Genomic DNA, 140,509 nt, shown 5'->3' with positions numbered 1-140,509 from the left:
GAAGTCTGTTCTTTGATTTTGAGTGAGTTTGAATGGATTTCCATGGCTTAGACTTGCAGACCTGAAGTGTTCAAGTATGATCAATAGCTTATTTAAAAACTACTTGTCATGGAAATAATATTATATTAACATTGTTTTTTTTTTCCCCAGAATGCAAAACATTCTCGTGGGTTTTCTTGTTGAGCCAGCAAAGTGCGATACAGTTATCTTCCCTGATTTCCACATAGAGACTAGCTTGAGTGTTTTAGCTAGATTGTTCAAACACTGGGTTTGCGTCCTTTAGAATACCAATGATGGTCCAAAAAACTCCAATGGGGCAGAGGCCTGAGGGCAGTGTCTTTGAGCTAAGGCCCCCTTGGACCTCTAAAGGGAAGGCCTTGCAGGCCCAGTTGTCCTTCCTGGGGAGCCTCCCCCTGCAGGTGTCCTACTGCTCACACCCCCATGGAAGGAGCCTTCATCCTGAGAGGAGCTGCAGAGCCCTGGAAAGCTGGGGGTGCACGTGCTCATGGGGTGGGGAGTGACGCCCTTTCTGAGGTTGTCACTCTGGATTCCTTGGGCCTGTTTCTAGACATAATTGGAGTTTTGTATCCACAGTGTGGGTGCACTCAGAGAGTAATTTGTTTACACTGAGAAAGTCTGTGAGAGTCAGGAGCTCTGTGTCCTGGATTAGGGCCCGTTAATCAGGAGGTCCATTTGGGTCAGAACCTTAAACTGAATCCAGCTGAGTTTCCTCACTGTGAGAATGGGAGCCTGAGAGAGGGAGCGTGTGCACTGTTCCCTGGGGAGAGGAGGGTGTGTGGGGCTCCCAGAGCTCCTTCCTGTGGCTGCTCAGGTGCCCTCCCCTCCTTCTCCAGGGACTGACCCCCTCCAGGGTTCTGTCTCCACGAGGAGAATCAGGAACATGGGACCTTCTGACTGTGGCTTTCCTTCTGTCCTGTGAGAAGCAGGCTGCTCATCTGAGCTGATTCCAGTGTTTGTGTTTTTTTCCTTTGGATTGCTTTATTGATGGACTAGGGCAGCCCTTTGGCTCTAGTTTCCCTTAGCACTCGGGCCCTGAGACTGTAAGTTGATGGAGAGATAGGAGGTGAGGAAAGCAAGAAATTTATTTCATTTTTTGATTGGTTTTCTTTCATGCATGTCTCTAGAGAACATATTAATTTAAAAGGCTAAAGCAATTAAATTCTATTTCAATCATTGTGAGGAAAACTTCTGAAAGCTTCTGTATATCTTTGAAAATCCAATACAGTTAAGGGTTTAAACTCAAACCCTGATTGTATTGTAATATATAATATGCCACTTATTCCTGAAAATACCCCAGTGAGAGATATAGGGGGAGGACAAACGAGGATGCTGCATGTCCTTTTAGTTAAAAAGAGATCTGAAAATTTTATTTTGTCTGGTTTACACTTTTGTAACTTAGTGTTTAAAGGAATTACATCTTAGAATGGTTTCCTATGTACGAGAGTTAAAATTACAGAATATAAATGTCTCTGTTTAAAAAATCAATCTGTAAGGCAGCAAAGTCTAACTTGAGGAGGCTCACTGCCAACATATCCTGGTCCCCTCCTGCACTGGTAATCAGTAACATCCAGATACACAGTTTTGATTATTTTTGAGCCCCTGTTAGTGTTTCTTTTTATAAATCAATTGAGAATGCATACTTTTCCTTTCCACTTTGTCCTTGTAGTGAGCAGTCAGACTCCACATTTTTGGGTGACTGCTCACAGCTTAAGCCCCACCCACCCTCCTCCCCTCGTGCCCCCACCTGGACAAGCTGAGGAGGAAGCCTGGGTGCTCTCTTCTCTAGAGCAGGCAGGAGATTCCACCACCCCAGCCCCTGCCTGTGTGCAGAGCTCTTGCCCCGGCCCCACCCCCAGGCCCAGGGAAGCCCCAGGCCAGGCTCCATTCCTTGCTTTCTGAACCCTGACAGAGCTGCTTGAGAGGCCAGCCCTGCCCTCCCCTCAGACCTCTGTTATGTGAGTCCTATTCTCTGTGTGTGCATGCTGCATTGGCATGAGTCTCAACAAGGGAACCACCCCTCTGCAGGTGACCATAACAGTTGGTGCCCTGAGCAGCATGTCCAGACATGACCCCACCTCTGGGTCTGTCTTCTCTTGCTCTGACTTGTTCCCCTGCTCTGCTGCCTGGTGGCACCATGCACTGTGGGCTGCTGCTTGCTGGGGAGCTCGTGCTGGGAGCTGTGCTGCCCCGTGTTGCATTGTTGACCTTACCAGGCCACAGTTCTAGGTTCAGCTGACCAGTGTTGGCAGTTTCAAGAATTTCTAGGCATTTGAGAGCAGGAATATGGGATTGGGGCCTCCTTAAATGAATCCTGGGTCAGTGATTTGGTGGGATTTTTCTGTGTGTTAGAGTGAAGCTGTGACAGAAGCTGGGTTGGCCTTTCATGCCTGAGGGATGAAGGTGGTAGACAGGGACTATACCCTTTGCAGGAGGTGGGTCCATCGGAGGGTCACTGCGGAAACAGCAATCATTTAAAAGAAAGGTAAGAGGGAGGGAGAGACGAGCTGTAGGTGGCAGGCTGAGTCCACACTCCTGATAGCAGAGGGCTTCCCATCACCCTTCAGTACCTCTGCTGCTGCCCCTGCCTCTACTGCCACAAAGATCCTGACCTTCAGGGTAATGGGGGACAACACCCATGGCTCCCCTGTTGCACAATATATCAATTCAAACCTGACTTAAGCCCCAGGTTTAAACCCTATAAAGCAAACAGTGTCAAGGGTGGGCTCCTCACCCTGATGGCACTGTTTTGAGGCTCTTGGGTGGAAAAAAAAATTATAAATACCAGGGTAGAGAGGAATCCCCTCCCCTGAAATCTATCCCATGAGGAAGATAATGAAACAGGAAAGATCAGGAGGAAGGAAACGATAGGTAAATTCCTGAAACAAAGGTCCATAATTTGACCCAATTGGGAATCCAGAATGTACTGAAAGAATTTACATAACAAAACAGATGGAGGTACACTGCTTGCCTTTTGGGCCTCTACAACATAGGTTCTGAATTACTTTTGCTCTCTGATGTAATGCACTAGTTCAGAAACCTTCAAGCACTTAATCAACCCTAGGTATCAAATTGCAGTGATACCTGGGGTCCCACTAAATTTAAGGAAGGTGCCCCTGATGATCTTAGGGGTGTTAGTGAATATAATATAGAAGACAAATAGAAATGTTTCATCTTTAGCCATCAGAACTATGGTCTTGCCTAAATTCTCCATGGTCATGGCCTTCATTGTCCTAAAACATCCCATAGTGAGCTGGGAAGCTGTGATCCAGTGAATAAGAATTTAAAATTAAGTGAAGTGTTTGCCACTTATAAATTAGCATGACAAATTAGGACTCCAAAGATGATATGCTTCAAATCAAGTAGTTAATATGGCCCAATGTAAATTACACAGGACGTTGAAGGATTGAAAACTACAGAAAATCTAGTTAACGAAGGGTTGATTATTCCCAGTGCTGCTTTTTTTTTTTTTTTTAAAGATTTTATTTTTCCTTTTTCTCCCAAAGCCCCCTGGAACATAGTTGTATGGTTTTTTTTTTAGTTGTGGGTCCTTCTAGTTGTGGCATGTGGGATGCTGCCTCAGCAAAGCCTGATGAGCAGTGCCATGTCCACGCCCAGGATTCAAACTGGCAAAACCCAGGGCCACCAAAGCAGAGCACGTGAACTTAACTACTTGGCCATGGGGCTACCCCCCAGTCCTTCTTTTAACAACTCAATTTGTCCTGTTATATATAAACCTGGAAAGAGTGGATGACCCCTCAGAGTGGTTTACCTCAACTCGAGGCTGTGGCTGCACCACACAGACCTCTGTACCCAGTCCCCACAGTGTGGAAATTATGGATTCCATCCAGTCAACAATTGATAAGTATCCTGTTCTCACAGATCTGGCTGAGTCTGTTCTGTCCAGTCCTGTGTCCACAGCCTCTCAGCTGCACTTGGCCTTCCCTCTGAGGGACATGATGCCCCTTTACTGGGTTGTCCTCATGGATCTTCCACAGCTGTGCCCTCCCACAGTCATTGCAGGCGGGGTCTGAACTGCATCCTGGTTTCTCCAAGAACACAGGTATGACATTACATTAATGACATCTTGTCTGAGGACATTTAGGACATACAAATATTGTAAAAACGAGCTCACAAAAACTGGATGGCACATTGTCACTCATATGATGTGAGGCCCTGACAACTTTGTTAAATTTCTGGAAATTATTTGATAATCTGAAACTATGAAGAAATAGCTGTTGTTTCCCTCAGCATCCACAGCATCTCCTGGGTTCTTCTCCTGTTCCAGAGGTAACATATTTCTTGTATTCAAATTTTATTTGAGCCTATTTGTGCTGTTGCGTGCAAATTTTCCACCTGGAGTGGCACCCCCTACCACAAAAGTCTGGAGACTCTCTTTAAATTGTCATACAACCAACTCTCCTGTTAGTGCCCTCAGAGACTCCTTCACTATAGAGGCCTCAGTGACCTTCTGTCATGCCTTCTAGGGTACCCATGGTGGCCTTAAGTTGTCCATGGGCTTCTGATGGAAGAACCAGCCCTAGGCCCACAGTATATGTCATTAGAGCTGCAGTGACCTCTACTTACAAGGCTGTCCTGCCAGTAGATGGCCCTGAGCATGGGACCATGTATCGAGCAGTCCGTTTTGACTTGTGACCTGGGAACAGCACTCCAGGAGCTCAGCATGGTTATGGAGACCCCCTGGAGACATGATGAAGCCAAACCTGGGCCCTCTGGGATATCCTACCTCCAGGAGGAGGTGATATTCCCTGTCTTCAGTCTCCTGCCGGGTAAAATGGTGTTGAAAGAGGTCACCCCTTTCCCAGAATCCCAGGCTCCCTGGGGAGCTCCTTAGGACTCCCTAAGTGTAAAGCAACAGGAGTTCCTAGACTTTGGGGATGACATCATCACATTTGCACAAATGGAGCCCAGGCGGAGTTGCTGCTTTTCATGTCTTAATTGTGACATCTCTGATGGACTGGACACAAAGGTCAACGCACTGACCACACAGCAAGCATTCATCGTAGCACTGCCCAACATTGGGCTCCAGCTGCAGACATTACAGACTATGGGCGATTCCCTGAGAGTTGCCCCTTTGTGGTAAAAGGACTCTAGGAGTCTCTTGCCTCACAGTTACCTACAATATAAATCAAAGTAACACTTATCTCTGCGCATATGAAGGCCACACACAAAGTCTCACCAGGACACTCTGTCCACATGGGAGTTGCAGACACTACTGATAGTAATGAAGGCACTCATTTCACTTCTCAGAATATACAGTGCTGGGCTCTTAACAAGGCGTTCAATGGAAGTTCCTCCTCTCTTCCAAGTCTCAGGGTGCAGGCCTCAGAGAGAAACTTAATGACTTATTAAAATAAGTTCAAATTAGTTGAATGAAAGATGGTCTGTTTCTGTCATCAGTCACTCACCAGGGGTGAATATTAATGTGCCTGTCTTTACTGTTTTCCTAGTAGACTGCTTTGTTTTAGGGTCAGTTTTAGGTTTACAGAAAACTTGACTGGAAAGTACAGAGATTTCCCACATAATTCCTCTGCGTCCACACAGTTTGCCCTACATTTTATATCTCCTATTGCTGTGGTACATTTGATACATTTGATGAACCAATTTGATGCATGAAATTTCATAGTTTACATTAGTGGTGACTCTGTGTTATGCAATCTCTGGGCTTTGGCTAATGTAACACTTTACATTGCATTTATGTGGAACACTTGCACTTCTCTAAAAATCTCCTGTGCTCCACCTTTTCATTCATCCCTCCCTCCCCCAAATCCCTGGTAACCAATGATCTTTCAGTGTCATCTTTAATCTTTTGTAGAATGTCCCATGCTTGGAATCATACAGTGTATAGTCTTGTCACACTGGCTTCTTTCAGTTAGCAATATGATTTTAAAATGTCTCCATTTCTGTCTTGATAACCTCATTTGTGTTCATCACTGAAGAATGTTTTACCCTATGGATGTCCCCATGATTGTTTATCCTTTCGCCTATTGAAATTATCTTGGTTACATCTAGGTCTCGACAATAAGGCACAAAGCTCCTGTCAACATTCACGTGCAGGGATTTTTGTGAACATCTGTTTTCAGCTCATTTGGGTAAGGTCAAATGCCAGAGTCCAGCTCCAGCAGAGTCCAGGTTCCTGAGGGATGAACGGCGTCGGCGAAGGGAAGGGAATGAGACTGCACGCCAAGTTGGTGGAAGCAAGTCTGAAGTCTTTATTGTCAAGCGTGTGTTTATATATATTTTGAGGATTACATAAGCGTCTGGGGTACATCTATTTTCTCCCCTGAAGTAGCTTGATTTTTCCCCATGATATCATTTTACTTCCTTAATTTATCTGGGTCATCAGCAGTTTCTAAAGGTTACTTCCCTTATTCAGTCCTGGGAAAGAGCTGTTCTTTTCATTTTCTGGGTAAGTGCAGTTAGTATTTATAGATCTCTACAGTATTCTTTGCCGGGGGTGAGACTCGGGTTATGCTGGAGGACGGAACAAGCCTTGGGGCAAAGATGACCCAAGGTATGTTTAGACGAGGCACACACAGGGCCCCACACCCTCTTATATAACTCCCACACTGAGACATTTGACCCTTTAACCCTCTTTCTTCGGCAGGGCCCTGGGGTTGTTGAAGGAGTGTTAGTCAGAAGAGGGTCTTTCTTGTCTACTACAGTGGGATTCACCTTTCCCAGCAGATTCCCCTGGGTAAGCACAAGCGTCATGAAGAGAGCCAATACAGCAACTAGTAACAGCAGTTTGAGCAAGGAGGACCCTCGGCCGTTCCTGCAGGGGTTGCTTTGCAACTCCCGTGCTTCGTGTGCCCCGACTGTGTCACTGGGCTGCAGTGGTTGCAGGACGGCGTCCGTCATTCAAAGAACGTGATGGCTGCAATCGTATGGTAAGAGTAGGCTTAGGTTAAGAAACTGCCTTTTTTCCAGAGTAGACATTCCATTCTCCGTTCCCACCAGCAGTGAGTGAGGGTTCCTGGTGCTCTCCATCTTCACCATCGTTCACTGTTCTCACTGTTTTAATTTCAGCCGTTATAAGTGTCTGGTTATATCTCATTCTTTTTTTATTTGTAGTTTCCTAGTGATGTATGATTTTGAGCATCTTTTCATGTAGTTATTTACCATCTGTATATCATTGCTGAAGTGTGTGTTCAGATCTTTTGCCCATTTTTAACTGGGTTGATTGTCTTCGTTTGTTAAGTTTTAAAGATTTTATTTTTTTTCCTTTTTCTCCCCAAAGCCCCCTGGTACATAGCTGTATATTCTTCGTTGTGGGTCCTTCTAGTTGTGGCATGTGGGACGCTGCCTCAGCCTGGTTTGATGAGCAGTGCCATGTCCGCGCCCAGGATTCGAACCAATGAAACACTGGGCCGCCTGCAGCAGAGCTCGCGAACTTAACCACTCGGCCACGGGGCCAGCCCCTTTTTGTTAAGTTTTACGAGTTCTTTGGATTGTTTTGGTTACCAGTCCTTTATCAGATAAGTGATTTCCAAAGATTATCTGCCAGTCCTTTTTTTTTTTTCTCCTTCATCTCCCCAAATGCCCCCCGTGCATAGTTGTAGATCTTAGTTGCAGGTCCTTCTAGTTGTGGCATGTGGGACGCCGCCTCAATGTGGACTGACGAGCGGTGCCATGTCCGTGCCCAGGATCCGAACCAGCGATACCCTGGGCCACTGCAGTGGAGTGCGCGACCTTAACCACTCGGCCATGGGGCTGGCCCCCTGCCAGTCTTTTACTTGTGTTTTCATTCTCTTAACACTGTGTTTCACTGAGCAGAGGTTTTCATTTTAATGAAGTCAAACTTTTTTTCTATCTTGGATCTTGCTTTTGGTGTTGTATCTAAGAATTAATGAGGAAACAAAGGTTGCCTAGATTTTAAACTCGGTTATATTTTAGGACTGCTGTGGTTTTACTTTTAACACTAAGGTCTATAATTAATTCTCAGTTAATTTTGGTGAAATTTATCAAATCTGTGTCTAGATTGTTTTTTTTTGGCCAGCAGATGGCAAGATTTTCTGGCAGTATTTATTGAACACTACATTTTCCCATTGAATGGCCTCAGGTCCTTTGTCAAAGATGAGTTCACTATATGTGTGTGGATCTATAGGAAACTATTGACTTGTATATTAACATTTTATCTTTCATCCTTCCTCTACACTCTTCTTAGTTCAAGGGGTTTCTTATTGGGGATCTTTGAGATTTTCTCCATAGACAATCTTGTGCCACAAGCACAGTTTAAATTCCTGCCTCCCAATTTATGTACCTTTTTATTCACTTTTCATGTCTAATTGCATTAGCTAAGAATTCTGGTACAGAGTTTACTAGGAGTGGTGAGAGGGGACATCCTTGCCTTCCTCCTGATGTTACTGGCAAGCATCTAGTTCCTTCAGTGTAGTCCACTAACATTAAACAAGAGCCCAACTGAGGTAGAGGGAGGTGTGGGCAGAGGGGAAGCATTCTCCAGTCCAGTGATTGGGTCTCAATCTTTTAGTGAGCCTGTGTCCCTGGGCTTGAACTTCTGTGGTATAATGAGAAAGATATTAGATCTTTGTCCTCAATTCCTAGCAAAAACCTCTTGAGCGATAAGGGTGATAGAGGGTTTTTTGTTTTAATGAGACAACTCTTGGCCAGCTCCCAGATGGCTTCAGGATGATGGTTGGACACTTGAAACACCCAGCCTTGGTTAGAGGCTTGGAACTTACAGACCCAGCTCCCAGCCTCTGTTTAGAGGAGAGGGGCTATAGACTGAGTTAATCACCAAGAGGCAATGATTGAATAAATTGAGCCCATGTAGTGAAACCTCCATCAGAACCCTGAAAGACAAAATTCAGAGAGTTTTTGGGTTGGTGAACACATGCAGGTGCTGGGAGGGTGGAGTGTCCAGAGAGGATGTGGAATCTCTGCCGCCCCCTCCGCCTCCACTCCCCTCACCCATACCACTACCCTAGTTTGCCCTACGCAACTCTGCCTTTTGTCTGTTCCTCAGTTGTATCCTTTATAGTAAACCAATAATAGTAATTAAAGCAGTTTGCTGAGATCTCATAATCATTGCAGTAAATTACCAAATGTAATAAGATGTTGAGGGAATCTACGAATTTGTAGACAGCTGAGTGGAAATGCTGGCAGCCTGGGCACCACATCTGTGGTTGGCATCTAAGGAAGGGGCAGATTGTGGGACTGAGCTCTTGTCTTGTGGAGTCTGACGTGAACTCTGGGTACATAGTGTTAGAATTGAACTGAAGTGTTGCACACCTCTTTGGTGATGCAGAGTTGGAGAAGTGGCATTGGAACACAGACCAAAGGTTTGGTGTCAGGAGGGGAAAAAAATTCTATCCTCCCACGTGTGCCACCTTTCAGAGCAGAAAAGGCTAGAAAAGACTCAAGTTGGCTCTTTCCCTCCCCCCAGGTCAGGTGGATTCTGGAAAAATCCCAGTCAGTTAACTGCTCTCGTGAGACAGATTACTTCTAGGGCATGCCTTGTTAAGAACAGAATATTTGGGGTATATTTTTAAATGCCTACATCTTCTCTCTCTAATTGTGGAGACAATGGTTTACCCTGTGACCTCAATTCTCTGATGGAAGAGTTGTTGATTTCAAGTTTCTTGGCTTTTTTCTTCTGAGGACTGGAATCTGGCTTCTGAGCTCCTTACATGACAGATGAGAGACCAGAAGTCTCTGACTCCTGTTTTCCCCCAGTTTTTGGGTTTTTTTAAAAAGATTTTATTTATTTATTTTCCTTTTTCTCCCCAAAGCCCCCCAGTACATAGTTGTATATTCTTCGTTGTGGGTCCTTCTAGTTGTGGCATGTGGGACGCTGCCTCAGCGTGGTTTGATGAGCAGTGCCATGTCCGTGCCCAGGATTTGAACCAACAAAACACTGGGCCGCCTGCAGCGGAGCTCGCAAACTTAACCACTCGGCCACGGGGCCAGCCACCCCCCAGTTTTATTGAGAAAAAATTGACATACACGACTGTATAAATTTAAGGTGTCCAACATGATGGTTTGATTTACACGTATGGTGAAATGCTTACCACAGTAGATCACCTAACATTCATCTTCTCATATAGACACAATAGAAAGAGAGGAAAGAAAAGAATAACCTCTTTCTGATGAGAACTCATAGCTGTTACTCTCTTAACAGCTTTCCTTTGTTTCATAGAGCAGTGTTAGCTATAATCATGTCGTACATTACATCTCTAGTAGTTATTTATCTTATAACTGGAAGTTTGTGCCTTTTGATCACCTTCCTCCAATTGCCTCCCCCCCACCGCCCCGGTAATCAGCAGTCTGATCTCTTTTATATGAGTTTGTTTTGGTTTTGTATTTTTAGATTCCACATATAAGAGAGATCATAAAGTGTTTGTCTAACTTATTTCACTTAGCATAATTCTTCAAGTTTCATTTGTTTTCAGAAATGGTAGGAATTCCTTGTTTTTATGGCTGAATAATACTCTGTTGTCTGTATATTTATATATACCAAAACTCTGTATCCATTCGTCCATTGATGGACGCATATCTTCTCTATGGTAGGTAGGGGCCTCAGTGAGTGAGGATGTCAACATTGCTGATTGTTTTCCCACGATATAATATATTTCAAACACTGTTGGAGGAACTGCTCAGGTGTGGATGTGAACAATGGACAGCTATACCAAAAGTCCTGCATTCTTGGGTTTATCAGAAATGATTCCCCATAAAGATAAAGGCATGGACATATTTCATCTTCATTTTAGCTGTAGTTAGATCTTTTATTGCATGTGCTATTTGATCATGATCCAGATACACAATTATCTGGAACTCCAGACTTTCATTGCTTGGGCCATGGGTATTTGTGGTATTTATGTTTCTGTTTAACATCAGTTGAAAGGATTTGAAATTGCCTTTTGATTCAGCATATCATTTTGCTGCTATTCAGACTGAGAGACAATTTGTCCCCCGTGAAACCTTTGAGTTTCTCCCAGTTTGAGGAAGGGTTCTGGTCGTCTGCACAGTTGTAGCCCGTCATGGTTTTTCCTCTGAGTAAAATGACACCTGTGGAAGTTCAATGTGATTTCCTGGTTAAAATGTTAAAAAGAGCTATGATGGTGGGGGATGGGAGGTGAGCACAGAAGGTGAAAGGGAGCACTTATATGGTGATGGACAAGAAATAATGTACAACTGAAATTTCACAATGATGGAAACTATTATAAACTCAATGAAAAATAAAAAATAAAAAGTATGAATGTTTAGAGGGTAGTAATCCAAGGAGTAATTAATGTGACCTGTAGACAGAGGCTCACTATCATTTTGAGTAATGTCCTGTGTGGTGGCAAAGGAGGTAAATTTGATATCCTCAAACTGGGAAATTTTCTATGCCTTTTTATAAGAGGATTAGTTGGGAGGTTTTGTTTCATTGATTCACAAAGCCACCAAAGCACATTTTTACTGTTTTCAGGGATCATTTGTATATGTTTACATTTCCAGGAGATCTTATAGAAAACAGGGTAAAACTTGAAAGAGCTTTTGTTTCATTAAACAACAATGGAAATCCAAACTTGTTCCCTTTTTTTCAGTGCTAATTTATGTTTTCTGAGCAGTGTAGAAATTATGTGATTCTGTAATTATTAGTGTATCATTTGATCCCCTGTCCCTGTCCTTCCTCCCATGATGCAAGTGAAGAAAGTTAAGCACGGGGTTTCACCAAAATTCACAGAGCTCGTAACAGTGGAATCTCTCAGTTTTGAAGACATAATGGGCAATGTCAATCATTTTAAACTCACAAGAATGCTGCAAGGTTTGTATAATCATTCACTCTTACAAATGTTCCATCAAAGTTTCCAAAAGGACTCATAAGACAACATGGTGTTCCATTTATATCACACTCTGGAAAAGGCAAAGGTATAGGAACCTAAACACATCAGTTCTTAAGAGTGGGAGGGTTCAGTACTAATGGGCACCATGGGACACTTCCTTTGGGTTGAGTTCCTTTGGGTTGGGTTGTTCTCCAACCTGATGGGGGTATAACTGCATATTCATGAACTCACAACTTCTCTTAAAATAGTATGTATATATGCAAAGAACAATTGAGATAAAACCACAAAACTGTTTTCACATGCTAGGATAGTATGAAACTCTCCTGAAGTTTGATTGCTACGTGTGTAACACTTCCTTCCACCACGTTGGGTTGCTTCTTAGGATAAAGAGGAAAGACTGGGGAAGAAAGACATAGGCCACTATAGACTTTTCCTGGTACCCACTTTGACTTAGAAAACTCCCTCTAGGGCTACACCTGCCCTCAAGTCGTTCACATAACTGGTGAGAAAGTGATAGGGCTCCCGGCCTCCATCTTTGAGTTGACACCAGGTTTCCTGGGTCATATCCTGGGAATGCGGTGGTCTGAAACAAGCATAAAGGTGCATCTGCACACGTGGGATCTGCCTGGGCACATCCTAATCTAACCCTTGGGCATCAACATCAGGTCTTGAGGCCGTTTCCAGCTCTTAAGCTTCCCATTTCAATTCTACTCTGTGCCTCCTTGCTGGGAAAAATGTTTAAATGCAACACCTGTCCCACTCTGGAAATTTTCTGTTGTATTGACCTTAAAATCAAAAGGGCCAATTATTTTACAAGTTAAATGTGTTTATTCAGGAGCAGCAGAGGAAGCACGATTCAGGACATGCAAACTGTGGTGAACCATAGGCAGGCAGGGAGAATAGAACAGATGGGTTTGCTTTTATAGAGGACAGGAGGAAGCTGGGAGGGGCTGTTTGGAACAGAAGTCCATGGAAGGAGAATGAGAGATCAGGGGGTGACAGTGGTGGTTTCTCATTGGCTGGGCTGTTGCTGGGCAAGGAGAAATTCTTCCTTCTGCTGGAGACTGTAAAGTAAGCTTCCACCTGTTGGAGAATGGGAGGGACACTTTTTCTGTTTTAGCTCTGCAAGGTCTGGTGAATAGTAGTCCCCTTTCAGGGCTTCCTGACTCCATTTTAAATGAGATTTCCTGTATTTTCACATTTGCAGCCCCAGGTGACTGTGAGGTGAGGCAGTGGCAGAACCCAGAGCCCATGTCATGAGGCACAGGCCCCTGGAACACAGTACTCCACACTGTCACATAAACGTCACTTCTGCACCAACAAGCACACTTTCTCAGTAGTCTCAAAATCACCAATAATGTCAAAAAGACAAGGTCTGCCTTGTCCTAGCTCTGGGAGTCCCTCAGGTGCCCAGCTGTGCCTAAATCACTCTCCTGAGATCTCTGGCACATTCCATCCTGTGGTTTCAGTGGCTCATGTGCTGACCACGCCTGGCTCTCTCACCTCAGAACCCGCCTCCAGAGTGAGTTTGGAACCCACCCACCAAGGCCAGTGCTTACTTTTTCTGGAACAAGACTCACCCTGCAGAGTTCTAGTCCCAACACCTGTGGGAAATGGTGATCTCAGCCAGCCCATCCGCGGTCATGGGGCCCCCTCCCTTCATTTGGCTCCTAGAATGGAATAGGCACCACGCCAAAGGAAGGGGCAGGAATGGCAGGTGTTTCTACCTTTCCTGGATTGGGCAGGCACAGGAGTTGGTGCCCTGTCCTTTGTCAGATGTCACACCTACTGTTTCTTGAAACGAAAGAGGCAGAAATGAACCAAACCACATCCCAATGTGCCCTTGCAACAACTTCCAGTGCTTTCCTGGGTCCCCAAGGTGATGTCTGTGTAGTTGGAGACCTAGGGACAGAGGTCTAAGGCCTCCACCCCCCTATCAGCAAATATTTCAGGATGGAGCAATGAGGGTGGCCAATGGGACTGACCCATGCAAGGTCTGTGCACAAGTGAGACCTCGGGGGTGATGGATCTCAGACTGTGGACACCATAGCCAAGGACTTGCTGCCTGGTGAGGATGCACAGACCTTTGTTGTCCACACTGAGCTTCCGATGGAAAAGCAAATTGAGGAAGGGGCACATGGTGGGAACACATTTCTGGGAGTAATCATAGCAGCGTGAGGGACTGGAACACGGTGATCACTGCAGCCATCGTGGGCCCTGACTCTCCCTCTTCAGGGCCTGGGCTGTGGGTATCTGGGCCGTTATCTCTGAGGGTCTGTGTGTGGGTGTGGGCACATGTGTGTCCAGTGAGAAAGGCTGTGTGATTTTGTATGTCCGTCTAGGGGGCTATGTGTGTATGTCCTTAAAATCTGGAATGCTGTTATGTCATTTGGTGCCTAACTGCCCTGGTAGCCCCTTCCTCACCATGTTCAATTGAACTGACGTGAGCAGACAAATCCTCATCTTCCTTCTGATTGTGTTAATCATGTGCTTTATTTTGTGTCTCTTAGGTGTTTCGACTTGTTGGGGGGGCCTCTCGGACATAGGGAGACCCTGCCCCTCCCAGGGGCACCTCATTCCACATTGGCGGTGGACAGCTTGTCTGGAGCAGGCCTCTCACGTGCATCCCGCCCAATCCAGTGCCCTGTCCCTACAGACCTCCTTATCTGCCTCTCACACGCCAGACAGTATTCCCCACTCTAAACCCACCCAGGGCCAGGAACCAGATGACTGAGGACCGTCCCTAGGCCCCAGAGGCTGCTGGGATTGTTCAAAGCAGCCGGTCCTGAGCTGCTCACTCTGCCCTGACTCACATTTCCTGTGGGACCCAAATGAAGGCTGTGGCCTAGGTTTGTGTCCCCCTACTGATTCTGCCTCCTGAGCAACCCTGATGCAGCCCCTGTGACCCTGCCTGGCGTGGTGTGCCCTCATCTTGGGAAGTGTAAGTAATAAACTTTCAATGTCATTGGCCTGTCCATGTTGTTACTTAGTCACCTCCGTAAATTAAAATCTCAAGGGCACAAATTGGACACTGATCCTGAGGAGAAAGTGTTCAGTGAAGATGGTGGAGCCACCGTGGGAGGACGGAGTGAGGTCTGTGGGAATGTGAGTCCACAGCAGAGCTGATGTTTCCCAGGGAGCCTGCAGCAGGGGACATGGGGGCTGAGCGAGGAGAGGCTCACCTTTGGTCCCCTCACTGCGCTTACAGTAGAAAGGCAGAGTGACAAACGGACGATTCGTGGTGAGGGAGTTTCTGGATGCATTTATAGGAGTCAGAGGGGCTCGAACATCATGACTCCAACCATTTTGGACTGTCCTGCGGACCCTCCCGCGGGCCCCGCACCGTCTGGGACACGCGGGAGTGCGGGCACACAGCGGCCCAGAGACGCTCCGGCCCAAGTCGCCGCGCGCGCAGGGACCACCGGACGCCCGGGGCCCGGCTGCCGCCCCGCCCCCACGCTGCGGCCGGGCCTGAGGGCCGAGCGGCGCCACCGCGGACTCGGGGCCGCAGAGCCCGGAGGGGACCGCGGGAGGCCAGGCCCGCCCCACCGCTTCCCACCAGCCCCTCCTCCCGCGTCCTCACCCGGGGCCGCACACTCATCATTTGTAGGGTTCCTGGGTCCCCTGAGTCCTTCCTAGGACTTCCACGGCCAGTGCAGGCCACAGCGGGATAGAGGCTGCGGCAGAGTCATCAGGGACCATTTAGGGCAGGCATCACGCAAACCCAAGCCCAGCAGGAGTGACAAGGGACATCTGTGCCAGTGCAGCGCACCGTCCCACCCGCCTGCCTCAGCAGAGTCCCGGATTGGACAGTTCCCAATGGAAACGGCCTCCGAAACCTGAGTGACAGCAGAGCAGGAAGACGCCGGGGTCTGCCCAACAAGCTAGCGCCAGTGGCCCCTAACCTGTCCCCTTCTGGGTCATTTACATTCAAACAGAATGTTTTCCAGGCCTGGGACCACACTGTTGTTTACCCCACCGCTTTATGAACGCGTGGTTAACAGGTCTGCACACGCACTTCCTGATTCAGTTTCAAGAAGGAGCAAGTACACAGCGGACCAGGCTGGGTGACACGGGAACAAGAGGATCTTATGTCCTCTAAGGGTCAAGGGCTTGGTGTAAGGCTGCGAGGCCACTCATGGTAGCCTGACCCTTGTTTAGAAACAGACACTTAAATGTGACCTCACCATCTGTGTCTGGTTCCATTTTGATCTTCCGCCTTGCCAGCCTTCAGCCTTCCACCCACCCCTGCCCCACCCCGATTCGTTTCATCTTAAGATAGAGAACCCGGGAAATCTTGACTCTGGCAGGAAGTAGGAACCCGACAGCCCTAGCTGGGTGCAGGGACTCTTCTCACCAACCACAAGCTGTGAGATGTGGTCACTAAATCCTCAGTTTTACATTTTACACTGGAGATAAATTTATTTTAGGTCATTTTTTGCCTTTGCCCCCAGAGAAGTTTGAAATGTAAATGGTTATAATACCCCTAAGGCAATTGATTCCTAATTTCACTGATATAAGAAAACTAATAAATCCTTATGTAAATATGGGATGCACCTATAAAATTTTTCCCCATCTTTACTGAGGCATAATTGACTAATAATATTGTCTATATTTAAAGATTTCAACCTGATGGCTTGATATATGTATAACTGTAGACAGTGGATGAAGCATTCTCACCACACACACACACACAAAGTAACTATGTCGGGTGATGGACGTGTATATTAACCTGGAAATTCTAATAAGCCTCAGAGAAGGGATTGCAAAACTCTTGTGCACTGTAAAGTTCTTAATCCATTTATTTACATACGTGAACAGCTTTACTGAGGTATAATCCATACACAGTCATGCCCCACATAACGAAGTTTGGGTCAACAACTGACCACATATACCACAGTGGTCCCATAAGGTTAGTACCATAGTACTTATCCATAGTACATAAGCCTACATTCCCTATTATTTTCCTATTATTCCTCTTGGTGTCATATCTAACATATTTTTGCCAAATCCAAGGTCAGGAATTTTTTTCTATGTTTTATATACTTTTGCCATACATTTACTCTCATCTTTAGGTCTTTGATGGTTTTTGGTAAGTCACTGTATGTTGTGGGTTTTAAGGGCACAATCTCTTCCTTTTACCTATGCCTATCCAGTTGGCCCAGCACCAATTTATGAAAAGAATATTCTTTCCTCACTTTGGGGACCTTTGTCAAAGATCAGTTAACCATAAATGTGGGGTTATTTCTCTAATCTCAATCTTCCACAGATCTCTGTGTCCATCCTTGTGTCAGTACCACGCTAGGTTGATTACCTTTGTTTAGTATGAAGTTTTGAAATCCAGAAATGTTAATCCTACTACTTTGTTTTCCTTTTTCCAGATTGGTTTGGCTATTCTGGTTCCCTTGCAATTACATGAACTCATGAAACAGCTTGCCAATTTCTATAAGGGGTACAGCTGGGATTATGATCGGTATCAGCATTGAATCTCTAGGTCATTATGTGCAGCCGTGCCATTTCAACAATGTTAAGTCCTGAAAACCATGAAACTGGGATATTTTCCCATTTATTGATACATTTCTGAATTCCTTTTGAACATGCTTTGTCGTTTTCAGAGTACTTGGGTTTAGTTTGTTGTTCTTCTAGTTCCCTTAACTTGCTGTCTTTTTTTTGTTTTGAGGTATAATTAACTGCTGCACCACTGGCCCGGCCCCAATATCTTTTTTTTTTAAAGATTGGCACCTGAGCTAACAACTGTTGCCAATCTTTTTTTTTTTTTTCCTGCTTTTTCTCCCCAAATCCCCCAGTACACAGTTGTACATTTAGTTGTGGCATGTGGGACGCCACCTCAGCACGGCCTAATAAGCGATGCCATGTCCGCGCCCTGGATCTGAACCAGCAAAACCCTGGGCCACTGAAGCAGAGCACACCAACTTAACCACTAGGCCACAGGGCCAGCCCCTTTCTTTTTTAATACAGGTGTTTATCGCTGTAAGCTCTCTTACTACGCCTTATGCCATATACAAGTGTCCTTGTGTTTTTCTCCCCTGGTGTGTTTGCACATCCCTCGAAACTCAATCTTGGGTCGTCTGTGTCTTGCAATCTTGTTTTAACCCACTGTTTCTATACTGGAGCCCTGTTGACATGTGGGAAGGTATTAGGGTGAGAATATGCTCTTTTTTTAAAAAAAAAAAAAAAAGAAGATTAGCCCTGAGCTAACATCTGTGCTCATCTTCCTCTATTTTATATGTGGGATGCCTGCCACAGCATGACTTGATAAGCACTGTGTAGGTCTGCACCCGGGATCTGAACTGGCAAACCCTGGGCTGCCAAAGTGGGATGTGTGAACTTAATCGCTGCGCCACAGGGCTGCTGGCCCAAGGGAATATCTTATGTTATGATTAAACCTGTAATGTTTTGATGGGACAGAATCCCTGGACTGTGAAGTTCAGAATATGTTCTTAGCATTTATTCCTCCCCTTTGGTCAGAGAGAAATCCTGAAGAGTCTGGGAGCTGTCTGACTGCTCTTTCCCCAACCAGGCAAGGTTTTGGCAGATTAATTTTCTTTGAAAGATGGCCTGAGTTACAGAGCACAGAATGCTTTCTGTGTACATCATGTCCTGCATGAAGCATGAGACAACTTTTTCTAGTCTCCAGAACAAGAACCTCCTTGGGCTCCTGATGGAAAAATACATAAATTTTGGGAATTTACTAAGACTGGAATCCCTAAAGCTTCTAACTCTCAAGCTAGTCCCATCTGTGTCTCCAGGAAATTCATCAACAGTTTGTGTTCCCAGAGGTTGTTGGCTCCAGTTTCTCCTGCAGGTAAGCGATAATTCTCTATACTTGCTGGTCTCTCATTTTGGGAGCATTGGTTTGCCATGTAATTTCAAATCTCTCTTGGATCTAAGAAGAGGTGTTCCTTTTTACGTGGTTCAGTTTTTTTCTTGTTGTGAAGATGAGATGATCACTCAGAGCTCTCTACATGTCAGAACAGAAACCATCCATTCACTTCTGTTGCTATTTCCCCTTGTGAGATGATTCCATTTTCACTTATTAATTCTCCTGCTAGTGCCATGTGGGTGGTTTCAAAGTTTTTTTTTTTTTTCCTTTTTCTCCCAAAGCCCCCTAGTACATAATTGCGTATTTTTAATTGTGGGTCCTTCTAGTTGTGGCGTGTGGGATGCCACCTCAGCATGGCCTGATGAGCGGTGCCATGTCCACGCCCAGGATCTGAACCAGTGAAACCCTGGGCCACTGAAGTGGATTACGCGAACTTAACCACTTGGCCACGGGGCCGGCCCCTCAAAGTTTTTTTCTAGCTAATGCATCTAAAAACATTATTATATTGGAATCTCTGTATTCAGATTTATTTTCATCTTATAAAAACTCCCTAAGCTGAATACCATTTTGTCACCCAAAAGACACTTTCCACTGTTTACCTACGGTTTTAGAATTGCCCTTTTGGGGGCACTATTAACACCAAAACCTAAAAGGGGATTGGATGTCAAGACTATGTCTCAACATGCATCAAGTTAATTGAAATATGTTTATGACTCAAAGGTACTTTCTAAGGAGAGCAGGGCAAGGGTAAGTGGGTTGGGGTGGCTAGTGCAAGGGAGAATGGCTTGAACTCTTAAGGTGTATATGAGTAGAGGCTGCAAGTTTTCAAGATTTGACCTTCCTACCCATTGGCATAAGAAGAAAATGGGCATGTGTCACCCTTCCTGATTTATTTACCCGTTGTGGACCAGACAGGGTGAGCCGGTATCTAAAGCCGATGAAGACTCAGATATTAACAGTGAGGTCAGTGTCTTTATTAAAGTTCACTCCTGAGACTTATTGACTGAATGATGACACATCTCATTAAATGAATTTGAATTTCAGTATTAATTGAAAAGTCATGTGAAAAGGACAAGCCATTATAAGTAGGATCACAAAGCCTCCAAATATTTGACTCCCGTCATCCCAAGGTGTTGGAGATCCAGGAAAGTGTCAGTGTGGTTCCAGAACTATGTTCAAATATTCTAGTAATCTTATTGTTTACTCTAATTTGTTGTCTCATCTGTTGTGTTCTTGGTGGCACCCTGCCAGTGCAGCCTGCCCACATGCAGCGAGCAGCCCTTTTAGGGAACAGAGCTCTCCCTGCCTGGTTAATAAATAGTCTAAACCAAAGTAGTCAGCAGCTACCATGGCTGCCAGGGGGTTTTCCTTCAGGGAAAACATCTCGAATGTTAGCTGTCTGCTGCATGTGTTTTCAGTGTTTTGGACATTTCTTGATTGGCATTAAGGATACATTGTTTGAATGACATCATGTGTGCTCAGGTCACTACCAGTGACTCCCATGACGACGAGCATACGAGTGCAAATGATAGGAAAACAGCACATTTATGTTGCATGGACTCAATGGGGTTTGAGAGAGAGCACCCAAAATGAAATATTGACACAGGGCACAGACTACAGGTGATGTTAGGAGGAAGATCCTGGAGTGGGATATAAGAGTGGTGGCCAGGGGGCACAATTACAAGAAACCAAAGACCTGTAGGAGCGCTCATTCTGACAGAAAAGCCTAGTATAGAAAGGCTCTAAATACAATGTGCCAGTAATCCTGATGATCAAAACAAAAGCCTGGGGATTGAATGTAACTCCAACAGCAGGAACATCTATATAGAAGAAAGCAAGGTTCGTCTAAGTAAGCCCTAGCCATCCTAAGAACGCTGCAGCCTGGGTCACGAGAGGTATAAGATCCATTGAATACCTTTCTCAACAGCCCAATGTTTCTATATTGAGACATTAGCTGATAATATCAATAATTTCTAGAGCATCTTGGTGAGTCCTTAATTCTGGCTTCAGGAGGATCATATATGACAGGAGGAGTAATTTGTGTATAAAAGGTTCTACCGTGGTCTGAGCATAGCAAGCAGCCCAGCAGATGGGGTGAGCAGCCCAACAAAGTCCATGTGCCATCAGCTGTAGGGACCCCTCCTCCACCTGGACTTAATGTGCATGGATTCTATTGCCTGTGACACACACTTTTCACATCAGTGAGACTGACCACTGTGTTGGACAGTCACTAAATTGTCCATGGGAGGTGAGGGAAGTCCACTGAATTTTTCATAGACCTTTAGGTGAGATGCCTCTTACTTTGTATTACAATGTCCCATGTGTCACGATTAATGCCGTCAGGTCTGAGGTGTCAGTATACGTCTCAGAAATTTGAGTGACTTTATCACCCTGAGCAATGAAATGAGCCCCTGCAGACTGAGGTGTAAAATATGTGCAGAGTAAGGAGTGACTTTGAGTTGTAATTGGGTATTGTAAGTTGTCCCAGAGTTTTTGATGCCAAAGCAGTGCCTTAGCTAGAGAGTTGTTGCTATTGGTGGGATGAGGCAGCTAGATTAATGGTAACAAAGGATCTGTAAAAATGTGCAGATGAGGTTGATTCTTGCCCAGGGAATTCTCTGTTGCTATCATGATTACCTGGAGTTTGACTCATCAATCTGTTCCAATCCGTGATCAGGGCTGGACTGTTTGATCTAGGGAAAGAACACAGCAACCCTGCAATGGACCCATCAGTTGCGGTGGTGCACACTGTGCATAAAGTATAAGAACTGCGGGGTCATTCACGTGCTCCCATCACTTCTGAAGTGGCCAATGTGTCTAAAAGGGGGCATCTCCTCCAGAATGTATTACATCAATCAGAGAAGAGGGGAACACTTTCTCGTGTAGGGGTGATATGCCAGAAGTGCCATTTTTGGCCCTATGCTGTAAGTACCCATCTCTTCAACGAGGAGGCCTCTGGTTAATAAGCCCAAGGTGGCCTGCATTCATGACCAAAGAGAAACGGGAAGCTGGCTGTGGCGGATCAACTCAGACCCTGGTAGGGCCTCTATTTACAAAAGGCTCTGCCGGTTGTCTTCTTGGCATCTGTAACTGTGTGCAGTACTGGACGAGGAGAATGGTTTCTGGTATTAGAATGCCTTGGGCAATTTATGTCCAACATGGGAGGTTTGGAGACTCTTAGATAAATAGGAGGCTGGCAAAGCCTTTTTGGGGAAGGGGTGTGTGGAGGCAGACGCTAATGAATCGACTTATTTTGACAAATTCTGGAGACATTTATTTCCCTGCTCAAGGTCACTCAGTTTAAGTATTGTTGAGTAAGTAAGCAAGCAGATCTGATAAATATGGAATGTTCCTGGTCGCTATGGCTGACAGATTGTGCCCATGACAAGGGTTCTAGCACTGCTCCTGTGCTCATAGGCCCCTGTCATTGTCCTGTGGAAATTTTCCACAGTGGGATCTGCATGGATTTCTAAAGATGTTTCCGATAAGCAGGCACAAGTAGGCTTGAGCTGGGAAATGAAGAGCTGGAAATGGTCTATGGATAATAACGGAAAGACACTGCTGATGCACATGAATGAGGATGTCCTCAGACAGAGCCCACCTAGAAAACACAGTGTTTCAGAACCACAATATTTCTACAGATCTGTTCACAGAACCCGACTTAAAGTCAAGGACAGATTCTGGGAGCCCTCTCACTTCACTCCTATTATGAGTATGAGCTGAGGGCCACTGAAACCTAGGAAGTGTTTCCTCAATTAAGACAAGATTGCCAGAAAGGCCTGTTGAAGGCCAAATTCTTCTTTTCAACACTTCAATTCTTCCTCTAAAGGATCCCACAGGCTAGAAAGAAGTGTTGAATGCATAAAAATCAAGGTTCATGAGCATTCAACATTCTCCTAACATAATGAAAAGTGATTCAATTATTCATATTCTAATTTTATTATTATTTTCTTTATTTTTCCTTCTTTTCCCCAAAGCTCCCCAGTACATAGTTGTGTATTTTCAGTTGTGGATCCTTCTAGTTGTGGCATGTGGGATGCCGCCTCAGCATGGCCTGATGAGCAGTCCCACGTCTGCACCCAGGATCCAAACCAGCAAAATGCTGGGCTGCCAAAGCAAAGCGCATGAACTTAACCACGTGGCCACAGGGCCAGCCCCCATTTTCTATTAATTACGTAAATATATAGTATTTCAGGCAGTGTTATGAATTTTTACAAATATATAGCAATCCTGTCATCAAAAGATGGAAACATGCCACCAACAAAAACAACACTCTTGTAAGTGCCCATTTGAATGACACCCCTCCAAAACCTAAGTTAACACTAAAAAGAAAATGGAAAAGAGAAATAATTTATTTTGCTCTTTATTAAACCTCATAGCTGTTACTGTTGTTTTTGACTTTCCCACAATATAGCTTGACATTTAAACTTATGGAAATTAAACCTGTGAACAGCAAAATGGATTATGGGGCTTTGAGGATCATTGAAACTGAAGAATGAATGAGAAGTTAGTTTTATGAGAAAAACTGTAACTACAGAAGACTAAAAAATATAGTTTTCCTGAGGAAAAAATACCTGAATTTGTATGCACATGATAAAATTGACTCATAATGTATAAGGATTAAATGAAGAAAAATGCAAAGTATATATGAAAATCCATAATAAAAATGGATTTTAATATATTGAGGAAATGAAAACCAGAAAAATATTTATTAGCATATAATGCCTCAGAAAACAGATGATAAAATATATCAACGAAACAACTACAGAAGAGTTCATTTCACAAGGAAATGCACGTTGTTTTCATGACATGCAATCGAATACTATGTTCAGCTACAAGTAACAGGAAACACAGTGTCTTCCCGACATGAGCAAGGTGACTGTTCTGACATGGAAGAACTGGGTCAAGGCAGCCACTGTGCAATGCAGCAGAGAAATGAACTCCCACATCCTTCTTTTTATGCCCCATTGTAGATGCCATGGCGACCAGGAAAACATCCTCAATGGCAGTACTAACGGTATAAGGTGTTTCCTGTACAAATTAAACCTCACACAGATATGATCTAAAGAGGGGAATCAGAGAATACTCCCAACCACAAAGGTCTGCAGTAGCTCTCTGGTTGACCCAAGGAAACTGTAGGTCATGTATTTCAAGCCTTACTGAAAAATCCCAATTCTAATGGATCTTTGATATGAATCTTGTGGAAACATCAGTGGAAAATACACCTGTAAGAAAATGGAAAATAAACAGATGGTGGTGGTTTTCAAGATACTCTTGACTAGAACGGGAACGAATCCAGAAAAAGGGATGGAAGATGGTTTCCTTGAAGCTCTTATGTAACTGTCTTCTTCCCTGTGTGGTGGCTCCAAACTCTGCCTGATGCCTCCACTGCTTCTGCCTTCTATTGGTGAATTCCAACATGGAACCATAAAGGGGGTGGATTCTTAAAGACGCAGTTCATAATATTAACTCCCTGACATAATGCAATACAGCGGCGATATGTCCAGCTCTAGATTTTGTTGCCCTAATTTAATTAAATTAATTTAAAGTGTATTCAAGGGCCGGCCTCATGGCTGAGTGGTTATGTTTGCACACTCTGCTTTGGCAGCCCAGGGTTTCACCAGTTTAGATCCCGGGCATGGACATGGCACCACTCAGCAGGCCATGTTGAGGCAGCATCCCACATGCCACAACTAGAGGGACCCACAGCTGGAATATGCACCTATGTACTGGGGGGGATTTGGGGAGAAAAGGCAAGGGGAAAAAACGATCCGTAACAGTTGTTAGCTCAGGTGCCAATCTTTAAAAAAAAAAAAAACGTATTCACCAAATACCTGTCAGAAGGAAGAAGAGTGAGCAAAGGCTCAAATATGAAAATAAGGATTCACATGAAAGAACGCTGATAAATTTGCTATACACAAAAATTTATTCCAACTGTTTAATAGTATGGAAAATAAAAACAGGCTCCTATACTTACCATCCAAAAAAAGGAGCTTTCTCTAAGAAAGGAACAATATATACAACAGATTAGGCATATCCAGAAACTGCTATATAAGGCCAGGAAGAAAATCCCAAGAAACACAAACTGTCACTTTTCGATGACCCCTTAACATAGAACAATTAAAACATTATTTAAAATTAAAGTGAAAACATTATTAACTGATTTAAGGAAAAAGCAGTAGCTAGTAATCTTATGTAGTATTGATGAAGAATGACACACAGAATTATCTCACCTCAATATTCATTTCTGAAAGTCATTAATAGAAATCCAGAATTCAATGTTGCACTCAACAAAGAGGCTTTGCAATATATTTGCAATATATTTACAACTTTTATAACAACTTTCATGTTGAAAGTTTTCTAGAACATTATACACAAGCTAATTTCCATCAAGCTTTTTCTTATCACTTAAATTTCAATTTCTTTTTGGTGGGAGTTTCACATATAATGATGTAGGTCAACTGAAGTCTTTCCCACACTGTTTACTTTCAGGAGGTTTTTATCAAGTGACTTCTTTTATAACTTCAGAAAGAACTCAGATGACAAAAGATGACAAAAGGCTTTCAGACATTCATTACATTTATAAGTTTTCTCTTCTACATGCGTTCCCACATGTCCTCAACAGTTTGCATGAGAAATAAAGGTTTTCTCACTTCTATGAGTTCTTTCATGCCTTCGAAGAGAACTGGGAAAATCAAATGCTTTACTGCATTTTTCACATTGATAAGGTTTCTCTCCAGTATGAGTTCTTTCATGTTTTTGAAGAGAACTGATATAACTGAAGGCTTTATTGCATTCTTTACATTCATATGGTTTCTCTCCAGTGTGACTCCTTTCATGTCTTTGAAGTAAACTGGGAGAAATGAATGCTTTCTCACATTCCTTACATTTATATGGCCCATCTCTAGTGTGAAAGATCATGTGTGACTGAAGGTTTGAGAGAGCTCTAAAGGCTTTCCCACATTGCTTACATTCGTAGGGTTTCTCTCCAGTATGAGTTCTTTCATGGACTCGAAGAGAACAAGGATAACTGAAGGCCTTACTGCACTTTTTACATTCATAGGGTTTCTCTTCAGTGTGTCGCCTTTCATGTCTCTGAAGTGAACTGGGAGAAATGAATGCTTTCTCACATTCTTTACATTTATAAGGTCCATCTCCAGTGTGAAGCATCACATGTGATCGAAGACTTGAGGGAGCTCTAAAGGCTTTCCCACACTGCTTACATTCATAGGGCTTCTCTCCTGTATGAGTTCTTTCATGGACTCGAAGAGAACCGGGGCAAGTGAATACTTTATTGCATTTTTTACATTCATAGGATTTCTCTCTCCTGTGATTTCTTTCATGTATTTGGAAAAGTTTAAGAGAAATAAAAGCCTTACCACATTCTTTACATACATAGGGTGTCCCTCCAGTGTGAGTTTTTTTGTGTTTTTTTAAGTAAGCATGCAAACTGAAGGCTTTCCCACATTCTTTACATTCATAGGGTTTCTCTCCAGTGTGACTCCTTTCATGTCTTTGAAACAAACTGGGATAAATGAATACTTTCCCACATTCCTTACATTTATAAGGTCCATCTCCAGTGTGAGTGATCATGTGTACTCGAAGGTTTGTGAGAGCAATAAAAGCTTTCCCACATTCCTTACATTGATACGGTTTCTCTCCAGTGTGACGTCTTTCATGTATTTCAAGAATTCTGGGAAGACTAAAGGCTTTCCTACAATGTTTACATTCATAGGGTTTCTCCCCAGTGTGTCTCCTTTCATGTATTTGAAGTAAACTGGGAGAAAGGAACGCCTTCTCACATGCCTTACATTTATACGGTCCATCTCCAGTGTGAAAGATCATGTGTGACTGAAGGCTTGCCAGAGCTCTAAAAGCTTTCCCACATTCCTTACATTCATAGGGTTTCTCTCCTGTATGAATTCTTTCATGGACTCGAAGAGAACTGGAAGAAGTGAATGCTTTACTGCATTTTTGACATTTATAAGGTTTCTCTCTAGTACAGGTTCTTTTATATATTTTAAGAGAACTGGGAAAAGGGAGGGCTTTCTCACATTCCTTACATACATATGGCTTCTCTGCATAATTTTGATAATCATATTGTTTGTGTTCAGTGTGACATCTAACTTGCCTTTTAATGGATGAATGATGCCTGAAGACTTTTCCACATGCACTACATTCACATGGTTCTCCTCTTGCAGTTTTCTTGTTCACACTGAGATTTGGAATAAGGGTGACATTTTCTCCACACTGACTACCCTCTTCACTTTCACAGAGTCTCTTACCCATAGGACTTCTGTAAAAAATCACAAGTACATTATTAATGATTTTATATTTGTTATATTTGTTAAAATTTATAGGAAAAGTTTAGGTTCTCTGCCTTGTCTGAATTCTCAGAAACTGAATATACTAAATGCTCTGGGAGAGAACTTCAGCCTTGCTGTTATCCAAACAGTGATATTCATATATAGGGTTTATTAATACCTTTTCCAAGTGAACTATTTTGCAAAAGCTGACATCTACCTCACTTTAAAAAAGTATACTTGGTGAAAATTTTGTAAGAAAAGCTAAATTTGAAGCAATTGTTCTTTCTTTTGTTTGCTTCTTTTGAAAATTTCATAATATACCATGATTGTCACGTGAGATCCTGCTTTTATTGTTGAGTGTGACTCACCTTTGCTTTCTCCCCTGGTTTTTGTGCTCATCTTCAATGTCATGATCTTCCCATGTTTTTCCTGAAATGCAGACCCAGAAAGTTGATTCCAAAGTATCAGAAATTCTAGAAACATTTTTAGATTCTAAGACCATGATGAGCTATGACAATTCCTAGTTTGTTTACCAACATCTTCCACTTCCATATGCTCCATCTTGGAACAACATTGATGAGCAGGAAACACTTTTCTCTAATTGATGCAATGAAGGAAGGTCCTCATTCTTACCTACTGAGGCCAGGTTCCTGAAAATTTCCAACATCACATCTCTGTAGAGTTTCTTCTGTGAAGGATCCAGTAAAGCCCACTCCTCTGGGGTGAAATTCACAGCCACATCCTCAATGGCCACTGAGTCCTAAAACATCACAAATATGTTTATAGTAGGAAACATAAGACCGATAGCCCTGGACATCCATCCTCCATTTCTAGGAAGGTTACATATGATTCTGTCATCTCCAAACATTTACTCTGATGTGATCATAAAAAACTCACTGTTTTGAGGCTGGCCTAGTGGCATAGTGGGTAAGTTCATGCAGTCTGCTTCAGTGGCCCAGAGTGTGTGGGTTCGGATCCTGGGAGCAGACCTACACAACACCTGACAAGCAATGCTCTGACAGCATACCACATAAAAAATAGAGGAAGACTGGCATGGGTGTTAGCTCAGGGCCAATCTTCCTCACCAAAAAAATTAATAATAATAATAATAATACTAAAAAAAGAAGAAAAACCTCACTGTTTTTATGTACACATTACCTCATCAATTGAACAGCATCATGAACTCATGAGAATGATTTACACATTTCTGCTGTGATCACATTTCAGCAAATTTCTCCGTAATGGCATGATCCAGAGCATGTTTTGGAATGACAGAAATGCTATACAATGAAACAAATATCATTACCAGACAAAAAGAATGAACACAATATCATCAAGCCTAGGCCAACCCTCTATTACAGAAGGCTTAAAATATACATAATGGGAATACTTGAAGGAAAAGACAGAAAGAAAGAAACAGAAGAAACAAGTGAAGCAATAACCAGCAAAATATTCTAAAATTAATGGGAGCCAGCAAGCTGTACATCTAGAGTTCTCAGAGAAAACTCAACATGATAAACTCCAACAGTGCATACCCCAGGTTATCACACTCACACTACAGAAAAATCAAGACAGAGAAAATATATAAAAATGCCAGAGAAGAAACACACCTGAGGTATAAAGAAATAAAGATGTGAATTAAATTGGACTGATTTTCAAGAACCATGCAGCAAGAACGGACTAGAGTGAAATATTTAAAGTGTTGAAAACTAAAACAAACCCCACTCTCCAATAATTCTCTGTACAGCAAAATTATCTTTCAAAACTAAAGGAAAACAACGACTGAGACAAAAGTCGAGGAAATCTGTCATGAGTGCACCTACTTTGAATGAACTGCTCAAAAATGTATCAGGAAGAATGTAAATGATAAAGAGGATTAGAAAAGAAAAAATGAAGGTAAAGTAAATTTTACACTTCCCATAATCAACATAACACGTTTACAATAATATTAGCAACAATGTCTTTGGTAATGAAAACCTTACGGACAAGTGATATAAATGACAGCCACGTGACAAGGCACAGGGAGGGGAAACTGGGAATACTGTGTTAAGTGGCACTTGCACACAGTGAAGTGGTACAGTGTTATGTGTTAGAGGAGGTGGGTTAGTTGTAAATGTATGCTGAAAATTCCACCACAACCAGTAAAAGTGTTTTTAAAAATGTGTAATTGATAGGCTAAGAGAGGAGAAAAAAAGAATCAGATAAAAGGTTCAATTTTAGCCAGAGAAGGTGGAAAAAAGTGGAAGACAAAAAGAAACAAACAAGGGCAAGATATAAAAAACAGTAAAACAAGCGGTAAATATTAATGCAGCTTTATCAATAACCACTTTAATCAAGGGTCTCAATACAATTGAAAGATACAGTAATATCAGATTTTTAAAAAACAAACTTTGTTACATACTGTCTAAAAGAATCCCACTTTCAATATAAAGAAATGGACAGATAAAGGGTAAACGGATGGAGAAAAACAGACCATGCCAACACTAATCAAAAGAGAGCTGCCATAGGTATATGAATTATAGACCATGCAGATTCCAAACCAAGGAAAATTCAGAGATAGAGAGGGGCATTGGAGCCTGATAATGGGGTCTATCCTCCCAGAAAGTACAGCAATCCTTCATGTGTATACGTGTAACAACAAATGGGCAAAATGTACGAGGTAAGAACTGATAGAATGAGAGGAGAAATAGATGAATCCAGTAAAACAGCTGTAGAATTCAACACCCCCTTATCACAAAGTGTGAATTCCATTAGGCAGGCACTGAGGAAGGACAGAGGTGAACTGAACAGCATCATAAAACAACTGGATTCACTGTTATCTATAGAATACTTCATACAACAACAGCAGAAAATACATTCTTCTCAAGTTCACATGGAACTTTCGCCAAAACAAACCACGTTCTAGGACACAGGGCAGCAGACTTTAACAAATTACAAAGAAGAGAAATCACAAAAAGATGCTCCCGCACCACCTAGGCATTCATCTAGAAGTCAATAAGAGCAAGAGAGTTGGAAACCCCAAAAATGTGGAGAGCCAACAACACACTACTAAATAATACATAGGATCAAACAAGAAGTCCTGGGCTGGCCCAATGGCATAGTGCCTAAGTTTGTGTGTTCCATTTCAGTGGCCTGGAGTTCACAGGTTCAGATCCTGGGTGCAGACCTAGCACTGCTTGTCAAGCCATGCTATGGCAGCATCCCACAGAAAGTAAAGGAAGACTGTCACAGATGTTACCTCAGCAACAATCTTCCTCAAGCAAAAAGAAGATTGGCAACAGATGTTTGCTCACGGCCAATCTTCCTCACACACACACAAAGAAGTCTCAAGGAAAATGAGAAAATAGTGTGAACCAAATGAAACAAAACACAATATACCAAAGGTTCTTGGAGGCAGCTAAATCAGTGCTAAGAGGGAAATTTATGCCATTGAACAAATACACTGGAAAAAACAAATACCTATAATCAATGACGTAAGCATCTACCTTAGGAAACAATAAAAAGAACAAATTAAACCCAAAGTAAGCACAATCAAAGAAATCACAAAACTTAGACAATACATCAATTCATTATGGGAAATTAATGGGTAAAAATTCAAGCAAAAAATGCTAGTTGCTTGACAAGACTGATAAACATCTGGTTAAGGTAACAAAGACAAGAGGGAAGACAGAAATTACTAATATCAGAAAGGAAAGGAGGGGGAAATTAAAATAAAAAAGGCTTTTTATAAAATCCAACATCCAGGGGCCAGCCCGGTGGTGCAGTGGTTAAGTTCACACATTCAGCTTTGGCGGCCCGGGGTTCACCAGTTTGGATCCTGGGTGAGGACCTACACACCACTTGTCAAGCCATGCTGTGGTAGGCATCCCACATATAAAGTAGAGGAAGATGGGCACGGATGTTAGCTCAGGGTGAGTCTTCCTCAGCAAAGAGGAGGAAGATTGGTGGCAGATGATAACTCAGGGGTAATCTTTCTCAAAAAAGCCACAAACATCCAACATCCATTTACAACAAACCAGTAATAGAGGGGAACTCCCACTTCTTGAAAAGGTACATTTTTATGAATCCTGTACCTAAGTTTATAACATATATTCCATATGGCATGTTTGTCTGTGTGAAATATCTGAAAGAATTCACAATAGAAATAACTTCTGGAATTAATAAGAGACTACGGGAAGGTTGAAGGATATGTGAGTCAATGCTTTCCTTATAGACCCACACAAATTCAGTGAAATGATCTTTGACAAAGAAGGAAAAGACAATGCAAATGAAAAGGAAAGTCTTTTAAACAAATAGGAGTGAAATATTGGATATCCCCGTGCAAACACACATGTGTACGTGCACCCCCAGCTTTCCAGGGCTCTGCAGCTCCTCTCAGGATCAAGGCTCCTTCCATGGGGGTGTGAGCAGTAGGACACCTGCAGGGTGACGCTCCCCAGGAAGGACAGCTGGGCCTTCAAGGCCTTCCCTCTGCAGGCCCGAGGGGGCCTTAGGTTGAGTCTTTAACTGCAGGCCTCAGCTGCCCACTGCAGATGCTTTGGAACATCATTTTTATTTCAAATGAGACAAACCCAGTGTTTGAATAATACAGCAAAATCACTTAAACCCAGCCTTTCCATGGAAAATAGGGAAGAAAATTACAAGGCACTTTTTTTTAAAAAAAGATTTTATTTTTTATTTTTCCTTTTTCTCCCCAAAGTCCCCCGGTACATAGCTGTATATTTTAGCTGTGGGTCCTTCTAGTTTTGGCACGTGGGACGCTGCCTCAGCATGTCTTGATGAGTGGTGCCATGTCCGTGCCAAGGATTCGAACCCACGAAACCCGGGGCTGCCGAAGCAGAGGGCGCAAACTTAACCACTTGGCCACCAGGCTGGCCCCTACAAGGCACTTTTAATAACTCAACTAGAAAATCCCAAATGGCTATTCCCTTCAGAAAAAAAAAAGTTATTTCCATGGCAAGAAATCACACTTGACCACTTGTGTTCAGCACGTCTAAGACCTGGAATTTCATTTGAAAACATCCAAATGTAAAGAACAGAACTCAAAAACTTACTACACATGTTCTGTGAAAGAAAGTGTAAAGTAAGTATTCTTAATAAATGGAATGCAATACAGGAATATTTCGTTTTTTCTGAAATTCACCTTTTTGTTTCCTCTTTTAAACTATTTTATATTGTCTTCCAACCTGTATGCATTAAATATACTTACCCTATTGAAAAATGGAGACTTAAATAAGTGAATAAACCTTTTGTTATGTCACAAATCTAGGGGGGGCTATGTCAACAGGATGGATCACCCAGGAAAGTTTCTGGAGAGGAAGCTCCAACTAAAGGACTTCCCATAGGATGTCTGGGCCCAGAAAGATCCTGGGGGAGACGCACAGGGATTTCATGCAACATAGTTCCAGGTGGTTATTCTCTGTTTCCTCTCATGAAAAATATCCACAGACAAATATAATCTTTAAAAAGATCAATCCATGGCTCTGGGGGATAATGATAAAGGGAAAATAGTGCATCTGTTTGATGCACCACGGAGGACGAATAGTTGATAAAGATGCTGTGAATCAGAGAGGGGCAGGTGGCTTTGGGATTGCAAGGGGGGATCTGGAAATTCAGAGACTTACTGGCAGTCCTAGGAAGAGCTGGGCTGGAGGACAGGGTCGTGGATTTGAGACCCTGCTCCCCACATATTTTGAAAACTCAGGACAAAATGAGTGCCCCCTGGGGAGCCCCTTGGAGAAAAAGGAGCTACTGAAGACCCCACAGACACAGCTCCTCCCACACGTGAACCCCAGAGACCGAGTCACAATTGTCCCTGATGACCCTCCCCATGGTCACCACACAGTCTGGGAAGATTCGGGGCAGCACGTGCAGAGCTGCCCAGAGAGGCTCTGGAAAGAAGGTGCCATGCGCAGTGACAACAGGACACCCCAGAGTCCTGGCTGCCAGCCCTGCCCCTACACTGTAGGCCAGAGGGGACTCAGGTCTGCAGACTCCCAAGGTGACCGCGTGGAGACTGGTCCCAACCGGTCCCTCCTCCCCATCTGCTCACCCCGGGGCCAAACATTCACCATTTCCAGGTCTCCTGGGTCCCCTGAGTCCTTCCTATGACTCCCACAGCCAGTGCAGATCCCAGGGTGACGGGCTGTGGCAGAGCCACCAGGGACCCCTAACAGCAGGAGAAAATGGACCCCACACCTGGCACTTGGCTATTAATATATTTTCTCAGTTTCTGCTTATTTGGGAAAGCATTTTATCTTTATCTTTTACCAGGCAGTTTTGGTGAATATAAGGTTGACAAGTATTTTCTCTGTATACTTGGACTATTTTGTCCCTCTGCCTTCTAACCTCCATTTTCTCTGCTCACACACCTGTTAATTTTCCTGGGGTTTCCTGTAAGACTTGGGTACTTTTTTCAATGCTGCTTTTTTACTAGTGTATACTTCCTACTTTCCTGTATCTTTGTATGTCTCATATTTTTGATGCAAACCAGACATTTTCGGCAATATACTGTAGCAACTCTGGGTACTGGTCCATTTCCTACCAGGGCTTTTTATTGTTATTAGCTTATTTACGTTTTCAGTGACTCGAAGGATTGTTTTAGCCAAGTCTGTGTCCTCAAAAGAGAGTGAAAATTCTTTTTCCTTTTTTAGTATTTTTTTTAAGGTATGCTTTTTGGTGAGGAAGATTGGCCCTGAGCTAACATCTGTGGCCAATCTTCCTCTTCTTCCTTCTTTCTCCCCAAAGCCCCAGTACATACTTGTATATCCTAGCTGTATGTCGTTCTACTTCTTCTATGTGGGATGCTGCCTCAGCATGGCCTGATGAGCAGAGCTAGGTCTGTGCCCAGGATCCAAACCAGGGAACCCTGGGCCACAGAAGTGGGACGTGTGAACTTAACCACTATACGACCAAGCTGGCCCTTGAAAATTATGATATAGCTCCAAGAATAGCTCCTAGAATCGGGCATAGCTTTGGGTACATAAACTGTCCTGAGACAGGAATAATGGCAGGACTGTCCTCCTCTTTCATGGACACACCCCGTGGTTAAAGTAGATTAATTGCTGGCTGATTGCTCTACTGTTTTCACCAATGTCCTGGGGGCATAACCTGCTCTACCAAATACTGCAGTGAAATTCTGGCTCCTGTGTAGAAATACTTGCTGAAGTCCCTGTTTGATATTTGTTCTCACCCTTGGAAGCCTCCTCATTAGTCTAATCCCCTGGTTCTTTTCAGAAAACTAGTCAGCCGACGTCCAAGCTGTATCTTCATTAAATACACAAATCTACTAACTACCTTTCACCTCATTCTCCACTTTCTGAGACTGTCCTCTGACTTGAACCTTCCATGATCTTTTGCTGGCCAAGTTAATCCCTTTAGGAAGGAAATAAGGGCTGGGTTTCATAGCTGGCTTTTCTCCACGTTCAGGTAAAATCTTTGTGCCAGGACTCTCGAAATGCTGGGGGACATCAGGAAGCCTCTCTCTGGGTGACAATCCCATTTTAGGGGCTGAGTGATCAGTGCAGTGGAGAGACAGCAGCCAGAGTCCTCTTGATTGTCTCATGTTACAGCCACCTCATGAGCTGGGGAAAGAGTGGTCAGTGCCCAGCATTCTCAGCACAGTATGAGCACAGCAGAGCCTCTGCACCATGAGGAGGGGCTGGGGCAAGAAGGGGTCCCCACATTTCACAGGAACCAACGAGGGACTGAAATTCAGCAACAGGTAGCTGCGGGCAGGATGGGTAATGTTTTGCTTTGTTTTGTTTTGTATTTTGAAGAAGATTAGCCCTGAGCTAATTGCTACCAATCCTCCTCTTTTTGCTGAGGAAGCCTGGCCCTGAGCTAACATCCGTACCCATCTTCCTCTGCTTTATATGTGGGACGCCTACCACAGCACGGCATGCCAAGTGGTGCCATGTCCGCACCTGGGATCCGAACCAGCGAACCCCGAGTCGCCGAGAAGCGGAACATACGAACTTAACCGCTACGCCACCAGGCCGGCCCCCTGGATGGTTAATGCTGAAGTCCTGCTCCTCCTGGGAAAAAGCCCCCTTCTGGAAGCTTAGGGAGGGAGAACCTTGTCTTCTGGTTCAGGGAGCCAGCGCTATGGAGAGGAGGGCTCACTTGCTGAGCTGAGAGCAGGGAGGGAGTGGACATGGTTCAAACCCTACACACTCTCCCCTTTCTCACGGAATTTCCATTGATTTTCTTGAACAGATGTTCCTCGTTTGCTACTTGCCTTTAGGAAATTTCCAGAGGTTTCACTGGGTTATTTTAAAACAATTTCCACCAGTTTCACTGGGAAGTGGATCTGTGGAGCTCCTTATATTGTTATACCCCTCTAGTGCATTCACTACACTGCCCATATCAGAAATCCTCTCCAGATTGACAGACAATGGCACTACAGACTGTAATATCACTTCTCATTGCATAGAGAAACAGAATTGAGAAAATTAATTTTTTATGGCTCATAAAAATGTATTGTACACTTCAAAAACTTATTGTTTAGAGGATTAACACAAACAGCTGTGGCTTCCTTTTAAAAATACATTACTTAACTGATTATAAACTATTGTTAAAATGAAAATCACAGGCCCTAAATGGGGTCACTTTGCTGGGCGCATGTCACCAAACTGGTGCTTAATACCTAGCCTGCCTGCAGCTTCCACCTTCCCCAGGGAGGCAGTCTTAACTGGTCAGTCTAGGATTCTCTGGTCAGCACCAACGAGGTAATGTGCCACATGGGCCTCTCCATCCCCCAAAGATGAGGTCATCCACCTAATAAGCCCCTTTTGTCCCCAAAGAGAGGTAACCTTTCTAAAGTAATCCTTTATTCTGTTTATAACTTCTTGTTTCCTGCCTTTAAAATCTGACAAGATGTTTGAAAGGATTTAATAACCTTATAACCAGAAACATGGCCAAATTGCAAGCTGATATTCAGAGCTTGATAGAAAAATATATATATTTTTTGCCTTCTCCTCTATTCTAAATGTACCCAGAGGGAAAGGAAAACATTCTTTGGGTGGATGAGTCACCCAAATGGGTGGTCGGATGGGTGTCTCAGTCCTTTAGCACCTAGGGTACAACTCACTTCTGTGAGGAATTGGGAGTAACTGTCTTTATCTCACAAATCCTTGCTAAACTAGAAATGAAGCTCCACAGGCAGATAAATTCCTTTTATCAATCCCCAAACCTCCCCTTTTCATCCTAAAAGGCTTATAAATTATGGGCCTTAGGAGATCAAAGTCTTCCTTGGACAAATGTGCATTGCTTCCCTGTGCCTCTGAGATATAAATGTTAAAGTATGAACTTCACGGAGGTAATTCTTATCAACAGAAAAATAAAAGGAGGAAAAGTCACTTGAAACTCAGGCAAAGAAAAATCTCTTAAGTGCTTCTCACAGATATTAGTGAAAAGCTTAGCCATCTCAGTAAGTGACCTTAACTTATTCCATCTACCAGAAAAACAGCTTAGATCCAACTTCTTAACTAGCATGTCTTACATTATCATACCTGTCTATAATAAACGCCCTGGTGCACTGTGTTCTCTCAAAAACTTTAAGTGCATGTTTGCAGCTGCTAACCACCAAGCAATGATCTCTCTTGGACTGGAAATTCAAGTAATTCCAAGGGCTTCAAGAGGATTTTGCTAGGAACTGAGGACAAAGATCAAATATCTTTCTTATTATATCATAGAAGGTCAAGCCCAGGGACACAGGCTCACTAACAGATTGAGACCAAATCACTGGACTGGAGGGTGCTTCCCCTCAGCCCACACCTCCCTCTACACCAGCTGGGCTCTTGTTCAATATTAGTGAACTGCACTGAAACAACTACATGCTTTCCAGTAACATCAAAAAGAAGACAAGGATGTCCCTTCTCACTCATCCTCGTCAACTTTGTATTGGAATTCTTAATGAAGTTAGACAGAAAAAGGAAATAAAATGTACACAGATTGGGAAGCAGGAAATAAAACTGTCTTTGTGGCATAAGACTGTCTATAGAGAAAATCTCAAAGAATCCCTAACAGCAAAGAAAACCCCTTGAACCAAGAAAAGTGCAGAGGAAGGCTGAAAGAAAAATTTGTTAACATACAAGAGTTTTTTACTTCTTATAAATCCACACAAAGATGAGTTGAACTCATCTTTGACAAAGGACCAAGGGCAATTCGAGGGAAAAACACAGCCTTTTCAGCGAATAATTGTGGAAAAATTAGCCACCCACATGCCCAAAAGAAGAATCTAGACACAGACTTTACACTTTTTAGAAAAATGAACTGAAAATGAATCATAGATCTTAGTATGAAATGTAAAACCAGGGCTGGCCCAGTGGTGCAGTGGTTAAGTGCGCACGTTCTGCTTCAGCGGCCCGGGGTTCGCCGATTCAGATCCCGGGTGCGGGCATGGCACCGCTTGGCAAAGCCATGCTGTGGTAGGCGTCCCACATATAAAGTAGAGGAAGATGGGCACGGATGTTAGCTCAGGGCCAGTCTTCCTCAGCAAAAAGAGGAGGATTGGTAGCAGTTAGCTCAGGGCTAATCTTGCCCCCCCAAAAGAAAAGTAAAACCACAACACCCTAAAAGGTAACATAGGAGAAAATCTAGGTGACTTTGGGTTTGGTGATTAATTTTTAGATACAACACCAAAAGCAAGTTCTAAGATAGAAAAAAATAAGTTTGACTTCATTAAAATGAAAATCTTCTGACCAGTTAAACAGTGTCAAGTGAATAAAAACACAAGTCACAAACTGGCAGATAATCTTTGGAAGTCACTTATCTGACAAAGGACTGGTGCCCAAACATCCGAAGAACTCTTAAAACTCAACAAAAAGAAGACAAACAGCCCAGTTATAAGTGAGCAAAACATCTGAACACACACTTCAACAATGATTTACACATGGTAAATAAGCACACAAAAACAGGTCCAAAATCAAACGTCACTAAGAAATTACAAATAAAAGTCGAATGAGATATCTCCACACACTTATTACAATGGCTGGAATTAAAAACACTGAGAACAATGAACGACGATGAAGACGGACAGCACCAGGAACCCTCAGGCCTTGCTGGTGGGAATGGAAAATGGTGTGCCTACTTTTGAAGAAAAGCAGTTTCTGAAACACAGTCTACTCTTCCCGTATGATACAGCTATCAGGTTCTTTGAACTGACCCAAATGAGTTGAAAACTGATGCTCACAAAAATCCTTACGTGGGAATGTTTATAGGAGCTTTATGCCTACCTGTCAAGACCTAGATGTAACCAAAATAATTTCAATAGATGAATGGATAAACAATCATGGGTACATCCATAGGATAAAACATTCTTCAGTGATGAACACAAATGAAGTTATCAAGTAAGAAAGACATGGAGAAATTTTAAAATCATACTGCTAATGAAAGAAGCCAACAGGACAAGGCTCCACACTGTATGATTCCAAGCATGTGACATTCTGGAAAATATAAAATATTGAAAGATCATTGGTTACCAGGTATGTGGGGGTGGGAGGGAGGAAGAATGAACAGATGGAGCACAGGAGATTTTTAGGACAGCGCAAGTGTTCCATATGATACAGAAATGATGGAGACACGTCCTTTTCCAGTGAAACCCCACAGACTATAAGACAGAGTCAACACTAATGTAAACTATGAACTTTCATGTGTCAAATTGGCTCATCAAATGTAACAAATATACCACAGTAATACGAGATATAAAATATAGTGTAAACTGTGTGGAGTCAGAGGGGTTATGTGGGAAATCTCTGTACTTTATGATCAAGTTTTGCGTAAACCTAAAACTGATCCTAAAAACAAGTGAAGTCAACTAGGAAAAAAAGATAAAGACAGGCACATTAATATTCACCCTTGATGACTGACTGATGACAGAAACAGACTATCTTTCATTCAACTAATTTGAATTTATTTCAATAAGCCATTATGGTGCTCTATGAGGCCTGCATCATGAGAATTGAACAAGAGAAGAAATTTCCATCGACTGCCGTGTTAAGAGGGCAGCACTGTATATTCTGAGAAGTGAAGGGGCTGCCTTCATTACTATCAGTAGTGTCCGGAACTCCCATGTGGATAAAGAGTATCCTGATGGGGCTTTGTGTGTGGCCTTAGTATGTATAGAGACAAGTGTTATTTTGGTTTCTATTGTAGGTAACTGTGAGGCAAGAGACTCCTAGAGTTCTTCTACCACAAAGGGGCAACTCTCAGGGAATCACCCATAGTCTGTAACGTCTGCAGCTGGAGCCCATTGCTGGTCAGTGCTAAGAAGACTGCTTGATGTGTGGTCAGTCTGATGACCTTCAGGTCTGGTCCTTCATCAGATTTATCCCAATGAAGACATGAAAAGCAACTCTGTCTGAGCTCCATCATATAAATGAGGTGTCCCTAAAGTCTATGAACTCCCATTGCTTTTCACTCAGGGAATCCTAAGGAGCTCTCCAGGGAGCCTCAGGGGTCTGAGAAAGGGTGACCTCCTTCAATACCATGCACCTGGTAAGGGACTGAGAAGAGGGAAGACCACCCCTTCCTGTCGGCAGGATATCCCAGAGGGCCCAGGTTTGCCTCCATCATGTCTCCAGGGGGTCTCAGTAGCCATTCTGAACTCTTGGAGAGGTGTATCCAGGTCCCAAGTCAAAATGGACTGCTGGATATTTGATCCCATGATCAGAGCCATCTACTTTCACGACAGCCTCGTAAACAGAGATAATTACGCTCTAATGGCATATAATGTCGGGCCTAGGGCAGGTTCTTGTATCAGAAGCCTATGGGCAACTTAAGGCGACCATGGGTACCCCAGGAGACATGACAGTAGGTCACTGAGGCCTCCGTAGTGAAGGAGTCTCTGAGGACACTAACAGGAGTGTTTGCAGAAGGACAATTTGAAGAGTCTCCAGACTTTCATGGTAGGGGTGCCCATTCAAGGTGGCAAATTCACAAGTAACAGCACAAATGGGGTCAAGTAAAATTTGTAAACAAGGAACATACTGCCTCTCAAACATCAAGAGAACCTAATAGTTTTTGTGGGTGCTGAGAGGAACAACAGCTATTTCCTCATGGTGTCAAAGAAGGAGTGGGTCTCAGATTATCAAATAGTTTCCAGGAATTTAACAAAGTTGTCAGGGCTTCACATTATATGTGTGGCAATGTCTCATCCATTTTTGTGAGCTCATTTTTTCAATATTTGTATGTCCTGAATGTCCTCAGAGGAGATGTCATCAATGTGGTCTTGGAGAAACCAGGATGCAGTTCAGACCCCGCCTGCAATGACTATGGGAGGGCACAGCTGTGGAAGATGTATGCGGATAACCCAATAAAGGGGCATCATGTCCCTTCAGAGATGAAGGCCAAATGCAGCTGAGAGCCTGTGGACATATAGGCACTGGACAGAAAAGACTTAGCCAAATCTGTGAGAGCAGGATATTTACCAATTGCTAATTGACTGTAGTCAGTAATTTCCACACTGTGGGGACTGGGTATAGAGGTCTGAGTGGTGCAAACACAGCTGCAAGGTTGAGATAAACCACTCTGAGGTGTCAATCATTCTTTCCAGGTTTAATAAGACAAATTGAGCTGTCAATCAAAGAAACACTTAGAAAAATCAACTCTTCACTAACTAGACTGTCTAAACAGTTTCCAATCCTTCAAGGCCGTGTGTAGTTTACATTGGGACATATAATATACCTTGATTTAGGGGGTAATGTCCCTGGGATCCCAATTTGTCAAGCCAATTTGTAAGTGGCAAAGACTTCACTTAATTTTAAATTACTGATCATTGGATCAGAGTTTCTCAGCTCACTTTGGGATATTTTAGGACAATAAGTGCTATTACCAGGGAGAATTTAGGCAAGACCATAGTTCTGATGGTTAAGGAGAAACATCTGTCCTCAACATTATATTGATTAAGGCTCCTAAGATCATCAGGGGCACCTTCCTTAAATTTAATGGGATCCCAGATATAACTCTAAAATTCCAACTAGGATCGATTAACTGCTTGAAGGTTTCTGAATTTGTACATTACATCAGAGAGCAAAATTAATTCAGAAGCTATGCAGTAGAGGCCCAGAAGACAAGCAGTGTACCTCTTATCTGTTTTGTAATGTAAATTCTTTTAGTATATTTTGGATTTCAAATTGGTTCAAACTGTGGACCTTTCTTTCAATAGGTGTCTCTTTTGTCCCCTCCCTCTTGTCCTTCCCTGTTTTGTTTTGGGTTTTTTTGGTCATCGGATATACTTTGGGGGAAAGGCATCCTATCTATCCTGGTATTTATATATGTTTTCTTCCCAGTGTCATTAACTTTAGGAGCCTCCCCCATGACTACTGGATGTTGTAGTGAGTTTAAGGTCCCTGGATTTAAGCCAGATTTGAACTAATCCCTTTGCTGTGTCATAGTGGTGCCATGCGTGTTGTCTCCTAAAACCCCAAGGGTCAGGTTCTTTCTCCAGTAGATGCAGGGAGAGCAGCAGAGGTACTTAAGGGTCCAGGTGAGCCCTCTGGCCTTAGGAGTGTGGACTGCACCTTCCATCTACTGGCTGCCCTTCTCCTTCTCTTTCTCTTTTTAAATGGCAGCTGTTTCAGGAGTGACCATTGATGGGCCCTCTTCTTGCACTGGCTGTAGTCCCCCTGTGCCACACCCATCCCTGGGGCAGCTTGGGGCCAAAGCAGCCTCTGTCACAGCTTCACTCTAACACACAGATTAATCCCAGCAGACACAAAACAGGACCTCTTTAAAGAGACCCTAAGGGGCCGGCCCCATGGCTGAGTGGTTAAGTTCGCCCGCTCCGCCACTGGCGGCCCAGGGTTTCGCTGGTTCGGATTCTGGGTGCGGACATGGCACCACTCATTAGGCCACGATGAGCTGGCACCCCAAGTGTCACAACTAGAAGGACCCACAACTAAAATATACAACTATGTACTGGGGAGATTTGAGGAGAAAAAGCAGAAAGAAAAAAAAAAAGAAAGAAAAAAGAAGATTGGCAACAGTTGTTAGTTCAGGTGCCAATCTTTAAGAAAAAAAAAAAAGACCCCAATCCCATAATCCTGCTCCCAAATGCCTATAAATTCTTGAACTTCCCAACTCTGGTCAGCTGAACCTAGAACAGAGGCTTTGAGAGTCAACAATGCAACATGGGGCAGCACAGCTCACAGCCCAGCTCCCCAGCGAGCAGTAGCCCAGGGCGCATGCCGCCACCAGGCAGCAGAGCAGGAGAGCAAGTCAGAGCAAGAGAAGACAGACGGGGTCACGTCTGGACATGCTGCTCAGGGTGCCAACTGTTATGGTCACCTGCAGAGGGGTGGTTCCCTTGTTGAGACTGATGCCAGGGTGGCACACACACACACAGACAGGATAGGAAAAGGCTCAGGACTCACATAAGAGAGGTCTGAGGGGAGGGCAGGGCCGGCCTCTCAAGCAGCTCTCACACGGCTCAGAAAGCAAGGAATGGAGTCTGGCCTGGGGCTTCACTGGGCCTGGGGGTGGGGCCTGGGCAAGAGCTCTGCACACAGGCAGGGGCTGGGGTGGGAATCTCCTGCCTGCACTAGAGGAGAGAGCACCCAGGCTTCCTCCTCAGCTTGTCCAGGTTGGGGCACAAGGGGAAGAGGGTGAGTGAGGCTTAAGCTGTGAGCACTCAAACATCAAAACTGTGGATTCTGACTCGTTATTAATAGGACAAACATGAGTAAAAATATATGAATTTGCAACAGCTTGTTTTTATACAAAGAAATAATAACAGGAAGATCAAAAAATAATCAAAACTGTGTATCTGGGGATGACGTGAATAACAGCGCTGGAGGGGGGTACCAGGATATGTTGGCCATGAGTGTTAAGTTAGACTTTGCTTTATTTATTTTTAAAAAACAGAGAAACTACATTTTGTTAACACTTATTTACTTTTTTTTTAAGATTTTATTTTTTTCCTGTTTCTCCCCAAAGCCCCCCAGTACATAATTGTATATTCTTCACTGTGGGTCCTTCTAGTTGTGGCATGTGGGATACTGCCTCAGCGTGGTTTGATGAGCAGTGCCATGTCCGCGCCCAGGATTCGAACCAACGAAACACTGGGCCGCCTGCAGCAAAGCGCGCGAACTTAACCGCTCGGCCACGGGGCCAGCCCCAAAGGAGAGCCGTTTTGTTTTTTTTGAGGAAGAGTAGCCCTGAGCTAACTACTGCCAGTCCTCCTCTTTTTGCTGAGGAAGGCTGGCCCTGAGCTAACATCACGCCCATCTTCCTCTACTTTATATGTGGGACGCCTACCACAGCATGGTGTGCCAAGCGGTGCCATGTCTGCACCCGGGATGCGAACCAGCGAACCCTGGGCCACAGAGATGCAGAACATGTGAACTTAACCGCTGCGCCACCGGGCCAGCCCATAACACTTATTTACTTTTAACTTCTGTACATAGGACACTACTGTAGGATTTAATTCCTTTAAACACTAACAGTTAGAAAAGTGAAAACCACAAAATGAAAATTTTCAAATCCTAGTCTGTCCTTCCCTTATATCTCACACTGGGGTATTTTCAGGAGTAAGCAGTATATTTTACTGCAATAGGGGTTTGTGTTTAACCCTAAACTGTATTGGGTTTTCAAAGATTAACATAAGCTTTCAGAAGTTTTCTCACATCAATCAAAATAGAAATTCAATCAGTTTAGCCTTTTAAAATTCTATGTTCTCTAGACACAGGCACATAGAAAAAACTGATCTAAAAAAGGAAAATGTGCTGAAAAAGTTAATACATTTATCAAACATCTTAGGTTCTCTTGCCTAAAAGGAACAAAATTTGTATTTGGTGCCACAATTTTTTTTTGCTTTCCTTACATTCTATCTCTCCATCAACTCAGTTTCAGGGCCCAAGTGCTAAGGGAAACTAGAGCCAAAGGGCTGCCCTATTCCATCGATAAAGGAATCCAAAGGGAAGAAACACAAACACTGGAATCAGCTCAGAGGAGCAGCCTGCTTCCCACAGGACAGAAGGAAAGCCACAGTCAGAAGGTCCCATGTTCCTGACTCTCCTGGTGGAGACAGAACCCTGGAGGGGGTCAGTTCCTGGAGAAGGAGGGGAGGGCACCTGAGCAGCCACAGGAAGGAGCTCTGGGAGCCCCACACACCCTCCTCTCCCCAGGGAACAGTGCACACGCTCCCTCTCTCAGGCTCCCATTCTCACAGTGAGGAAACTCAGCTGGATTCAGTTTAAGGTTCTGACCCAAATGGACCCCCAGATTAATGGGCCCTAATCCAGGACACAGAGCTCCTGACTCTCACAGACTTTCTCTGTGTAAACAAATTACTCTCTGAGCACACCTACACTGTGGATGCAAAACTCCAATTATGTCTAGAAACAGGCCCAAGGGAACCACAGCAACAACCTCAGAAAGGGCATCACTCCCCACCCCATGAGCACGTGCACCCCCAGCTTTCCAGGGCTCTGCAGCTCCTCTCAGGATAAAGGCTCCTTCCATGGGGGTGTGAGCAGCAGGACACCTGAAGGGGGAGGCTCCTCAGGAAGGACAACTGGGCCTGCAAGGCCTTCCCTCTGCAGGCCCAAGGGGGCCTCAGCTTAGAGACACCGACCTCAGGCCTCTGCCTCCACTGGAGTTTTTTTGGACCATCATTGATACCTTAAATGACACAAATCCAGTGTTTGAACAACGCAGCTCAAACACTCACACCAGTCTTTATGTGGAAATGAGGGAAGAAAATTGTATAGCATGCTGCTGGCTCAACAGGAAACCCTACAAGAATGTACTGCATTCCAGGAAATCAATGTTAATTATTTCCATAAAAAGAAATTGTTTTACAAAATATTACTCATACTTGAGCACTTCAAGTCTGCCAGTCTCAGCCCTGGAAATCCACTGGAACTCAGCCAAAACAAAAGAACAGTCCTCAGAATATTACTAACATGTTGGGGGAGAAAAAAAAATCGAGTTTTTAAATCATGCAATGAACTACTGGAATGTTTTATTTTTTTTTCCGAAATACACCCCTTTCTTTCCTGTTTGGAAAAGTTTCATATTGTCTTTCAAGCTGCATTGATTAAATAAATTTATTTTCATTGAAAAGCTGAGACTATAAGAAAGTGAACATACCATTTAACAGAACAAACCCAAACAGGGGCAGTGCTGACAGGACAGATCACCCGGAAAAGTTTGCCAAGAGGCACCTCCAGCAAAGGACTTAGGATTGAACGTCTGTGCCCAGGACACATCCTGGGAGGAGAGGCGGAAGGAGTTCATACAAGGAATTTCCGGATAGCCATTCGCTACTTTTTTCTCATGTAAAACATCCAGAAACAAGAAACAAATTCTTTTAAAAGGGCCACCCATTCACTATGGAAAAATGATAAATAAAATATTGGGCCTGTTTCTAGTTGATTACGATGCTGTGAATCAGAGCCAGGAAGTTGGCGTTTGGGAATGCGAGCAGGGATCTGGAAATTCAGGGATTTATTGTCACTCCTGGGAAGAGCTAGGGGGACAGGGTTGCGGATTTGAGACCCTGCTCCCCAAACATTCAGAAAACTTAGAAGAAAACGAGTCCCCTCCGAGGAGAAAGGAGGCCCTGGGGACCCACAGACCGCAGCCCCTCCGCGCACGGACCCCGGAGCCCGAGGCCCGACTGTCCTGCGGGCCCTCCCGCGGGCCCCGCACCGTCTGGGACACGCGGGGCTGCGGGCGCACAGCGGCCCAGAGACGATCAGGCCCCAGTCACCGCGCGCAGGGACCACAGGACGCCCGGGGCCAGACTGCCAGCCCCGCCCCCACGCTGCGGCCGGAAAGGCCTGAGGGCCGAGCGGCGCCACCGCGGACTCGGGGCCGCAGACCCCGGAGGGGACCGCGGGAGGCCGGGCCCGCCCCGCCGCTTCCCACCAGCGCCTCGGAACCTCCGTGTCTGCGAAGCCCCGGCCAGAACGCTCACCATTGCTGAGTTTCCTGGGTCCCCCGCCGACCTTCTTACGACTCGGTACAGGTCACTCACAGCGCGACACGGTTAGCGGCAGAGCAACGTGGGGCCTGCAAAGGCAGGCGACCGGAGACCGGAAGCACTGTGGAGCTACAGGAAGTCAGGGGTTGTTGCCGCGCGTCGCCCCGCCCACTTGCCCCGAAGCCGACCCTGATTGGACGGTTCAAAAGGCCCCTCCGTCCTGAGTGACAGCGAGATGGAGATTACGTGTCTGAGCCAACCCAGAGCTAGAAATTGTCCTCTCTGGGGACTTTTCCGCTAAAATGGAATGCTACGAGGCCACTCGGGGAACTACGACCCTTCTTTGAAAACACACTTAAAATCACCTCCCCGTATGTAATAATTAATGTCTCCAGTCTGACCTTTGATCTTCCACCCAGCGCTTCCCCACATCCGCTGATATCATACTTTAAAAAAATCCTGTGGCCTCCCAAGCCCTGAGCCCTGGTGGGAAGTTGGAGCCCGCGTCCCTAGCTGGGCGCAAGGCCTCTTCTCAGTCTAATCACAAGCTATGAGATGTGTTCATTCAATTCTCAGGTATACGTTTTACACTGGAGGGAAATTTATTTTAGATCGTTTTTTGAATGTATCGTGAGAGAACTTTGAAATGGAAAAGGCTATAATATCCCTAAGGAAATTCAATTTCTATTTGGACTGATGTAACTGAAAAACAAGAAAAGGTTATGTAAATGTGGGATGTGCTGGAAAATATTCATATGAGTAAGAGATTGGGATGTAAACCTCTTTTGCATTGCAAAACAGTGTATTTACCCACTTATTTGAACCGTTGTGGGTTTTTTTGAGAAACAATACACATACAATACAATAGAGTCTTTAATGTTAACAACTCACTGGTCTTCAGTATATTTAGAGTATGTGCAATCATCACTGCAGTCAATTTCAGAACATTTCCATCACCTAAAAAGAAACCTCTATACCCTTACCTCTCGCTGCCCTATCTTCCCACCCAGCTCCCCCAAGTGCCAGCCCTAGATGAGCACTAATCTATTTTCTGTGTCTATAAATTTCCATATTTGCTGACTTTTGTATGAATGAAATTGTATAATGCGTGGTGTTTGTGTTGACTTCATTCATTTGGTACAATTTTTTCGGGGAATTCCATGTTGTAACATGTATCCATACTTCATTTTTTTTTAATTGAGATACAATTGATAAGTGACATTATATTCATTTCAGGTGTACCACAATAAGTCTAGTCAACAGCCATTACCATACAGAGTTACAATTTTTTTTCTTGTGCTGAGAACTTTTAAAATCTACTGTCTTAGCAAATTTTAAATATACAATTCAGTATTATTAACTGTAGTCACCATGCTATACATTACATCCTCATGGCTTATTTATGTTATAATACGAAATGTGTACCATTTGATTACCTTCTATATTTATTCCATCAAAGTTACATCTTATACATATTAAGTGTATAGTTCAGTAGTGTGAAGTACATTGACATTGTGAAACCAATCTCCAGAACACTTTTCATCCTGCAAAACTGCAACTCTTTGTGTATTAAACAACAATGCCCACTTGCCCTTGCCCTCCAGGCCCTGACAACCACTGTCCTGATGTCTCTATGAATATGACTACTCTAGATACCTCCTATCAGTGGAATCATACAGTTTTTGTCCTTTTTATGATGGCCCTGTTTCACTTAGCATGATGACCACACATTTCACTCATGTTGTAGAATGTGTCAGAATGTCATGTCTTTTTAAAGCTGAATAATATTCTGTTCTATGTGTATTTGTGTTTTGTTGATCCATTCGTCTCTTGATGAACACTTGGGTTGCTTCCACTTTTTCGCTACTATGAATAATGCTCCTATGAACACAGGTGTGCTGTTTGAGTCCATGTTTTGAATTCTGGGTATATACTCACAAATGGAAATGCTGGATCATATGGTAACACTTGCTGTAATATTTGAAAAAAATGCTACACTGTATTCCACAATAGCATCATGATTTTGCTTTCCCACCAGAAATGCACAGGGGTTCCCATGGCTGTTTTCACTTCCTTGATGGTGTCCTTTGAAGCACAAAAGTGATTAATTTTGGTGAAATTCAAATTATCTATGTTTTTAGTGTTTTTATTTTTGGTGTTATAACTCATAATCCTTTGCCAAATCCAAGGTCATATTTTCCTCTTTGTTTTTTCTGAGTACTATTGTTTTACGTCTGGTTTAGGTCTTTGATCTATTTTGGTAAATTATCGTGTGTGGTATAATGTAAGGGTCCAACTTCCTTCTTCTGCCTGTTCCTATCCAGTTGTCCAGCACCAATTTTTGAAATATTCTTTCCTCATTCTTGGTGCCATTTTTGAAAATCAGTTGACCATAGATGAATGGGTTTATATTTGGAATCTCAATCAAACTGGTTGATCTGTGTGTCTGTCCTTGTGTCATTATCATATTACCTGGATTACCGTGCGAGTAGTCAGATTTTAAATAGGGAAATGTTCATCTTATTACTTGGTCTTACTTTTCCAAGATTGGTTCAATGATCCTGATTTGCCTGCAGTTACATACAATTTATCAGCTTGCCATTTTCTATAAAGAAGTCAGGTAAGATTCTGAGAGGGAGTGTGTTGAAAATCCAATCATTCTAGGAAGTATTGTCATCTCAACAATGTTAAATCTAAGGATCCATGAACATGGGCTATTTTCCCTTTTATTGATTTATTGATTTATTTTTAGAGTTCACTGTTTTTTCTTGCCTCTCTTGGTTATGGAGTAATAAAGAAAAAGGAAAAAGATGGTATCACTCCAAGGTCTTTGCTCATTTATTAAAGATTTGCAATATCTGAATATCCAATCCACTCCAAACCTCACCTGATTCCTTTTAATTTCCAAAAATGCAAAATGATCTTTTTGAGTTAGCATTTTTCCTTTCTTTGGATAAATCTCCAGAAGTGAAATTGCTGAATCACATGGTGGGTTTATTTTAATTTTTTGAAGAACCACCATACTGTTTTCCATAGTGGCTGAACCAATTTACATTCCCTCTTTTTGCTGAGGAAGATTGGCCCTGAGCTAACATCTGTGCCCATCATCATCTACTTTTTATATGTGGGACACCTACCACAGCATGGCCTGCAAGCAGTGCCATGTCCACACCCGGGATCCAAACTGGCAAACCACAGGCCATCGAAGCAGAACGTGCACACTTAACCGCTGTACCACTGGGCTGGCCCCTATGGGTATAATTTTTATCCACATAGTATTTTTGATGCAGCCCATAACCTTTGGTATATTATGTCCTCGTTTTCATTCATTAACAATGTTTTCTAATTTCCTTACTGATTTATTTCACCCAATGGTTATTTCAGAGTGTCTTGTTTAATTTCTTAAAAACGTGAATTTGCCCGAAGTTTCCCGAGATAGTCATTTCTAATTTCATTCCATTGTGGTCAGAGATCTTAGTTTGTATTTTAAATTTTAAAATTCCTAGCGTTTTAAATTTATGAGGCGTTCTGTATGGCAAGCATATGATCTAGCCCAGGGAAATGTGTGCCTGAGAAGAATATGTGTTCTCTTGTGTAAGAAGTACACCAGACACCACAAGCCTTGTTCATATGCCCCAGTAATGATTCCACATTTGGAAAACAGCTATAATAGACACCCCAACCTCTTTAAGTTCATGATATTCTAAATTCACTGTCCATAGTTTTTTTTAGAAACAAACATGCAAATTAAAGAAGAAGGTGAATAAAAAATGCCCCCATACATCTCAGGTCTTTGATAATAGAACTCATCTCTGCAGTTCCTCCACGGATAAGGGGTTATTTGTGGGTTACTATCTTTGTTGGGGAACAGATCAAGAAGCACCCACTTGGCCTTTCCCACCAGAATATGCCTCATTAAAAGCATTAGGAAAGCAACATAGACATGTTGCACGTTAATAAGTATGAATATTTTCATTCTATATCTTGGGCCTAGTGAGCTAATCTATTTTCATGACTTTGTTAGGCATTTATAATTTTTTTTGAAGATTTTATTTTTTTCCTGTTTCTCCCCAAAGCCCCCCAGTACATAGTTGTATATTCTTCGTTGTGGGTCCTTCTAGTTGTGGTATGTGGGATGCTGCCTCAGCATGGCTTGATGAGCAGTGCCATGTCCGCACCCGGGATTCGAACCAACGAAACACCGGGCCGCCAACAGCGGAGCACGCAAACCCAACCACTCGGCCACGGGGCCAGCCCCACAGGACATGTGATCTTAATTCAATAAAATGTGGTGTTATGTATAATGTATGCATTTAAGCAATGTTCAGAAAATTGACCCCTTATCAGTTGCAGTAATTTCCCGGTTATTTTCTGTTTAGCTTATTAAATAAACAACGCTATCATATCTAATAACAATATTGCTTCTTCCATCTTATTCATCAGATTGATCATTGTGTTTTCTGACATGAGACTGTAGATGAAAGCTATGATAAATACTTGGGGTGAAAAGAAGCATCTTTGATTGTTGTTTGGATTGGTTCCTCCTTTCAGTGGATTGTCCACACATGAGTTCTTCTTCATGCTCTATTCCCAAACATCCTCTATGAGTACTAGGCAGGCCTGGCAGTCATTATGCCTGAGAGTGACCATGGGATTTTAGCACCAAAAAGTGACTAGAAATACTGAGGTAGCCTATGCAGATTTCACTAAAAAGCAAGGGCCATCTATTCCATAATGGGGATTTTAATAACCCCAGTGGGGAAGAGCAAATTTTTTTCTGATTCTCACAGAGGGTCCATCTTAGTTAATGAAGCATCATTCTTAATTTCAAAATATGAGATAAAGAATGCACAATGGCATAGCTTGGTCTGAGTCAGGCAGCTTGGTGATGAATCGAGCCCCCTCCTGACTGCCTGTGTAAAGTCACAGCCGTCACTCAGCTCCCCTAAGTCTCAGTTTCCTCTCTTATCAAATAGGATCATACTAGTGCTTCCCTGTTAGAAGTCTGTGCAGATGAAAAGGAATGAGCCCATCCACCTGTGGTGCTGAGTGCCGTGCCTCACACTCAGTAAGCCTCTCCAAAGTGCCTTTATTATTAGCGTCACTGTCATTCTCATCATCTTTTTTTTTTTTTTTAAAGATTTTATTTTTTCCTTTTTCTCCCCAAAGCCCCCCGGTACATAGTTGTATATTCTTCATTGTGTGTCCTTCTAGTTGTGGCATGTGGGACGCTGCCTCAGCGTGGTCTGATGAGCAGTGCCATGTCCGCACCCAGGATTTGAACCAACGAAACACTGGGCCGCCGGCAGCGGAGCGCGAAGACTAAACCACTCGGCCACGGGGTCAGCCCCACATCATCTTTTTTTTTAAGATTTTATTTTTCCTTTTTCTTCCCAAAGCCCCTTGGTACATAGTTGTGTATATTTTAGTTGTGGCATGTGGGACGCTGCCTCAGCATGGCCTGACGAGCGATACCATGTTCATGCCCAGGATCCGGACCAGCAAAACCTGGCCCGCCGAAGCAGAGCATGTGAACTTAACCACATGGCCACAGGCCAACCCCTCATCATCATCTTTATTTTTATTTTTTTTCCTTTTTCTCCCCAAAGGCCCCCAGTACATAGTTGTATATTCTTCATTGTGGGTCCTTCTAGTTGTGGCTCATCATCATCTTTATAACAACTTAGAAAGCAGAATTCTCTCAGTGGAATCTACATTTTACACTGCAGATGATGCAATCATTCCTTGACATGTAAGGCTGCAACTGCCCTGTAAGATCACTGAGAACTAACGATGACTATTTTCATTTCCTCTATGGGTGCTTATTTTCCCATATTTCGAATCTTCACTGAATAAAAGCTGTGATAACTACTTTTGGTGATTCATGCCTTCCCCACTAGATAGAACAATTTGGTTGATCCTTCCTCCCACCACTACCTCAGACACCATGTCATAGTTCAGTCAGACCAGGAAGAAAAAATAGTTTTAAAAGTGCAAACATTCATCTTGATGTTGTGCCATTCAGAGGTACTTCATGCTTCCCAGCCCAAGAAGGATCAGTTGCTCTCTCATTTTCATTCAGAACCAAGAGCATGTTGGTTCACAACCTCGAGAGTTTGGTTGACATCTGAAACTGGTTCCCATACAAGGAGGGCAAGAGAGACTGATGAAAGAGGCAGATGACTCCAGATTGGGAGGTGGCAGTTTTAATAAGCAAGGGAGGCTTGTCTTAGGCGGTGCAAGATGAGTAGATCTCCACACCCACCAAACAGAATCTTAAAAGTTTATACAGACGGGGGCTGGCCCTGTGGCCGAGTGGTTAAGTTCCCGCGCTCCGCTGCAGGCGGCCCAGTGTTTCGTTGGTTCAAATCCTGGGTGCGGACATGGCACCACTCATCAAACCACGCTGAGGCAGCATCCCACATGCCACAACTAGAAGGACCCACAACAAAGAATGTACAACTATGTACTGGGGGGCTTTGGGGAGAAAAAGGAAAAAAATAAAATCTTTAAAAAAAATTTATACAGACGCTTTAATGGGGTTCAGTAATATATACAGTCCAGATGGTCTCAACAACACATTATTCTCTCCAGGCTGCATTCTTGAAATGGCTCTTAGTTTGGGAAGATAGAGTGGAATGTATATTCCCAGGGCAGGGGAGTGGGTAAGGAGTCTCCAATTGTCCAATTCTAGCTGGAGGGCCAACCAGTGGTCACATCCTCTCAGTGACCTCCAACAGAGCATCTTTTTGAATCTTGGGTAACTCCTTGCATTAAGGTCGTTTTTCAACATCATGGGGAAAACATCTGTCTCCATACCTACAAATAAGTCCCTTTGCTTCTTCTTCTTCTTCTTCTTCTTCTTCTTCTTCTTCTTTTTTTTGAGGAAGATGAGCCCTGAGCTAACATCCATGCCCATCTTCCTCTACTTTATACGTGGGATGCCTTTATAGCATGGCTTGCCAAGCGGTGCCATGTGCACACCCCAGATCTGAAGCGGCGAACCCCAGGCCACCGAAGCAGAACATGTGAATTTAAGTGCTGCACCGCTGGGCCGGCCTCCTTTGCTTCTTAAGAGAAGCTCCTTGTTTGCCTTATAAGACCACTTTGTAGGATATTCTCGAGTTCTCATGGGCTTCTCTTAGGGCAAGTGAATGCAAGAACACTCTCCTATCCCTCAAGTTTGCCATGAGAGGAATGAACAGGAACCACATGCTCTTCCCAAAGACAACCTTAAGATATCATGTCTATTGTGCTAATCACAATGGCTACAGAACCTTTGAGATCACCATGATGTGACATCAAGACAGAGCGAGACTGTCCCTAATGTTATTTGTGAGAAGCAGAACAATTTATCAGTTCATCAGTGCAGGAAGCACATTCCCAGTTTCTGCCCAGATGGGGCCACTACTGGAACTGTACCATTCCCACAGGTGCAATGAAAGTAGGGTGGGGCAGTAGGGCAGTGATGAAATGTAGTTTCTCAGCACCATGTTTCTGAGAGTGAGAGAGTGTTTCTGAGAGTGAGTGCGGAGCCAGACTCATGCATCTTCCCAGGTGAATGCACATTCTTAGGATGGTGTGTCCTTTATTTGACGTGGAGATGAGGAGCTCAGAGATAAAACAAAAAACAGTGGCATTCCTGACTTAAGAAATCAGAAATAACTTCCAAGAAAACTGCTTCTAGGCTATTATTTTCCGGATAGTTATTAAAGGGAAGATGAAAAACAGATAATGAAATGGAAATATCTTCTGCATCTCTCAAAGCTTGATGCTGAATACCCACAGAACTTGTCTTCCTACAGTGGATGGTGACTGATCAATGGAGCTACTGCCCAGCAGTCTTTTCTCCTGTATGATGAACACTGGTTGCAAACTGGGCCTTCCTTTTCTGTCTTCATTGAGATCACTTATAGTTCTTTGGCTCTGCCCCTCAGTTTCCATCTGTCAGATGGCATCCAGGGATCCTTCTTTCCCTGAGCATGGTGGAATTATTGCTGAAGTTCTGGTGGACTTGGGTGGGGCTGTTTGAGTCACATGATATCAAAGGTGAGCATTTCCTCAGGGAATTGGGAGAGGAAATGGTCAGAAATGGTATCTGTGCAGACTGAATGGAAAGGATGCCTGTCAGGGAGTGATTCCAACATGTCAGAATGAATGTTACTCTTTAGTATCATAGCCTCACCAATCAGTGGGATGATTAGATGAAATCACCTAAATTTCTGTTAAGAAAACTTAGTTTTCTAATGTGTCATTATACATGGATCAAATAGTGTAACAACAAGTAAGGGGTGGGTTGTGACCACAGAGAGTTATTTAACCATAATGAGAAAGAGCTCCTTCTTATATTTTCCATGGGAAACAAATACTTTTATGTCACATTTTCTAAAGTTAACCGTTCTGAATACCCAGAAGTCATTTTCTCCTGAAATGATGGCTTGTTTTTGCTCCCAATGCTCTTTTTTTCTTTTTTAATTCTTCTTCCCAAAGCCCCCCCAGTACATAGTTGTATATTCTAGTTATGAGCGCCTCTTGTTGTGTTATGTGGGACACTGCCTCAGCATGGCCTGATCAGCCGTGCCATGTCGGCGCCAAGGATCTGAACTGGTGAAACCCTGAGCTGCAGAAGTGGAGCATGGAAACTTAACGGCTCGGCCACAGGGCCGGCCCTGCTCCCAGTGCTTTTATTCTGAATGTGACTGAAGTGTTGGAAGGATGCCTTCCTAGTGCATCCCTGGTGTTGTAACTGAACTCAATGGGTTCATCTATTGATGAATGGAGAACTGAAAAGCACAACCAAGGCAAAAGTAGGTGAAGACAGGTTTATTACTTGCAGAAGCAATGGAGAATATGGAAGGTCTCTCCCAAAGCAGTGTCTCCCCAAACAAGGGTTTGAGGTATCTTTTATTGTGAGGTCATAGTACAGTTCATGAATATTCAGTTAAGGAAGAGGTAGGAGATCAAGGTTTATTGCGTAACATTCATGTTCCTTTAAGGCTCACAGGGTGCGTGTACACAAGCTACTACATACATCACATGATCTAGAAATGGCTGCTTGGTCTCTCTCAGAGGAGGAGAATCTAAAATATTAATGAGATTATAATGGCAACTGTTGATGAAAATAATCCATAACCAATCTATACATGAAATTTGGGTGAGTTTATTCTGAGCTAAAATGTGAGGACCATGGCCCAGGGCCTTTCTTCCCGAAGGAGGAAAGGGCACCAAAGAAGTGGGGTGCACAGAGTGGTTATATACCCCCAAAAAGGATGTTTCACATATGATTGAAATGTCCCCTTTACAATAGTCATGAGACTGTCGGCACAGCAACTGATGGACACAGCAGGTAGGTCTGCTGTCTCAGTGGACACAGCAGGGTGGCAGATCTGTTGTCTCGAGCCGAGCTGGGCGGTCACAGCTGAGCTGGGTGGTCAAAGGTGAGCACAGCAATCAGTTCCTAGCCTAAGGAAAGATGCTTATCCTTAAGGAAATGCCAATGTGGGGGAAAGTTGCACCTCCATCTTAAGGCCATTTGTTCTTGCCATAGTAAATGTTTAAAGCAGATATACAATGCTTGCTCAAGGCCATAGTCAGGCCCTTTTGGAAAAAACAAAGTCAGGCCGAATTAGGTTTACACCAAATGGCTTCCTCATGTACTCCAATACATCCTATTGCTTGCCATTTCTATTTGTCACAACACTTCCCTTCGGTTCACTCAAGAGCAGTTTGAGGCGGTTAGTTTGAGGTGGTTGAAGAACTGGCTTCAGCTAGTTTGCTTGTGGGAACTTTCTGTGGTTAGGCTCTTCTTGTAACTTTGCATCTGCAAACACTCAAGAGATAATGATAGGTTTTATCAGATTCTCTCTATCTCTTTATTTACCTAGTTTTTGGGTCACAGTGTCTGTGCCTGTGTACCTATCTGGTAAAACTACTCCAGACTCCCATTGTCAACAAAGATCAAAATAGAGAGAGACTAATTATTGCCTATGGTGAGGTGACTTTTAATGAATAAAGTTTGTTTAATCAATGTAACTTGAAAGACAATATAAAATGTTTCCAAAGAGGTTAGTTTCAGAAACAATAAAATATTCCAGTTTTACATTGCATGATTTAAAAATTGTTTTTCTCTTTTCCTCCCTGAGCATGTTAATAATATTCTGAGATCTGTTCTTTATTTTGAGTGAGTTAGGTGGATTTCCAGGGCTCCTTGTGTGTGCTCGTAAAGAAGGATTTTAGTTCCACAGGTCGCCTCCCAACACTACCTGTCAATGCGAATATCCCGGCAGAGGATAACTTGTGTCTGGCATTCTGCTCAGACACCTAAAGTCAGGGGCTGTCACCAGGCACGGGGGTGGGGGGGGGAAATCTCTCAAAGTGTCCAATCAGAGGCGGCGCCGGGGCAGGTGGGTGGGGCGAAGCTCCCCAAGCCCCCGGAAGTTGCTGCTGTTCCAGCCGCCTGGGGACCGCGTCTCCTCGCCGTTTAAGGCTCCTCTTGGCTCTGCCGCTTGTTTTGTCGATTTGTGACCTGACCGAATTGTCGCACTGAACGCATGAGTCGTATGAAGGACGCCGGGGAACCCAGGAGCCCTAGAAATGGTGAGTGTGCGGCCCCGGGGTGAGGACTTGGGAGGAGGGGCTGGTGGGAAGCGGCGGGGCGGGCCCGGCCTCCCGCGGTCCCCTCCGGGGTCTGCGGCCCCAAGTCCGCGGTGGCGCCGCTCGGCCGTCAGGCCCCTCCGGCCGCAGCGTGGGGGCGGGGCCGGCAGCCGGGCCCCGGGCGTCCTGTGGTCCCTCCGCGCGGGGACTTGGGCCGGAGCGTCTGTGGGCCGCTGTGCGGCCGCAGCCCCGCGTGTCCCAGACGGTGCGGGGCCCGCGGGAGGGCCCGCAGGACAGTCGGGCCTCGGTCTCTGGGGTCCGTGCGCGGAGGGGCTGCGGTCTGTGCGTCCCCAGGGCCTCCTTTCTCCTCGGAGGATACCCGTTTTTCCTGAGTTTTCAACATGTTTGGGGAGCAGGGTCTCAAATCCACGACCCTGTCCCCCCAGCTCTTGCAGGACCGACAGTAAATCTCTAAATTTCCAGATTCTTCCTCACGTTCCCAAACGCCCACTTCCTGTCTCCGATTCACAGCATGATTATCAATTGCAAACAGACCCGATATTTTAATTGTTTATCATTTTTCTCTAGTCAATGGGTGGTCCTTTTAAAACGGTTTCTTCCTTGTTTGTGGATGTTTTACATGAGAAAAAAGTAGTGAACAGCTTCCTGGAACTACCTTGTATGAAATATTTCTGCTTCTCCTCCCAGGATGTGTCCTGGATATAAATATTCAATCGTAGGTCTTTTACTTGGAAGTTCCTCTTGGCAGACTTTTCTGGGTCATCTCTCCTGTCAGCAGTGCCCCTCCCTGGGTTTGTCAAATTTAAATGATATATTCAGTGTATTTTATTCTCAGTTTTTTAATGAATAAAGTTTGTTTAATCAATGTAACTTGAAAGACAATATAAAATGTTTCCAAAGAGGTTAGTTTCAGAAACAATAAAATATTCCAGTTTTACATTGCATGATTTAAAAATTGTTTTTCTCTTTTCCTCCCTGAGCATGTTAATAATATTCTGAGATCTGTTCTTTATTTTGAGTGAGTTAGGTGGATTTCCAGGGCTCAGTCTGGCAGACCTGAAGTGCTCAAGTATGACGAACAGTTTATAAAACAATTTCTTGTTATGGAAATAACTAATTAACGTGTTTTTTTCCTCGAGTCAAGTACAGTACGTTCCTGTGGGATTTGTTCTTGAGCCAGAAAAATGCCATACAATTTTCTTCCCTCATTTCCACATAAAGACGGGTTTGAGTGTTATAGCTGGATTGTTCAAACACCAGGTTTGTGTATTTAAAATATGAGTGATGGTCCAAAAAACTCCAGTCGTGGCAGAGGTCTGAGGGCGGTGACTCTAAGCTAAGGCCCCCTTGAGCCTGCAGAGGGAAAGCCTTGAAGGCCCAGTTGCTCTTCCTGGGGAGCCTCCCCCTGCAGGTGTCCTACTGCTCACACCCTGTGGAAGGAGCCTTTATCCTGAGAGGAGCTGCAGAGCCCTGGAAAGCTGGGTGTGCACGTGCTCCTGGGGTGGGGAGTGATGCCCTTTCTGAGGTTGTTGCTGTGGTTCCCTTGGGCCTGTTTCTAGACATAATTGGAGTTTTGCATCCACAGTGTAGGTGCACTCAGAGTGTAATTTGTTTACACTGAGAAAGTCTGTGAGAGTCAGGAGCTCTGTGTCCTGGATTAGTGCCCATTAATCTGGGGGTTCATTTGGGTCAGAACCTTAAACTGAATCCAACTCAGTTTCCTCACTGTGAGAATGGGAGCCTGAGAGAGGGAGCATTTACATTATTGGTACTGTTTCAACACAAGGCTGACATAAGGGAAGCCATGTTGTAGGAAAGAGACCATATTGTAACTTTGGTCTCTGACTAACTAACCCAGCTGGATATATACGACCTGCTCTGAAGGTGTTTCGACCCCTGTTTGTGCATATACCTCCCATCTGCAATGAGACGATGACCTCATTCTTTTGAGTCCCTTAGGAATGTGATGACCCCCAAACCGGAGAGTCTAAGCTGATAGCCATCATCAACAGAAAATGAAAGATCTGATGTAGCAACTCCTTGGTCAACATTCCTAACCTCCTCCCCTAGAACTCACTGGCCTATATAACTGCTGCAAAATTCTGAGCCTCCTTAAGATTGTTCCTTTGGACATTAGTCGGCCATCTTCCCTCTTGCTAGCAAGCTGTAATAAAATGCCCTTTCTCTGCCACTATCTTGCCTCTTGATGCTTGGCTTTTGTCTTGTGGTGAGCAGATTATGCCCTTTGTGTGGTAATAGAAATCTGGTGACCACAAAGGGACCCTGAGTCCTGCTCATGGTCAATAAACCTCAAATGGGTTACCTGTCAGGTAAGCCCTTAGTGGCCACTGATACTCCTCTTGTCTTGGGGATCTGCCTTTCCTGCTCTCTCATGCTGATGCTGGCTGCCTCCTAAGGCTCCCTATGGTGGAAGGACAATCAGCTACTTCTCGTGGATCGATGGGCTCACATCTGGAGTAGAGTAAGTCACCTCAGGGGTACACCACTGAAAACTTCCTTCCCCTCCATCTGGGGTTCCCTCTTTTAAGAGAAGGGACCATCTGGTTAATAGGGCACCTTACCAGCGTCCAGAGGACTTCACCTGAAATCTAGGAAGTGGCTCACTAGTGTTTGGTGTTTTGTGTGTTTGTGTCTGTAAAGAGTTCCAGGATCAAACGTCTTTTGGGTGAGTGACCTTGTTAAAATGCACCTGTGCCTAAAATTGTCTACTATCTCATCAGGATAGTGGGTTAGAGGTCCACTGGTGAAATTTGGTTGTTGGGTTGAAGTCACAAGGCTAGGATTGTGGGAGACAGTATAAAGGGGTTATAGCCCCTGGGGCACTCAAAAGGATCAGGTTAGAGTCCCAAGCTCCAGGGTAGGGTCCCAGAGTACCCGAGGTGAGAGTCGTAGAAGTATTGGATTTTGGTGTCTGTTCATGTTTGTCTATGTCTGACTGGTCTATTTGTTAACATTGTCTGTTTGGGGGCTGAGTTTCTTGGTGATTGTAACAGACTCAGTTTAGAAATTACCTTGTTTGTTGCGGCCTCTTTGGGAAAAGCCCCCTAAAATGGGGATAACTGTAAATAGCTAGCAAGATAACCTGGGATGATTTAAAATTACAGTGGCCATTTTGGGCTCTTTTTGAGCCTCCAAACCAAGGAACAAGGAAAAATCTTTAATGTTTAGAGTCGAGGGCTCCACCTTTCAGCCAAAAGATTCCAGGAGCTGTAAAGGTTTATAGAGGACAGCAGAATCTTACCAAGCTTATTTGTGTCCTGAGGGCTTGGCTTGATAATTGTCAGGTTAGGGGGGAGTCCCAAAATATAGTCAGACAAAAATATGGTTGCACTTCATTTTGCAGTAAGAGATAGTCGGACAGAAATGCAGGTTGCACTCCTGTTTATTGCTAAGAGTCCTACTGAACTGCCGTCAGCCTCAAGGGAATTACATTGGCCATAGAAGAAAGCTTTGGCTGGGCCTTCGTTGTAAGGGTCTTGATTTCAAGGATGCTTGAAATTTTCACAATCTGATTCTAGCTGCAGCATAAATATACTTTTGACCAGCTGTGTCTAAATTCTGAAACAATAGGAAATGCTAATTCAGTCTCCGCCTGTAGTGCCTTAGGCTCCATTCTCCCAAATTGGGCAACTTTTAGCTACAAGTAAGTAGTATGAGCTACTGAGTCCTCATTGGTTTATTGATCCTTCTCCCAGAGACAGCCACTATTTTTCCTTGTCTCTGTTTTTTTTGTGTATGTCATTTGTCGTACATAGAGCAAGATGCAGGCACTCCATAAGCTGGTTGTCTGGGCAGCTGCAGTAGGCTTTGCCATAGGGCCTGCCTATGGAGTATGCGCATAGGTGGAAGCTGTTGCTAAGGGCATCTTGGAAGCCAAAAGGGCTGCAATGTTGGTGGGTGTGCATGGAACAGTTAAGAGCTGTTAGGGCGCTTGCCACCTCTAGAAGTCTCATACACAGTCCCCAACCCCACATCACCTCCCTGTAGGTATTAGTCTGGCTCCGAGAGACCCAAAGCGCAGCTAAAACTGTTAATGGGCATATAAGATGAGATTTTTTTCTTTTTGTCTAGTGATATATGTTGAGAGCTTGGCTTTGTGACCTCTTTGGTCATGAGGGGTCCCAGTTCATCGACAGCCTTTGTCGTCTCAATGTTTGTTGTTTGTTAGTGCACTACTGCCTGGGTGGCAGAAGACTTTGCTTTCTTGGACTTTTTTTTTTTTTTTTTTTTGAGAGGGATTAGCCCTGAGCTAACATCTGCTGCCAATCCGCCTCATTTTTTTTTTTCTGACTGAGGAAGACTGGCCCTGAGCTAACATCTATGCCCATCTTCCTCTACTTTATATGTGGGACGCCTGCCACAGCATGACTTAACAAGCAGTGCATAGTTCCGCACCTAGGATCTGAACCAGCAAAACCCGGGCCGCCAAAGTGAAATGTTTGAACTTAACTGCTGCACCACCGGGCCAGCCCCTTCTTTGACTATTTTTGAGAGTGATCTTTCTGGATCTTGTGAGGGCTGCTCCTTTTGCACTCTCTTTTGGGGATGCTTCTTGCATTCATAGGTAAGCCATAAATGCTTGTAGATGCTGGAGTGTTAAAAACTGGCAATGCAAATATGACCCAGAAACTCCATCTTGGAGAACACTTGAGTGTTTTTCTGTGCCTTTATGATGTAGTTGGACAGGTATATTAACCTATAACATCATTTAAGTTACAACGCAATTTCTGAGAAATTAAGAGCAATAGTCCTTAAAGAAAAAAATCCTTGAAAGACTGGAAATGCTGCTCTAGAGGCAGTTCAGATTCCACCCAGTTCCTTTATCTCAAAAAGTATTATGGCCACGTCTCTCTGGGAACTGTTGTCTAGCTCATCACTCCTAGGACTGAAGAAGAAAAAAGGAAAAGCAAGAAAACCAGCCGTAAGAGCACCCTTGCCAAAAATCTAGCATCTTGAGTGTCTTCTTCCCAAGTATTAGTTAAAAAGGCTTAAAACAAAGTTTGGGTTCATAACTAGGGAGGCTTGTACCTGATTCATGGCAGTAATTTTAAAACAGCTGTGCAGTCTCTGTGTATGTGTGTCTATATGCATGTTATACGTGTGCTATTTTACCTCCAGGTGGTATTATTTCTAAAGAGCTTTATTCAGTTGGCTAAAAGTAAGCACATAAACTCTAAATGTAATAGAAACTAACCCAAATGTCATTCTAGTTAACATGATAAAAATAATCTTTGGTAATTGAAAGCTTGTTTAAGTTTATTGGTTTCATTAGAATAGACATATCCTCAGAATTGTCAGCATTGGCTATGATGCAAACATACTGCCTTTATTCTATATTTATTGGTCAAATAAGCAGTCTGTACCACAAAACTGGTTAGCAAAAATAATAACTTAAAATGTTGGCTAATTTTGTCTCATGTTTCATGAAGTTTTGTAGGCAGTCCAACTAATTATTGAAAACAGGTAAATTAAATGTAAAAAGGGTAAAAGTTTTGGGGGAACTTTTTAACAATGATTATGTGTTATAATATATGTCCTTAACTTAAGATGATGGCTAGCTGCTTTAGTTTCACATGAAATTTTTGTGAGTAATCTAAATACGATTGTTACAAATGAATGGTCTAGTAAGTGAGATAAGAGTTTATAGATAAGCTTTTATCGATAATTGTAGTTTATGACATGAGTTCTTAAAATAGCTTCCAAAATCTCTTTGGTAACCTGAAATATTGAAATTTTGTTAGGTTAAACTGAATGATAAAAATTCATTGAGTATCGGGGCTGGCCCCGTGGCCGAGTGGTTGGGTTCGCGTGCTCCGCTGCAGGCGGCCCAGTGTTTCGTTGGTTCGAATCCTGGGCGCGGACATGGCACTGCTCATCAAACCACGCTGAGGCAGCGTCCCACATACCACAACTAGAAGGACCCACAACGAAGAATATACAGCTATGTACCGAGGGGCTTTGGGGAGAAAAAGGAAAAAAAAAAAAATTCATTGAGTATCTAGGTCATTTCCAAATAAGATAGAACATTAGGGGTCAGCCCCATGGCTGAGTGGTTAAGTTCACGTGCACCGCTTCAATGGCCCAGGTTTCACCAGTTTGGATCCTGGGCACAGACTTAGCACCACTTATTAAGCCATGCTGAGGCTGTGTCCCACATAGCACAGCCAGAAGGACCTACAACTAGAATATACAACTGTGTACTGGGGAGCTTTGGGGAGAAAAAGAACAAGAAAAAAAACAAGACTGGTGACAGAAGTTAACTCAGGTGTCAATCTGAGGTGTTAATTATTATATGTGGTTTATCGATTTTTGGCTTCTTAATACAGAGAAGGTAAAATATGTTTGGGTCTGTTAGTAAACGTGTCTTGTATTTTATTAAAGGTTGTTCTATGAAGTAGCATGTTTCTAGAAATTATTAAAAAGTGTTTATGGGGGTCCGGCCCCATGGCCAAGTGGTTAAGTTTGCATGCTCCGCTTCAGCAGCCCAGGGTTTTATCAGTTCAGATCCTGGGCACGGACCTAGGACCACTCATCAAGCCATGCTGAGGGGGCATTCCATGTGGCACAACCAGAAGGATCTGCAACTAGAATATACAGCTGTGTACTGGGGGGCTTTTGGAAGAAGAAGAAGAAAAGAAAAAGATTGGCAACAGATGTTAGCGCAGGTGCCAATCTTTAAAAAAAGAAAAATTAAACAAGTTTTTATGAATTTTCCAAGCCACAGAATATTAATTAAAAAGACAGTTCATAATTGCTTTTTAGTTTGTATTTAGGGTCTGTAAGGGTTAAAAGTTTTAATTAATATATGTAATTAAAGCTACTGAAAATTAATGAAGAAAACGTCTTTGTATTCAAGGAAAGTAAGATATATGTTTTCAGTGGACGAGGTATAAAGAATAGAGATTTTAGTTTTGTTAAAAAAACAATATTCCAATCCTGAATGAAGTCTTTCTTTTGAACTAGAAAGAAGGAAGAAAAATTTTTTTTCTCTTTGAGAATTTTCAGAGGACCCCTGGGACTTCTCAAAGAAATTTGCTCCTTCTTCCTATAAGGAGGAAGATACTAAACTTGTTAGACTTATTTGGTATGTTAAATTACATGGGAACCATTGTCAAATAAGTGATGATAAACCTTCTTAGGTGGTATAATGTGCATAAATGTTACTGATATAAATGTTTTAAAAATTATGTAACATCCCTGAAATTCTAATCTGTCCTGGTTGTCAGGCATAATTCTGGTTATTATTTTAAAGTGTTGTATGTCGCAGAATTAACCAAATTTCTTTGTCAATTGCCATTTTGGGGTCATGTTGTTTACAGAGTTATTATTTTACTCTGATGCTTTTGAAAAATGTTTCATCTTCAGAGAAATTCAGGGAAAGGACTCTGACACTCTAGAATACTGGTTTCTGATAAACTTTCAGATTATGAAACTGAACTAGGTTAGAAATTACGGAACTCTAAGAGAGAAACTGATGACCTCAGATTACTGCTAACAGAAGATTAAGATCAAGAATTGGTTACACAGGACTGAATGAACTGATGAGGATGATTATAATTTATATGACTTTTTATTTGAGATATTGTTGATCTTTTGATTTCCTCCCCCCCCCCCCCCCCCCAGATTCAAGGAAATCTTTTCCTCTTTTCTCTCATGCTAACTATGACTTATAGCAGTTTGGTAAATTATATCTTTGTAAGTAGAATTGAAACATTAATTTTTTTCTCCCTACTTGATCCCTTCAGAATTTGGAAACTCTTAGTGAGTGAGTATTGTTTTCACAGCCATATAGTTGTTTGCATTAAGTTCAATAAGAAGCTGTTTTCCTTATAACAGGACACAATTGGAAACATTGGTTATATTACCAAGGCTTTGCCTGGAATGTCATATTTGAGAGAAACATACAGAGTCAGATATGACAAGACAGCTTTTGAGGAATAAAGGTTGACTCTGGAATAAAACCAGTAGGAAGTATTGGCCTGGTACCTTGTTTACAGAGTTTGTAGCAACCTCACTGTGTTAAGTAAGGAAAGTCACTTATCTGACAGGTGCCTGGAACCTCGAAATATTTGGGAGAAGCTCAAAAGAATAGAGGAATTCACCCACATCTGTAGGTATTGCAGGCAAAGTCTGATAACAAAGTTCTTGGCTTGGCTTTCCTGGTCTCAAGAGACCTTTAAAGTTCAATCTGAGATTCCTTATAAAAAGTTCTAGCAAAGCAGATTTAAAAGAGCCTATACGATCAATGGCTATTCTTGCTGTACCTCTGTAAATAATTAAGTTTTATTGAAACTAGACTTATTTTGCAAACTAATGGGTCTTAATTGGCTATCTTTGGTAAAAATGAGGGTGATTTTAGAAAAATTATGTTTCAGTAGAAACTATGGTATACATCAATGGATATTAGATCCTAGTTCTGTTAATTGTCTTTGAGGTTTTTGTTTTATATCTGTTAACTGGACTGGATCCTGAATTCTTCTAGTCTCCTGAAATATCTGGCTACAAGTCTCCAAACTAATGTTTAAATTTTTTTTTTTTGTCATTTTCATTTGGAATCCTTGCAAACTGAACCTGCCCTTTATCCAGAAGCCTTGCAAACTGGAGCTGGTGAACTTGATATAAACTTGAGAGATTCATGTCTGTTGCTGTGTAAGACACCTGAATACTTTTCTTTTTTAAACTATGTTTCATTCTTTTTTTTTAAAGATATTATGTTTTTCCTTTTTCTCCCTAACGCCCCCCAGTACATAGTTGTATATTCTTCGTTGTGTGTCCTTCTAGTTGTTGCATGTGGGATGCTGCCTCAGCGTGGTTTGATGAGCAGTGCCATGTCCGCGCCCAGGATTCGAGCCAAAGAAACACTGGGTCGCCTGCGGCAGAGCGCGTGAACTTAACCACTCAGCCACGGGGCCAGCCCAGACACCTGAATACTTGATGACATCATCAGAGGCATTTCAAACTGCAAAAGATGCTTCAACTCTGACGTCTAGAAATCTTTTTAACTGGCTGCTGCCTGGACTCAGAAACTGGTTTATAATTTGCTCCCACTATTAACCTTGTTTTTCTTTTGTCTCTCTAGAAATGTTTCTTATTAAATACCTGGTTAGTTGCTTACACAGTATAGGCCTAAATTGGGGATCCCACCTGTATCACTATCTTACTAAAAGGCTAGTTCAGTGAGCTGGAACAACCTATGCCCATCATCAACAAGGTGTCCCTCAAGATTGAGGAATGAAAAACAAAAGGAGGGGATTGATACTGGGTAAACACAAGGTTGACATAGGGAAGCCATGTTGTAGAATAGAGACCATATTATAACTTTGAATGACCTCTAACTAACCCATCTGGATATGCACCCTCCAGGAGATCCACTTGCTCTCTAGGTTTTTTTGACCCTTGCTTGTACATATACCAACCAGCTATGATGAGATGATGACTTTGTTCTTTTGAGTTCCTTAGGAGTGTGATGACCTCCAAACAGAGAGTCTATGCTGATAGCCATCATCAAGGGAAATTTGAAAGATCTGGTGTGGCAACTCCTGGGTCAACATTCCTAACCTCCTCCCCTATAACCCACCAGCCTATATAACTCCTTCAAGATTCTATGACCCACCCCTTTAACATGGTTCTTTTGGACGTTAGTCAGACATCTTGCCTCTTGCTAGCAAGCTGTAATAAAATGCCCTTTCTCTGCCACCATCTTGCCTCTTGACGATTGGCTTTTATCTCATGGCAAGCAGATTGTGTCCTTTGTGTGGTAACATTATTCCCTGGGGAGAGGAGAGTGTGTGGAGTTCATTCCTGTGGCTGCTCAGGTGCCCTCCTCTCCTTCACCAGGGACTGACCCACTGCAGGGCTTCTGTCTAAACTGGGAGAGTCTAGAATATGGAACTTTCTGAATGTGGCTTTCCTTTTGTCCTGTGGGAAGCAACCTGCTTATCTGAGCTGAATCCAGTATTTGTGTTTCTTTCCTTTGGATTCCTTTATCAATTGAATAGTGTAGCCTTTTGGCTCTAGTTTCCCTTAGTACTTGGGCCCTGAGACTTTAAGTGGGTTGAGAGATAGGATGTGAGGAGAGCAAGACATTTCTTTTGATTTTTAGGTCAGTTTTTCTATGTGCATCTGTCTACAGAACATAGATATTTACAAGGCTAAAGCAATTAAAATTCTATTTTAATTGACGTGAGGAAAACTTCTCAAAGCTTACGTAAATCTTTTAAAATCCAATGCATTTAAGGGTTTAAACTCAAATCCTGATTGCATTATAATATGCCACTTATTCCTTAAAATGCCCCCAGTGTGAGATATAGGGGAAAGACAAACTAGGATGCTGCATGTCCTTTTAGTTTGAAAGAGACTTGGAAATTTTATTTTGTATGGTTTACCCTTTTGTAACTGTTAGTGTTTCTTATATTTCTTATGTTGAAGAGATAAAATTAAAGAATATAAATTTCTCTGTATATTTGAAATAAATCTGTAAAATAGCACAGCCTAACTTAAGAAGATTCATTGCCAACATATCCTGGTCCCCTCCAGCACTGTTACTTAAGTTACACCAAATACACAGTTTTGATCGTTTTTGAGCCTCCTGTTAGTGTTTCTTTATATAAATCAAGCAATTGAGAACGCATATTTTTCTTACCCACTTTGTCCTTGTAATGAGCAGTCAGACTCCACATTTTTGGATGCTCACAGCTTAAGCCTCACCCACCCACTTCCCCTTGTGCCCCCACCTGGACAAGCTGAGGAGGAAGCCTGGGTGCTCTCTCCTCTAGAGCAGGCAGGAGATTCCCACCACCCCAGCCCCTGCCTCTGTGCAGAGCTCTTGCCCAGGCCCCATCCCCAGGCCCAGTGAAACCCCAGGCCAGGCTCTATTCCTTGCTTTCTGAGCCCTGTCAGAGCTGCTTGAGAAGCCGGCCCTGCCTTCCCCTCAGACCTCTATTATGTGACTCCTAACCCTTTTCCTACCATGTGTGTTTCTGTGCCACCCTGGCATCAGTCTCAACAAGGAAACCACCCCTCTGCAGTTGACCATAGGCACCCTGAGCAGCATGTCCAGACATGACCCCACCCATGGGTCTGTCTTCTCTTGCTCTGACTTGCTCCCCTGCTCTGCTGCCTGGTGGCAGCATGCGCTGTGGGCTGCTGCTCACTGGGGAGCTCGTGCTGAGAGCTGTGCTGCCCCGTGTTGCTTTGTTGACCCACCAACCTCAGTTCTAGGTTCAGCTGAGCAGAGGTGGCAATTTGAAGGATGTATAGGCACTTAGGAGCAGGACGCTGGGGTTGGGGCCTCCTTAAATGAGTCGTGGGTCAGTGTCTTTGCCGGAATTTATCTGTGTGTGAGAGTGAAGCTTTGACAGAAGCTGTGTTGGCCTGACATACCCTAGAGATGGTGCTGCCACAGGGGGACTATACCCTTTGCAAGAGATGGGTCCATCAGATGGTCAGTATTGAAAGGACAGTCAACTTAAAAGAGGGGGAAAGGCACCCCTACCACAAAAGTAGGGAGAATCTCTTCAAATTGTCATAAAACCAAAACCCCTGTTAGTGCCCTTGGAGACTCCTTCACTATAGAGGCCTCAGTGACCTTCTGTCATGCCTCCTAGGGTACCCATGATGGCTTTAAATTGTCCATGGGCTTCTGATGCAAGAACCTGCACTAGGCCTCACACTATATGTCATTAGAGCTTCAATGACCTCTGCTTACGAGTCTATCCTGAAAGTAGTTGGCCCTGCGCATGGGACCATGTATTCAGCAGTCCATTTTGACTTGGGATGTGGAAGCAGCCCTCCAGGAGCTCAGCATGGCTACTGAGACCCCCTGGAGACACGATGGAGGCAAACCTGGGCCCTCTGGGATATCCTACCTGCAGGAGAGAGTGGTCTTCCCTGTCCTTAGTCTCCTGCCAGCTGCCATGGTGTTGAAGGAGGTCTCCCCTTTCCCAGAATCCCAGGCTGCATGTGGAACTCCTTAGGACTTCCTGAATGAAAAGCAATGGGAGTACATAGATTTTAGTGACAACAGCACCACACTTGTACATGATTTAGTTCAGCCAGAGTTGTTATTTTTTGATTGTTAATTGTGACATTTCTGATGAAGGACTGGACCCAAGGGTCATCACACTGACCACACATCAAGCAGACATCTTAGCACTGACGAACAGTTGGCTCCAGCTGCAGACATTACAGACTATGGGTGATTCCCTGAGAGTTGCCCTTTTGTGGTAAAAGAACTCTGGGAATCTCTTGCCTCACAGTTATCTACAATATAAATCAAGGTAACACTTGGATGTTTTTGGTACCGGTCCTTTATCAGATAAGTGATTTTCAAAGATTTTTCTGCCAGTTTGTTGTTTCTGTTTTTATTCTCTTATACTGTTTCACCAAGTGGAAACTTTTTATTTTAATGAAGTCAAAGATTTTTTTCTATCTTTGATCATTCTTTTTATGTTCTATCTAAAAATTAATCACCAAATCCAAGGTCACCTAGATTTTCTGCTGTGTTATCTTTTAGGAGTATTGTAGGTATACATTTTATACTAAGATCTATGGCTCATTTTGAATTAATTTTTGTGAAAAATGTAAAGTCCATGTCTAGATTCTTTTTTTGCCTGGGGATGGCTAGTTTTTTTCATATTATTTGTGGAAAAGACTATGTTTTCCTATTGAGTAGCCTTTGGTCCTCTGTCAGAGATGAGTTCACTATATCTGTGTATCTACAGGAAAGCAATTTGACTTTTCTATGTTAACATTTTATCTTTCAGCCTTCCTCTACACTCTTAGTTCAAGGGGTTTCTTTATTTTTGGGGATTCTTTGAGGTTTTCTTCATAGACAATCTTGTACCACAAGGACAGTTTTATTTCCTGCTTCCCCATAAATACACCTTTTATTTTCTTTTCCTGTCTAGTTGCATTAACTAAGAATTCTAGTCCTAGTTTGACTACAAGTGGCGGGAGGAGACATCCTTGCTGCCTTCTTGATGTTATCAGAAAGCATCTAGTTCCTTCAGTGCAGTCCACTAATATTAAAGAAGAGCCCAGTTGATGTAGAGGTAGGTGTGGCCTGAGGGGGGGCATTCTGTAGTCCAATGATTGTGTCTCAATCTTTTGGTGAGCCTGTGTCCCTGGGCTTGTCCTGTGATATAATAATAATAGTTTTTCCTTTGTCCTCAGTTCCTAGCAAAAACCTCTTGAGGCCCTTGGAATTCCTTGAGTCATGAGGGTGATAGAGTGTCTTTTGTTTTAATGAGGCAACTCTTGGCCGGCTCCTAGATGGCTTCAGGATGGGGGTTGGGTACCAGAAACACCAAGCCTTGATTAGAGGCTTGAAACATTCAGTGCCAGCTCCCAGCCTCTGTGGAGAGGAGAGGGGCTGGAGACTGAGTTGACAAAGGGCCAATGGCCAGTGATTTAATAATTTGTGCCCATGTAATGAAATCACCATCAAAATGGTTAAAGAGAATTCAGAGAGTTTCTGCATTGGTGAACACATGCAGGTGCTGGGAGGGTGGAGTGTCCAGAGGATGTGGAATCTCTGCAGCCCCCTCCACCTCCACTCCCCTCACCCATACCACTGCCCTGTGTTGCCCTATGCATCTCTACCTTTTGTCTGTTCCTGAGTTGTATCCTTTTTATAAACCAATAATATTGAGTAAAGAAGTTTGCTGAGGGGCTGGCCCCGTGGCCGAGTGGTTAAGTTCGCATGCTCTGCCGCAGGCGGCCCAGTGTTTCTTTGGTTCGAATCCTGGACGCGGACATGGCACTGCTCATCAAGCCACGCTGAGGCAGCGTCCCACATGCCACAACTAGAAGGACCCACAACGAAGAATATACAACTATGTACTGGGGGGCTTTGGGAAGAAAAAGGAAAAAAAAAAATCTTAAAAAAAAAAAGAAGTTTGCTGAGTCCTCAGAATCATTTCAGTAAGTTACCAAATGTTATAAGGGGTATTGAGAGAATATATGAATCTGTGGAAGGCTGAGTGGAAATGCTGTCAGCCTGGGCACCCCATTTGTGGTTGGCATCTAAGGAAGGGGCAGTTTGTGAGACTGAACTCTTAATCTGTGGACTGATGTGAGTTAGTGTTAGAATTGAATTGAACTGTTGCACAGCTTGTTGGTAATGTGGAACTGAAGTTTCATTGGAACAGACACCAAATATTTGGTCTCAGGAATGAACGAAACCCTACCATCCTCTCAATTACCCCACCTCTCAAAGCAGAAAAGGCTCAAGTTGGCTATTGCAGTGCCCCTGGTCAGTTAGGCTTGGGAAAATCTTAGTCAGTGCTCTTGTGAAATAGATTGTTTTTAGCACATGGCTTGCTAAGACCAGAATATTTGGGATATTTTTTGAATTGTACATATTTGTCTCTATAATTGTGGAGACAATGGTTTACCCTGTGATCTCAGTTCTCTGATGCAAGAATTGTTGATTTCAGTTTTTTTTGCTTTTTTCATTTGAGTACTGGAATCTGGTTTCTGAGCTCCTTGCGTGACAGACCAGAGACTAGAAGTCTCTTGACTCCTTTTTTCCAGGTTTATTGAGAAAAAATTGACATGCATGACTGTATAAATGAAAGGTGTACAGCATGATGGACTGATTTACATATATTGTGAAATGGTTACCACAAATTCAGTTAACATTCATCTCATATCGATAAAATAAAAAGAAAAGGAGGAAGAATAAAGAAATAAATTTTCTCTATGTAATGAGAACTCTTAGGATTTACTCTCTTAATTGCTTTCCTATGCATTATATATCAGTATTAGCTATAGTTGTCTTGTTGTACATTACATCCTAGCACTTATTTATCTTATAACTGGAAGTTTGTGCCTTTTGACTCCAGTTGCCCAACCTCTCCACCCCCATCTGTGGTGACCACAAGTGTCATCTCTTCTATGAGTTTTTTTTTGGTTCCACATATAACTGAGATCATAAAATATCTGTCTGTCTCTAACTCTTCTCTCTTAGCATAATGCCTTCAAGTTTCATCCCTGTTTTTACAAATCATAGGATTTCCTTGTTTTTTTTTTTTTATGGCTGAATAGTACTGGATTGTTTATATATATACCACAACTTGTGTATCCATTAGTCCAGTGATGGATGTTTATCTTCTCTGTGGTAGGCAGGGCCCTCAGTGAGTGAGGATGTCAACATCAATCACTTATCCCCCCGTCTAATACATCTTTTTTTTTTAAAGATTGGCATCTGAGCTAACGTCTGTTGCCAGTCTTCTCTTTTTTCTTATTCTTCTCCCCAAAGCTCCCCAGTACATAGTTGTATATTCTAGTTGTATGTCCTTCTGGCTCTACTATGTGGGATGCTGCCTCAGCGTGGCTTGATGAGCAGTGCTAGGGCTGTGCCCAGGATCCGAACTGGTGAAACCCTGGGCCACTCAAGCAAAGCATGCGAACTCAACCACTCGGCCATGGGCCTGTCCCTCTAATTTATGTTTTCTTAGCAGTGTACAGATGATGTGATTCTATAATTACTAGTGTCTCATTTGATCCCCTGCCCCCATCCTTCTTCCCATGATGCAAATGAGGAAAGTCAAGCACAGGGTCTTACTAAAATTCACGTAGCTCCTACCAGTGGAAACTCTTAGTTTTTTTTCTTTCTCTTTTTTTTTTTTGAGGAAGATTAGCCCTGAGCTAACATCTGCCACCAAACCTCTTTTTGCTGTGAGGAAGATTGGCCCTGAGCTAACATCCGGACCCATCTTCCTCTATTTTATTTGTGGGACACCTGCCACAGCATGGCTTGACAAGGGGTGCATGTGTCCGTACCCGGGATCTGAACCAGCAAACCCTGGGCCGCCAAAGTGGAACGTGGAAACTTAACTGCTGCACCACCGGGCTCGCCCCAGAAGCTCTTAGTTTTGAAGGCATAATGTGTGTCCTTCTCCTGGGCAACGTCAAAAATTTCACTCACAAGAACACTGAAGTTTTGTATAATTACGCCCCTTTACAAATGTTGCCTCAAAGTTTCCAAACAGGACTCAGAGGGCAACGTGGTGTTCCACTTATATGACATTCTGGAAAAGGCAAAGGTATAGGAACGTAAAACTGATCAGTTGTTAAGGGTGGGAGGTTTCAGCACAAATGGGCCTCATGAGTGTGTTTCTTTGAGGTGATGGAGTGATTTCCATCCTGATGGCGATATAACTGTACATTTGTGGAAACTCACAACTTCTGATGCCTGAGTTTAACAGGGTGGCCTGTTTGATCTAGGACAGAATGCACTAACTCTGCAGCAGACTCCATCATGTGTGGTGGTGGCACACTATCTATAAAGTACATGGACTGCGTGTCATTTGTGTGCTCCCAAGGACTCCCCAAGTGGCCAGTGTGTCTAGAGAGGAGGTGAACTCCTCCTGAACTGACTGCATTCATCAGAGAACAGAAGAACACACTTCATCTTGTAGGTGGGATATGCCAGTCTTGAAATTTTTGGCTCTATCCTGTAAATATCAATATATTTTCAATGAAAAGTCCTCTGCTTAGCAAGCTTGAGGGGTCTTGCATTCATGACTCAAGGCAAAGTGGAAGCTGGCGGTGGAGGTTCACCAACTCTGAGCCTAGGAAGGTCTCTATTTAGAAAAAACTGTCAGTTGCCAGCCGTGGCTTTTCTAACCATGTGCAGAGCTGATGGACAATAGGTTCTTGTACAAGAATTTTCTTGGACAACTTACATCCACCATGCGTGGTTTAGAGATTTCTGCATGGATAAGAGTAGGCTGTAAAGCCTCTCTGGTAACAGGGTGTAGGGAGGGAGACACTAATGGAGTGATGGTTAAGAATTCCAGGGCCAAGAATCTAACTCATCGGCACATTGTTACAGATCCTTTGGCCATTGACAATGATCTAGAGGTCTCATCCCACCACTAGCAACAACTCCTTATCCACGATGGCCCCATGGCACAAGACTCTGAGAAAGTCTTGCCTCACAATATGCAAGTAAAAATCAAGGTCAGTCCTAACTCTGCATATATTAAACCTCAATCTGCAGAGGCTCATTACAATGTTAAGGGTGATAAATGGCTTAGAATTTCAGTGGCACATACCAATACCTCACCCCTGATGGTATTAATTTTGTCCCTTTGGGCTCATGTAATAAGCTATTTAGAGGCCTCTAACCTAAAGGTCTAGGCATAATTCAAAGGACTTTCCTCTGCCGTGGCTGACAGTGACTGACCAATGCACCTGATGTGAAAAAAACATGTCACTGGAAATAAAATCAATGAATGTACTTTCCAGACCAAGGGAGGGCCCACTACAGCTGATAGCAAACAGACTTTCTAGGGCCCCTCACTCCCTCTGCTGGCTCCTTGCTGTGCACTGACCACGGTCGTTACTTATATAGACAAATTATTAATCCTATCACACATGACCCTGCTGAAGCCAAAATGCAAGGACTCACCAAGACACTCTAGAAATTACTGATATTATCAACTAATTTCTCAAAATGTAAAACACTGGGCTCTTAAAAGTATTCAATGGATCCTGTGCCTCTCTTACAACCCAGGCTGCAAGCCTCATAGGATGGCCTAACGGCTTACTTAGACGAACCTTGCTTTCTTGTGAATAGATGTTCCTGCTCTTTGAGTCATTAGTTATATTCGCTCCCCAGTCTTTAGGGCCTGTTGCTTTGTTCTGATCATCAGGCTCACTGGCACCTAATAAGTAGAGTCTATAGTAGACATTTCTCTCAGAATGGGCACTTCTACAAGTCTTTGGTTTATTGTAATAGTGCACCCTGGCTACCACTCTTATATCCCACTCCTGGGCCTTCTTCTGACATCACCTGTATTCTGTGTGCCCTGTGTGTCAATATTTAATTTTGGGCACCCTCCTTCAGAATGCCTCTGGCCCATCAAATACAAATGTGCTGTTTTCCTACCATTTACACTCACGTGCTCATTGTCATGGGATTCTCTGATACTGCACACATGATGTCATTCAACAAGCACATCATTAATACCAATCAAGAAATGTCCAAAACATTCAAAATACATACAGCAAACAGCTAGTGCTTGAAATGTTTTCTGTGAAGGACAGCTCCCTCTCAGCCATGTAAGCTGATGACTCCTTGCCTTGGACTGTTTATTAACAAGCCAGGGAGAGCTCTGTTCCCCTAAAAGGGATACTTGCTGCTTATGGGTAAGCAACACTGGCAAGGTGACCCCAATAACACAAGAAATGAGACACTAAATTAAATAACATTACTAAAATAATTGAACAGAGTTCTAGAACCATACTGACATATTTTCCTGGATGTCTCAAACACCCTAGAATGACTGGATACAAATGCCTTTTTTTAAGGCTTTATAATGCTAATTATAATATGTTGCTTATACGTTTCACATGGCTTTTAAATTAATATTCACATTCAAATTTATTTAACTGAGATGTGGCGTCATTCAGTCAAAAAACCTCAGGAGTGAACTTTAATAAAAAACTGCCCTCATTTTTGATATTTGACTCTTAACTGGCTTTGGATACATACTCACCCTGTTTGGCCCACAGTGGGTACCTAAATTATGGAGGTTGACAAATGCCCCTTTTCTTTTTTGCATCAGTTGGTAGGAGGGTCAAACCTTGAAAACCTGCTTCGTCTACCTTTACACATCTTAAAGGGTCAACCCTATGTCCTCTGCACAAGCCCCCTCAGCCTGCTGACACTTGCCGTACTCACCTTAGAAAGTACCTTTGAGCAATGAACATACTTCTATTCACTCGATGCACGTGGCAACATGGGTCTTGCCATGCAGTCTCATTTTGTGTAGGGTATTATCCTGCCCCAAAGAGGGCAATGATAAAACGGTGGGCAACCCATCAAAATTGTCTTTTGGATGATGAACAGGTATTCATGGTATGGAAATTTGAAAAGATGAGGGTAAGAAATCCAAATTCAGAGATCCCAGTATAATAATGTTTCTAGATGCATTGATCACAAAAGAAAAATAGTGACAGCTTCCACATGGTCATCAGCAATAGAATAAGTGAAAATGGTATAGTCTCACAGGTGAAAAATACAGCAACAGAAGTGAATGGATGGTTTATGTTCCAGTATGTAAAGAGCCCTGAGTGATCATTCTTATCTTCACAATAAGAAAAGAGCTGAATAACCTGAAAATCAACACCTCTTCTTAGATCCATGAGAGATTTGAGGTTAGCTGGCAAACCAACACTCCCAAAATGAGAGAGAGGTAAATAATGGAGAATTACCTTATGCTGAGAAGAGGAACGACTGGAGCCAGTCAACTCTAGAAACACATAAACTGTAATAGATGAATTACTGTAGACACAGTATGGATTACCTTGAGAGTTGAAAATTCTAGGGGGCCGGTCTTAGGGAGCATCCCAGAATTTATGAATTTTTCCTTTAAGAGCCCAACCAGATTCTCATAGTGAAGATCCGAAAAAATTGCCTCATGCTTCATTCAGGAAATGGGGGGAAACATTTTGATAAACACAAAGTATTTTGTCTGTAACATAGACCATCCCTCAAAGGAAACTAATTTGCCAAAGGCTTCTCTGATTGGGCAAAGTGCAAATAGACACCTGTAGTTGCTTCGGAGTTCTCTCTGACAAAAGTGGAGGAAATATAAGTATATATATTTATATACTATTATATAAACATAACAGCCAAGTTCGTGTTCTGAAGTTCCTAGTCCAGGGATTCTTTACCACCAAAACATTGCAGGTTTCATCATAACAGAAGAGGACATGTTTTCTTTCAATACCTGACACCATGTCAGCAGGGTCCCTGAATAAAAACACTAGATTAAAACAGAGCTGCAAGACACAGACTCTACATAAGAATGAGTTTCTAGAGAAACCCAAACATGCCGGGGAGATAAGTACAACTGCACTATAGACTATGAAGCCCCTGACCCCTCCAGCTGCAGCAAACATTAAACATAGTCTGACACCTATTCAAGAAATCATAACACCTCACACTAAAGGCCTGTTTATCTCAAACCTTATTGTGACAATTTACAAATGCATGAAAATTAAATGACATGCTCTGGGACAACCACTGTCAAAGATGAACTCAAATAAGAATTTCAAAATATCTCAAACAAAAGTGAAAACGCAACTTTCAAAAGCTTATCGGATTGTGAAAGATGACATGAGTGGAGCCATATTAAAATAGAGCCGGAGCAGCCATTTCAGAGGAATTGCCTTGTGTGTCTTGTTTTCTTTATCTTCTAAACTGGACCAAACCACCAACATTCCAACAAGTCAGTAAGGAAAGGAATATCCTCTCTGGAGGAACTGATGGAAGACTTTGCTGATGACTGGATATAACCAACCAACGACGTACAAGTCTAGCCGTTTGCCTGATGGCTGAATGTGAAGCCAATCTATGAAGTACACACCTAGCCTTACGTCATCTTGCACCAGTGAACTCTTCTTTAATACAACTCGCCTCATCCTCCCTGTTCCCCATAAAAGCCCTAAGCCCCTCTCCTCTAATCAGGACACTATTTGAGTTTCTACCTGAATCTGTGCTCCCTGGATTGCAATTCTTTGATTCCAAATAAATACTTGCCTCTTAAACTGTTTTTTGTTTTTGCAAGTTGACAGGATATAGCATAAGGAGTACTAAAAGTGAAGTTTATAGTGGTAATCATCTATATTAAGAAAAAAGATATCAAATGAACAACCTACATTTACACCTCAGGGAACTAGAAAAAGAGCAACAAACTAAACCCAAAGTTAGGGAAATTAGGAAATAATAAATATAGAGCAGAAATAAATTAAATAGAATATAGAAAATCAATAGTTTTGTGGGTTTTTGTTTGTTTTTCTTTTTTTGCTGAGGAAAATTCATCCTGAGCTAACGTCTGGTGCCAGTCTTCCTCTATTTTGTATGTGGGTCACCACCACAGCATGGCCACCAATGACTGGTGCTGGTCCATGCCTTGGAAGTGAATCTGGGCTACCAAAGTAGAGAGCACCAAACTTAACTATTAGGCCATGGGGTTGGTCCCTAGTTTTGGGGTTTGAAAAAAATAAATAAAATTAACAAACCCTTAGCTAGACTAACAGTAAAAAGGAGAGAAGACTGAAATATGTAAAATCAGAAATCAAAGGGGACATATTACAATGGATGCCTCAAAAATAAAAAGATTCAAAAGGGAATTTCATGGGCATTTGTATGAGAACAAATTGGATAACTTGGAAGAAATAGATAAATTCCTAGAACATGCAACCTACAAGGAAAGAATTAAAAAATAGAAAGCCTGAACAAATCAATAACAACTGACAACAGTCAGTTCAAAGAATTAGTACCAATCCTTTTAAACTCTCCCATAAACTAGAAGTACAAGAAATGCTTCCAAGCTCATTTTATGAGGCCAGCATCTCCCTGGTACCAAAGCCAGACAGTGACACCAGAAGAAAACTACAAGCCAATGTGTCTGTGTCAACTTGGCTTGGCCATAGTTCCCAATTCTTTGGTAAAACATTCTATTGGATGTTTCTGTGCAGTTTTTCTAATAAGATTACCATTTCATGGGTGGTGTTTTAGTAAATAAGATTACTGTCACTAATGTGTGTGCATCTCGTCCAATTAATTGTAGTTCTTAGTAAACACAAGACTGGCCTTCTCTGAATGAGAAGGAATTCTGCCAGGAAACTGCTTTTATACGTGAACTACAGTGTTTCCCTTGGGTTTCCAGCCTGCCCATCCAGACTGCAGGTTTTTTACTTAACCAAGTCTTCGTATTCACATGAGCCACTTACTTAAGACAAAAAGATGAAAAGAAAACATAATATGTATAAACACATGCATTTACATACACACATTGTATTGGTTCTGTTTCCCTGGGAAATCCTGACTAACACCATATTTTATATATTGAATGTGATTCATTTTAAATGGGAATCCGTATCTGTTTATGTAATTCTTTTTTTTTTTTTTTTGAAGATTTTGCTGAGGAAGACTGGCCCTGAGCTAACATACGTGCCCATCTTCCTCTGCTTTATATGTGGGATGCCTACCACAGCATGGTTTGCAAAACGGTGCCATTTCCGCACCCAGGATCCAAACCGGTGAACCCTGGGCCGCCAACGTGGAACGTGCGCACTTAACTGGTATGCCATCGGGCCGGCCCTATGTAATTCTCTAAACAGTAATTTTTACGAAGTGTTCAATACCATTTTGCAAACCATAAAACATAAATTTTCTCAATTTTCTACACATATTTCACCCTCCTTTCATTTCTGATATTTGTAAATTCTGTCTTTCTTTTTCCAGTTATCGTGACTAGATGTTTACCAGTTTTATGTAACTAATATTTTCAAAGGATCAGCTTTGTGTTTTGAAAACTAGGAGAGTGGGTTTCTTTTTATAAAACTTTAAATATTTCACTCCACTCTCGCTTGCTTGGTTTCTGAAAAGAAGTCTGACTTAAGTCTGATTTTTTTTCTCTGTAACGAAGGTGTTTTCTCCTCTGGCTGTTTTCAATATATTCTGTCTTTGACTTTTCTCAAGTCTGAATATGATATACTCTGTGCAGTTTTGATGTTTTCCATGTTTAGTTCTCTGAGGATTTTGGATGTACAGTTTGCTATCTATGCTTAATTTTATGTTAAACTCAGTGATTTTTACTTCACTTTTTTCTTCTGTTCCTTTTTGTATGTCTTTTACTTCGGGTATTGAAATAGTCATTGATGATTAAGTAGCTAGGAACTAAAGTTTTTTTCCTTTTTGCAATTACTGATTATAGCTTTTAGCTGTTAACCCAACAACCATTGTTAACTGGGCTGTTTAGGCAATATGCTATCTGACTCCCACTACATTCCTCTAGAGAACATCTCCCTGGAGCCTGGGTCACCGTGGTAATGGGTGTTTGAGCTGTTCTTCAGGAATTAGAACCCCTTTGTTCACTTGAAGCCAGTTGAAACCACCAGCTCATCAACTGGGCCTGTGCGGATGTGCGATAGGCAACCTTTTGACATCAAGAGGCTAAAACCTCCACCTTCAGATCATGCCAATGCTGCCAGTTCATCAGCATGCATCCTGTGAAGAGGCATAGAGTCTGACCATGCTTCATAGATCACCTCTTACCTCACCTCTTCTCACCTCCAATCACCTACCTCCACATTTCAGACCACCTTGCTGCCATCCCATAAACATCCCTGAGTCCCTATTTTTGGGGAAGTAGATTTGAGACTCATGCTCTCACTTCCTCACGTGGCTGCCTTGTGATTAAACCCTCTCTCTGCGGCAATCTTGTCATCTTGGTGATTGGCTTTCCGGGTGGCAGGCAAAAACAAACCTGATGTGGTAACAGTTTTCCCATTTGTGTATTTTAAACCTTCTGTCATTGCTTTATGTTTTATTTGGGGGGGGGTGGTTTCAGCTTTATTGAGATATAATTCACATACCATAAAATTTTCCCTTTTTATACAATTGAATGTTACTTAGTATATTCAGAGTTGTGCGACCATCACCACTATATAATTTCAGAACATTTTCATCACCCCAAAAAGAAACTGTGTACCCCTTAGCAAGCACTCCCCATTCTTTACCCTCGACCCCCTGCCAGCCCCTGGAAACCACTAATCTACTTTCTATTTCTATGGATTTGTCTATTCTGGACATTTCGTATGATTGGAATCCAGAAACATGTGGTCTTTTGTGACTGGCTTCTTTCACTTGTTGGTTCACAAACTGGGCCCACACACGGAGGGCAAAGAGAGAAGGAAGAAAGAGAGGCAGACACTCGATGGATGGGGGCAGGTTTAATCAGTGAGGGAACTTATGACACTTGCCTTGGGCAGCTACAAGATGACCTCCGCACCGCCCAGCAGAATCTTAAAAGTTTATATAGAAGCCTTAGTGGGGTTCAGTCATATAGACCATCCAGATGGTCTCGACAACTCATTACTCTCTCAAGGCTATGTCCTTGAAAACAGCTCCCACTGTGGGAATGGTGGGGAGTGTGCATTCCAAGGACAGGGGAGGAGTGAGAACCTTTCAAATGCCCAGTTCTTGGGTCGAGTGGCGGTCACGTCCTCTTGATTACCTCCTCCAACATCACTTAGCATGTTTTCAAGGTTCATCCAGGTTGGAGCATGTATCAGGAATTCATTCCTTTTTATGGCTGAATAATCACTCATTATGTGGATACACCACGTTGTCTTTATCCACTCACCAGCTGATGGACATTTGTTTATTTCCATCTTTTGTCTATTATGAATAATGTTGACATAAGCAGTTGTGTACAAATGTTTTAATGGTCATGTTTTCAGTTCTCTTGGGTAAATATGTGGGAGTGGAATTGCTGGTTCACGGTAACTCTATTTTTAATCTTTTAGAGGAACAGCCAGACTGCTTTCCAAAGCAGTTGCACCATTTTACATTCCTAGCAGCAGTGTATGAGGGTTCCAATTCCCCACATCCCAGCCAACACTTATTATTGTCCACCCTTTTCCTCACAGCCAGCCTAGTGGGTTGCGGTGGAGTTTTTATAACAAAAAGTGACAGTTAAAAGACTCTGGGTGGGGCCGGCCCGGTGGCACAGTGGTTAAGTGTGTATGGTCCGCTTCGGCGGCCCTGGGTTCACCAGTTTGGATCCCGGGTACAAACGTGGTACCACTTGGCCAGCCATGCTGTGGTAGGCGTCTCACATATAAAATAGAGGAAGATGGGCACAGATGTTAGCTCAGGGCCAGTCTTCCTCAGTAAAAGGAGGAGGATTGGCTGCAGATGTTAGCTCAGGGCTAGTCTTCCTCAAAAAAAAAAAAAAAAGACTGGGGAAGCACATTCTCTGGTCAGCCACAGGACCCCATCAACCACCAGCAGCAGGACAGTGGACAATACTGACAGCACTGCCCTATCCTCTGCCTGTGGGCTGCTCCCTGACAGTTAATGGCAGTGGTTCCCAAAATGTGGTCCTCAGACCAGCAGCACCAGCAGCACCTGGGAGCCAGCCAGAAATGCTGAGTCTCAGACTCTGCCCGAGACCTCCTGAGTCAGAGGCTCTGGGTTGGGAACCAGCTCTAGTGATCCCAGTGAGTCTGATGCCGCCCAAGCCCAGGGGAGGCAGGCTCTGCTGCAGAGCGTCTTTGCCCCTCAGTGCCGGCTGTGCCTACCTGGTTAGTGATGAATAAGATGCACCAGATCCACCATCCCTTGCGAGTGACGATGACAGTGACCAAGGAGAGAGCTTTTTGAAGGATTCAATCATGCAACTCAGGTGGAAGAGTTTGACACTTCCCAGGGATGAGTGACACTGCCGATGTAAAATGTTTGCAATAACTAATTTTGGACTCAGAAAACCTAGCTGGAAGGTAAACAGGACTTTGACAAGCACCATCCAAGGCAGTAACCTAGATTAGTTTCCCTCACACTTGCTGTTTTAAATATTCCTTTTCCATTCAAAATTTCAAAGAGCATGCTGTCATAGTTCTCCTTCAGCTCTTTAGAAGGATGATGGCACAGGAGCTTCACAGAAGAATGGTTCAAAACGGTAAAGATGCCTCACCAATACCATGTGCAACATAGCCCAATACTCCTGTAACTCCTTACCATCTAAAAACATGAGGAAAAGATATTGTTTGGAGAATTACTCTATGTTTCTTTCATATTCTGCCATTTAAAAACCTTCTCTATAGGAGCCAGCCCGGTTGCGCAGTGTTTAAGTGTGCACATTCCCCTTCTGGGCGGCCCGGGGTTCGCTGGTTCAGATCCCGGGTGCAGACATGGCACCGCTTGGCAAGCCATGCTGTGGTAGGCGTCCCACGTATAAAGTAGAGGAAGATGGGCATGGATGTTAGCTCAGGGCCAGGCTTCCTCAGCAAAAAAGAGGAGGACTGGTAGTAGTTAGCTCAGGGCTAATCTTCCTCAAAACAAACAAACAAACAAAAAAACAAACAAACAACTTTCTCTATATACATTTCCTACAAGCTTACAAATGGGGGAAGCCTCTTTGTAGCAACATCTTTGTTACTTCCTTCAGATACAGGTTAGACTCCTGCTTCTCTGCATCTTCCCCTGGGAGAGATCAGCCTTGGAAAGCGAAGCCGGACTTGAATCAAGCTGGATTTGCTCTTGCTTACCTGCTTCCGCCAGGTCCCCAGGAGGGGTAGAACCTCACACGTGTACGTGACACAGGGGAAGACCACACAGCTGAACATCAAAATACTCAGAGCAGAATTGCTGTAACTATTCCATTTGTTCCTTCAATCCCAACCCTCCCTCCCTGGACTGGTTTTATAGCATTCCTCTTGTTTGAGATATCATAGTGTCTCTGAGTAAATTCCAAACCTGATAGGTGTCCAGGACGTCCTGAGCAGTGAGTCTTTCTGCAGTCTGGCTCTTACATGCCTTATGAATATAAACAAATGGAATCAGACCATATCACTGCCTTCAATGCGCCCCAAAAGGACACTGAAGACATCTAAAATCTTTCGGATGTCGATCTTCTCGTCATACGAGGGCATGAGATCATCATGAAAAGGCATGTCTTCTCCATAGGGCCACAGCTGCTCTGGAGCCACAAAATCGCCATGAAGCTCCACCAACACCCTGGAGCTGCGGTTCGGTAGGGACAAGGCGTCCAGGTCTTCCACCACAATGCTGAAGTTCCTTGTCGGCAGACACTGGGACAGCATCTTGGACAGGTCGCTGGAGTGGCACATGACCAGTGTGCCCAGGGGCCTGTGGTGCAGGTAGTTGATGATGCTGACACAGTCCATGGCCAGCTGCAGCCTGTGCTGCCACGTGTTCACATTTTGGTACTTAGAAAGGTTTAGTGTTTCTTCCAGGTTGCTTAAGGCACCTAAGTGGTGATATTCCGTGAGAACAGTGTTGTCTTCCTCACAGCAGCCAAGCAGCGTGACAACATGCTGACTCTGCAAGGATTTCAGCATCTGCAGCCCTTGGAGGAAATCATCTTTCAGCTCCAGGCTGGTGAACTGTGAGAGAGCAACTTTGCCTTCCTTCTGCTCGGACAGAAAGACCTGGGCTTCTGCAACAGTCTGCTGCATGGTCTCCCACTTATTTCCCTTCTCCAATCCATTCTCCACATAGCAAATAGGATCTCTTTTCCTTTTCCCCCTTCAGGTCCCACTGCACAGCAAGGATGGCGAGGACTGGCCGGGGCCGGGGAAGGGCTGTGCTGGTGGGCCGAGGCCACCACCCACAGGGTGCAGCGAGGGTGCCCCTGTCCCGGCCCCCACCACCCCACTTCCCCAGGCGCCCCTCTTTGGCCTGCCGCTGCTTTATGTTTTAAGGATATTGTGTTCTGTCTCATTTACTCTTTTTTTGTCTCTGCATTAGCCTCTGGTGGAATAGATTGTTTTCAGTATGAGCCTTGTTAAGAATATTTGGGGAATACTTTTAAATGCCATCTTTATTTTCTCTCTTCCAGTTTTGAGTGGTTTGCCTATGATCTCAGTGCTCTCATGGATCTAAGAAGAGTTGTTCATTTCAAGTTTTTTTTCTTTTTCCTACCAGGTCAGGAACTGCTTGGATGTGGATGTGAGCAGAGAGCAGGAATATCGAAAGCTCTACTTCCCTGTGATTAATAATTAAGATTCCTCATAAAGAAATATGCATGGTTCATTTTTGCAGTCATTAAGTCTTTTCTGTATATAACGTCTGATCATGAGTTTCAACCCAAGTATCTGGGACTTGAGACTTCCCATTGATTTGGGCCACAAAAGTTTGTGGTGTCTTTTTGTGTTTAAAGTCATTTGAGAGGATTATAATATGTTTAAATATTTTAACTTGTAATATCTTTGGCATTTTCATTTTGCTGCTATTCAGACTGACACAACATATACCCCTTTAAGCCGTGGAGATCCTCCCAACTGAGCAAGAGCTGCCCTCATCTGCACTGTTGTAACCCACCTGAGTTTATTCTATGAGGACAGTGGTAACTGTGCGTGTCCAGTGTGATTTCTCAGTGGAAACCCCAAAAAGAGCTATGGATGTTTAGAACGTAATCATGCAAGGAATAATTGAGTTGAGCTGCAGAAAGTTTGTATCATTTTGAGTAATTACCTAATTTAATGTAAAGGAGATATGGGACATGTTGAATGTCTTTTTATAGCAGGAGTAGCTGGAAGCTTTTTATGTTAATGACCCACCAAGCCCTGGAGCCCATTTCCTGTTCACAGGTCTCATTTCCATAGCCTGGACTTCCAGCACATGTTGTGGAAGAGGAGCAAGGAAAGTAACAGCTTTGAGTTTATTAAAGAGCAAAAAAATACAGGCTTTCCCCCTTTTTAGTCCTGACCTATGTATTAGAAGGGTTTAGTAGAAATGGGAACCACGAGAGTGCGCTTTTGAGGTGTGGGGTGTTCTGCATCTTTTGGTGGTAATATTACTGGACATTTGTGAAAACTCACTACTACACCTTAAATAATATGTGTATATATTCAAAATAATTGATAGAAAACGAAGAACCAGAATGCTTCCCCATGCTGGGAGGATGTTAACCTCTCCTGAACCTTGAGTTTTACATGTGCAACACTCCTTTCCTCCACCTGGGGATCCTTCTTGGCAAGAATGAAGGACTGGGAAGGAGGACTCAGTCCCCAACAGGCCTTTCTTGCAACCCTGTCTTAGTTGAGCAAACACCCCCTAGGGCTGCACCTGCCCTCAGCTCAGACTCATAACTAGGAGTGAAGTGAGAGGGCTCCCAGAATCTGTCTTTGAGTTTAAATCAGGTTCGTGGACAGATCTTTGGAAATACTGTGGTTCTGAAACATGCAGGCATCTCCCACACTTCTCCCCAAGTGGGATCTAATCCGTAGGCATCAGCATCATGTCTTTCCATTGCAGTCCTGAGTCCATTTCCAGCCATATGTTTCTCAGCTCAAGGCAACCCTGTGCCTGCCTGCCGGCAACATCTTTAGAAACCCACACCTGTCCCTTCTGAAAATTTCTCTGCAGCACAGCAGGGGGCTGTGAGGTGAGAGGGTGGAAGAAGCAGTGGCAGAAATCATGTCATGAGCATGTACCCCTGAGTTGCAACAATCCCTTAATTATCTTCTCTACTTGCTTACTTACAAAAGACTTAAAAATTGAACAACTTTGGGGAAACAATGGCTCTAGCATCTGACCAAATCACAGGCACTCCATGGTGGCTCCCTCCCCAGACTCCGACAGCACAGAGGCTTCAGCAGCCTCCTCATGCCTCCCAGAGGCTCTCAGTCACCCCTGATGGCCATAAATTGCCCGGGACATTCTGGTGCACAAAAGTTTTCTCAGTCTGGTGCTAAACACATTTAGAGCAGCCACTGCTGGCGACAGATGCAGACTTTCTGGAAATGGAAGCTCTCACGGACCCCGAGCTGATGATCCAGTGCAGACAGCTTTCCGCTTTCCCTTGGGTTGTGAAAGGAGCACCCATCAGCCTTGTTTCACCACACAGCCTTCCTCATTGCAAAGTTATTAGTACCTACAGGATAGAGCCCAAAAAGGGACTTCTATTGTCCCCCACCTGCAGGAGGAAGTGTGTTCCCCGTCCTCTGAGTGATGCAATCGTCCTGGAGGAAATCACCCCTTTTCCAGACACACTAGACACTTGGGGAGTTCCTTGGGATCTCATGAGTGACCAGGAGAGTTCATATACTTTATGGGACAGGTGCCACCAACACACCTAATGGGGTCCACTGGAGAGATGCTGCGTTCTGTCTCCAGATCCAACAGGCCACCCCTGAAAGAAGACTGCACCCACGCATCAGCTCAGTGAGTCACATTCTGCCATCATGCCAGCGCTACAGGATGCCCTGGTCAACAGTCACATTTTTACAGATCCTGTGGCCATTGCCAATGATCTTGCAGTTTGGTCCCCCCGATAGCTACAAGAACTCCGTATCCAAGGTCATCACCTTTGGGATAAATACTTCTGGGAATATCTTGCTTCACAATTGCCCAAGTACAAACCATTGTCACTCCTAATTCTTCACTTATTAATCCTGTCTTCAGAAGCTTCATTTCAGTGCTCAGGGAGATATACTTACTCGAATTTCTGAGACACATACTGATACCTTATGGTATTAACCTGACCCTGTGAGCCATGTAATATGAAACCATTGAAGGGCCTTTGTCCTAAAGTTCTAGGCAGAATGCAAGGAACTTCTCTCCTCTTCTGCCATGGCTAATTTAGTATCTGGCCAATGCACCTGAATGAAAAACACATCACTGGTAATAGAATCAATGATTTTAATTCCCAGGGCAAGGAAGGGGTCTCTTTGGCTGATGGCAAATAGATTCTACAGGGTCCTCATCCCCTATGCAGGAGCTACTTGCTATGCTCCAACCATGGTAGATACTCACTTATCCTATCAGTCATGTCCCTGCTGAACCAAGTGCAAGGACTCCCCATGATGCTTTAGACATGATGTGACCAACACATTTCTCCAAATATACAACCCTGGAGTCTTCCAAAAGGGGTTCAGTGGACCTTGCACTTCTCTCAGGGCCCCAGGCTACAGCCTCCAAAGAAGCCGGAATGGCTTACTTAGACAAAACTTGTCACCTGCTAAATGGGTCTTCCTGCTGTTCAAGACTTAGTTAGATTCAACTCCCAGCCTTTAGGGCCTTTTTCTTTGCTCTAATCATGAAGTTTTCTGGTACCTTCGAGTTGAGTCCTTACTATGCCAATCATTTCTGTCAAAATGGTCACTCCCCTATGTCATTCATTTATTGTAATCGTGCCCACTGCCCACCACTGTTATATCCAACTCCTGGGTCTTCCTCCTAATAACATCACTTGTGCTCTGTACCCTGGATGTCAATATTTCATTTTGGGGCATCCACCTTCATAACTCCCTCTGGCCCATCTCAACACAAATGTGCTGTTTTATCAATTGCACTCACATTCTCATTGTGGTGAGTCACATGCACTGACCTGGGTACATATGATGTCATTCAACAAACTCTCGTTAATGCCAATCAAGAAATGTCCAAAACACTCGAAACCCATGTATCAGGCAGCTAATGTTTTATCTGAAGAGAAACTCCCTGGCAGCTGTGGTCCTGATGACCACTTGGCTTGGGACCGTTTATTGGCCAGCCAGGGGAAGCACACAAACGGGCTGCTTGTGGCACGTGGGTAGATGGCACTAGCAAGGTGCCGCCAATAATTAAAGTGAGACAAATAAAAATCACAATGAATCAAATAAACAAATTTAACCACAACAAAATAAATAATAGCACTACTGAAATAAGGCTCTGGAACCCTATTGAAATATTTTTCTAGATCCTTCCAACACCCTGGGATGGCTGGTTTCAAATTTTTTTGAGGTTTCTCCATCTTAACGATATATTGGTTGTGATTTTCACATGGCTTTGAAATTCATATTCAAACATTTGAATATTCAAATTTGATTCACTTAAATAAGATGTGATATTATTCAGTCAACAAACCCCAGATGTGAACTTTAGTGGACACTGACTTTATTTTGATGTTTGACTGTTAATGTGCTCTAGATGCCTGCTCACCCTGTTTGGCTCACAGTGGGTCAACAAGTTGCAAATGTTAACACATGCCTCTCTTCTTTTTCTGTTGTCAGGTACAAGAATCTTAACCTTGAAATCCTGCAGCCTCTCCCCCTATACACCATAAAGGCCTTACCTTTGCCCTACTCTCCTTAGGAAGTACCTATGAGTAACAAATATTTTCCATTAACTTGATGCATGTGGCAATGTCAGTCTTGGCATTCAATCCCATTTTAGATAAGGTGTCAATCCTGCCCCCAAATGGGCAATGACAAAATAGAACTTAACCAATGGAAAATGTCTTTCCAGTCACAAACAGTTATTCCTCATAGGGAATTTTTAGAAGATGAGGAAAAGGAAAGCAAATGTAGAGATCCCTGTATGATAATGTTTTTAGGTGTATTGGTCACAAAAGGAAAACTTTGAAACCACCCACAGGGCTCTAGCAGTAGAATCAGTAAGTGAAAATGGTGTAGTCTCAGAAGGGAAACTGCAGAGAAACAGACATGAATGATGATTTCTGTTCCAATATGTAAAGAATTGGAGTGATCACTCTCATCTTCACAACAAGAAAAACAGCTGAGCAACCTGAAGAGCAACACCTCTACTTAGATACACGAGAGATTTGAGGTTGCAGGACAAACTGTTGCCTTGCAAAGGGCATGATCTGCTTGCTGCAAGACAAAAGCTAGTCCATCAAAAGGCAAGACAGTGTAGAGAAAGGACTTTTATTTAGCAAAAAGCCAGCTAATCAGAAGATGGTGGACTTCCATCCTAAAGAACTTGTAAAGAGAATACAGAAATTTGAAGCAGTTACATAGGGGTAGAGGGCTATGGAGGAGGGTGTCCAGAATGTTGTCCATCTGGCATCATAGACTGGGGGTCACTACACTTCTAAGGAACTCAAGAGAACAAAGTTACTGTCTTATTACAGCTGGGAGATATAAAGCTAAGCAGGGATCATAAGTCATAATGCATGCAGTCTTCTTTATGCTTCAGTTGTTTATTATCTAGCTAATGTCCAAGCCAGAGTATGTCCAGCTGCGTTAATTACTTAGAGGTTATCCATAGTTACGATATGGCTCTCTTTCTACAAAAATGCCTTCCTTTATATCAACCTCATATTGAGCCAGGATCAAAACCAATGACCCCCAAACAAGAGACTGGTAGAGAAAAACCACTTACCGAGAATAGAAGCCACTGGAACCAGCAACATCTAGGAACACGTAAACTATAATATACGAATTGCTGGAGACGTAGTATGGATTATCTTGAGAGTTAAATGCTCTTGGGGGCTGGCCTTAGGGGGCCCCCAGAATTCATGAATGTTTCCTTCAGCAGCCCAACCTGGTTCTCATAGTGAAGATGGGAGTAGATTGCCTCCTGCTTCATGCAGGAAATGGGGGGAGATGTTTTGATATACACACAAAGCATTTTGTTCTTTGTAAGTTGGACCTTCTCTCAAAGAAAATTAATGTGCCAAAGTCTTATCTGATTGGGCAAAGTGCAAACACACCTGGAGTCACTTCAGGTTCCTCTCTGACAAACGTGGAGGAAAATAAGCGCTATGATCCTGTTCTGAAGTTCACAGTCCAGGGATTCTTTACCACCAAAACATTGCAGGTTTCATCATAACATGAGAGGACATTTCCCTTTCAGATACCTGACACTGTATCAGCAGAGCCCCAGGATAAAAATAATGGATAAAAACAGAGCTGCAAGACACAAGCTCTACCTAAGAGTGAGTTTCTAGGGAAAGCCAAACACACTGGGGAGATAAGTGCAAGGACACTGCATACCGTGAAGCCCCTGACCCCTCGAGCTGCAGCAAACACGAAACATAGTCTAACCCCTATTTAAGAAATCATAACACCTCACACTAAAGGCCTATTTACCTGAAATCTTGTTTCATCAAACGTCGTGCCTGGTTTTCAATCAAAAGTTAGAGGCCACATGAAAAGGAAAGACAAAATCACATTTTCAAGACACAAAGCAATCATCAACATGAGACTTGGGTACAACAGAGATTTTTGAGAGCCCAGACTGAATGTAAAATACCTATTAATTTCACACAAAGCACACTTCAGAACAAGGAATATGTCTGAAAGGCACCTGTATTGAAAATATATAAGGACCTATTATAATATAGTAATAAAAAGTCAAATAACTCAATTTAAAAATGGCAAAGGATCTGCATACACGTTTTTCCAAGGAGGTAGACAAATGGGCAACAGCATGTGAAAAAATGCTGCACATTATTAGTCATCAAGCAAATGCAAATCAAAGCCCTAATGAGATACCACTTCACAACCACAAGGAAGACTAGAGTCAAAATATGAGATAAGGGGCCAGCCCAGTGGCGTAGTGGTTAGGTGTGCATGTTCCGCTTCAGTGGCCTGGGGTTCGCTGGTTTGGATTCCGGGTGCAGACATGGCACCACTTGGCAAGCCATGCTGTGGTAGGTGTCCCACATATAAAGTAGAGGAGGTTGGGCATGGATGTTGGCTCAGGGCCAGTCTTCCTCGGCAAGGAGAGGAGGATTGGCAGCAGTTAGCTCAGAGCTAATCTTCCTAAAAAAAACAGTGAGATAATATCAAATCTTGTTGAGGCTACATGGAGAAATTGGAACCCTCATACAGGGGTGGTATGAATATAAAGTGGTGCAGACACTCTGGAAAACGGTCTGGGAGCTCCTCAAAACTTAAACCTACAATTACCATATGATCCATCAATTCCTCTCCTAGCCATAAACCGAAGAAAAATGAAAACGTATGTGCAGATAAAAACTTGTACATGAATTTTTTTTTTAAAAGATTTTATGTTTTTCCTTTTTCTCCCAAAGCCCCCTGGTACATAGCTGTGTATTTTTTGTGGGTCCTTCTAGCTGTGGCATGTGGGATGCTGCCTCAGCATGGCTTGATGAGCAGTGATGAGGATTATTTTGGGCTGGTTATTTTTAAAAACTACAGACGGGAAAGAAACTGAAAAGTAGAATTTACTTACCCTTTGTTAGGAGACATTTACATTTGTAAGGGAAATCTCCATCTGCAAGAGTGTCTCCCTCTCTGTACCAGGAGAAGGGGGGATGACCTTATATCTAGAAGCTCTTAACGGGGCAGGCAAGGACTTAAGTCTGCATAATAATCTTGCTCTTGTTTACTGTGCTGGTTTGGTAACGTCTTGTAACTGACTCCCCCCACCACCAACATCCTCCGGGAAGCACAGGACATCCTGACTTAATCCGATCTGATTCTTATCTAAAGTTATAGGACCACCCAGTAACCAGACCCCACCTGCACTGATACCATTTTAACAATTTTTTTTCATGATCTTTCCTTTGTCTTGTAAAGAGATAACTCACATACCTATGCCTTAAATTTAGCCTTACCCTCAACCCGTGTTTGCAGCTCTTCACTGCCCATGGGTCCTGTCTGATGCTACTCCATGCTATTCTCTAAATAAAAGAGCACTACTGCCAGACCTTGAGAGTCCAAGAAATCTTTCTTTCAACTCTTGACTCAACGAGCCCACATGAAGCAGTGCCATGTCTGCGCCCAGGATCCAAACTGGTGAAACCCTGGGCCGCCGAAGCGGAGTGCGTGAACTCAACCACTCTGCCACGGGGCCAGCCCCAAGGAGTTTCTTTTTGAAGTGATGAAAATGTTCAAAAATTGTTGTGATGACGATCAAACGTATCTGTGAATATGTTGAAAACCAGTGAACTGTACACTTTAAGGGGGTGCATTGTGCAGTATATGCGTTACATCTTAATAAAGCTGTTGAAGTAAATAAATCAATAAAGTTCCACAATCCAAGCTTTTAGGCATATAAGAATTCCAGGTTAATTAACACATAGTTACCTTGTGTGTGTGTGTGTGTGTTGAGAATGTTTAAGAGCCATTCTCTTAGCTAATTTCAATTATACAATATAGAATAAGTGTATCAAATCATCCCGTTGTAATCTTAAAATACAGAGACTTTTATTAGACAATAATACCTCGTTAAAGCTGGGAGAGGTGGGGAGAAGAGTTTCCAGATGCATCCCGTATTTACATAACAATGTGGCAGTGAAAATGGGAACCAATTGTTTTAGGAATATTATCCTGTTTACATTTCAAACTTCTCTAGGAACACAAGAAAAAACTGATACAAAATAAATTTCCTTCCAGTGTAAAACGCACACTTGAGAATTTGGTGAACACGTCTCATTGCTTGTGGTTGGTGAGAAGAGTCCCTGCACCCCGCTAGGACTGTGGGGTTCCTTCCCAGCAGAGCCCAGGGCCCCGGGATTCTTTATCTTAAGAACCAAATGTGTGGGGCTGGGGTGGGAATCGGTGGAAGGCAAATCGCTGGCAAGGAGGAAAGATCAAAATGGGACCACTTTATCACAGATGGTGAGGTCACATTTCAGTGTCTGCATTTCTAAACAGGGGTCACAGCTTCATGAGTGGCCTCACAGCCTTATGCCAAGCCCTTGACCCCTAGAGAACCTAAGACCCTCTTTTCCAGTGTGTCCTGGCCTGGGCCAGCCTCTTGTCTGTACTTGCTCCTTCTAGAAACTGAGTCAGGGATTCCCTGTGCACACCTGCAACAAGGAGTCTTGCAGAAGCTGCGGTAAGACCAGAGTCAGCCCCAAGACAAGAAAAAGTTCTGTTTAAATGCAAATGACCCGGGCCAGCCTGTGGCCCAGTGGTTAAGTTCTGCGCTTTGCTTCGGGGGCCCAGGGTTTCGCCAGTTCAAATTCAGGGCGTCGACAGGGCACTGCTCCTCAAGCCACGCTGAGGCAGCATCCCACATGCCACAACTAGAAGGACCCACAGCTAAAAATGGACCAGTGGTGGGGGAGGGGGTGGCTTTGGGGAGAAAAAGGAAAAATATAAAATCTTAAAAAAAGAAAAAATGACCCAGAGCGGGAAGATCGCGGACCACCAGCGGAAGGTGATTTCCTTGAGCCAAGCGTCCTCCGACTGTGATGTCACTCAGCGGTGAGGGGGTGTGGCATTGGGAACTGTCCAATCAGGGGCTTCGCTGGGCTCTGGGTGGGGCCACGCAACGTTCCGATGTGGACGTCTCCATTTGTTCCAGGCTCGCTTGGTTGGCATGTCGTCTGCCTCAGGCGTCTGTGGTGCCTCTGCCGTAGTCTCTGTCGCTTTGTGACCTGCAGTGGCCGTGGGGGGGTCCTAGGAAGGACTCGGGGGACCCAGGAGCCCTAGGAATGGTGAGTGTGCGGGCCTCGGGGGGGAGGACACGGGAGGAGGGGCTGGTGGGAAGCGGCGGGGCGGGCCTGGCCTCCCGCGGTCCCCTGCGGGGTCTGCGGCCCCGAGTCCACGGTGGCGCCGCTCGGCCCTCAGGCCCCTCCGGCCGCAGCGTGGGGGCGGGGCCTGCAGCCGGGCCCCGGGCGTCTTGTGGTCCTTGCGCGCGGCGACTGGGGCCGGAGCGTCTCTGGGCCGCTGTGCGGCCGCAGCCCCGCGTGTCCCAGACGGTGCGGGGCCCGCGGGAGGGCCCGCAGGACAGTCGGGCCTCGGTGTCCGGGGTCCGTGCGCGGAGGGGCTGCGGTCTGTGGGGTCCCCAGGGCCTCCTTTCTCCCCAGGTGGCACACCTGTTTTCCCTCAGTTTTCCATACGTTTCAGGAGCAAGGTCTCAAATCCACGATCCTGTCCCCCAGCCCAGCTCTTCCTAGGGCTGGCAGCAAATCCCTAAATTTTCCACCTCTCTCCGCATTCCCAAAGCCAGTTTCGTCTCTCCAGGTCACCGGATCAGTAGCAAGTATTTGTCCTTCATAGAGCATTTCGAACAGACGCAGTATTTTAATTGTTTATCCCTTTCCGCTAGAGGCATGGCTAGCTCTTTTTTGAAGATATTTCTGGATATTTTCCATGAGTGAAAAGCAGCCTATAACCACCTGGAACTACGTTCTATGAAATCCTCGTGCGTCTCCCCCAGGATCTTTCTGGGCACAGACATCCTATGGGAAGTCCTCTGGGTGCAGGTTCGGTTTTGAACTTTTCTGGCTGATCTGTCGCACTGCCCTTCCTGAGGTTTGTCATCTTGAAAAGATTTATTTTCTCGTCTTTGTTTTTCAATATGGGTAAAAATGTGTTTAATTGAGCTTGAGAGACAGTATAAAATATTTCCAAACTGGCAAGACAGAGGTAAATTTCAGAAGAAGTAAAATTTTCATTTCCATTTGTTGAGAATTCTGGTTTCTGTCTTTCCTCCCCTGAGCGTATGCAGTTTCTGAGGTTGTTCTTTACTTTTTGGTGTTTTAAAATGAAGTTTCGGGGCATAGACATGGGCGCCACAAATGTTCAAGTCTGACTGATTTTTATAAAACAGCCTTGCCATAGAAATAATAATTAAAACTGACATCTTTTTTCCTGAAAGGAACAGATATTTGGGGTTTTCTGGTTGAACTAGTAAATGTACATTACAGTTTTCTTCCCTCCTTCCATGTAAACAATGGGTTTGAGAGATTTTGCTGTTTGCTGATTGTTCAAGCACTGGTTTGTATCATTTAAAGAACAGTGGTGTTCCAGAGCATCTCCAGTGGGAGCAGAGCCTGAGGGCAGTGAGTCTAAGCTAAGGCCCCCTTGAGCCTGCAGAGGGAAGGCCTTGCAGGCCCAGTTGTCCTTCCTGGGGAGCCTCCCCCTGCAGGTGTCCTACTGCTCACACCCCCATGGAAGGAGCCTTTATCCTGAGAGGAGCTGCAGAGCCCTGGAAAGCTGGGGGTGCATGTGCTCATGGGGTGGGGAGTGACGACCTTTCTGAGTTTCTGGTTGGCTTAGGGCTGGACCTTTTTTTTTCCAATTATTTTCTTGAAATCATAAAGGTTTATGACATTCCATAATTTCCGATGTATATTATTATCAGTTCCTGTATAGACTGCATTGTGCTAACCACCAGTAGTCTAAATTTTTTTTTGATAACTATTCTTTTAATTCTTTTTTTGTTTTTTCCGTATTTTCTCCCCAAATTCCCCCAGTACATAGCTGTATACTTTTTAGTTGTGGGTCCTTCTAGTTGTGGCATGTGGGACACCGCCTCAGCATGGCCTGATGAGGGGTACCATGTCTGCACCCAGGATCCGATCGGGTGAAGCCCTGGGCTGCTGAAGCGGAGTGCGCGAACCCAACCACTTGGCCACGGGGCCGGCCCAGTAGTCTAAGTTTTATCCATCACTATACATATGTGTCCCTTTTCCCCTTTCACCCACCACTCACCACCTTCCCCTCTGGTAACCACTAATGTGTTCTCTTTACCCATGTGTTTGTCTATCTTCTAGATATGAGTGAAATCACACAGTATTTGTCCTTCTCTGTCTTTTTTTAGTGTAACATCATACGCTGAGGGCCCATCCATATTGTTTCAAGTGGGACAGTTTTGTCTTTTTTTATGGCTGAGTAGTATTCCATTGTATATATATGCCACATCTTCTTTATACATTCATTTGTAGCAGGACGCTTGGGTTGCTTCCATGTCTCAGCTATTGTGAATAGTGCTGCAGTGGACATCGGGGTGCATAAGAATCTTTGGATTGTTGATTTCAAGCTCTTTGCATAAATACCCAGTAGTGGGACAGCTGGAGCCTACGGTATTTCTCTTTTTAACTGTTTGAGAAGTCTACATGCTGTTTTCCATAGTGGCTGCACCAGTTTGCTTTCCCACCAGCAGTGTATGAGGGTTCCCTTTTCTCCACATATTCTCCAAAATTTGTTATTTTTTGTCTTGGTAATTGCAGCCATTCTGACAGATGTAAGGTGATGTCACAATGTAGTCTTGATTGGCATTTCCCTAGTAATTAGTAACATTAAACATCTTTTCATGGGTCTGTTGGCCATCTGTAAATCTTCTTTGGAAAACTGTCTGTTCATGTCCTCTGCCCACTTTTTAATCAGGTTATTTGGGTGTTTTGTTGTTGAGTTGTGTGAGTTCTTTTTATATTTTGGAGATTAACCACTTTTCAGATATATGATTTGCAAATATTTCTCCAGTTTGTGGGTTTTCTTTTCATTTTGTTCTTGGTTTCCTTGTCTTGCAGAAACTTTTTAGTCTGACTTAGTCCCATTTGCTAATTTTTTCTTTTGTTTTCTTTGCCTGAGTAGTATTCCAAAAGATGCTGCTAAGACCCATGTCAAAGAGGGTACTGCCTGTATTTTCTTCTAGGAGTCTTACAGTTTCAGGTCCTACCTTCAAGTCTTTAATCCATTTTAAATTAATTTTTGTGTATGTTGCAGGGTAATGATCTACTGTCCTTCTTTTGCATGTAGCTGTCCAGTTTTCCCAATGCCATTTATTGAAGACTTTCCTTTCTCCATTGTATTTTCTTGGCTCCTTTGTCAAAAATTAGCTGTCCATAGATGTGTGGGTTTATTTCTGGCCTCTCAGTTCTGTTCCGTTGATCTGTGTGTCTGTTTTTGTGCCAGTACCATGCTGTGTTGATTACTATAGCTTTGTAGTATATTTTGAAGTCTATGGTCGTGACACCTCCACCTTTGTTCTTTTTTTCTCAGGATTGCTTATGGCTATTCGAGGTCTTTTGTTGTTCCACATAAATTTTAGGATTCTTTGTTCTATTTCTGTGAAGAATGTTATTGAGATTCTGATTGGGATTGCTTTAGGTAATATGGACTTTTAAACTATGTTTATTCCTCCAATGTGTGAGTATGGAATTTCTTTATATCTTTTTGGATTTCTTTCAATAATATCTTAAAGTTTTCAGTGTATAGGTCTTTCAACTCTGGTTAAATTTATTCCTAGGTATTTTATTCTTTTTGTTGGGATTGTAAATGAGATTGTGTCCTCGAGTTCTCTTTCTGCCAGTTCATTATTAATGTGTAGAAATGCTACTGATTTTTGTAAATTGATTTTGTTCCCTGCAACTTTTCTGTAGTTGTTGATTATTTCTGCTAGTTTCTTCTTGGATACTTTAGGGTTTTCTATAGATAGAATCATGTCACCCGCAAACAGCAGGAGTTTCATTTCTTCTTTTCCAATTTGGATTCCTTTGATATATTTTTCTTGCCTAATTGCTCTGGCCAAAACCTCCAGTATTATGTTGAATAGGAGTCGTGAGAGTGGGCGCCCTTGTCTTCTTCCTTTTCTTAGAGGGATTGCTTTTAGTTTTTCCCCAAGTATGATGTTGGCTGTGTGTTTGTCATATGTGGCCTTTATTATGTTGCAGTACTTTTCTTCTATATCCATTTTATTGAGAATTTCTATCATAAATGGATGTTGGATCTTGTCGTGCTTTCTGTGTCTATTGAGATGATCATGTGATTTTTGTTCCTAATTTTGTTAATGCAGCATATCACATTGATAGACTTGCAGATGTTGAGCCATCCCTGTGTCCCTCATATGATCCCACTTGATCATAGTGCATGTTCCTTTTAATGTAATGCTGTATTTTGTTTGCTTGTGTTTTCTTGAGCATTTTTGTATCTATGTTTGTTAGCGATATTGGCCTATCATTCTCCTTTGTGCTGTCCTTGCCTGGTTTTGGTATCTGGGTAATATTGGCCTCACACAATGAGTTAGGAAGGATTCCACATTCTTCAGTTTTTCGGAATAGTTTGAGAAGGATAGGTGTTAAATCTTCTTTGATTGTTTGGTAGAAATCTCTAGAGAGACCATCTGTTCCTGGACTTTGGTCTTTTGGGAGGTTTTTGATTACCATTTTAATCTCCTTACTTGTGATTGGTCTATTCAGATTCTCTATTTCTTCTTGATTCAGTTTTGGGAGGTTGTGTGAGTCTAAGAATTTATCCATTTATTCTAGGTTATCCAGTTTGTGGGCATATAGTTTTTCATAGTATTCTCTTATAGTCCTTTGTAGTTCTCTGATATCCTTTGTAATTTCTCCTCTTTGATTTCTAATTTTATTGATTTGAGGCTTCTCTCTTTTTTTCTTACTAATTTTGGCTACGAGTCTGTCAATTTTGCTTATCTTCTGAAAGAATCAACTCCTGGTTTTGTTGATATTTTCAACTGCTATTTAGTCTCTGTTTCATTTATTTCTGCTCTAATTTTTATTATCTCCCTCCTTGTGCTGACTCTGGGCTTTGTTCTTCTTGTTCTAGTTCTGTTGGGTGTAGTTTTGATTACTTATTTGAGGTTTCTCTTTTCTGTTGAGGTCTTCCTGTATTGCTATGAATTTCCCTCTTATAACCACTTTTGCTGCATCCCACAAGAGTTGGTATGTTGTATTTTCATTTTCATTTGGCTCCGGGTATTTTTTAATTTCTCATTTGATGTCTTCATTCATCCAGTAGTTCATGGTGTTTAGTCTCCACATATTTGTGACTTCCCCAGCTTTTTTCTTGTAGTTGATTTCTTGTTTCATAGCATTGTGGTTGGAAAAGATGCTTGATATAATTTTAATCGTCTTAAATTTATTGAGGCTTGCCTTGTTTCCCAGCATATGGTCTATCTTTGGGTATATTCCATGTGCACATGAGAAGAATGTGTATTCTGCTGTTTTTCGATGGAATGCTCTCTATAGATTAAGTCTAGCTGATCAAGTGTTTGATTTAAATCTACGGTTTCCACGTTGACTTTCTGTCTGGATGATCTAGCCATTGATGTATGTTGGGTGTTGAGGTCCCCTACTAGTATTGTGTGGCTGTTAATTTCTCCCGTTAGGTCTGTTAATAGTTGTTTTATATACTTTGGTATACCATGTTAGGTGCATGTATATTTGTAAGTGTTAGGTCCTCTTGGTCAAAAGTCCTTTTTATCATTATATACTGCTACTCTTTGTCTCTCATTGTCTTTTCTTTTTTTCAAGATTGCCACCTGAGACAATCAGCCTGTTTTCTTCTTCTTCTCCCAAAAGCCCCCAGGTACATAGTTGTATATTCTAGTTGTAGGTCCTTCTGGTTATGCTGTTTGGGATGCTGCCTCAGCATGGCCTGATGAGCACTGCCATGTCTGTGCCCAGGATCCGAACTGGTGATACCCCAGGCTGCTTGAAGCAGAGCGTGCAAACTTGACCACTTGGCTGTGGGGCTGGCCCCCTCTTTGTCATTTTTATCTTGAAGTCTGCTTTTCTGAGAAGGATATGGCAACACCTGCTTTCTTTTGTTTGCCATTTGTTTGGAGTATCGTCTTCCATCCCTTCACACTGAGCCTGTCTTGGTCTTAGAGCTGACATGTACTTCCTGGAGGGAGCATATTGTTGGGTCTTGTTTTCTAATCCATCCAACTAGTATGTCTTTTGATTTGAGAGTTCAGTCCATTTATTTAGATGATTACTGATATATGAGGGCTTAATACTGCCATTTTATCTGTTTTCTGGTTATTCTATATTTCCATTGTTTATCTTCCTTTGTAATTCCAACTGCCATTTCATTTTGCTGGTTTTCTGTGGAGGTTTTCTATTTTTTTATGAATTGTGGTTTTGCTCTGATTTTTTGTTTAGTGGTTACTGTGAGGTTTGTGTAAAGATCTCATACGTAGTCCATTTTCTCATAGCCTTTTATCTCCTTAGCCTAAGCAGGTTCCATCCCTTTCCTCTTTCTCTCTGACATATTGTTGTCACAAATTATTGTTTTGTGTTAGGAGTTTGTAACTAAGTTGAAGTGTTTATAGTTACTTTTGATGGTTTCATTCTGTATATCTTTTATGTTATAATTATTTGCTACACTGTCCTGAAACACACCTGCAATTTTCTTATGTTGTCTCTTTATCTCCTTGCTCAAAGCTTTGTGGACCTTTGACTTTTTTTTCAGGTATGAGGGCTTCCTGAATCATTTCTCGTAGGGGAGATCTAGTAGTGATAAACTTCGTCAGATTCCTTTATCTAGAAGAGCTTTTATTTCTCCCTCATATCTGAAGGATAGTTTCACTGGATAGAGTATTCTTGGCTGAGAGTCCTTCAATATTTTGAATATATCATTACATTCTCTCCTAGCATGTAAGGTTTCTGCTGAAAAATCCAGTGAAAGCCTGGTAAGAGTTCCTTTGTAGGTTATTTTCTTCTGCCTTGCTGCCCTTAGTATTCCTTCTTTGTTGACTTTTGCCAGTTTTACTTTATGGGCCTTGGAGAAGGTCTTTTGGCATTGATGTAATTAGGAGTTCTGTTGTCTTCATGAGTTTGTAAGTCCTGTGCTTTCCACAGGTTTGGGAAGTTTTCAGTTATTATTTGTTTGAACAAGCTCTCTGCTCCTTTCTCCCTCAGTTCTCCCTCTGGAATGTCTATAATCCTTATGTTGCTTTCCCAATTGAGTTGGATATTTCTCAAAGAATTCCTTCAGTTTTCTAAAATCTTAGTTCTCTCTCCTGTTCCACCTGAAGCATTTCTGTATTTCTGTACTCTAACTCACTAATTTTTTCCTCCATGTTGTCAGTTCTATTTTTGAAGGATCTTAGATTATCTTTTATCTCATTAATTGTGTTCCTCCTATCCAGAATTTCTTCTTGTGTTTTGTTTATTTCAGTCTCAGTGAAGTATTCCTTTTCAGTAATTTTGTTCCTGAGCTCATTGAACTGTTTTTCTGAGTTTTCTTGTAACTCCTTGAGTTTCTTTTTGACATCTATTTTGAATTCTCTGTCATTTAGATTGTAAATTTCTGTGACTTCAGGGTTGGTTTCTGGCGATTTTTCATTCTGCTTCAGTTCTGAATTGCTGCTGTAGTTTCTCATGGTGTTTGATGAATTAATCTTTTGCTGGGGCATTTGTATTAGTATGAGGTCACAGATTCCACCTGCAACCACTGGTGGGAGGCAGGAGCTGTGTTTCTGATCCTAGTCTCTCTGCTGGATGTTGTGTGGGTACAGTGAATGGTCCCAACAGCCAGGAAAGCCTTGACATATGGCCTCAGAGCTTCCCCTGGTCCAATGTGTATTCCCACTTGTGGGGCTGCAGTGGTACTGTGGGTGCCTGCACCAGCCAGGGAAGCTTTTCCATGCACGTATATCTGCCGCTGGCTCTTCTTACAGTCATGCCAGCTGCTGTGCTTTTTTGCTGGGGCTTCATTGTGGGGTCTGAGCCTGGACCACTCATTGGGACCACTGTGGCAGGTTGGGCTCTCCCACCAACTGGGAAAGCATTTGCTTGCAAGCCCTGGGCTGCTGCTGCCACTTCCCACAGTCGCACTGAAGTGCACTCTCACTTCTGGGGCAGCAGCTGTACTATGGGTGCTCATGCCAGCCAGTAATGTGTTTACATGTGGACACAAGGCTGCTGGGGAAGAGAGGGTTGCACCCACCTGTCTCCACCAATTCCTGGGGGGACAGTCCATCCACCTTCAGATGTATAGCTGCATGGGCCTCTCAGGTGTCCTGTTGTGCTGTGTGGGTATGCTTTGTTGGTCAATGACCATTTATTTGTAATTCAAAGGGGGAGAGATAAAAGGAACAGCTCACTCTTTCATGCTGTGACATCTCTCCTAGGCCTGGACGTTTTTAGACATTATATTTGAGTTTTGCATCCACAGTGTAGATGATTCAGAGCATGATTTGTGGACATTGAGAAGTCTGTGAAGATCAGGTGTTCTGTCCTGTGGACAAGGGATTTGTCAATTTGGGAGTTCATTTGAGTCAGAACTTCAAACTGAATTAGCCTGAGGTCCCTCTCTTGTGAGAATGGAAGCCTGGGGGAGGGAGCACTTCCATGCTTACAGGAGAGGGGAGGGTGTGTGGAGCCCCCAGAGTTCACTCTTGTGGCTGTGCAAAGTGTCTCTCCCCTCCTTCACCAGGGAGTCTGGAGACTCCAAATTTGGGAACATGTTCAACTTTCTGAATGTGAATTTTTTGTTAAACTGATGAGAAGCAAGCTGCTTATCCATTTTGATTCTAATATTTGTGTTTCATTCTCTTGGATTCCTTTATCAATTGAAGATTAAAGCCCTTTGATTCTAGTTTCAACTGGCACTTGGGCCTGGAAACTTTCAGTTGATAGAGATGATGTAAGGCAGGAATATTGTGGAACCAAGTAGATTTTTTGTTCCATTTAGACAAGAGAACCTCAAGATGTGAGATGGGTGTATTTAACCCCTCAGTGCATTTCCATTGTTAGGTCCCTGTTTGTATGTCCATGTCTCTAGAGATCCTTGACATTTTACTGTCTATACTATTTCTAAGGCAAATGACTTCCTATTTTCATGGATATGAGGGAAAACTATTGAGTTTCTATTTTAATTGATACAAAGAAAACACTGCAGTTTGTGTAAATCTCTCAAATTCCTGTATATTTCAGGACTAATTGCAAAACCCCTAATGCATTATAATATGCTACCCATTCTTGAAAATATCCCTAGCTACCTACCTACTGGCTGCATTTTCGATTTCCTTCTTTCCCTCTGAAATAAGTAGTCGTTAACCAGTGACGATCTGGTAGCCTCAGCTCATTCATAGGTCATAGTATCGTGGAGGGACAAGGTGTAATGCCCCTTGTCCTTTTAGTCAGAAAGGATTTATGAATTTTTTATGGTTTACAGTTTTATATCCACTAGTGTTTAAATGACTAAATCCCAGAGTGGTTCCCTATGTAGAACAGTTTAAATGAAGTTAGGTAATAATGCAAAATTTAATTAAAAATGTTGATCAAGGATAGGGAAATATGGGTATATAAATTTGTCTTATTTTAAATAAATAGTACATGGAATGGTTAAAAAAAATTCCTAGGAGAGGAAAATACCTTAAGGAGACTCTCTGCCTTCACATCCTGACCCAGACCACTGCTCGTGCTCCAGCCTCCCTCAAATCACCAATTTTGATTGCTGCTTCACTATTCTGTTACTGTTTCTTTATGTAAAAATAAGCTAGTGAAAATTCCTATTTTTCTTACTTGTGTCCTTTTTGTGTGTGTGTGAGGAAGATTAGTCTTGAGCTTACATCTGTGGCAGTCTTCTTCTATTTTGTATGTGAGATGCCCAACATAGCATGGGTTGAGAATTGCATACGTCTGTGGCTGGATCTGAACCTATAAACACGCGTCCCACAAGGCAGAGCACCAGAACTTAACCAGTTCACCACTGGGCCAGCCCCTGTATATGTTTTTATAATGAGTAGCCTGGGTCCACATATTTGATATTTGAGTACTGAACACTTAAGCCTCACCCTCCCTTTTCCCCTTGGCTTTCTTATCTGGACAGGATGATGGGAAAGCCTGGGGTCTCCTGTACTGTGAGCTCTGCTTGCTGGGCAGCTCCTCCTGTGCCTGTGCTGCCCTGTTTTGCATTGTTAACCACAGCAAGCCTGGACTCTATGTACAGAGTTCTCAAAGTTGGCAGTTTCATTCCTTTGGGAGCAGGAGTCTGGGAATGGGACCCTCCTTAATGTGGCCCTGGGACATGTCTTAAGTGGAAAGTGTCTGTGTGTTTAGACTGAAGATGCAGCTGAGGTTGGGGTCATCTTGAAATTAGGGGGAGTGTGGGGATTTGAGAAGATTATACCTATGAATGAGCTGAGGCTACCAGATCGTCACTGGTTAATGACTACTTATTTCAGAGGGAAAGAAGGAAATCGAAAATGCAGCCAGTAGGTAGTGAGGTTACAGAGGGCTCACCAAGACCCCTAAGTAACTCTACTTCTGGTGCCTCTGTGTCTGCTTTAACACAGATTCTGACCCTCTGGGTTATAGTGGACAACACCCTCAATCTGAGTTAGCCACAACAAATGAGTTGGTTCAACACCTAGTTAAGCTGTGTACCTTAGACTCAATAAAGCAACCAGTTGTTGTGGAGGAGGCCTCTAACTTTGATGACATGATTTTAGTCTCTATGGAGGAGGGCTGTAAGTTATCTGTAGGCTTCTGATGCAACAATCTGCCCTAGGCCCCACACTACATGCCCTTAGAGCTGCTCTCATCACAATGTATGAGCTCTCTTGCAGATAGAGGCTGTAACAAGCACTGAGCATGTGACCCTCTACCAAGGTACCTATTTTCACTTTGGCCCTGGAAACCACCTCCAACCAGTTCAGCCACCCAATGGAGGCTAAGCTTGGCCCTGCAGCTTATGCCACTTGCTGAGGGGCATGGCCTTTCTTCAGTTCATTGAACAATGCTGGGTTGATGGAAGAGGTCACCCCTTCCCAGACACTTTGGTTCCCTGGGTAGCTCCTTGCCGTTAACTGAATGCACAGCACTGGGGAGTGCACACACTTTAAGAACAATACACATTCGTACATGATGGAGCTCTGTGAAGGGTTACCGGTCTTCATCCCTTAATTGGGATGTTCCTGATGAACAATAAAACACGTGTCACCATCGCTAACCAAACATCACACAGTCATCTTATTACTGGCCCCAAACTGGGCTCATCTGCATATATTCACAAACTCTTGGATGATTTTCTGAGAAATGCTCCTTGTGGTAAAGAAACTCTAGGAAGCTCTTGACTCAGAGATACCCAAGATAGAAATTAAGGTAACAATTGTCTGTACATTAGTAGGTCTACAATACAAGGACTCAACAGGATGCTCGTTTTGCATCTTGCAGTTCTGACACTATTGATAGTGACCATGGCACTTTTCAGAGGATACAGTGCCATTCTCTCCAACAAGGCATTCCATGGAAGTTTCACCTCCCTTATGGGTCTCAGGCTCATAGAGCACCAGACTGGCTTATTGAGATCAGGTGAGAGATGTCCTGTTTCACTCATCAGGGGTGAATTGTAATGAGTCTGTTTTCATCTTTTATTTTAAAGACTTCACTTTTTTTTAGAGCAGTTTTTGGTTTACAGAAAAATCGATCAGAAATTACAGAGTTCCCATATAACCCTTCTGTCTGCATCCACACATTTTGCACTCTTTTTCACACTTTGTTCTAATGTGGTGCATTTTTTACAATTTCCAAACCCATATTGATGCATTACAGTGCACAGTGCACGTTAGCATTGACTGTTTGTGTTATACAACATATATGTTTTGGCAAATGTATAATAACATGGATCCATCATTTCTGTATAGTATAGTATAGTATAGTTTCATTTCCCTAAAAATCCTGTGTTTCACCTATTGATTCATCCCTCCCTCCATCCCACAAATCTTTCACGACCAAAGATCTCTTTAGTGGCTCATACTTTTGTCTTCCAAAATGTCATATACATAGAATCGTATACTACATAGCCTTGTCACATTTGCTTCTTTCCCTCAGTAATATACTTTTATGGTTCTTCCATGTGTTTTCATGGCTTGATGCCTCATTTCTGTTTATCACTGAACAGTATTTCATTGTATGTATGCACCACTATTTGTTTTTGTCTGTTTGACTCTTGAAGGACATCTTCCTTAAAACTCCAGCTCTTTTTTCTTTTTTCAGGTATGAGGGCCTTCTTGAGGATTTCTTGTAGGGGGCATCTCCTGGCTACAAACTCCCTTAGCTTCTCTTCATCTGGGAGAGTTTTTACTTTTCCATCATATCTGAAGAATATTTTTGCTGGATAGAGTATTCTTGACTGAAAGAGTTTGTCCTTCAAAGATTTGAATATGTCGTTCCAGTTTTTCCTAGCCGGTAAGGTTTTTGCAGAGAAATCCACTGAAATCCTGATGGGAGTTCCTTTTAGGTTATTTCCTTTTGCCTTGCTGCCCTTAGTATTTTTTATTGTCATTCACTTTTGCCAGTTTCCCTACCATATGCCTTACAGTGGGTCTTTTTACATTGACGTATTTAGGAGATCTGGGAGCCTATTCCACATGGATTTCCATGTCTTTCCCTAGGTTTGGGAATTTTTCTGTTATTTCTTTGAACAAGCTTTCTGCTCCATTCTCCTTCACTTTCCCCTCTTGAATACCTATAATGCTTATGTTGCGTTTCCTAAGTGAGTCGAATATTTCTCAGAAACTTTTTTCATTTCTTTTTGGTCTTGATTCTCTCTCCTCCTGTGTGTGTAGCATTTCAACCTGTCTATATACTTGATTATGCTGATCCGCTCCTCTATGATGTCTGCTTGAGTGTTCGGGGAATCCATATTTTGCTTTATCTCTTCCCTTGTGTCTTTCATCTCTAATATTTCTTATTGGTTCTCCTTTATACTTTGAATCTCTTTTGTGAAGTAGCTCCTGAACTCGCCAGATTGTTTCTCTGCGTTTTCTTTTAACTCGTTGAGATTTTTGATGATGGCTACTTTGAATTCTCTGTCATTTAGATTACATATTCCTGTGTCCTCAGGACTGATTTCTGGATGCTCATTTTCTCTTCTGTCTGGGGATTTAATATAATTTTTTATACTGCTATACGCTGTGGCTCTTTTTGCACATCGTAGCATTATTTGGTCACACTTACCACCTATTGCCACTAGGTGGAGGTCGAGTCATGTGTTCTGAGCCCTCTGCATTCTGCCCAGATCCCAGGCACTGGAGCTGGCACTGGATGGGTTGGGGAGGGGTGCTTTCTTCTGCATTCTCTTGGAATTTTCTTGCTCTGCTCTTACTATCTCCTGGGGTGTTGGGTTGATGAGGTCACCCCTGCATTAGCTTTCACCTCCGTAGGGGCTTTCCCCTAGGCTGTGTGGGTCCTCAGAGATCTTTGATGTTACCACGCACGAACGCCCCCTACCCTATTCCTTACCTCTCAGAGGCCACCCATGGTCCTAGATCCCAGTCTTTCAGGGAGAGAGCGATGTTTTCTCTTACCCTGTTCCTCATCCTCTGAGGGTGGCTCCAGCTTTGCTGCTCTCCATCATGTTGCTGCATAGGTCTCAGACATCTTTTGTGTTGTGTTTGGATGTCCTCTCTTGAAGTATGAATGTCTTTTTCATTGTATGCTGGAGGGGAGAGATTACCGGGAAAGCTCACTCCACCATGCTGCTGACATCACTCTCTTAAAACTCAAACTCTCACTCTTGCCAATTAGGAATAAAGTGCTGATAAACATTCATGTGTAGTTTTCTGTGAACATAAGGTTTTAATTCATTGGGGAAAATACCAAGAAGTGTGATTGCTGGGTCTCACACTATGTAGTAACAGTGTAAAGAAAGTTCCTGTCTTCCGTTGTAGGTGTACAAAATACCATTTCCACCAGCAATGATTGAGGATTACCTGTAGCTTTGCTTATTCATCAAGATTTGGTGTGCTGAGTGTTTTGAATGTTACCCATGTAATAAGTTTTTAATGATAACTTTTTGTTGTATTTGAGATTTCCCAATGATATTTGATGTGGAACATGCTTTCTTATTGCTTACTTCTCATCTTTATGTGTTCTTTCTTAATTGAGCTGTCTGTTCAAATCTTCTGCCTATTTTTAAATTGAGTTGTTTGTCTTCTGACTGTAGTTTTAAGGGTACTTTGGATATATCTGGTACCACATATATCAAACAAGTGTTTTACAAAGATTTTCTCTTACTCTGTAAATTGTTTTTGTTCTCTCAACAGTGTCTTTCTCAGAGCAGGGGTTTTTCATTTTCATGAAGTAAAATTTTTGGTTTTTTCTTTTGTGGACCTTGCTTTTTTTTTCCTTTTGTATGTAAAAATTCATCTGCCAACCAGTGGTCATCTAGATTTTCTCCTATGTTAATTTCTAGGAATTTATTCCTTTGGCATAGATCTGTGATGTATTTCGGCTTAATTTTTTGAAAGCTGTGAGACCTGTGTCTATATTTGTTTTCTGTTTTTGTGTGTCTCCATGTGGGTATTATTTCTAACACTCCTTGTTTAAAAGACCTTCTCAATTTAATTGCCTTCCTTATTTATCAGAGATCACTTGACTATATTTGTGTGTGTCTACATGGGAACCTGTTGACTCATTGATACTTCCACCTTGCTATACTCTCCTATTAATTCCTAGGAGTTATTTTTATTGTAGTGAATTCTGTCAGATGTTACACAGAGACAGTGATGCCATATGGAACAAATGTTATAAATTTGGCTGTAGGAGTCATAAAGATATTTTCTTAACAAGTGGAAGTTCCTCTCTATTACTAGCTTATTATAGGTGGATGTATTTTACCAAGTCCTTTTTTGTTTTTATTTCCTTCTCCTTTCTTTCTGATATTAGTAATTTCTGTCTTCCTCATTTTGTTCTCTTCACTAGAAGTTTATCAGTTTTATTGGTCTTGTGAAAAACCCAGCTTTTTAAAAATTTTATCCGTTGGCCTTTGCAATGACATTGATTTCTTTTCTAATTTTCTTTCACTTATTATGCTTACTTTGTGTTTAACTTCTTCTTTTTATTGTTTCTTAAAGTAGATGCTTACATTATTGATTATGGATCTTTGATTTTTCCAGTGTATTTATCCAATCACATAAATTTCCCTGTAGTCACTGTTTTTGCTGCATCTAAGAACATTTTTTATGTTCTGTTTTTATTTCATTTAGTTCAAAATAACTTTTACTTCTCTTGAGACTTCTTTTATGATCTTTTGTATTATTTAGAAATGTGTCATAGAATCTCCACATATTTTGGGATTTTCCAAATATCTTGCTCTTATTGACTTCTATATGATGTGAGGGCACACTTTGTATGATTTCTGTTCTTTCAAAGTTATGTCCCGGAAGTGGTTTGTCCTGGTGAATGTTCCATGTGAACTTGAGAAGAATGTATATTCTGCTGTTGTATGAAGTATTCCATAGATTACAGTGAAATCCAGTTGTTTCACAGTGATGTTCATTTCACCTCTGTCCTTCCTCGTTGACTGCCTACTAGAACTTATAATTCATGGTAACAGGGTGTTGAATTCTACAGCTATAGTACAAGATTCATCTGTCTTTCCTTGCATTCTATCAATTCGTGCCTCACTTAATTTGCCCCTCTTTCTACAGGTGCACATGAAGGATTGCTGTGCCTTCTTGGACAGTGGAACCCTTTAGCTGTATCCAGTGCCTCTATCTGTCTGAATTTTCCTTGGTTTGATATCTGCATTGTCTCTAGTTCATATAGCCATGGTGGCTTTCTTCTGATTAGTGTTGCCATGGTATATACTTCTCCATCCTTTTACCCTTCATTTATGTGTGTCTTTATCCTTAAACTGGGCTTCTTGTAGATAAAATATAATTGTTTTTTTTCAAATCTGATATTACTGTGTCTTTCAGTCATATTGAGACCATTGATGATTAAAGTGATTATTGGTATAGCTGGATTAATATTTACCAAACCTTTCACTTTTTCATTTTTACCCTTGTTTCTTTTTCTCTTTCACCTTTCTTCCAGTTTCTCTGGCTGAAATTCAGAATTTATTCTGATTATTTTTAGCATTATCAGCTACATAGTTTTTAAAAACATTTTTTAGTGGTTGGCCATGAGTTTTTATCATACATTTACAACTAACACACCTCCTCTGTCAGGTAACAGTGTGCCACCTCACTGTTATGCAAGTACCTCTTAACACATTATCACTGATTTCCCCTTCCCTGTCCTTTGTCACATTGCTGTCATTTACTTCACTTGTTCATAAGGCTCTCATTACCAAATACATTGTTGCTAATATTATTTTACACAAAAGTGTTACCTGTTAGATTGTGAGAAATATGAAAGATGTTTTACCTTCATTTTTTCTTTTTCTATTCCTCTACCTTTATCATTTACATGATTTCTAATACCTTTTTGAACATTTCATTCAAAGTAGGTGTACTCATCACAAATGTCCTTAATTTTTGTCTCAGAACGTGCTTATTTCTCCTTTATTTTTGAAGGACAATTTTGTTTGACAGAAAAGTCTATGACTGTTTTTTTTAATTTCAAAACTCTAAATATTTCAGTTTGTTCTTGCTTGCATGGATTTTGAAAAGAAGTCCAATTTAATTCAAATCTTTGTTTCTTTATAGGTAACATGTGTTTCTTCTTCAGCATTTCTAAATATATTCTGTCTTTGATTTTTCTGTAATTTAAGATGATATCCCTGGGGGTGCACTTCGGTAGTTGATCATGTTTAGCGTTCTCTGAGCTTCCTGGATGTACACTTTGCAGTCTATCATCCATTTTATGCTATTTTGGTGATTAATAGTTCACTTGTTCTTCTGATTCTTTCTGTTGTTCTTTTCCTTTAGGTATTCCCATTATGTGTATTTTACACCTTCTGTGATAGAGGGTTTTCTTAGGCTTCATGGATATGGTGTTCTTCATTTTTTGTTCTCTTTCTCTTTGCTTTAGAATCTGGGGAAATAGATATTTTTGTTTAGTACAGGCCTTCTTAAGACCAGAATATTTAGGACATATTTCAAAATGCTATCTTTCTTTTCTCTTTCCCAATTTTGGAGACCAGTTTGCTCTGTGACCTCAAGGCTCTCATAGATCTAAGAAGAGTTTTCATTTCACCTTAGTTGATTTATTTCTTGTGAGGTCAAGAATCGCAGCTCCTAAGTTTCTTACATGTGGGATTGCAAGTTGGCAGAACATGATCTAGAGTGGCTGGTTGGGAAACACTTCCTTTTGAAGTTGGAGAATGGGGACTTTATATTCTTTGGAGGAAAGCTCTGTTAAATCCTTCACATTATTTTAGAATCATGGTCAAATTTAGCATCAAACCTTTGTGGACGTCAGTGAACTCCTATACAATCTGCAACTCTTAACCTGTCCCTCAGGGACAGCAATGCCCAGGGTACACTGTTAGCTGTTGACTGGAAAGAGCCTTTATGACATATTGTTATCTCATTATGTGTTCTGAAATTGGTGGGAAGTAATTTGAGTCACATGATTATAGGGATTTTATGGTCTAAGTTGTCATGTCTTTTTCCTTTTGTCTCAGTTCTACGTTTCAAATAATTTTCTAGCCCAATCAAATCATACGGGGAGAGAAGGGAAGAACTGAGTCTGTGTTGCACAAGTGAAAAGCAAAGCTTTCAAGAAGAATATTTGCATTCAGCCAGCTGCATCTGATTACCTGTAATGACCTTGAGTACTTTAGGATGGTGGCATGCACAGGGCTTTGTTAAAAGTTTGATTTCTACAGTCCTCTTGAACTCCCTGCTTGGTGAAGAGACTAGACAAAAAAGCTTCTAGTCCTTCGATATTTTTATTCACTGAAACTTCATGCAGGTATGACCCTCAGCCTCATGGAGTGCTGTTACTGGTGGGTAATAAGAAGATGAAAGAATTTTTTGGAAAAGGAATTATAAGTGTTAAAATGATAACATTTGTTTCATTCGTATAGCATTTCTGTCATTTCCCAAGATACTCTGGACTCTCCTGTTAGAAAGAAATATGATATAATGTCACAGTAAAAGTGTAAACAATTTTCATGTGTTCATAATGATGTTAATTTGATGAGCAAAAGTGTACAGAATAAGAATGTGTTTTTGATGATCATGACATAGAATATCTATTTGGACATCACAGAATCACACATAAGTTTCTAGAAATGAAGCATAAATCCCCAGTACTGTCAGTCTTATGTATCCTACTGTACACATATTTGTGGTGTTTTAGGACTCAGTGGCCATTGAGGATGTGATTGTGAACTTCAGCCTGGAGGAGTGGGCTTTACTGCATCCTTCACAAAAGAAACTCTACAGAGATGTGATGTGGGAAACCTTCAGGCACCTGGCCTCAGTCGGTAAGAATGAGGACATTCCTTCACTGCATCAATGAAAGAACAAGTGGTTTTTGCCCATGAACACTGTTCTAAAATGTATAATGTAGAAAGGGGCTGATGTTAGTAAATGAAATAGAAATGATGATAGCTCATCATGAACTTAAAATCTAAAAATTTTTCTGCCATGTGTACTACTTTGGAATCAACTTTCTGATTCTGAATTCCAGGAAAAACATGGAAGGTTCATGACATTGAAGATTGGTATGAGAACCAGGGTGGGAAACTAAGGTGAGTCACACTCACAATGGAAAGCAGTGTCTCCTGTCAAAATCCTGATATGTTATGAAATTTAAAAAAGAAAAACGAACAAATAACTCTTGCTTCAAATCTAGGTGTTCTTAGAAAATTTCCACTAAATATACTTTGTGAAATGTGATGTAGAGTTTCAGTTTTTGCAAAATACTTCACTTGGAGTTAATATTAATAAACTCTGTATATGAATATCACCGGATAATAGCAAAGCTGAAGTCCTCTTACAGAGCATTCGTTATATTCAATTTCAGAGAATTCAGACAAGGGGGAAAACCTAAACTTTTCCTTTAAATCATAATAAATATAACAAACATAAAGTCATTAATATAGAAATTATTAATACTGTTCTCATGTTTTACAGAAATCATATGGTAAGGAGACTCTGTGAAAGTGAGGAGGGTAGTCAATGTGAAGAAAACTTCAGCCTTATTCCAAATCTCAATCTGAATAAGAAAACTACAGGAGCTAAACCATGTGAATGCAGAGCATGTGGAAAAGTCTTCGTGCATCATTCACTGCTTAATAGGTACATGAAATGTCACACTGAACAGAAACCTTATGACTGTAAAAAAGATGGAGACAAGCCATATAAATGTAAGGAATGTGGGAAAGCCTTCACCTTCCCCAGTGTTCTTCGAAGACATGAAAGAACTCATACTGGTGAGAAGCCATATAAATGTAAGGCATGTGGGAAAGCCTTCACTTTCCCCAGTGTTCTTCGAAGACATGAAAGAATTCATACTGGAGAGAAACCTTATGAATGTAAAAAATGCAGTAAAGCATTTAGTTCTTCCTGTTCTCTTAGAATACATGAAAGAAACCACACTGGAGAAAAACCCTATGAATGTAAAAAATGCAGTGAAGGATTCACTTCTTGCAGGTCTCTTCAGAAACATGAAAGAATTCATACTGGACAGAAACCCTATGAATGTAAACAGTGCAGTAAAGCATTCACTACTTCCAGTTACCTTCGAATTCATGAAAGAATTCATACTGGAGAGAAACCCTATGAATGTAAGAAATGTGGGAAAGTCTTTACAGCTCCCTCAAGTCTTCGATCACACATGATGGTTCACAGTGGAGATCGAGCATATAAATGTAAGGTATGTGGGAAAGCCTTCACTTTTCAAAGGTCACTTCCAGTACATGAAAGAATTCATACTGGAGAGAAACCCTTACAATGTAAAATATGTGGTAAAGCCTTCAGGTTTTCTAGTAATGTTCAAAAACATGAAAGAACTCATACTGGAGAGAAACCCTATGAATGTAAAAAATGCAGTAAAGCATTCACTTCTTCCAGTTCTCTTCGAAGACATGAAAGAATTCACACTGGAGAAAAACTATGAATGTAAAAAATGCACTAAATCATTTAATTCTTCCAGTTCTCTTCATATACATGAAATAATTCATATTGGAGAAAAACCCTATGAATGTAAGGAATGTGGGAAAGCATTCCTCTGAGATCACTTTGAAAACATGAAAGAAGGTACATTGGATGGAAATCCTTTCAATGCCAGGAAGTGGGAAAGCCTTTTTTTCTTGTGAAATCTGTTTAGGATATTGGAGAATGCACCCTAGAGGAAAGTGATGTCAATGTAAACAATGTGGGGAACTCTTTTCATCTCAGACCTTTTTGAAGGCTTGAAAGGACTGACTTAAAAACCTCTTGAATGAAAACATCATGGGAAGAGTTCGTTGCCCTACATCCTTCTATGTGAATCTCCCACCAATGTGAAATATAAATGTAAGTAATGTAAGAATGCTCGATGGAAATTTGTGTCAAATGTTCTAGAAAACTTTCAGCATGAAAGAGTTGTTATAAAAGTTGTAAATATACTGTGTCTGCCCAGCATCTATCTTAAAGCGCGACATTGGATCATGGATTTCTTTTAATTACTTTTAGAATGAATATTGAGGTGAGATCATTCTCCATGTCAATATCAATAATAACATTAATAGGTAGTGCTTTTCCCTTAAATCAGTTAATAATATTTTCTCTTTCACTTTTTATAGTGTTATAATTATTCTCTGTTGGGGGCCTTTGAAAAATGACGGTTTGTATTTATTTGGATTTTCTTACTGGCCTTGCATTGCAGTTCCTAGATATGACTTATCCATTGTGTATGCTGTACATTTCTTAGAGAAAGTTCCTTTTATAGGGTGGCAGGGCTCAGAGCCTGTTTCCATTTTCCACACTATTCAAGTGTTGGAATACATTTTTATGTATGGCAAGTTTATCAAAGAGTATAGTTACCTGTGAATTATTATTTTCATATTTGGGCCTTTGCCCTTTGTCATTCCTTCTCAGTGGACTTTGGCAAATAGACTTTGAATTAAGTAGAGGCCTGTGATAGGGCAACAAAATGTCATGCTGGACATTATCACCCCTCTCTTGCTTTATGTCAATGTGGGTAATATTATGAAGTACATCTTTAAGAATCCACCCGCTTTGAGTCTCTAGATTGGAATTCACCAATAGCCTTACTTGCATGAGGTTTTTAAGGCAGAAGCAAACAAGCCCTTAAACTCATTTGGGAGTCACCATACTGGGAGAGGGACAGTTACATAGGAGCTTTGAGGAAACTGTCTTTGAGCCCATTGTCTGGATTCTTTGCCTGTCTAGTCAAGAGTATCTTGAAAACCACCATCAACTTTTGATTTTGATTTTCATGGAGGATTTTCATTTTCTACTGATGTCTTCACAAGTTTCACATCACGGATCCATTTTTCTGTAAGTTCTCTTGTGTCCATCAGGAAACTAATTCAGACTTTTGTGGTTGGGAGTATTTTCTGACTCCCCTCTTTTCTAGATAATATCTGTATGAAGTCTAATTTGTATAGGAAACACCTGATTCTCTTAATAGTGGTAGTGAGTGTTTTCCTGATTGACTTTGACATTTACAGTGGGGCAGTAAAAACAAAGGTGGGGAATTTTGATTCTCTGCTGCATTGTGCTGCATCTGTCTTGAGCCAGTTTTTCCATGTGAGAACAATCACCTTTCTCAGTTCAGGAAGACCATGTGTGTTTCCTGTTACTTGTAGCTGAATGTATTCCAGCAGTAAGTTTTCAATAATGTTTGATTGTATGTCATTAAAGGTACATCCATTTCCTTGTGAAATGAACATTTCTGTAGTTGTTTCATTAATATATTTTACCAACTGTTCGAATTCATGGTATGCTCATAAATAGTACTGTGGCTTTCATTTCCTCAGAATGTATTAAAATCCATTTTAACTATCAATTTTCAGATATATTTTGCAGTTTCCTTCATTGAATCATCATACATTTTGAGTCAACTTTATTCTATGCATGCAAATTCAGGTATTTTTTCATCAGGCAAATTTTATTTTTTATCCTTCTATAGTTGCAATTTTTGTCACCAAATGAATTTCTCATTCATTCTTAACATGTTTTTTAAAACATGTTTTTTGCAACTCCCTTTTGCCAGTGACCTACAGGATTGTACCTATAGTGAAAGAGAGGGTGTGATTAATTCTAGTAAGAATGACAGCAGACCATAGAGGGCTCAGGTATAACAGTAACAGGGTGCACAAAAGGACTTCTTACAAGATTTCAGCAGCTGTTTGTACACTTGATTGCTATTCAGGGAAGCAGGTCTTTTTCTGTATTGAATGCTGTGAGGAGTTAAACTTAATTCTATCGTTGGTAAAACGTCTTAATCTTCAGTAAATTTAATCATTGTTTTTTAGAGGGCTAAAACAATGTAGTGGAGCTAAAATTAATTTGTAAGAAGTTCTAGTTAGTCATTTTAGTATGAAGAATGGAAAGTCAGTCATTTTTATGATTTCTAATGTTATCATTTACCATTTGACTAGTATGGTTACAAAATACTTTTAGTTTTGTCTTGGTAATTGTGAACTTTTGATGAAGGATGCATGACAGTTTTTCCCCTCAGCAGCATAAGACTTGGCCTTGCAGTGAATGCAAACCAGCTCCCGGTCCTCTGGAACAGCTTTTGCCTTTCCAACTTATTATCAAAACACTGATGTATTTTCCATGGTGTATTAGACAATGTTTATCATAAATTATGTCAGTGAAAACACGTAACAGTGAAACACATTCACTTCTTAGTATCCTGCATGATATTTTTTACATCTCCTGTAAGACTCAACTAAGGCCTTTGATATTAGGTAAATTGTGAGGCACTGCAAACCTAGCAAGGGAGAGACAGGACCTCTGTGCCAGTCAAGCCTTCCTTTCTCAGACTATGCTCTTGTTGCTAATGTTTCAACATCCCTCACATGCCATCCACTTTAGAGGCAATGTACCCAACTGAGCCCACATCAGGCCGGGTAGGATTTTGATGTAGCAACGTGAAACACACACGTTCTTGCAGTCATGGGGCTTGTAAGTTTGTGGGAAAAGTGATGCCTATCAAATGATACAGCTTTGGTTTCTAAGATAGAAATAAGGGCTTTGTAGGAAAATCAAAAACAATATGAGCTAATAGTAGGGCTGAGGTGTGTTTATATCTTTTCTGTGAGGCTGGGAGTGAGGATTTTATTGTTCTCTGAGATTAGAGACTTCCTATTGATTAGGCCACAAATATTTATGGTGTCTTTTTTGTGTTTAATATTATGGGATTCATTTAAATGTTTAACATGTTATAGTATATGGCATATTATTTTGCTGCTGTACAGATTTTGCAATACATACTCCACTAAACCATGGAGTTCCTCCTATTTAGAGAAACGGTTACATTTCATCTGCATGATTCTAGGGAATATTGAGTTTATTCTCTGAGTAGAGTGGTATCTCTGCTTACCTACTGTGATTCCCCAGTGGCAACACCAAAAAGAGCTCTGGGCATTTTAAGGCAATCATCTAAGGAATAGCTGAGGTGAGCTGCAGAGAGACAGGGTCATTTTGAGCAATGTCCTAATTCAGTGTAAGAGGAGAAATGGGAAATTTTCAACACCTTTTCAGCACGGAAGTGGCTGGATGTCTTGCTTCTGTGATTCACAAACTCTCATCGTCCATATTGCTGTTTACACATTTTACTTCCATATGCTTAAATTTCCAGAACATGTGGAAAAGTGTGAAACAACATTGACAGTTTTGAGGTTTAAAGTGGAAGGGACGTTCAATGCTTTCCATTAATATGTATTGAGGGATTCTGTTCAAATGGGCATCACAAGTGTGTTCTTCTGGGGTGATGATATATTGTCCATCTCTTGATGGCAGTATTACTATACATTTGTGGAAATTCACAAGTGCACTAAAAATAGTATATATATGTATGCTATATGTGTGTGTGTGTGTAATAATTAGAAAACACATAACACAATTGCTTTTAAATGCTAGGAGAATGTTAAGTTCTCCTAATCCTTGATTTTTATGTTCTCAACTCTTCTTTCCACCACTGCGGGATCCTTCTTAGGAAGAATTGGAGGACTGTGGAAGGAAGACTCATTTCTCTGCAGTCGTTTCTTGCAACCCTATCTTAATTGAAAGAAACATGCTCTAGAGCTGCACCTGCCCTCTAATTAATGAGAGAGTTCCCAGAATCTCTCTTTAAGTTTAAATCAGGTTCCTTTGACAAGTCTTTGGAAATAATGTAGTTCTAAAACATAAAATAGCATCCCAAATGGGATCTCCTGTGGGATGGACAGCCTCATTCATGTGCATCAGCATCAGTTCTTTTCATTGTCATCCATAGACCATTTCCAGTTCATTTCCCATCTCAAGCCTACTCTGTGCCTGCTAACTTGGAAACATCTTTAGAAATCCATGCATGTCCCACTCTGCAAAACTTCTCTGAGGCAATACATGGGGGCTGTGAGCTGAGAGGGTGAGAGAAGCAGTGGTAGAGACTATGTCAGGGGCACATTCTGTCAGCCATGGTAGTGCAGCAATCTCAAATCTCTCAGATCTGCTTGTTTGCTTATTCACACAACAGTTAAAAACTGACTTACATTGAATTGAAGAACAGAAGGCTCTAGAATTTTTTGTTCTTTTACTGAGGAAGATTCACCCTGAGCTAACATCCACTGCCAATCTTCCTCTTTTTGTATGTGAGCCATCACCACAGCATAGCCACTGACAAATGAGTGGTATAGGTCCCCACCTGGGAACTGAACCTGGGCCACTGAAGTGGAGTGAGCCAAACTTAACCACTAGGCCAGTAGGGCTGGCCTAAAATTTTTGAAATACCATTCACCTCCATTAGCTTCCCACTCCTGACACTTCTTTATTATAGAGGCTTTAGCATCCTCCCATTATTTATCCAAGAGTCCCTAAACCTCCCACGGTGGACATAAATTACCCAAGGCATCCTTGTACCAGAAACTGTTCTCTTCAGCGAGTGCTGCACACAATTAGAGAAGCCACTGCTTGTAACTGACAGACCCTCCCAGGGCCTGAGTTGACGATCCTCCAAGCCAGCTTCCTGTTTTGCCTTGGCCCGTGAACGCATGACCTCTGAGGCTTGCTGATCAAAGGCCTCTTCATTGAAGAGATATGGGTACTTACAGCATGAAGCCCAAAATGGCACTCTGGAATATCCCTAAAGGCTGGGAACTTGTTTCCCACTTCTCTGATTGATGTAAGCCATTCTGGAGGTGGCCAATTCATTTTTAGACACATTGGCCACTTGGAGAGTCACTTGGGAGCACATTGGTGACCAGGATGTACATATACCTTATAGACAGCATGCACCACCACACCTGATGGAGTCCACTGCAGAGATGCTGCCTTCTATCCTACATCAAACAGGCCACCCCTCATCAAAGAATAGACCTAAGCATCAGATTGATTAGTCAAACAGCTATCATGCTAGCACTGGAAAATTTCTTGGCCAGGAATCAAACACATCTGTACATTTTTACAGATTCTTTGGCCATTACGAATGATCTAGCTCTGTGGTCTCACCAATAACAATAAGTCCTCATCCAGGGTTGCCCCTTATGGCATACAGAACTCTGGGAATATTTTGCCCCACAATAACCAAATATAAATCTGTTTGCTCCTTAATCGGCACATAGTAACCTCAATGTGCAGAGGCTCATTTCATTGCCCAGGGTGATAAATCGACTCATTTCTGAGATGCATATCAACACTTAAGAACTGATGGTACTAACCTTGGCTCTATATCTCCACATAATAATAAAACATTTATGGGGCCTCTAACCTAAAAGTCTAGGCAAAATCCAGTTGATTTTCCTCCTCTGCAATGGTTAACTTAGTTGCTGATCAGTGCACCTAATGTGAAAAGATAAGTCCCTGGTAATACGACTGATGGACATACCCTCCCAGTGGAGGAAGTGGGTCTCTACTGCTGATGGCAGATCAATTTTGTAGGGACCCTAACCCCCTTTGCTGTGTTAATTGCTATGCTCTGGTGATGATATAAACATAGACAAATTATTCATGCTATCGTACATGACCCTGCTAAAAGCCAAAATCCAAGGACTCAACAAGACACCTTAGAAACTATTGATACTATCAACTCAATTTCAAAAATATGAAACACTGGGCTCTTGATGAAATTCTCCAATAGACATTATACCTCTTTTACAACCACAGACTATCACCCTCATAGGATGGGCTCATGGCTTAGACAAAGTTTGTTTTCTAAATTGGTTTACCTGCTGTTTGAGGTGTTAGATTCAATCCCCAGTCTTTAGGGCGTAAATTCTTTGTTCTGGTCATCAAGCTTAGTGGCACCCTATAAATAGATACCTTTCTGTAATAGGCATTTGTGACAAAATGGTCACTTCTACAGGTCTTTGCTTTATTATAATAGCACACCTGAGGCACCATTGGTATATCCCCCTACCAGGTCTTGCTGCTAACATCCCCTGTAGTCTGTGTATCCTGCATGCCAATAATTCCTTTAGACCTTCTTTCATAAACCCATCTAGCCTGTCAAATACAAATGTGCTGTTTTCCTACCATTTGCAATCACATGCTCATTGTTGTGGAAGTTACTGACCTGGTTACACCTGATGTCATTCAACAAACACATCATTAATACCAATCAAGAAATGTCCAAATCACTCAGAATACCTGTAGCAGACAGCTAGTGTTTGAGATGTTTTCCATGAAGGAAAACCCCTTGACAGCCATGGTAGCTGATGACTGCTTGGGTTCAGGCTATTTGTTAACCATCCAGGGAGAGTTCTCTTACCCTAAAAGTGCTGCTTGCTGCATGTGGGCAGGCTGCACTGGTAAAGTGCAACCAATAAACAACAAATGAGGCAGCAAATTAAAATAAATGATAATACCACTTAAAAATTTGAACAGAGTTCTGGAACCATACTGACACAATTCCCTGGATCTCTCCAACACTATTCAATGACTAGATTCAAATGTTTTTTTGAAGCTTGGTCATTTTAATGCAATATGTTGCTTTTGCTTTTAACATGGCTGTTTAATTAATACCTAAATCAAATCATTTAAATGAGATTTCTCATTATTGAGTCAACTAACCTCAGAGATGAACTCTAATAAAGACATTGATCCCATTTATGATATCTGACTCAGTCAGCTTTAGATAGCTGCTCACCCTGCCTGGCCCACAATGGGTAAAGAAGTTAGTAGGTTGACACATGCCCCTTTTCTTTTTGTGTCAGTGGATAGGACAGTCAAACCTTTAACATTGCAGCCTCTATCTCTACACACCTTAAATGGCCAACCCTTTGTTCTTTGCACAAACCACCTGAATCAGCTTTCCCTTGTCCTACTCTCCTTAAAAAGCACCTTTGAATAAGAGACATATTTGTATTAACTTGATGCAAATGGCAACATCAGCCTTGATGTCTGCTCCTATTAGGGTATGGTATTAATCCTGACCTGAAAAGGGCAGTGATAAGACAAAAGGTATCTGATGGAAAATGTCTTTCACGTAATGCACAGGAGTTCAGTGTAGGGAGTATTTAGAAGATGAGGATAAGAAATCCAAATACAGAGACTCCAGGATGACATTATTTTTATATTCATTGGTCACATGAGAAAAACTTTGACACCACCCTCAAGAGCTCTAGCAGTACAATCAGTAAGTGAAAATGGTACAGTCTCACAAGGGGAAAATGGAGAGCAACAGAAGTGAGTGGATGGTTTCTGTTCTAATATGTAAAGAGCTCTGAGTGATGGGTCTCATCTCCCAAAACAGGAAAAAAGTGAAGAACCTGAAAAGCAGCACCTCTTCTTAGATCTATGAGAGATTTGAGATTCCGTGCAAACCAATGCCCCCAAAATGAAAGACAGCAGAATATGGTGGATTACCACTTCCCTGGGGGGAGAAGTGACTGGAGCCAGCCGCCTCTAGGAACACAAACTGTTAGAGATGAATGTGCCAACGTGTGGAGTAGATTGAGAGTTAAAACTTTTCAGGGCTCCAGTTGTAGGAAGCTCCCTAAAGTTCATGAATTTTTTCTACAGGAGTCCAAGTAAGTTCTCACCTTGCAGACGGGGCGGAAAAAGTCTCATTCTCCATGCATGAAATGGAAGGAAAACATTTCGATGTACACACAAAGCAGCCTTTGCTCTGTGACTTAGGTCACCCTTCAAAGAAAACGAATTTGTCATAACCATCTCTGATTTGGGAAAGAGCAGTCAGACAACTCCCGGACTCTTCAGGTTTCCCCTCTGAGAAAAGGGGAGGAATAAATGCTAAGAACTTGTTTTGAAGTTTATAGTCTATGTATTCTGTCCCACAAAAACATTACAGGTTTAATCATGACATGAGAATATTTTCTGCCTAATACCTTTGCAGCATATCAACAAGGATCTAATATGAAAATAGTAGATTAAAAGGGAGTTCTGTAAGACACAGCCTCTACAGAAGATTGAGTTTCTGGGGATTCCCAAACACTCTAGTGAAGAAAAAACCAAGGACACTAGAGCATCTGGAAGCCCTGACACCTACAGGCAAACATTAAGTCTAAAGCCTATTGAAGAAATCATAGAGACTCACACTAAAGGACTGTTTACCTCGAATCTTATTTTGAAAATTCACAAATATGTGGAAATTAAATAAAACACTCTTTGAGAATCACTGAGTCGAAGAGGGAATCAACAGGGAATTTAAAAAATATCGAGATAAAAATGAAAACTTATGAAAGCATAAGGAGTTGTAAAGTGGAACTTTGTACCAATAAACACGAGTATTTCTTAAACATATCAAGATCACAACCTAAAATTACACCTTGAGCAACTAGGAAAAATACAACAAACTAAACTTTAAAGTAGTAATGTTGGGAGATAAGAAAGAGCAGAAATAAATAGAATATAAGACAACAAAAATTTGAAAAGTATCAATTTTTTGAAGTAATAAACACAATTGACAAACCCTCAAATGACCATGCAAAGAAAAAAGAATCAAGTACGTAATGTCAGAATTGAAAGAGAACATATTAAAGTGGATGTGTGGAAAATAAAGAGTCAAAACGGACATATGTGAACAAATTGAGTAAACTAAAAGACGTGGATAAATTCCTAGAAATAAACAACCTAGAAAGGAAGAATTGAAAAATAGAAAGCCTTTACAAATTAATAACAAATTCAAAGAATTAATACCAGTCCTTCTTAAACTCTTCTGAAAACTAGTAGGAATGTTTCCAAAATCATTTCTTGACTCCAGCATCTCCCTGATACCAACGATAGACAAAGAAATCCCAAGAAAAGAAAACTAGAAGCCACTGTCTCTGTTTCTACTTGGCCATATTGCCCAAATCTTTAGTCAAACATTCTCTGGATGCTTCTGTGCAGGATTTTTTTCCAGGAGATTTCCATTTCAATGGGTGGAATATAAGTGAATTAGATAAACCTCCATAACATGGATGTGCCTCATCCAATCAATTGTGGTTCTTAATAGAACAAGAACTTCCCTGAATAAGGAGGGTTCTGCCACTAGACCATCTTTTGACTTCTACTAAAGTTCCTTCCTAGGACTGCCAACCTGCCCATATAGATTGCAGATTTTCAGTTTACTTGATTTCCATAATCACATGAGCCACTTCCTTAAAGAAATGGAAAAAAAAAATGTGTGATGTCATCAGTATGGCAGTGTGAGATGTTCCCTCTGTCTCTCTTTCAATCTATAACTAGTAAGACATTCATAACTCAGCAAAGGTTCCTCTGCTTAAAACAGATGCCAGAGAGATCCACACACCTGTACATTTGAAAGTGGGTTGAGTGGAACACATAGAGGAGGCAGAACTGGGCTAACAGTGGAGGTGGTGCCCACAACCCCTGTCCCCTGGTCATGGCAGTTGAGCCCATAGCCCCAGCAAACCAGGTACCAGTGACAGAGGCAGGACCCATGATCTCAGGCCCCCAGGCTTTGGTGGCATCCACACCCCCAGAGAAACTGGTAGCAGCAGTGGAGGTGACACACATGACTTCAGCCTCCCCAGCTGGTGCAGCACCCACAGCCACAGAGATTTGTGCGATGGTGGTGGTGAGCCCATGACCCCAGCCCATCACATGTGGTTGTGGTGCCTGCAAACCAACAGCCGTACATGTAGTGGAGGACACCATATCCCCACCTCTCACCCCAGACTCTCCCCTCAGCAGCAGTAGTTCCTGTGACCCAGGCATCCCTGGACACTGGAGGTGCCTGACATTCTGGTGACTGCAGTGGTGACCCTCATGACCACAGTGAGACTGGCAGCACAGTGAAAATTAGGGCACTGGAAACACCTCTACCAAAGGCAGTGGAAGGTTGAAAATGCTCCTCTCAAACATAGGCAGAGGCAGCTCAGGTAATAGGAAACGAAATCTCTTTCTGTAGCCCCACCTAATGGAAAACAAAAGAAAGGCCTGTAAGTACCAATCTGTTGAAGTGTTAGAATCAAAGAAAACAAAGTTTCACCCAAATAAGAAAGGTATTCACTACTTTAAATGTGCTGGCAGAGGAACAACTCATCAAGCACCATGAGAAATCATGGTAACATGGTATCACAAAAAGAAAATGATTCTCCAGAAACCACACCTAAATTCTCAGAAGATTGAGAAGTGATAGAGAATTCAAAATCACTGTCATGATGAAACTCAATAAGCTGGAAAAGCTCAGGAAGACAGTTCAGTGAGTTCAGGAAGATAATTAATGAACAGAAGCAGTACTTTACCAAAGAGATTGAAACTCTTAAAAAAGAATCAAATTCTGGAGCTGAAGAAGTGAATAAATGAGATGAATACATTAGAAAGCATTGGAAATTGAATAGACCGTATGGAAGAGACAGTTAGAAAGCTCAAAGATAGAAATGATTCATGTGGAAGAGGAGAGAGAAGTAAGATTCTAAAAAGTTGAAGGGACTCTTGAGAACTATCTGACTCCATTAAAAAAGGCAACATAAGGATAATGGGTATCCCAGAAGGAGAAGATGGGGAGAAGGGAGCAGAGCGCTTATTTAAAGAAATAATAGCTGAGAACTTCCTAAACCTGGGGAATAAACTGGATATACAAGTCCACAAAGGTAAAAGAACACCTACTTATCTCAATGCAAAAAGACTTTCTCCAGGACACGTTATATTAAAACTGTCAAAAGTCAATGACAAAGAATTTAAAATGCAGCCAAGAACAAAAGACAGTAACCTAGAAAGGTACCCCCTGTTAGGCTATCAGAAGATTTCTCAGCAGAGACTACAGGCCAGAAGAGAGTGGAATAACATATTCAAAATATTGGAAGATAAAAACTGCCAGTCAGTAATACTCTATGCAGCAAAGTTATCCTTCAGTTATAAATGAGAAATAATGGCTTTCTCAGACAACCAAAAGCTAAAGGAGTCCACTACCACTAGACCTGCCTTCAAAGAAATGTTGAAGGGACCTTTTTTACCTGCAACAAGAAAGAAAAAGTACATAAAACTTTGAGTAAGGTGATAGACATACAGAATCAGAAAATTGCATGTCTATTTCAGAATAGGGTGTTAAACAATTATAGCATAAAGACTAAAGGATAAAAAAGAATGAAAAATAAGTTTAGCTACTTCAATTTTTAATGAAGTCCCCACATAAAATGGGTAATTTGTGACAAGAAAAATATGAAAGGAGAGGAGGAGAAGGTTGGAACCTGTGTTGGCAAATGAAAATAAGCTATCAGCAGAAAAGGGACTATTTTATCTATGAGATATTTTATACAAATCTCATGGTAACCACAAAACAAAAATCTATAAAGTAGAGACAAAAAAAAAAAGGAAACTGATAAAAATATCATAGAAAACCACCAAACTAAAATCTCAGACAGAAACAAGGGAAAAGAAACAATTGAGATATACAGTAATTGGAAGACAGGAGATAAAATGGTACTGGTTAAGTCCTCAAAGGCCAATGATCACCCTAAATGTAAATGGATTGGAATTATCAACCAGAAGGCACACAGTGGATAGATGAATTAAAAAACAAGACCCAACTGCCTTCAGGACACTCATCTCAGTTCTAAAGTCAAACACAGGCTCAAAGTGAAGGGGTGGAAGATGATACTCCAGGCAAATGGCAGCTAATAGAAAGGAGGTGTAGCCATGGTTATATCAGACAAAACAGACTTCAAGCCAAAAAGGTAACAACAAAGATGGACATTATATAATGATAAAGAGAACAATTCATCAAGAAGACCTAACAGTTAATATTTGTGCACCCAACATAGGTGCACCAAAATACAGAAAGCAACCATTAACAGACCAAAAGGGAGAAATCTCAGCAGCACAATAACAGGAGATTTTAACACTCCACTCACATCAGTGAAAAGATCATCCAGACAGAAAGTCAGCAATGAAACAATGGCCTTAAAAGATACATCAGACCAGACAGAGTTAATACATTAACACAGAGAACATTCCATCTGAAAGCAGCAGAATACCATTCTTCTCAAGTGCACACGGATCAATCTTGAAGATAGATTGTACTTATTTTGTGTTAGGACACAAATTTAAGAGTATTGAAATCGTATCAAGCATCTGTTCTCACCTCAATGGTTTGCAAACAGAAATCAACTACAAGAAGAAAGCTGTGAAAATCACAGATATACAGAGATTAAAGAACATGCTGCTGAACAACTGAGTCAATGTTTTCACAAAATTCGAACAAAAAATCCTGAAATTTTCTCACTCCCTGAGAAAACTATAGTAACCAATTCATGTATTGGCTGAATAACACACACAGATCAATGGAACAGTGTTGAGAGCCCAGAAATAAACCCACACAGCATATATGGACAACTAATTTATGACAAGGGAGGCAAGAACGTACAATGGAGAAAGGAAGGTCTCTTCAATTAATGATGTTGGGAAAACTAGACAACCACATGTAAAAAAGTTTAATAACCAGATCACTATCTTGCACCATACACAGAAATTAACTCAAAATGGAATAAAGACTTAAGCATAAGACCTGAAAATAGAAAATACATTGAAGGAAACATAGGCAGTAAGCTCCTTGGCATTGGTTTTAGTGATGATTTTGTGAATTTGACTACAATGGCAATGGAAACAAAAGCAAAAGTAAACAAATAGGGTTATATCAAACAAAAAAGCTTCTGTTCAGCAAAGGAAACCATCAACAAAAGGAAAAGGCAACCTACCAAATGGGAAAAGATATTTGCAAATTATACATCCAATAAGGGGTTAATATCCAAAATACATAAAGAACATATACAACTGAACAACAAACAAACCCCTGATTACAACATGGGCCGAGGATTTGAATAGACATTTTTCTAGTGACATACACATGGCCAACAGGTACATGAGAAGATGTTCAACATCACTAATCATAGGAAATGCAAATCAAAACCACAATGAGGTATCACCTCACACCTGTTAGAATGGCTGTTATCTAAAAGAGAAGAAAAACAAGTGTTGAGGATGTAAAGAAAAGGCAATGCTGGTACACTGTTGGCAGGTATGTAAATTGATACAGCCCCTATGGAAAACTGTACGGTGATTCCTCTGGAAATTAAAATAGAACCACCATATGGATCATCATATGATCCAGCTGTTTATCTGAAGAATACTAAAACAGTAATTCAAAAAGATGTCTGTACTGCAATCTTCATTGCAGTATTATTTACAATAGCCAAAATATGGAAACAACCTAAGGGTCCATTGACAGATGAATAGTTAGTGAAGATGATGTATATATAGTCACAATGGAATATTACTCAGCTATAAAAAAAAAAAGGATGAAATCTTGCAATTTGCAACACCATGGATGGACCTTGAGAGTATTACACTAAGTGAAATAAGTCAGCAGGAGAAAAATATATGATTTCACTCAAATGTGGAATATAAAACAAAATCAAACTCATAGATGCAGCAAACAGATTGGTGGTTACCAGAAGAAAAAGGGGTGGAGGGAGGGTGAAATGGGTAACGGGGGTCAACTGTATGGTGATGGATAGAAACTAGACTTTTGGTGGTGAACATGCTGTAGTATATACAGATAGAGAATTATAATGTGGTGCACTTGAAACTTACACAATGTTATGAATTTTGCCTCAATTAAAAAAACACCTATAGAAAATTAATACATGTGTATAAACACACGTGCCTACATACACACATCATGTTGGTTCTGTTTCCCTGGAGAAGCTTGACAAACACCATATTTCATTTGTAAATCTTTATAAATCAAATGAGTGATACAATTTAAATGAGAAGTGATTTCTGTGTGTGTAATCTTCCAAACAATAATTTTTAAGTAGCATTCAGTGTTTCTTTGGAAATCACTAAAAATTTTTCCTCAATTTTGTTCACATATAAAGTGTCAAGTGATGTTAGATCTTCTCCTTCCATCCTCTTTCAAACTGGTGAGTATTTCCTGGAATGGGCTCCCTACTAAATGTATTAGGGTGTCCTTACAGTGTGCGGAGCTCTGCTGACCCACACCCCAATAAAACCAGGGGAAATTATTTTAATAAACATTTAAATTCACTGGAAGTCGTCCTAAAGGCAAACAGGAAATGCAGATCTATTCAAGAGAATCTATGAAGATTTGTAAGAAATGTGAGCGTCTGTGGTATTGGAACCAAAAGCGTGCCCTCCCTAGCTCCTCCCAGCTCACATTGGTGAAGACTCCACCAGAACTCATCTTTAATTGTTCAGGACAACTTATGTAAGCTTCTGGGTTTGCCTTTATAACCCCCCTGCTGCCTTCTTTATCCACTTCAGAGCATATTTGAATTTCTACCCAAATCTGTGCCTCTTGAATTGCAATTCCCAGGACCCCAAATAAACCTTGCTTCTCTTGCATTCATGCCTTTTATTAGTTGACATTTGATGATATCAGAAGTGGGATCCACAGTGACCTCTGACTCCAGCACTGCTGTGTGGCCATGAGCAACGTGCTTTCAAGAGTCCTTCAAACCTTTTCATCTCCTCCCAGCGGCCCCAGGTCTCTGGTAAGTCCTCCTGGACTCGAACCTGCTGTAGCACTGGCCAAGGATTGTCTTTATTTGGATGTGTTCTGTGCCAGCTTTGTGGGGAAATGTGTTCCCTTTTGTCTCTTAGGCCCGTGTTTGATTAGTATGTACAAAAGGGAAGTCTGTTCTCTAAGGGAGCTGCCCATGGGCAATCCCTCTGTGGGAACTCCTGCTGGATTTATGTTTATAGATTATGGTTCTTCTACATGTAGATCCTTGTCCTACTGGATCCACATCACTGGGATGATTTAAGCTTCATTGGCTTAAATGAGGCTCCTTTGAAATTCCTAAATTGGTTTATACTCAATTGGAAAAAGGGTATTGAACCAACAAATTGAATGGAAAGTTTATTTTAATTGGTACCTCAAGGCCACTAAATCTAATAGCCAAGAAGTTGCTTCCCTACAAGCTATTGATTGTAAACTTGCTGAAGCCAATTCAGGGCTCCCTGAAAGATTTGCCAAGCTTGAAAAGTCAGCCAAGGCTTCCTCTGCTACTACAACTGCTTCTGCTTTTGTCCACCTCTTTGTCTACCTTGTCTCCTTGTCTGAAGTTTCTTTTTATAATGATGACCCTAGGGCTCCTCTTGATCACCTCACATTTGTAGGCCCTTTGAAGGTGAGGACAGGAGACAGAAATAACCTCCTAGTCTCCTACAGCCCTTGGACAATCTGAGTTATTAGCTCTAACTAAGGGATTTCCTGACCACAAGGAAGACACCGTTAAATTTGCCAAAGACTTCCGGATAAATTTTGAAACTTATCAACATGGCTATTCAGACCTCTATCAGCTGATCCACATGTTTGTGGGAGAAGGGAGAGTCAAAGAATGGTTCTCTAAAGCAAAAGGGAACAGGCCCATGGAAGATTTTTCTAAACAAGGTAAGGGAGCTCTGTGGGATGTCCAGAAATTAGCCAAGAGGCTTCATGACAAAATTCCTGATGTTTTCCCAAAAATTATTGATTGGAAAAGGATTCAACAATGTGTACAAAAATCTGATGACATTTTTATTATTCTGACAGAATTTTAAAATGTCTTTAAATAGTACTCTGGAATTGATCACATTAATTATGAAACTTCCTTCCTCTTTAATTTGACTTTTTTCAGTGGGCTGGAAGATGAACTTGCTGCTCTTATAAAAAGACATGCACTTAACTGAGCCACTCTGGAAACACAGGAGTTAGTCAAGCTGGATGAACAATTTTCTGAAACAATGCAGAAAGCAGCCAAAAAGAAAGCTGTTCAAGCTCTAGATGTTGAAATTCAGGCCAAATAAATTATGCAAGTTCTGATGCAACAACTAACTCATATACTCCCTCAGTCCAACAACACCCCTATAAGGGGGGTATGTAATTACTGTAAAAAACCCAATCAATAGAGGAAACACTGTTATGAGCTAGACAAGAAAAATCAGGCCCCCTGGTAGGAATCTCAATCTTGAACATCCTTTCCCAAAGGGGGAACCTTACAATCTTTTCAACAGTAGGGCTGTTCCAAGGATTCAAAGAGGACATTCCCTCTTCCCTCCTAACCAATTCTTTGGGGGAAATTTATCTGATTATTAGAGATGAGGTCACTAAAGCCCACATCAACACCAGGCCAGCTTACTGGCCTCAACCCCACCAGCCTTTCTTATGTCCTTCCTTGGAGTTTAGAAACTATACCAAGAGTGAGGTTTGAAATTACACCATGACTGTCTTCAAGTCACTCACTATTCCTTTTCAGTTAGGCCCAATCATGATCTCCACCATTCTTCTTAATTCCTTCTGCTCCCATACATTTACTTGAGAGGGATTTCCTTGAAACTTATAAAGCTAGTATCTCTCTCCATAGGGGGAAATAATTCTTGAATTGAGAAACCTTAGAAACCCTCATTCTTCAGCAGATGATCCTGAGCTCATTGTGGTTTCCATCCCTATGTTACCCACTCAAGTCAATGGATAAGAAAACCCTTTCTTCAGTGATGTTCCTGACTGTCTCTGGTCATAAAGTTCCATAGACATTGGCTGTATTCATTCTGCCATTCCAATATGATTGAACTTTATCCAAACAAGCCTTTACCTAATCTTACATGCCGAAGCAATTAAAGGCATTGAGCTTTTAATTGAGCAATATCTAAAACAAAGGCTCATTATTCCCTGTGTGAATCCTTGCAGTACTCCCATCCTTCCTGTACGAAAGCCTCATGGAAAAGCAGGGAGATTAGCACAGGATTTGAGAGCCATCAGTAACATTGTAGGGCCTGGACAGCCTGTTGTCCTTAACACTTGGCCTCACTGTCTCCTCTTCCTGCTGATGGCAAATCCTTTATGGCCATAGAACTTTGTAGAGCCTTCTGCAGCATTTTTAGATCCTGATAGCCGATTTTTATTTGCCTTTACTTGGGATGGACAATAATATACATGGACCATCGTGCTCCCAAAGTTATACTGAAGGTCCAACCTAATTCTCTCAGGTTTAAAGGCTTATATAGCACATGTAACCTTTTCAGAAAACTCCGTTACAATATGTGGATGATCTCCTTTGTTCACCATCAAAGGAGACATCTAATACAGGTGGATTCTGATCTTAAGGGAACTTGCTTCCAAGGGACACAAAATCTCTAAGGAGAAGCTGCAATTCAGTAAGCTCCAAATTAAATAATTAAGACATTAATATCCAACTAAGGGTTGGTCTTTGACCCAGATAGGATAAAAGGAATCCTTTCTTTCCCCCTTCCCTAGGCTAAAAGACAGTCACGGGGATTTTTAGGATTAGCTGTTTATTATAGAAACTGAATTCCTAACTTTTCAATGATGGCTCAACCCTTATACTCTCTGCTTAAAGTTAACCCAGGAGAACCGCTCAACTGGACTGAAGAAAATCAAAACACCTTTGAGACCATTAAGCCGAGTCTCCTTGACACCCCAGCCTTAGGGCATCCTAACTACAAATTGCTCTTTTTCCTTCTTGTCCATGAGAAAGAAGGAAATGCATCAGCATCCTTTCTCAACAGCATGGAAGACAATATAGGCCAATAGGCTATTTCGGCCAACAACTAGGCCCTGTACCTAAAGGACCATCTCCCTGCACGAGGGCCATTGCTGCAAGAGCCGTTCTCTTTAAAATGGCTGAGGAAACTGTTATGGGTTCTCTATTTTCGTACCCCACTCAGGGGAAGCTCTTCTTAACTCTAATCATGCTCAGCACCCATCTGCCAGCAGACTAATCCCCTATGAGCTTTTTCTTCTATCTTCACCAAACGTCACTCTTACTCACTGCCGTTCTCTCAATTCTGCCACTCTCCTCCCATTGCCTTTTGATGACACACCACTTGATTTTCTTTGACAGAACAGTTATTGGTCCCCAGGCTGGAATTACAAGAAATCTCACTTGAAAGTGCTGATGTAGTTTGCTTTACTGATGAGTCTTCTCCGAAAGATGAAAATGGCAAATATAAGGTAGGATATGCAATTTTGTCTTTAATAGAAACAATGGAAGCTGGTCGTTTACCAACGGCCACCTCTGCACAACAGGCTGAATCTGTGTCCCTAATCTGAGCCCATTATCTAGTCAAAGGGAAAACTGCCAATATCTATGCAGACAGCAGACGGGCCTTTGGAGCAACTCATGACTGCGGCATGCTTTGGAAACAGAGGATTCCTAACCTCTACAGGGCAAAGGATAAAAAATAGCTCTGTTGTGTTAGATTTTTAGATGCCATTCAGAAACTGAGATCTTTGGCAATAAAGATTCTTGGACATCCTAAGGTGAACACAGAGGAAAGTAAAGGTAATCATTTTGCTGATTCAGCTACAAAAAATGGAGCTCTTCAAGATTACAACGTCTTTTAGAATTTGCCCTAAAACCAAAATTACCCTTTAATCTTGTCAGAGATTTAAAAAATAAATTAATGGAAGCCCAATATTTGGCTACCAGACAGGAAAAGAGAAAATAGAAAGTACACATTTGAAGGGAAGAAAAATTTCTGGTCTGGTCTTAATGGCCTTCCTGTCCTCCCTGATTATGTCCAGGAACGTACGCGAAGCTCTGCTCATGATTTGTCTCACTGGGATACTGACGAGATGGTGCTTTGGAGAAAACAATATTATTGGAAACTGACACCTAAAATGGCTTTGAGTCTTTATCAAGGATGCCATATATGTCCTAAACAGAACCCTGGAGAGCCCATCCACAGTTCGATGGGCCACTTCCTTTACCTTCTGGGTCCTTCGAGACATGGCAGTTGGACTTGATCCAACTACCACCATCTTCAGGATATAAATACAGTTTAGTAATGCTCTGCATGTTTCCCACTGGACTGAAGCATTCCCATGCTGCAAGGCAACAGCTCACACTGTAAGTAAAATTCTCCTAAAAATATTATACCTACTAGGGGTGTCCCCTCAGAGCCTCACAGCTATCTCGGGCATCATGTTACAGGTCAAGTCATACAATCCATATGTAAAACCTTGTGTACTCTACATTTTCATTGTGCCTGTCATCCTCAATCCTCTGGTCTCATTGAAAGAACTAATGGGATCATAAAAACTCAATTGGCCAAACTCATGGAATCTTTTAGTCTTCCATGGCCAAAAGCCTTGCCTTTGGTACAACTCAACCTTAGATCTACACCTTTTGGGAACGACAAGCTTTCTCCATTTGAAATCATCACAGGATGACCTGTGAGATTAGATCAAGGGCCATATGAGCATGTCCTCCTACTGCAAGGAGCTCACAAGGCTCTTCAGGATAATAACGCTCTAAAACAATCTTTTCAGAGGGTGCTCCAGGAAAACAAAGACGTACATCACCACAGTCTTTACAGGAGACTTTTCCTCCTGGAGACACCTTTACAAGAATGTCCTACAACTATGATGCAAAGGCCCACACTCAGGGCATTGACTCATAGATTCGTGTTTCTCAACTTATATAGTCACCCTCAAATGATTGGACTTTTCAACCCACTGGAGACCTCAAATTAAAAATATCTCATGCTGCTCTTCACCTAGATGAGAAGCTGATGACATGTGAGGTAGCAAACTTCCAAGAATCCAGCCCAGTATCATGCCAAACCTTTCTGAAAGTTTTGGCATTCCCTTCCTCTTTGCTGGAATTCTAATGCTCTTTGCCCTCGTACATCCTGTATAAATCCTGTGTTTGTGGTAACGTGTTTCCTTTTTTACTGTTCTCTATGCTCTTCCCCCTCTTCATTTTCCTAGTCTGTAAGGTATGGGGAAAAAATGCTATAATACAATTCTCCCAATCCCTAGCCTCCTCTGACAACCATTCCGATTCTTGGAGCTGCCATCACCAACCTACCACTAGTTTTAGGAGAATCAACAATCCCATCACTATACCTATTTACAATTTCACTTTCATTCCTAAGTTTATCATAATTCTGACAACCCAAACTTCCACCTTTATCTACAGAGTTCAACTTTTTTCCCTTAAACAAGAAGATCTCCCCTGCTTTTCTTTAACTCCTTTCAAGGAATACTCAAATGCCGCTAAAGATGCTCCATCCATGGTCATCCATGAACTCCCAACTTCATACATGTGGCTCTACCAGAAATGTCATCAGAAGGGCTATATTTGCTCCCCTAGTAATCAGTCAGGATGTTCAAGTCCTCTCTGTAAGGTCTTATTCCAGAAGTCTGATGATGTTTTAGACCATCTAGAGAATACTTTTCCCATATGTACAAACAAGACAGATCCTTTGTTCACTCCCATTCTGCCGCCTTTGCCTGTAAATGAATCCTTGAATAAACAAACTCTGGCTGCTGTTCTTTGCCCCTTCAGGATATATTTTTCTACGTGGATGTGATAGAAAACCATGGGCATTCAGCTGCCTAAACAGCAGGCAAACGAGTGGTACTTGTCTCCTAGGCCAATTAACCACTGCTCTATATTTGAACTCATCTCCGGACAAACTGATTCCACCCAGAAAACCCAAAAGAAAAGGGCCCTCTCATATAGTGATGGCTGATAATTAGTCTGTGGGTGGTAAACATGATGTAATCTACACAGAAATTGAAATATAATGATGTATACCTGAAATTTATATAATGTTATAAACCAATGTTACCTCAACTAAAAAAGGGCCCTCTCTATCATAGAGGACTATCCTGATGAAGATCCCTATGAACATGAGGATAATAGTTGTGGTCTCAGTCAAGGCTGTGACTTTCCTGCTGGTTATTCAGGACATATTGGACATTATTCCCTTAGGAGACTCTCCTTGGTTAGGAATTGGCATGTTCCAACTGGACCTCATGATGAGGAATCTTACCAGAACTGTCAGTACAGTTGCTCCCTCTACTGCAAATCAATAAGAGCACCACAGAGCCCTCAGGTGCTCTAGCTTGAGCAGTCCTGGACAGGAGGACAGCCCTGGACTCTCTCCTTGCTGCCCAAGGAGGAGTCTGTGCTCCTGCCGACACCTCCTGTTGCACCTGCATGAATAATTCTCAGCCAGTTGAATTAGAGACACTGAAACTTGTCCAACTCGCTATATCTCTTAAGGGCCACTCTGATTTTTACTCCACACTGGTTGAATTTCAACTTTCCTGACATTCTTAGGTGGCTTCCTTCTGGGCTGGGGGCTATACTTAGGTCTGGATTAAAAATTATTTTGTTTATTATAATCCTAATTCACTGTTTTTTTCATTTTTAAATTGTTCATGATGTGTATTTCTCACATCTGTGTGGCTTCCCTAATCCTTGAGATAATGGTTGTCCAGAGACTTGAGACTAATCAAAAGATAAATTCATTGATGACCATTGAGATCAAGACCATTTTTGACATCTGAGGACTATAACATGATGCTTAAGGCTCATTTCCTGACCACCTACTTCTTGCTCAAATGTGGCCTAAGATTTTGACTAAGTTACTCCCATGAAAGACCTTACTTTACCCCTACGTAGGTCATGACTTCCCAGGATTGAGCCCTCCTGCCCATCAGGGAGACACCTAAACACACGACACCAAACAGTTCATCCACGATACTTTCAGCCCAAAGGTCTTGATCAAAAGTGAAAAACATAGATGATGATACCAAAATGGAGTAACACATGCCAAGACTTCTAAAATGGAGCTGGGAGGCCATTAAGGAAGCGAGGCTTATGCACGTCCACAGCCAGGTGTGGACTGAAATTTTTAACTTCGCCTGACCACAGAGCTCACATCCTGGAACAATTCCTCTCCCAGAAATGAACAAACTGCTTAAGAATCAATCACCTACTAGCATGTCAGCTCGCTCCTTGCCAGAACTGATCATGAATTGTTGAAGACAACTTATGGAAGCTTGTGGGTTTGCTTTTATGAAACCCTGCTGTCTCCTTTGTCCACTTCAGAGCACATTTGAGTTTCTACTCTAATCTGTGCCTCCTGAATTGCAATTCCAGGACCCCAAATAAACCTCTTCTCTTGCAATTCATGCCTTTTTTTTTTTATTGAGTTATTGATAGGTTACAATCTTGTGAAATTTCAATTGTACATTAATGTTTGTCAGTCATGTTGTAGGTGCACCACTTCACCCTTTGTGCCCACCCCCCACCCCACCTTTCCCCTGGTATCCACTAAACTGTTCTTGGTCCATAGTTTTAATTCCTCATATGAGTGGAGTCATACACAGATTATCTTTCTCTCGCTGGCTTATTTCACTTAACATAATTCTCTCAAGGTCCATCCATGTTATTGCAAATGGAATGATTTTGTTCTGTTTTGCAGCTGAGTAGTATTCCATTGTATATATGTACCACATCTTCTTTATCCATTCGTCTGTTCATGGGCACTTAGGTTGCTTCCACGTCTTGGCTATTGTAAACAGTGCTGCAATAAACATTGGGGTGCACAGGACTTTTGGGATTGCTGACTTCAGGCTCTTTGGATAAATACCCAGTAGTGGGATGGCTGGATCGTATGGTAGTTCTATTTTTAACTTTTTGAGGAATCTCCATACTGTTTTCCATAGTGGCTGCACCAGTTTGCATTCCCACCAGCAGTGTATGAGGGTTCCTTTTTCTCCGCAACCTCTCCAACATTTGTTGCTATTAGTTTTAGATATTTTTGTCATTCTGATGGGTGTAAGGTGATATCTTAGTGTAGTTTTGATTTGCATTTCCCTGATGATCAGCAATGATGAGCATCTTTTCATGTGCCTATTGGCCGTCAGTATATCTTCTTTGGAGAAATGTCTGTTCGTGTCTCCAGCCCATTTTTTGATTGGGTTGTTTGATGTTTTGTGATTGAGTTGTGAGAGTTCTTTATATATTAAGGATATTAAGCCTTTGTCAGATATATGACTTGCAAATATTTTTTCCCAGTTAGTGGGTTGTTTTTTTGTTTCAATCCTGTTTTCATTTGCCTTGAAGAAGATCTTTAATCTGATGAAGTCCCATTTGTTTATTCTTTCTATTGTTTCCCTTCTTTGAGAAGGCATGGTGTCTGAAACTATCCTTTTAATACTGATGTCAAAGAGTGTACTGCCTACGTTTTCTTCCAGAAGCCTTATGGTTTCAGGTCTCACCTTTAGGTCTTTAATCCATTTGAGTTTATTTTGGTGAATGGTGAAAAAGAATGGTCAATTTTCATTCTTCTACATGTGGCTTTCCAGTTTTCCCAGCACCATTTGTTGAAAAGACTTTCTTTTCTCCATTGTATGCCCTCAGCTCCTTTGTCAAAGATAAGCTGTCCATAGATGTGTGGTTTTATTTCTGGGCTTTCAATTTTGTTCCATTGATCTGTGCACCTGTTTTTGTACCAGTACCATGCTGTTTTGATTACTGTAGCTTTGTAGTATGTTTTGAAGTCAGGGATTGTGATGCCTCCCGTTTTGTTCTTTTTTCTCAGGATTGCTTTAGCAATTCGGGGTCTTTTGTTGCCCCATATGAATTTTAGGATTCTTTGTTCTAATTCTGTAAAGAATGTCATTGGGATTCTGATTGGGATGGCGTTGAATCTGTAGATTGCTTGAGGTAGAATAGACATTTTAACTATGTTTATTCTTCCAATCCATGTACATGGAATGTCTTTCCATCTCCAATTCATGCCTTTTCTTAATTGGTATCACTAATGTCCTGGGAGCGTAACTTTCTCAACCAATTAATCAGTGAAAACTTCTCCTTTTTAAAAATAATTTCCTAGGTCACTGATTTTTGTTCTGAGCTTTGGAAGCCTCCTCCCAGCAGTCTAACTCCCTGGTTATTTCCAGAAAAATAATCAGCATATAGTCTAGACTGTATCTTCCGTAAATACACAAATCTACTCCTAATTGCCTTTCATCTTTTTCTCCACTTATTTGAGTGACCTCTGACTTGAGCTTATCATGATCTTGTGCCAACCAGTGAATTCTTTGGAAGGTAATTAAGAGCTTTGTGTTTATATCTCACATGTAAAGGCAAAATCTCTGTGCCAGGCCCCTCAAGCTCTTTTGGAGAGAATGGAAATCCTCTCTCAGTGACTCTCCCATTTTAGGAGCTGAGGGCTCAGTGCAACGAAGAGATAGCAGTCAGAGGGATCTTGATTGTGTCTCCTGGCTCCTCAGGAATGGTTTATGTTACAACCACCTCATGAGCTGGAACAAGGGCAGTTGGCACCCAAGTATTGCCAGCTCACCACTCCAAATGCATCACCTCAGTTCCATGTGTAGGGACTGAAACAATAGTGTCCTGACTTTTCAAGCACACTCACCCAGCAACAGGTAGGTGGGGACAGGGTTTCAAACATAGCAGTCTTGTTCTTCCTGGGAAGCCCTGTTTGTGGGAGCTGAGTGACAAGGTGCCAGGTGCTCTAGGCTGCAGTGGTCTGGTGTTGGGGGGGGGAGGGGGTAGTCTCCACCAACATGAGCTGGAGGAGCTAGCGAGGCACTGCTCTGGTTCAAATACCAGATTCTCATGTTTCTTACAAAACTTCATAGATTTTCTTGAATAAATGTTCTTTATTTGCTGTTTGCCTTTAGGACCATTTCCAGTGGCTTTAAATATTGGTAATTAAATAATTTTCACCAGTTTTATTGAGGAGTATGTCAACAGAGCTTCTGTCATGGTTACACCATCCTAATTTGGGATAAATAGTCTTTCAGCATGAACTTTTATTATTTCTTGAACAGGCGTTAGACTCCGTTTAGTGTTTGCTACAGCTGTGGGTGCTGGAGGCTTCAATACCCTGTGGTGTCCTTGTGCTTTTCTCCCTGGTGTGATGAGCCAGCCCCATAAGCTCATTCTGAAGTAGACTCTGTGCCTTGCAGCTCTGTTTGAATCCACTGATTTTATCCTGGGCCCTGCTGATGTGGTGTCAGGTATTTGGGAGAGAAAATGTCCTATTATGTTATGCATGTTTTGGTGTTAAGAAAATCCACAGACTATGAATTCAGAAGAGGGTTTTAACTTTTATGTTTCCTCCCCTTTTGTCAGAGAGGAAACGTGAAGGGTCTGGGAGTTGTCTGTTTGTACTTCCCCAATCACATAAGGCTTTAGCAGATTAGTTTCCTTTGAGGGATGGTTTATGTTATGAATAAAATACTCTGTATATAAAAATATTTCCCCCATTTCCTGCATGAAACATGCAGCATTTTTTTCTGGTCTTCACTATGAGAACCTAGTTGAGCTCCTGAAGAAAAAACTCATAAATTGTCCAGGGCCCCTAAAGCTGGCCCCACCTACAGTTTTAACTTTCAAGGTGATCCATACTGTGCCTCCAAAATTCATCTCTTACATTTTCTATGTTCTTAGAGGATGATGGCTCCAGTCATTTCTTCTCCTGGTGTGTGGTTATTCTCCATATTTGCTGTCTTTCATTTTGGGGGCATTGGTTTGTCACGTAACCTCAAGTTTCTCATGAATCTAAGACGAAGTATTCCTTCTCAAGTTGTGTAGCATTTTTCTTGTTCAGAAGACGAGAACGATCTCACTTCAGGCTCTTTACATGTTGAAACAGAGACCAACCATTCATTTGAGTTGCTCTGTATTTTTCCCCTGTGAGACTATACTATTTTCATTTATTGATTCTATTGCTAGTGACTGTGTGTTCTTTTCAGTGTTTTTCTTTTGTGACCAGTGCATTTAAAAACATCATACTGGGAGCTCTGCCTTTGGTTATCTTATCCTCATCTTCTAAAAATGAAAACTTGTTCATCACACGAAAGACATTTATCTGTTACCTTACGTTTTATCATAGCGCTTTTGGGGGCAAGATTAACACCCTACCTAAAATGGGATTGCATGTCAAGACTGATGTTACTGCATGCATCAAGTGAATAGAAAAATGTTTACTATTCACAGGTACTTTTTAAGGAGAGTAGAACAAGGGTAAGCTGGTTCAAGTGGCCTGTGCAAAAAAGAATGGGCTGGACCTTTAAGGTGTGTACAGGGAAATGGAGCAGGTTTTTAAGGTTTGACCCTCTGACAAATGACACAAAAGGAAAAGGAGTGTGTGTCCTCCTCCATAACATTACACCCCTCTCTTTGACTACAGGTGTAATCCTGCAAAATACTGGCAAAAGTGCATTGAAAAAAACTGTAATTTAAGTTTTTGGTATTAAGGATGAATGAGACATTAGTCTCATGACAAAAATTATAACTATGAAAGAATAAAAAATATAATAAATGCCTGAGGAAAAACATACTTTAACTTGTATGCACATGATAATACTGACTCATAATGTATAGTGAATAAATGAAACTGCAGTTTATCTGAAAATCTACAATTAGAATGAGATATTTTACTGTATTCTCTGAAGAAACTAAAAAAAATCGTTAGCAGGAGGGCTTATAAAACAGTTGATAAAATATTTCTATGAAAGAACTACAGAAATGTTTGTTTCACAAAAAAATGAACATACTTTTAATCACATATAATCAAAAATAATTGAAAACATATTGAGGCATTACATTCAGCTACAAGTAACAGGAAACACAGTCTTCCTGACATGAGGAAGGAGATTATTCTTGTATGGAAGGATTAGGTCGAGGCACAATGCAGAAGAGAAACAAAGTCCAATGTTGTTTTTTTTTTTTTGATAGCACTATTGTGGGTGTCATCGGGAATAAGGAAAATATAGTCACCAGCACTATTAACAGCATAAGGTGTTTCGTGTACAAATTAAGCCTTATACAGATATAATCTAGAGAAGAGGGGAATCAGAATACGCCCAATCATGAAAGTCTGAATTGCTTTCCTGGTGAACACAAGAAGGCTAACTGAAAAATCCGAGTCTCATGTATCTTTGATGTAGAACTTATAAGACATCGTTGGAAACCTACACCTCTAAGAAAATGGAAATCAGACTTGGTGGTTGTTTTGAAGATAGTCTTGACTGGAAGAGCAAGGAATTTGTAAAATAGGTGGAACATGATTTCCTCCAAGATCCTATGTATTTGTCTTCTCCCTCTATGGTGGTCCCAAAACCTAATCCCT

At 42.0% G+C, this 140,509-nt stretch overlaps 2 protein-coding genes, 2 long non-coding RNA genes and 1 pseudogene across 10 annotated transcripts in view; 2 read left to right on the top strand and 3 right to left on the bottom strand.

Moving 5' to 3' along the window:
* Positions 1 to 14,793, top strand: part of LOC111774457 (uncharacterized) — a 16,126-nt gene extending 1,333 nt beyond the window's left edge. For 2 of the 3 annotated variants that reach the window (XR_002809456.2, XR_011440954.1), the window contains exons 2-3: positions 3,901 to 6,929; positions 14,339 to 14,793. This is a non-coding gene — a long non-coding RNA (uncharacterized lncRNA). Of the gene's footprint in view, positions 6,930 to 14,338 lie in introns of all 3 variants that reach the window. The other variant, XR_002809455.2, reaches the window with a different exon arrangement.
* LOC138925143 (uncharacterized) lies at positions 12,634 to 16,401 on the bottom strand. Its single transcript, XR_011440955.1, has 2 exons — positions 15,412 to 16,401; positions 12,634 to 13,498 (listed from the first exon to the last, which is right to left on the bottom strand). It is a non-coding gene; the product is annotated as an uncharacterized lncRNA (long non-coding RNA).
* Positions 16,402 to 24,579: 8,178 nt separating this feature from the next.
* Positions 24,580 to 46,043, bottom strand: LOC100629361 (zinc finger protein 709). Its single transcript, XM_005611882.4, has 4 exons — positions 45,901 to 46,043; positions 27,612 to 27,738; positions 27,347 to 27,407; positions 24,580 to 26,968 (listed from the first exon to the last, which is right to left on the bottom strand). Exons 1-4 carry the CDS (start codon positions 45,901 to 45,903, stop codon positions 25,291 to 25,293), a joined length of 1,869 nt encoding a protein of 622 aa, XP_005611939.1. The 5' UTR covers positions 45,904 to 46,043; the 3' UTR covers positions 24,580 to 25,290.
* A 10,268-nt stretch (positions 46,044 to 56,311) lies between these two features.
* On the top strand, positions 56,312 to 135,526 carry LOC100065912 (zinc finger protein 564-like). 5 transcript variants are annotated; one of them, XR_011440952.1, is made up of 7 exons: positions 56,331 to 56,502; positions 93,098 to 93,230; positions 111,312 to 111,438; positions 111,645 to 111,705; positions 112,091 to 113,473; positions 127,960 to 128,091; positions 129,220 to 133,865. XR_011440952.1 is itself a non-coding variant. In XM_070274040.1 (5 exons), exons 2-5 carry the CDS (start codon positions 93,228 to 93,230, stop codon positions 113,073 to 113,075), a joined length of 1,176 nt encoding a protein of 391 aa, XP_070130141.1. In that variant the 5' UTR covers positions 56,312 to 56,502; positions 93,098 to 93,227; the 3' UTR covers positions 113,076 to 114,852. The 5 variants fall into 5 exon arrangements, 2 of the variants coding, with proteins under 2 accessions (XP_070130141.1, XP_070130142.1); XR_011440953.1 differs by lacking the exons at positions 56,331 to 56,502; positions 93,098 to 93,230 and adding an exon at positions 93,845 to 94,050 and having other exon boundaries at positions 131,443 to 131,552; positions 132,126 to 135,526; XM_070274040.1 differs by lacking the exons at positions 127,960 to 128,091; positions 129,220 to 133,865 and having other exon boundaries at positions 56,312 to 56,502; positions 112,091 to 114,852.
* On the bottom strand, positions 82,772 to 83,983 carry LOC102149440 (protein O-mannose kinase pseudogene; annotated as a pseudogene).
* Positions 135,527 to 140,509: the final 4,983 nt, after the last annotated feature.

Source organism: Equus caballus, chromosome 7 (genome assembly GCF_041296265.1).
Source record: "Equus caballus isolate H_3958 breed thoroughbred chromosome 7, TB-T2T, whole genome shotgun sequence".
Classification (NCBI taxonomy): domain Eukaryota; kingdom Metazoa; phylum Chordata; class Mammalia; order Perissodactyla; family Equidae; genus Equus; species Equus caballus.
The sequence above is the reverse complement of the archived record's forward strand: the minus strand, read 5'-3'. Positions and strand labels throughout refer to the sequence as shown.

What these genes read in the sequence shown, in the direction of transcription:
- LOC100629361 (XM_005611882.4), bottom strand. An exon ending in CAGGAACCTGGCCTCAGTAG is followed by an intron (nt 27,408 to 27,611) that starts GTAAGAATGAGG and finishes TCTGCATTTCAG; the next exon opens with GAAAAACATGGGAAGATCAT. An exon ending in AACCAGGGGAGAAAGCAAAG is followed by an intron (nt 26,969 to 27,346) that starts GTGAGTCACACT and finishes GATTTTTTACAG; the next exon opens with AAGTCCTATGGGTAAGAGAC.
- LOC100065912 (XM_070274040.1), top strand. An exon ending in CAGGCACCTGGCCTCAGTCG is followed by an intron (nt 111,439 to 111,644) that starts GTAAGAATGAGG and finishes TCTGAATTCCAG; the next exon opens with GAAAAACATGGAAGGTTCAT. An exon ending in AACCAGGGTGGGAAACTAAG is followed by an intron (nt 111,706 to 112,090) that starts GTGAGTCACACT and finishes CATGTTTTACAG; the next exon opens with AAATCATATGGTAAGGAGAC.